The sequence below is a fragment of the Bactrocera oleae genome, chromosome 3, assembly GCF_042242935.1.
Source record: "Bactrocera oleae isolate idBacOlea1 chromosome 3, idBacOlea1, whole genome shotgun sequence".
NCBI lineage: Eukaryota > Metazoa > Arthropoda > Insecta > Diptera > Tephritidae > Bactrocera > Bactrocera oleae.
Window position 1 is genome coordinate 64,845,366 of NC_091537.1, and position 144,179 is coordinate 64,989,544.

Sequence of the window (144,179 nt, forward strand, 5' to 3'; positions counted from 1 at the left end):
CATCCCTGAGATAAAATTTAATGTCTCTGGCGTGTTTAGTGCTTGATTTATCGCGCTTTTAGTAGTTTTTAATAGTACCGTTATAAGGGGAGTTAATAGAAGTGCTAAAAACATTTGCTTTCAGTGAATTTTGTTGTTATAGCATTAGCGGTTTAGGAGATATGCACATTAAACCTATTAGAGGCGGGACCACGTCCACTTTAAAAAAATTTTTTAACTGCAGATGCCCCTCTCTAATGGGATCCTGTGTACCAAATAACAGTCTTGTATCTTATTGCTGAGCTTAGTTATGGCAATTTATTTGTTTTTAATTAATGGCGTTTTGTGGGCGTGGCAGTTGTCCGATTACGCCCATCTGCAATACCAACCGTCTCCCGGTACCAAGAAATATGTCTATTAAGTTTCATAAAGATATATCAATTTTTACTCAAGTTAAAGCTTGCACTGACGGACAGACGGACGGACAGACAGTCACCCGGATTTCAACTCGTCTCTTCATCCTGATCATTTATATATATATAACCCTATATCTAACTCGATTAGTTTTAGGTGATACAAACAACCGTTAGGTGAACAAAACTATTATACTCTGTAGCAACAGGTTGTGAGAGTCTAAAGATATGCACGCGAAACAATATCTGTTGCTTAGCGATATATAAGGTTGGAAGGTATCTCCCTTCCGCTTTTTTGCTCTTCATTCAATGCTTTATAAAAAGTGTTACAGTGATCGCATTTAGTTAAAATATGCGCCGTTTTGTTCGATGATCTGTTTCCATCTAGACGGCAACTTCATAATACCTTCCTCGTAGAAGCCCCCCTCCTTATTTGCGAAGAATTCGGACAGCCACTTTTCACAAGCCTCTTTTGAAATCAACTTCACACCACCAAGGGCATTCGCCATGGACAGGAACAGGTGGTAATCACTTGGCGCTACGTCCGGGCTATATGGTGGATGCGATAAAACCTCCCATCCGAGCTCCCGTAGCTTCTGACGAATCATCAACGAAGTGTGTGGTCTGGCGTTGTCCTGGTGGAACACTACACCCTTCCTGTTGGTCAATTCTGGACGCTTCTGGTCGATCGCCTGCTTCAAGCGGTCCAGTTGTTCGCAGTAGATGGTAGAATTAAGCGTCTATAACTGTTGAACGCAATATCCAAACTAATCATGCATAGGACGAAAACCTACCAAAATGTAACTTTTTCAAAGTTCACTATCACCAGTGTAAGTGGTTTAAGATATCAAAAGAGATGACGACTAAAGCTGTTTATAGCCTATTCGTAGAGGCACCTTATACATAATACGTAACAAGGGTCCACGTTTTTTTGTTTATTTTTGTCTGAAGTCCAATTTCAAAACATATAAATATTCAACTGTGCTGCATTGAAAATGCTTTATTAGCAACGGTCAATGCTTGAGGGAATTTACGTCAGCGCATAAGAGTGTGCTTCTTTCTAAATGCAGAAAATAACGACGTCGTAAATTAAAATACCGCAGTCGATATATTCATATATACAGACATTGATACTGAGTGACGAAAGCAGTAAGTCGAAACTCTAAACGCCTTTTAAAATTTCGTTCTCATGTACATATTATATATACTCTATGCCTATGCGTGGGTTAGTTGAGACTATCTGTTTCTCGAATTTACAATAATACTCAAATATTTCTTGTTAATATATTATTTTTAGTGAAATCTCGATTTTTTACTCAGTAACTCATTTCCACTCATGAAAGTATTGAGTTGAAGACAACATGTGACTCACTAGAGCTCTCCCCAACTTAGCACTCTAAGAAAAATACCTGCTTTGTGGTTAGTTCAAGTTACGAAATACACAGCTCATTTTATTTGCGGCGATTTTTTGCAATCACACTCTCATTGAGTGTAGTTCACTCACAACGGTAAACAAAACAATATTAAGCTAATTCACTTTTACATAAGTACTTTTATGAGTAGTTTATAAATAAATTGAGCAGAGCCTTTGTATATATATAACCGGCATACCGGTATGTGTATAAAAGTTGTCTTGCTTCATATATATTTTTAGAAACTTCTTTAGTGGAGAATATGAGGTCCACAAACTTAACAGTAGAGTGCCGAATTCAAAAGTTCAGTTAGAACAGAAATACTTATATCAGTGTTGAGGTATTACAATAACTAGATGTTAGTTTCATCTACTATATCAAGCTATCCATCAGCAGTGAAAACTTTTCGTTATCCAATAGAACTGGTAAGAGTAACTCAATTACAGGAAAATTTTTACAGGCTAAAATTTTATGTCCTTCATAGATATCGAAGGTACTGGAATTTTAAATGATACTCAGGTCGCTTTACGTAGCTGATAAGTGTGAATTATTGAATTCGAATTTTCTTAAAAAGTATAAATATTTTATGCTGAAATATTCAAAAGTTAAGTAAAGTAAAACCGCTTGCTTGTAAATACGGTATGCCGTAAGATTCGGTCTCCAAAGCACGGAATGATTTATTTACTTAAAGTGGTAGAACTTTCCATCTGTTAGACAGTATTAATATAGAGCAAGGAAGAGAAGTTTAGCGATGCATATTAGGGTGGAGCGAAAAAAATATTTATTTTTCCAAATTTTTTTTTTATAATCTACAAATTTAACCCTCAGGCTAAGCAAAAAAAAATTCGCTCCAACCTAATGTATATGTATATGTATATTTCTTACCCGAAACTGCTCTTCATATATATCTCAATTGCTTGCAACCTTTACTCCTATACAAACTCTCTCTATGTTCATTCTGTTAAAATTCAAAATTTTGGCATTTTTCGAAATTACTTGAAACTTGAACCGATAAAGAGTTTGACTCGCTAATGTTAAAAATCTGTAGAAACTCTCTGCACGCTCATGCTGTTTAAAATTCAAAATTTTAGCACGTTTTGAAATTACTTTTCTTGCATTTATATATTGCAAGTAACCTTTACTCTTATATAATATCGGCGCAACTTTAATTCTATATGTTCGCTTATGATGTTTACCTTAAAACATTTATCAAGTTTCAAAATTACTTTTCATATAGATATATATTGCTAGAAACCCTTACTCTTTTACAAAATCGGTTTAAGTTTAACTCATTGCTGTAAAAAATCCCTACAAACTTTCTGCACACTCATACTGTGAAAATTCATAACTTTAGTATCTTTCAAAATTACTCTCCATATATTACTAGTAAACTTTACTCTTATACAAATCCAGTTTAAGTTTAGCTCACTTATGTTAGAAATCTCAACAAATGCTCTGCAAAATCATGCTCTTAAAATTCAATACTTAAGCAGCTTTTGAAATGCCTTTCCATATATATTGCTGGAACTCTGTACTCCTATATAAAACCGGTTTAAGTTTAACTCATTTCTATAAAAAATATAAAACCTCTCTCCACGCACATGCTGTTAACCATCATAATTTTGGTGCTTTTCGAAATTACTCTCCATACATTTATATATTGTAAGTAATCTTCACTCTTATTCAAAATCGGTTTCATTGTAACTCACTTATATTAAATTATACTCTTCATATATTTAGTTCTTGCTAGTAACCTTTACTCTGATACAAAATTGCCTCTCAAACTCTTTGCACGCTTCTAATCTTCAATATTTAAGGACATTTCGGTATTACTCTTCAAATATTTATTTGTCGCTCTTAACCTTAAGTCTTACCAATATGAGTACAAAGTCGGCTTAAGTTTATACTCACTTATGTTATAAAGCTCTGCATGCTTCGAACACAAAACCAATATAATAACATTCACTGTTTCTGCTATTAATAACCCGACTAACTAAAATATCATTGTTCCAAGTAAACAAATTCGACGAGAAAGTGAGAACGCGTCGACAAAGCGCAGACTTCGCTATTCGGCACTTCGTGCGCTGAAAGCGATTCTTTATAACTTTCCAAGTTTCGTTCAGCAACGCTGTCACTAGAGGCTAACGCACTTCGTTGTTTGGCCGATAGGACGACTTCGCCAGTGAAATTTGGTCGTATTATCAGTGTGTGCCATTTACAATTTAGTTTAGTTTTACTTTGGACTTCATCGTTAATGGTTGAATAGTGGTTATGAACGCGCGCTTAACTTGGTGTTAGTGCACATATACGTATATATGGCTATTCTTGAGAATATAAGCACAAAACGGATAAAAATTTCTTGTTCAAAGTTGAGGGAGGAAATATCTTTGTGGTGTATTATAAAGTTGAACGCGACATTACTGCAAGAATATGCTTGAGCAGCTGTATTGCAATCGTGTTAACTTATGTAACGGAAGAAAGTAATATAAATACTCGTGGTATTATTTTTGAATAAAATGTAAAATGTTACAAAATAAAATTATAATCCGCAAAGGAATCTAAGCATTTCGAAAGGTAAGAAACGTTAATAAATTAATATATTGAAAAACCATAAAATGAAATAAGGTAAAAAATAAATAATAAAAAAAAATAAAAAAATCAAATAAAAAAAGCCTAAAACTCGACAAAAAAAGTCAAAATAAGAGGAATACGGAAAACTAAAGCAGATGCACCTTAACTGGATTCCCTATCGAGGTTAAAATCGGATGGATCAGTTGCAGGCTACGATTAAAGGAGACTCAAGAGATGCTTACGCTGCTGCGGACCAGGGCATTTAGCCTGGGACTGTTAGAAATCAAACAGACTATATAGAAGAGGGCAAAGAATATGTACAAACACACAGAGTTAAACAAGCCCGCATTCTGCTGCCTATGCATGGAAGCGAAACACGGCCAAAGTGATAATTTACTGGGCTCAAGAAAATGCATGGTATTTCAAGACTTCTTTAACAAATTAAAATAAAAAAGAAATTTAATTTAGAGTTTCAAATAAAAAGTTTAACATATTTAAATGCAATAGTACCACTGCAACGAAGCACAATGTCTTAGCATAGTGTGACTTTATAACTATGAAATAAATATTTGAATTGCCAATATAAAATTTTATTTAACTGTGTTAACACAAAGCGAATAGTTGAAAAATAATGTCATAACAGGCGTTAAAATTTTTCGAGCTAAATAATATATTAATTTAACAAAAGTTTCGTGTAGATATTATTCATTTTGTATCCTCAACTAATCTGTAGGATATTATTTAAATTTAATGAACCAACGTTAAAGAAACTTATGTTGTGAACTTGAATATAATAGAGCTGCACATACTGAGTGTTCCGTTATTTCGTTCTGATAATATCTAAATAACTTCACGATTGTTGGCAATTTTTCTCCACAATTAGAGAACCTATGGAAGTCGCAATAGCAAGCAGGAAGCAATAATAAAGCCCATAACCAAAGTAAAGGCGTATTAAAAGTTACCAACAACAATAGTTAGTTCATTGGCAAATATTGTTTAAGCAAAGTTTGTTTATTAGCACAGTTTTTTTCTGCGGCACATTAACCATTAGTAACCGCACGTACACAATGACGTATACGTAACGAACTGCATTCTTCTGTTTTTTTCACTATAACAATAATAATAGTATTTAAGTCACGCGTGTGCTCAAACAATAGAGTGCAAATCCGAACAAAATGTTCATAAACAAATCGCATTGGTGCATATCTTGCGCTATCTGGCGCTCTGCAAAAAAGAACCTTCCGCGACAAAAACGCAGTGTATCGCCGCTTTGATATTTTGCACGCTTCGCATTTGGCCAAAGTAGACATTGGTTCATTAAGCTTACTTCTGTTGAAAACTTACATACTTAGAAGTTTATGACTAAAATAAGGAGGGTGCTATGCCTTTCATATCTATTGTCGTGGAGACATGGGTTTTATATATAGCCGAAATAATAGTGATTTGTATCTAGCCGAAATAATAGTGAATCGAAAAGTGAATACAAATTTATTTCGTGGAACGGCATATATGACTAGCAAACCATATCGCGTCCGCCACTACTAATCAAACTTTGTAAGTGCAGTAAAATGTATTATCTTTCTGACGTTGCGGAGGTGAAGATAACTTACCTTATTTACTTGCAATACCGGAAAGTGTCAAACAAGTTACTCTAAGATTTTGCTGTTAGCTCCCTCGCGACAAACCACGAAGAGCGGAATTTTAGCCCAGAAAACTATTTTCAGAGCTAAATCGCGTTTACTCGAGTAAAATTCGCATTCAATTTTACATACAATTTTCGCCTTTGGATACATAAATATGTGCATTTTAACAAATTTTTCCCTGCGAATGCTTTTTCCAATACAAAAATAAAAAAAAGTTAACTTCGGTTTCATCGAAGCTATATTACTCCTCACAAATACAATACAAACGATTCCTTACAAGAACTTGAGTCCGGTCGTTAAGTTTCTATGGAAGCTGTATGCTTTAGTGTCACAAATGAACAGCTTCTTAGGAAGAAAAAGGTATGTGCAAAATTTTTGATCGACTCAGCTCATCATGTTGATCATTTGAATGTTTAATGGGTTTTTCTGCTTTTCAGGGTATAAAAAGACACTTATATGAGGTCAGAAATGAATTTGTAGCTGTCACGAAATAACCGAACATGCTTGAAACAAAATTGCTATAAACGGTTAATGAGAATATACCCATATAAACAAAAACCATCGAAAAGTTCGTACGACACCAGTGTTATTAATAATGTTGCCAATAAGCAACTTCATTACCTTAGGTTTTATTTACTTTTGCCGGGACTATCTCCGAGATTAATTATTATTCTTAATTATTCTACTTTCATTGGAGCTTTTTTGAAGATGTGTGACTTTTAAATATTTTCAAAAATTCATGCCCACTTAACGTTCAAAACTGGTCTTCTACAGCTTTAGATCACTAAATTCAACCACCAAGCATAGCATGATCAAGCAAATTGGGTCTGCCACCATCCAATCGTATATTAACTACCACAACGAAGATAATTTTTATCCATGTTTTTCCTTGTGTTTGTATTGGCTGCTTTTGCTTTGACTTTTTGTCTACGTCTAATTCGTGCGAACATCTTACACTGCTATCAGTACCGCTGCAGTACGACTGTGAAGAACTGCAATATTTGCCTGGCAGGATAGAAGCGGACACAACGTCCGATATTTACTTACACCAACTTTTTTGGAGTTTACCAATCAACTCTCGAGGGTTTGCATGTTGTGTGATAAGTTGGAGTCGGGAAAATAGCACATCGATAATGCATACGAATTTGCATGCATAGATAAACGTGTTAGAGCAGTGCAAAAACCTTTGAAATGTTAAAAAGTGAAAGAAATTCATGCATGTTGAAACCCGTTGGAAAGTAAAGAAAAATAACAAAAATGAGAGGAAAATATTTTTTTGAAGATCTTTGGTCGGGAAGAGGACGGGAAGGGCGTGGTTGAATTTCTAACGGTTAATGATGGGTTAACTCGATTTCCGGTAAAACTATGCTTCTTATCGAAAGTTAAATGTCAAATCTATATCTTTTGTATTTACTCAAATTTATGGTTGTTTTTATACTCTCGCAACCTGTTGCTACAGAGTATAATAGTTTTGTTCACCTAACGGTTGTTTGTATCACCTAAAACTAATCGAGTTAGATATAGGGTTATGTATATATAAATAATCAGGATGAAGAGACGAGTTGAAATCCGGGTGACTGTCTGTCCGTCTGTCCGTCCGTCCGTGCAAGCTGTAACTTGAGTAAAAATTGAGATATCTTCATAAAACTTGGTTCACATGTTTCTTGGTATTGCAGATGGGCGTAATCGGACCACTGCCACGCCCACAAAACGCCATTAATCAAAAATATATAAATTAATAACTAAGCTCCGCAATAAGATACAAGACTGTTATTTGGTACCGTTCTTTTCATATTTCTATGTTATAGTGCGAAAATGGGCGAAATCAGACTACAACCACGTCTATTTCTCATATAACACATTTTCAATTCCATCTGATTCTTTCACTTTCCACTATGCATATCAAGCAACAATGATTATATCGCGGTAAAACTTTGCGTGAATAATAGGTTTAAAGTATGCCACCTTGTGACCAAAAATTGTCTAAATCGAACCAAAACTGTTCAAGCCCCTAAGTACTAAATATGTGGACCCCAGTGCCTATAGTTGACTTTCTACCGAAAATATCAGTCAATCCACAATAAAATCTCAAACGAGTATACCATTTGACTTTGCGAGAGTATAAAATGTTCGGTTACATCCGAACTTAGCTCTTCCTTACTTGTTTTATTTAATCTTGTAACCCTTATATATGTTTATTTAAATCTTTACTTTCCGATGATAAATTTTCTCAAAAAATGCAAAAAAACACCACACTAAACGGTTTAAAGCTGTTTTTTATTTCAGCTGCCTATCATGAGTATTACGTAGTAGCAGCTGTTTTAACGTTTGTAATTATATATGTAATTCAGCAACTGTTTTAACTTGTATGCTATTTTAAGTAATAAAAAAATTGTACATTGAATATCATAAACATATTAAACTATGACTTCACTCAAATAACCGCTAAGGAACTTTGCAGCAATATACACGAAATAACGTCTGCAACTTTTTTCAACGCTTTTCAATTAACAAGGACTTCATTAGACCTCAGAAAATCCTCCCTCACTCAATGAGATAAATGCTCTCGCTTATCGTATAAAAAATATAGGAACAAGTGTATCCTTTACCTGCATATTTGCATGAGTAAAATTAGAACATACACCAATTCAAATATCCTGAGATGATTTTTAAATATTCAACTAAATGACTTCTGATATCTTCAACGTAATAATATGACAAATTACCTAACTACTTTTTAACACCATCATTTGTCATAAACGTCACATCCATATACGTAAAAGTCACACGAGAAAAATAATTAGCATACACTCAAAACCATGGCACAAACAGAAACAAAAATCATTACACAAATAAAATATCTTTTAACACGTTGCAATAAAAACGTAACTTCCAAGCATTAGCACACGCACAGAAATAAACACAGTTAATAATGTAACGGATAAGGCGGAGCCCTTCAAAAAAATACGTTGGCATGACACAACCGCAAGTCGTACGCCACTCGAATAATTTTGTTTTTGCAGAATTAATGATTGTTGAGTTAAATTGGACATTTCCCTTTCTATTGAATAGTATTTGCATTAGGAATGGTAATAGTAAAAGGTACGAATTTCCTTTATTTTAAATTTTGCTGTTCTATGTTCTTCACAGCCTGAATGATAAAACCTTTAAAGCAGTCGATAATGCGTTCTCTAAAATATATAACTGGACAAATATGTAAAATGCGCTCTTCAACAAATAATAAAAGATCTCGAAAGACAAAAAAGAAGGAACTTTTGAACTATAACTTAAGCGTCCTGTGAATTTATCTTCTTACAAACTAGTGATATTCTTGATTTTAATGAACAAACTCTTTAAATGCTGACTGGTTTTATTTCCTCTGTAATTGGTTATGAAACATGGGCTGAAGCTTACTTTCGCGATTAGAAATAATCCCTGTCCCTTCTTATAACTATATACTATTTGAAGTGAAAGTACTTATATTGACACGTTTCCTTCATATTCTACTATGATATATACTATACTCACTGCTACTAAAATAACTAACTTTCCCGCCTCCCTCTTCATCTGTTGACCGATTGACAGGCAAGCGAATGTGAAACAACAACAACAGCTGCTACAAAGGGCATGTAAGTGTTGACTGAAATAGCCTTGAGTATGTTGTCAATCTATTGAAATGAGACCAAAAGTGACTAAAGTGTGGAAGCATAACTCTGTATTGTTTTTATTGTTTGTTATAAATTTACTTTTCAATGAAAATGGAATCAATCAAGCTTTTATTGAACTCAAATTATCCGCTGTTTCTTGCATCTAGAAAAGCCACACAATCTTAAACTGTGGCATTCAAAAATAGAGACGTGGCTTATTTGGAAGGAGGAGAAGGAGGAATGAACGTTTATATATTTTCAATGCGCCATTGGGTGTTTAGTTATTTGAATTCTCTATGTTCAGGGAGTTTCTTCTAAAAATAAATTTCTTATAAATATTAATGGCAATGACTTTAGACTCATTTATCGGAACCGTCAACATCAGACCACTGTAGAAAATAGCTGCCAGCGGAATCAAGGGCTTTTATGGAAAACTTTTTTATTTTACAAATACAATAGTTCAAATCGGATTACTATATTAGTAGTTTTATAGTTTCGGTACAGCCGAAATTAACGCTTTTTCCTCGATCTTATAAGAATATATGTCAGGCAACAAACTACCTAATCGATATGCAAGGAAAGTTTATAAGATATATAAGCTAAGTTATATAAGTTGAATATTCCAGTAAATTGTGCATTATATATATTATATATATATAGTACAACTCAAAACAAACTAATAATATTTGTGTTTGGGAATATATTCTTAAATTATAGGAAATAAAAATTATTAATATGTTATGCTTTAGGAATTCAAGTGTTATAAAATTTATAAATTTTCGACAACTCATCTCAACTGGGAGATGTAAGTGTATGATTTTTTAAAGCTACTTGGTTAATTACATATTTAAAGTATAGCGCCTAAGATCTATAAGGTCAGTTTAAAAACCGAAATAGAGAGAGAAGAAAGGTAAGAGTAAGATACCAAGTCAGTGAGTGAAAAAATAGTCTCTCTTCTATATTCAGCAAATGGATCTTCAGTTTATTTACATTATATAATGAAAAAAATGTACTTTAAAATCCCAGTAAATTAAATTCTTTAAGATAAATCTTCTGCACTCGTAAAATATTCTGGAATAGTTTTATATGTACAATTGTGCTTTCAAGCAGAGCATGTCAATAATACTTTAAAAATTACAAAGCATATTCCACTTAACCCACACTACAGAGCGAAACATTTTGAAATTTTGAACTATATAAAATTTAAGCACGGTTTAAATTGAAAATATAGAAGCTCTACGTTGGTTTTTTTTTAAGGAAAAACATAAAAGTTTAGGGGACGTTTGCGAAAAGAACACAATCAACTTGGGAAATAAGGGACACATATTAAAAAATATGTTGGAGATTTCAATGCTTAAGCCTAATCTGCAACTAAGTTTGTTTTCAAATTAAATTTCTCAAGTCAGGACTTTTTTCTTAAAACGTTTCCTAGTCAGTCAGTATTTCTTCATTTAATATGTACCTACTGCTGCGCACTTCAATTGATAAGTGAGTGATAAGATATTTAATTATTTTAGCCAATTATATATATATTTCCTACTTTTAATTAAAATATATACGAAAATCTCATATATCCCTTTACCTTGCGAGAGTATTAAATGTTCGGTTACACCCAAACTTAGCTTTTCCTTACTTATTCATAATATTTTCAACTCGGAAAACAAGGTACTTTTTTAATTCGCTGTCATTTTTTCAGATTTTCAAATTTTTTATAAAGCTTGTGTCTAGTCATAACTGGATTAAAAACATTAAGTAAAAAACATTTTTTTTAGTTTCACGGTGGTTCATTTAAAGGTGCGTCAAATGCAGAGTTTTGAAAAGCATGATTGGCTTTTTTAATAATTTCGACTTAACCATTGAAATAAAAACAAGAAAAAACGTTAACTTCGGTTGCGCCGAAGCTATAATACCCTTCACAAAAACAAAGGCCCCTTACAAGAACTTGATTTCGAACGTTCAATTTGTATGGCAGCTATATGATAAAGTGATCTGATCTGACCAATTTCTGTGGGGAATAATTTGTTGCCTTAAGCAATAACTCGTGCCTAATTTCGTGAAGATACCTCGTCAAATAAAAAAATGTTCCATGCAAGCACTTTACTCCGATCGTTCAGTTAATATGACAGCTATATGCTATAGTCATCCGATCCATACAATTTCTTCGGAGATTAGATTAATGCTTTAAATAATAATACATGCCAAATTTCGTGAAGATACCTCGTCAAATGAAAGAGTTTCCCATACAAACACTTGATTCCGATTGTTCAGTTTGTATGGCAGCTATATGCTATAGTGGTCCGATATCGGCCGTTCCGACAAATGAGCAGCTTCTTGGGGAGAAAAGAAGTGTTCAAATTTTCAGATCGATATCTCAAAAACTGAGGGACTAGTTCGCGTATATACAGACGGACAGACGGACGGACGGACAGACAGACGGACATGGCTAAATCAACTCAGCTCGTCACGGTGATCATTTATATATATACTTTATATGGTCTCCGACGTTTCCTTCTGGGTGTTACAAACTTCGTGGCAAAATTAATACACCCTGTTCAGGGTATAAAAATGTTGACGAACCCCTTAAATTATGCTCAATTTTAATATGCAGAAATTTCTCCCAATGTATTCTGTGCATTCACTTACACATCACAACATCAACGAACCAGTAAATACACTTAGGGTATTTTTTAAATCTCACAAAGAGGAAAGGAGAGAGGATTATTAAATTAAGTGAGCATAATGCGTCAATTGGTCTTCTAACGCATCGACGTAAATGTCGAAAAAACATTTTAAAAGAAAAAACAATAAAAAAGCAAAGCTTCACAGAAATTGGTTAGAACATAAGTTACCGCAAAGTTAGTCGCTAAGCAGCTTCCCCAACTTATATACCGCCATTTACTAAGTTAAAAAGCGTATGAATACATTAATATTTGAACAGATACAAATGTACTTTTATGTCTTTTTGTATGTATAATGGAAGAAAATTATTATATATCCCCTCTCCGTCTAATAATTGCTGTTCTAATCAATTAAATATTTCGCTTTACTCTCTCTCTCTCTAATATTGTGTTGATTTTCTACCTTTAAGTAGTTTTAGAATATCGATATACAACCGAGAATATATGCTTCGGCAGGCACGAATACATAGAGAGAACTAATGTTATATTAATTTTCATTTAATTTTATATTTTACGAGTATAATGGGGGAAGGCATACTCGTTTTTTTTTTGTTACTGTATTATCCCTTCACGCTACTTACACAGTGTTCATTTTAAATGAAGCTTATGAAAGTAGAAGTAAACATTTTTATACTCTCGCAACATGTTGCTATAGAGCATCTATAAAATCGAAATAGATATGGAGATATATATATGAATGATCAGAATGACGAGACGAGTTGAAATCCACTTATCTTTACACTTTGCTACATATGTTCCTTGGCACCCAAAGGAGTGCGGTATTGTAGATGAGTGTAAGTGAACCACTGGCAAGGCCACAAAACGCAATCGCATTTGGCCTATAGCATTCGGGGAGAATATCTTTGTGATACAAGCCTGCCCTTGTGCCAAAATTAGGCAAAATCGGGTCATTTCCCAATACCTAATTTAAATATTTTCGAATTTCCGGTTGACTTTATACCACATCTATCGGTAGAAGCAGTGTATCTTCTTACATGCGATTGTAAATAATGAATGCAATGCTTCCTACTTTTAATTAAAATATATGCGAAAATCTCACATATAACTTTACGTGGCGAGAGTATAAAATTTTCGGTTACACCCGACACTTCTATTGTTGTCCATGCATACGTTCTATCTATGATTTCTTGTCCATTTTGTCACTCTTTGGCTTTTGTCGCTTTTGATATTCATTGTCTATTGTCTAGACAACAATGTTTATTTCATGCCCATTTCATTGTGGTTTGCCTCGCAGATAAAACGGAAAGTATTCCACCGAGACATTTTCCTAAAACTTTCACTAAAAATCTACTTTTATAATTTTTCATAATTTGCATTGTTCTTTTCCAGTTTTTCCTATCTCCACAATCATATGTAACCTAATTACAATTAAGCCGCTTGTAGCTGAGTGGAAGCAAAAAAGTAACAATGAAATAATTACAGTTACAAATTTTGATGTAGACATATCACAGACGCTGTAGTCAACACATATGTATGTATAGGTGTTACTTACGTACATATGTATGTGCATAAAATGGTTGCCAAATAATAAAAAAGGAGACCGCATTTTGAGGATAATGCATTTGGTTGCCATTGTGCAATTGTATGTGTTTAGCTTTTTGTCTGCGCGCGTGTGAAAATTCACTGTGCGGCGGTTGAATAAAATTAAAATGTATTAAGGTTTTTTTACAAATTTTTTACAAATTTTTTACTTCATATTCAATGGTATGTCAAAGTTGTTAGTTGGCTAGTCGCTGACCACAGTAACGTATTTATAAGCAGGTGCAGGGGCGCATTTATATGCGGGAACATGGCACTTTTGCTTCAGTATAACGAATTTAAAATTAAACTTAGTATCTCAAGCCTAAAAAAAATAAAAATACAAGATATAATTTGCTGAAAAGCTACGAAGTTTAAAAATATATAGAATACTTCATTATTATGTCGGTATGTAAACTACCAAATATTTACTAATAGATATTTATACCTTGTACAGAGTATAATAAGTTTACCAAGAAGTGTGTAACACCCAAAAGAAACGTCGGAGACTCTATAAAATATATACATAAATGCTCAGCATGACGAGCTGAGTTGATCTGTCTATATAGATCCGAATTCCTGACAAAACTTTGGATTAGCAATGCAATTTTTGAAACTCGATCCCTATGTAAATTCTCAAAACCTCACTATGCATTGCCTTGTTTCGGTGTGATGCCAGCCATAATTAAAATGAAACTGATTTGATTTCAAACAAGCTAACCAACTTAACGGATTACTTTATTAAATCTCAAAGTTATTCAATGTTTCCATATATGACAAAATTAACTCCGAATTTGATAATGTTAAATAATGCAAACGCTTGATAAACTTCATCCTCGCTTCCTTAAACAAATTCTGAAGCTAGTGAAATTGATAAAAACTTCTTCAATAGTTTAGTAGTACTGCTTTGATGTGTTTAATCACGAATTGTTTTCACCTACTTTTTTACATTTAGGTACAATATATCTCAAAAAATCAATTGCTTGAAGAGACTGCGTAGCTCTGACTTTCGACCAGTTGACAACACACAGATAAAAATAGAAAGGGGTTGACTGAAATGATTTTTTTACAGAGAAAAAGGTCAAGCAAATATATACGTATGGACAATAAAACAAAGTTAAAAAATATATATAAGTTTTTATTACTAGGAAATTTTGTCAGTGCCAAAAAAGTTCGAAAATGCTTTAGAGGGGTAAATAAGTGAATAAACAAGTGAATTTACAATGGTATGTGAATTCTAAGCGGGTTAGCTGTTTAAATTAAATATCAAATATTGCATGGATATCAAATATTGTACCATGGCGGTATCGAAAAAAGTGGTGATATTAAATACATCTTATAATTTTTATACAAACGTACAAGTGCATTTAACAAATATTGTATTAATAAGTGACAAAAACTTGTTTAGTTTAAACAAAATGATTATAATTGCATATTACGTATAGTCAATTTACGGGAGCGTTTTTAATTACTTTTTTATACTTTTCAAACCTAATCAATATAAAATTCTGAAAAGATTAAATGTGAATAAATCCCTTGGCGACACTTTGTTAAGCCTCTTCGTTTTTTTAATATACACATTGGTGCATTTTTGTACTACGGTAATACTTGTAAAATAATATATTGAACTCCGTAACATATTTCACTGTTTTTATTATGACCATATAACGCGTGTCCCAAAAATAACCGCACGTTATATTTAAATAACGCAATACTTGTATATACGTAATCTATTGTATTAAAAAATTTCAGCATTAAAAAGATACATTCTTCCTTTTTCAGGCGCATATAACTTCACGTAAACCAAATGACAGATGGTAAAGTTACGGCCATCTCACTCTAAGAAAAAAAGGTGCAATTATTCCATTCTCACTGATGGAAAAAATTTACAATGTTTGTATGTGTCAAGTTTGTACATGGTTAACAAGATTTTAAAAATGACAATGTTTGTAGAATTTTAACAGAAGATTTGGGCAAAAGAAATTTTCCCATAATTTAAATAAATGTAAAAAAGTGAGCGAGTTTTTGACGAAAAAACGGATTTCTCTTATCAACCACACACCCGCCATGTTCATCGGATCAATCACCATGTGACTATTTTCTATTTCCAAAACGGAAAATCAACATGAAGTAAGCATTTTCTGATGATACATCAATAATTATTATAATTCCATCAGCTGTAACCGAGGTGTTGAACAACAGTCCTATAAATGACATAAAAAATATATGTAAGCGCTAGTTGGTCGTTCCAAACGTTGTATGGAGTCAAAAGAAACCTTTTTTGAAAAAATAATAAAATATATTGTAATATAGTGTGCATTTTATTCTATATCTTTAATAAAATTTATGAAAAAACCGTAACAGTTTTTGGTAGAACACTAAATTTCCAAAAATAGATGAAACAAAATATGTTTTCAAATAGTTGGAAGCGAGATATGATTTTTTCTATCTATATAAATGAGTATCTAGATTTGCAGCTTTAAATTAACAATTTAAGCTACTTAACTGTATTTATTTGTTAAATTTGGGCAGCCCAAGATAAATTGTGGACATTTATCTACTTAGCTTACTATTTCATTGGCAGAGTAAATATTACTTTTTTATGCCTGAACTGCGTTTAGCCGATTATAAATTTACACGAGTAGAGAATAATATTTATTTTTAATGGACATATTTTTATATCTGTATGTATAAAAAAAGAGCGTGTATACGCAAAAACACACAAGTGCTAAATAACAATAAACATATAGTATATATTTATGAGAGTATGTATTACGAAGTATTCAAACCAAGGAAAGATAGTGAAGTGTTCGCATCTAGAAACACACTACTCCTCTCATATTATAAACATGTATTCTTGCGTATATGCACTTGTATTGTTATTCCTATATAAATAAATTTGTACAATAGATTCAATATATTTCAGGTAAATTTAAGTGCATAGTATATTTTGTATCGCATATGTCGAGAGGAGTGATGCAGATAGCATTTCAACTAAAAGTGAGTTTTATTAAAACTCGACATGCGAAACTACTAAATCAGAACATGTTAACAGAGACAAATATACTTCTATTTGTAAATTTCTATCTAGAAATATATGTACGAAAATAAATACACATTTATACATGTAGAAGTATACTTGGAGTCGCATACATATCCTTTGTTCGCTCATGCTATAGTAGAGTAAATGTTAAATTAAGCACTAGCCAAAACATATGCCACAAGTCTTAGAAATATTTCTAAATACATATGCCTTCTTTAAATGCTTATATATACTATATGCTATAGCCCTTTATAGGTTTTAGATTAAATGCATTTTGTGGCTGTAGTAGTCTGATTACCCCATACGAATTTTCCTATGATGCCAAGTAACATGTGTGTAAGTTTGATCAATACATACTTGTACATCTTAATTTTACTTAAGCTACAGCTTGCATGGACTGACGGCCAAACGGCAAACAGTTACTTGCAATTCCACTCGAGTGTCATCCTGACTTTGACCAATTACATATACGGGTTGGTTGAAATGTTTCTGCGCTCAAAATGAAAAAATACTGTTTTTGCTACGAAATATACTTTTTTATTCAATATAATCTCCCTTAACTTCTATGCACTTATTCCAATGATAAAATGGTTTTATGCCATTCCTATAATGACTTTACGGAAGCTCTGCAAAATACCCGTCTACGGCTGTAATAGCTTCTTCATTCGATGAACAACGCTTTCCACGAAGGAATTGTTTCCTTCTTCTGACGCAGAAGTAGTCGCTGGGAGCCAAATCTGATGTATATGGTGGATGCTTAAGCAACTCGTACTTTAATTCGTTATTCGTTAAATTTTGCCGTTGTTAAAATACCTTTATGAGCTGGTGCATTGAAAAATTGATGATGAAAAATTATTTTTTTGTGCTGTAAACCAGGTCTTTTCTCACGAATTTTTTCATCCTGCTAATCGAAAAGGCTGCAATAATATTCAGAGTTGATTGTTTTACCTTTCTGCAGATAATCAATCAACAAAATTCCTTTTTTATCCCAAAAAACTGATGCCATAACCTTCTTTGCTGATCGTTGTGACTTTACCTGGTTTGGAGCTGAACAACTAGCTTCAGTCCACTCTAAGCGTTCTTGTTTCAATTTAGGATAATGGTGGTAGATCCAAATTATTTTTATTCTGCTTAAATCGCTCCAAACTATGCTGAGAAATTTGTTTTCGCTCTAGTTTATGTTGAATTGTTAACGTGTGCGGCATTAACTTTTCAAACAGCTTATACATATGTAATTCTCCATGTAAAATATGAAATACTCATTTGTCGGAGATGCCTATGACATTAGCAATGTTGGAGCTAGAAATGCTTTTTCTTGGTGAGAGCAGAAACTTTGCAACCAATGCAGTATATATAATATATACCTATATCGAAATTTGATCTTGTTTTCTGAAGAAGTTTAAGTACATGTAGAGGCCCTTTGCTCATTAATCGTAACAAGAGAGAGCATCTGTGTTATAAAAATTTATGCTCACTAACATTAATGCTACTTAACAAACTGGTAGCTTCAATTATCGTTTATGAACCTTTTGAAACATATAGTTCTTATTGATCAGAGTTATCTGTAAAGGCATTAATGAAAAAATATTTTAGCAGTTGAAACCTTGTACTTATATAAGAAATATCTTAGCCAAAACCAAATGCACTACTGAATAGAGTGTAATTATCAAGATCCAATGTATTACATTAAGAAAGATAGCAATTCTTGACCTCATTTCATTTTATGGTACTGTGTTTAAATAAGTAGGTTTGGTTCCGATTAAAAAATCTGCCAACCCTACCCTAAGATCTTCAAGTATTATTAATATATATTTGGTTTATTAATTTTGAATATTGAAAAATCCATAAAATATATATTATTATATTAAAAGAGCAGCAAAGCAAAAGTTTTAAATTTTTTTGGCATAATCCTTTATCAGGTATCAGAATTATCACACAATTTTCTCTTAGTGGTGTAATTTCATTTCTCGGCACGCCTTAACGTATGCAAGCCATGTGCACTCCTTCCAGTTGCACAATTTTTGACTGCAGAAGAAGGTATTAGTATTATGGTAAATTCAGGAGTGTGTTTAGACACTTTAGGGTACACTACGCGTTGCTTGTATTCATCTATGTATATGCAAATCAAAGTTATTGTCTGCCTGAATTGCTAAAACAACAACTTCAATGAATGATACTAAAAGCATCAGTCTTTAGACAAACGGAAGTTTGGATCTGTGCATATGCTTCACTTGGTTGTGTATGGTAAATTTTGTTTTGTTTATTTTCCATAGCATGACAATGGTTGGTTGCAACATGGTGCAATGCAACAATCTCGATTTCAATCTTGCGTTGTTGCTGTATATATGTACGTGTACTTTTACGGCTGGTGAGTTAAAATGTTTACAGCATCTGCAATTGGCAGCAAGTTAAATGCGGCTACTAAAGCATGGAAAATTCGCTAAGTTGTATTCCTAACCGCATGTATTCCTAATCTCGAAATAAAAACTCTTACTCAATAGAAAGCGTTAAAATCACAATCACAATTATGTTCTCTTAGCATGAACTAGCCAGACTAAAATACACCAACTGAAAATTTTACATTTAAAGTCGCAAGATAATTTGTATTTTCTAATTTAAAAAAGAACACAACTTCCAGATTATTGAATCAGAGCATTAAAGTGGAATTTTAAGAAGTGTGAAATTTTGAAAAAATAATTTTTAATTTTTTGCACATTTTAGACTATTGAATATTAAAAATGCTAAACTAAAATCTAATTTAAATTATAAAGGCATCTATAATATATATAATATATATTACTATATATATTTAGCAAGTATCTCATAAATATTCTGAATAATATATTATAAGTAAAAAAAAAATGTGTTCATCCCCTCTTTACAATTGACAAACTTTTGGTTCCCACCCATATTAAATTATATATATCTATAAGTATTTTCCCACTAATATGCTCAACCGTTCATCACTCAATCCTGGCTATCTCATGTGAAAGTCAGGGTCACACTCAGTGCTTACATAACCGTTTTTTGCACGTTGACATTTCATGTTTAGTGATAGTAATAGTGTTTAAATGAGCTAAGCCTCAATACCACCACTCTCTCCGGTAACAACTGGCGCACCCTAATGCAACACAGCACACAAGAGAACAATCACAGGTTCTCACCACTCGATGAAAACACACCATAACACGGCACCTGTACATCTAACAAAAGGGACGGGATCATCGCCCTCACATCAACATTCGTTTTCGTCTACGGGCCTGAGCGCCACATCAACTCTCGCATATACACCTGATTCGGCAAGGTAGCGATCTTACGCGCAACTGTTTATTGACAACTGTTGGACACCGATACCTCCTGATTTTGATCGCCATCACCCGAAAGTCGTTTCGCGGAATTGGATTCTCAACGCTCCCCTCGTCATATTATATAACATTTTTATTATAATTTTAAATAAACTTGTGGTTCAACCGAGATGGTCAAAATAATAATTATATACTAAGTTTAACGGAAACGGAAGGTGTGTGCTTCCCAATAAATTTGTTATGCAATTAATCATGGTCCTTCGAGCCGGATCAGGTGTATATGCGAGAGTTGATGTGTATACTTTGAATAAGCAAGAAAAACAGGCATACAATCAGCTACAACTGGACAATCAGTTTATAAAGTATAGCACTTGAAACTGAATCTTCAAATAGAAAAACACAAATCAAATAAATTCTTTAATTGTGGTGCCAGTGCCTGCATCTAAAACGAGCGAGCAGAGTCAGCGTGTGTTGTTGTTATTGGTTTTTTTGAAACAGCGGAACTCTTTTTTGTATTGAATTTTCTATTAGCTTAAATTGAAATTGAAAGCCAACAGTTATTTGCAAATCTTCTTCGGTGTTCTTCTATCAACGAGTTGTGTTACAAAGAATAAACTGTTATTAAACTTCACTGTTCTCTAAATTTCTTAAACGTCAACAACGCATAAACCAAATGCAATAACAACATTAAATTACAATAGTCGGCAATAAAGCCCCGTGATTGCAACAAACAGCCTAATTATTGAGCGAGCGTTGCTAAGAAGTAGTGATAAATTCATAAAAAGGCGTAGGCAAAGTTAGCAAAGTCGTTGCTGAAGCGCGTACAACCAAAAAAAAAAAAAAAAAAACAAAGCAGTTAATAAATCCATACAACTACACTACTAACTAAGCAAATCAACTAAAGTACAGAAACAAACAACAACCACAAAACAGAGTGAGCGTATTGATTTCACCTTTTATTTATTATATGTAAATATGTATGCTTACTGACCAAAAGAACTCTTAACAAAAAGCTGTTTTAACAACATTTAGAACGGTTACCAAACTGTCATACTTTCGGGCTTAATTTATAAGAAAAACCGAAAACAGTTTGGTACAATATATATCCAAATATATATATAACTAAAAATATAAAATTATCGGATGCCCTTATGCTTATCTTTATGTATACAAACACATCCATTCCACAAACACAAAAAACCGAAAAAATATTATTCAAGTATTTACCTACAAATTTGTCCGGCAATACCCCTTATGCTAAATAAAGCAGTAAGCAGGATTGCCTAAAATAAGTAAGCAAAGGCACGAACATACTTATCTATAACAAAAATTAAATGACAAAGAAAGGAAAACAAAATAAATACACACATACATATTTACATATATATTAAGCCAATTACATATTTACATACATATTAGTGCGTATGGAGAATACCTGCACATTATCAATTCTTTTCTCACGCCCTCTCTTCGTACTGCGAACATACGAACGAGCGTTTACATAAAATCATACGGCACACAATCTGCCTATGCTTATACATATACCCTATATACATTGGGTCAATTCGATATGGAAATTTTATAAAATTATTGAAAAAATTACATATTATTTCAGAAATAAATAGAAAAGAAATAAATTATTAAAAACACAATACAAAAAAAAATATATTACCAACAACATATGTACTTACATACATACATATGTATACATATATTGGTATATACAATTTTATAATATTTTCAAAGTCCTCATAGGCAATTATCCGGCAATACCCCTTGTAACAAACAAGCAGGATTGCGTAGCAAAAAAAAAAAAAATACTAAAAGCATATTGATCTCTTCAACGAGCTCTCAATTGCATTAGAAAGTATACATACATACGCACAACCAATTGATCTCTTCAACGAGCTCTCAATTTTACGAGCACATAAATATATACTAACAAGTCCGTTTATTAGGGTGTACCTAAATACATCAATATAAGGACATAAAAAGTATTATTGAATTAAAAGTGCGATTTTTAATAATTAAATAAATTAAAGCAATACATTCAAAATAAAACCACAACAAAAACATATTGCCAGCAAATACATTTTACACTGAGAAAATTTTAATAAATTTTGACAAATATTTTAACATACAAAAAAAAAATGATGAATGTGGATAAAATTCAAATTACACCTGCAGAAGCTACACGCGCAAGACAGGTTACCACAAAGCAAACAAAAGGCAAAAATATTTGTGCCACCAAATTCATTTCTGAGAGTGACAGATTAACACGATACTGCACTCGATTTTCATCTTCACCGATTCAAGACATCTCTGAATCGTTATTGGAAATAAAAAAACAAAATATTGACTCGTCTCCAAACGGCTCATGACGCCATAGTAGATTATGACAATTCAGATCTACCACACGATTTTAAATCATCGGCTTACGCACTATACGAAAACTGCTTAGACCAGTACGAAGAAACAAAAGCTATGATTTCTGATCAATTAAAGCTAATAAAAGCGATTGCACCTACTCCACATCCGAGAGTAGAGCTGTCACAAATTCAAAGTCAAGAGGCAAGTTCGGGCATCCATCTCGAGGTGCCCGCATGTGACACAGAAATATTTTATGGAGGTTATGAAGAATGGCCGCCCTTCCGGGACATGTTCACTGCCGTATACATCAACCATCCAAAATTATCAAAAGCGCAAAAATTGTATCACCTCCGATACAAAACTAAAGGTCAAGCAGGCGCAATAGTAAAACAGTTCGCACTAAATGACGACAATTTTAATTTGGCTTGGGAAGCTCTAAAATCCAGATATGAAAATGAAAGAATATTGGTCGATAACCAAGTAACGACACTATTAAACTTGCCTAAGACTCAAAAAGAAACCAATGAAGAGTTTATAAGACTACAATCCACTGTTTCAAACTGTTTGTCGGTTTTATCGACACAAAATATTCCCACAGACAGCTGGGACCCTATACTGGTAAACATATACACTGCCGCATTACCAGAAAAATCGTTACTTTTATGGGAGCAATCGCTCTCATCACGAAAGAAATGCCCCACGTGGCAACAAATGAAAGACTTTCTAACTACCCAGTACGAAATCGCTGAAAGGGTAGATAAAAAACTAATTAAAACAAAAATTGTTCAAAACGACCTAAAAAGAAGCTTCAATAGACCCCAAGCTAGTAGCAAAAACAAATTAAACAGAAGCTTTTACAAAACGCAATCGTTCACATCCGAACAGAATATACTTGCGTCATGCGAACTATGCACGAGAGGGCATAAACTACAATCATACGAGAAGTTTAAAAACTTAAAAGTTGACGAACGAAATAATTTTGTCAGATCAAAAAGACTTTGTACAAATTGCTTGTCACATGCGCATAAGTATAAAAATTGCAAAAGCAAATTCGATTGCTTATATTGTCACAAAAGACACCACTCAATGCTTCATTACAGCAAATTTCCCATATCACCCCAAAGAAGCGCTTATACAAAAAGAACCACAGGTTAAGTGGTAACAACAACTCCCAAAAACCGAAATCCCAAAAATTGCCAAAAGACACCATGTTGCTCAAAGGCACATAAAACTCAAACGCTACACAGCGAAATACAAAATAGGGTATTACTACCCACAGCAGTCATCTCCATCGAACACCGAGGAGAACTGTTTAAGCTTAGGGCCTTAATAGACCAAGGATCACAACGATCTTTCATAGCGTCTAGGGCTCAAAATAGGTTACAACTGCCAACAAAACTAGCAAATTTTGAAATTACGGGAATGGGCGGAAGAGTTGACCAAAACTCAAATAAAATCTGCCCCATTACCCTAATTTCCCCCCAAGCGGATAAACACATACCAGCAGAAGCTATAGTCTTACCGCAACTTACAAATATGCTTCCAAGCTATCACATAAATAGCAAGCATTGGCAAAAGGTTTCACACCTAAAGCTAGCAGATTCCAACTGCAACACTCCCGCTCAAATAGACCTTCTATTAGGCAGCGATCTCATACCTCAGATAATACTCGAGGGTGTTGAGAAAATTTCAAACAAACTATTGGCACAAAATACTATTTTCGGTTGGATCCTAAGTGGACTAGTTACAGAACCAGTTTCCACAACAACAACTCAAGTTGACGAATACTCTAAAGAATACCTTCATCCACAATCAAGGAAATTTCGGGAGTTAGAAAAATGCCCCCTCATATCAATTACAACCCCTGAAGATCAGTATTGTGAAGACTTTTACAAAGCCACAACTACTTGATCAAATAATGGCCGGTACGTCGTATGACTACCACCAAAGTCGCAATCTCCACAACACTCTACAAATTGGCACAAAAAACCATTTCAGAGTTTCTTCTGACAACCCCAGTGTTAAAAACACAAATATCTATAATTCAACCAAATCATCGAGATATATTACTAAGTATTCGAAAAGAAAATTTGTTGTACACTAATTTCCTTATATTTGAAAAGGGCAGTACAACAAAAAAATACAGGGGATCCAATGGAATGCGATATCTGATCAGCTTTCATATCCTACTGAATCAATATCCGCATTATCCGCAATAACATTTTTGACCCCGCAGGATGGCTTTCGCCAATTATGATACAAGCGAAAATCTTAATTCTTCTTCACTTAGAAAAATGGTCACAATCCTCAAACAATCTTAACGATATCCGAATCTACCGATTCTTGGCCACAATCGCCCACTTCCATACATAGTATCGTCCGCAACATACGAGTAATTGCCATAGAAAGTCCAAAAATCGACTTTTCTCTTACTATAGTGCCTTATAGTTGCCTAAATTTTCATAATCAAATACAATTCAAAATTAAAGTTAAGTAATCACCATACTTGCAATGTGATACAGTGACGCACCCAGACTTACAAAAGCAAAGGTCGCACTTATCGCATCTATCTAAGCGCTCTTCATACGGGTAGTTTATGGGAAACACTCTCGCAAGATCCCTCTTAAAAAGTTTGAAAGGAGCACCCATTCTGGCCATATCGGAGCCAGGCGTGGCGTCGCTATCCTCATAAGCCGATAATAAAGAAATTGCAAATAATTGCTGATAATACAGAAAAGGCAAATCATAAACAATCCGCATAAAAAATCGATACAAGAAAAAAAAAAATCGTAAATACAATCACTCCTTATTGTATTGCCAACTATAAACCCAAAAAAAATTGTCAGAATATAGTTGCATATCTCAAGTCTATACCACAATACAAATCGCAGGCAAAACCACTTGTTCTTGATAAGTTGATTAAAACCAAAATTGCTTCTTACAGCTAATATTCGCACCTCGGCTACTCCATCAATAGTACGCCGAAATACATTTAACAGCACATATGTGTAATACTAGGCAAAATATTCGCCTAGAGGGCCAACACGGCACCTGTACATCTAACAAAAGGGACGGGATCATCGCCCTCACATCAACATTCGTTTTCGTCTACGGGCCTGAGCGCCACATCAACTCTCGCATATACACCTGATTCGGCAAGGTAGCGATCTTACGCGCAACTGTTCGTTGACAACTGTTGGACACCGATACCTCCTGATTTTGATCGCCATCACCCGAAAGTCGTTTCGCGGAATTGGATTCTCAACGCTCCCCTCGTCATATTATATAACATTTTTATTATAATTTTAAATAAACTTGTGGTTCAACCGAGATAGTCAAAATAATAATTATATACAAAGTTTAACGGAAACTTTAATTTTAAAATTTGAATAAAATAAGAAAGGTGTGTGCTTCCCAATAAATTTGTTATGCAATTAATCAAATAGTAAAAGAGTGGATATAACATACTATAGTAAATATATTTTCCAAGTTGCCTTTTTTTTAACAAACGCTTTTTTAAGTTTCAGTTTTTTGCCTTAAAACAAGGATCCAACGTAAACAGGCTTTTTATTTTCAATTTAAACCGTGCTAAATCACTTTACTTTTGCCATATATTTTGTATGGGATGGTCCTTTGCAATAGAGCTTTTATACCGAAACAAAATAAACCTACTACTACTTTAATAAAATAATATTCTAGTACAAAATTTTCGTTCTGAAAAAAAGCCCCAATAATTCTTTTTCATAAAAATATTTCCTCAGAAGTTATACGGAGTTAAATTTATGCATCAAATGTATTGTATTCATATAGTACACCATGATGTATGAGTAACACATATTGTATGGTATAAACCTCTTGTACGAATGCTCAGTACATTTGATATATTATATAATTTTAACCGCGTATAACTTTTAAATAAATTTTTTATGTAAAAAAAATATTGTCATTGTCAGAAACCACATTATAATAAACTATAGGGTGATCCATTTCGAGATTCCCTAATTTTTTTAAGAAAAATACACAGAAAATTAAAATTTAATCGATAATTTATATTATCATTCGAAAGAATGTTCTTTGGCATTTATTATTTGACGATTATCTTTTTCAAATGTTGGCCGTAACTACGTTTCAGATGGTCCACTAGTAACATGCGAATGACACTTGTGATGTTTTGCTCCAAGGCCTAAATCTATACGGGTTCGTCCGCATAGACTGAAGACTACATATCCTCACAGAAAAAAGTCTAACAGTGTGATATCACACACACGCCCGGCCCAAAACGTGAAATTATGTGCTTACCGAAGTGTTTTCTCATCCTCTTGTTGAAACCAAATGTCGCCGAAATCACGAGCTTCAATTTCAGGATTCAAATATTCGGTTATCGTGCCACAATAACGGTCGCCATTGACAAAATTTGGACCGATGATTCCACCGACCCACAAGCCACACCAAACCGTGGTTTTTCTGGATGATATGGGAGCTTTTGAATCTCTTGCATTGTATTTTGTAAGCTTTTAATTTAATTTAATTTTCAGTGATAACGCTAAAATTTTATTTTGAACAAATCTCATAGGTCACATAAAGGTTTCGAAATTCTAAATTGAAAGTTCTGAATCTTGGCGACATATTCATTTGGAAATTATGTACAGTAATTAATTATTAAATCACGTTGCCCAGATTCACAAAAGGCCTTTCTGTGCGGCTACATAGTTATATCAGCATTTGTATAGCGATGTAACATGATGTAACACACCCACATATTAAATTCCGAATATATCCATTGATTTTGCACGTATCAACGGTTGTTAGCGTGACGTCATAGCAATAACAACAAAATGTGATAAAGTATGGTATGTCAACTTTTGATGTGATAATTTCCTTATTAACGATGACAATAGCAACCCATTTAAAGGTAGGAAAGTCTCATGGGCTTTAAAGCCGTCGCATAAAAAAGTTTGAGCTTATGATAAACAACATAAAGTGACACCTCAAGCAAAAAATAGTAAGAAATGAGTAAACAGGCTTTGAAAGGTTATTTATATATGAGTACTTATCAGCGATTTAATATAATTTTACTTTATATATTAGTAAGTTATTTAAACTTAAATTAGTAGACATTGGTTGGATTTAAAAATATTTTACGTTACCTTATTATATGGTATAAACTATACAGTTAAATAATCTAAGATAGGTCGTAGTATCTTGACCATATTAAGATATTGTAAAGAAAAAGGTTTGTACCGAAATTGGTATAAAGTAGTCATTTAGTTTATAGGTTGGTTTTAAGCCAATTGCTTATTTTCTCGAATGACGATTAAGTGTATATTATGTTTCTAGGAATATTACTCAAAGACGCACCTTTGTGGTATAGTACGCTACTTGTTGTAGAAGACAGTCATTTAACCTAAAATACTTCTTGACGCTTAGGCCATATACCCTATATAAAGGGCTTAGGGGGAGTAAGAGTGAATGGTTTTTTGTTTTTTTCAAAAAACAAACACAGTAATTTTTAAAGAAGCTGAAATGTTTTTTATATAATGTAAAGTACAATTAATACAATTAAGTTCTGAATATAACGTCATTCAAATGGCCTCCACGACGTCTTTTGCAGGAACGAATTTGTTGAACCCAATTTTCGAATAGTTTTTCCACTAAATCAAGTCGTATGTTATGCATAGAACGTTCAATATTGACTTCTAAAGCTTGAAGAGAGTCTGGTTTATTCGTCTGGTATATTTATTGCTAAAGATCAGTTACTTCAAATAAACTCCGCAAAAAGGAGTCTAATGGTGTTAATCATAACGGTGTGCTGTGTGGCACGAGGCTGCATCTTGTTGAACCAGATGTTGTCTAGATCAACTTCTTCCAATTGCGGCTATAAAAAGCTATATTAACAGTAACGGTGTCACCAGCTTCATTTCGATAGAAATACAGACCGATGATTCCACCAGACCCAACACCACACCACACTGTCAATTTAGGTGAATTTATTGGTTGTTCATGAATAATTCTTCGCACCACGCTTGACAGTTTTGTTTATAGAGAACGATTATTTTGATAATAAAATTGAATAACTTGTAAACGTTGTTCCTGCGTATATCTTTTTATGATAAAATTGTAAACATTATTGAATACAATAAAATAAAATTACAGGTCATGTCATACTAAAAATGGCCGAAGCGATACTTAGAAATCATATCATCAAAATTGGAAAACTCGATACAATACATGTATTCCGTGCTACCAATTAAGCATTATCTTTTTTAGTAACTCTGCCTCTCAAATGCTAATGAAAACATTTTTTTAACTAAATCTCTATTATACCATTGTATGTATTATACTTATAAAAATCAAATTCTCTATGGCAATTTTAATGCTCGAATAAATTATTTATCGTAATTTTATTTTTGTTATCGTATTTTGCTCAAATTAAGGATACCTTTTGCAACGCTTATATTAGTTTCAGATGAAAAGTTTATTTGTAAGTTTCCGATGAAAAACATTTTGCTACCTTCAAGAAAAATTACTGTTACTTAATAAAGAAAAAGATCTGTTATGAAGATCTTAATTTATTCTTATTGATATGTTTGTATGGCAACTATATTATTAGGTAAAGTAAAAAGTTCGTTCGGTTTTTTATTGATTTTTCAAAAGATGATAACTTTGTGTACATTTGTCCGATTTAAGTCAAACATGCGCCGTTTTGTTCGTAAACTTGTTGCCAACGAGATGCCAATCTACCCCTTTCATAGAAGACTGCGTCCCTATTGGCAAAAAACTCGGAGAGCTAATTTTCACAGGTTTCTCTATAGCAGTCCGACATGAATAATATATTCGGAGATTATAGCGTTGCCTTGGGAAATACTCTATGCAAAATTTCGTGAAGATATATTGTAAAAACAAGAAAAAACGTTAACTTCACAGATACAAAGGTTCCTTACAATAACTTGATTCCGATCTGAAGATGCCTCGTCAAATAAAAACGATTTCCATGCAGGCACTTTAGTCCGCTCGTTCAGTTAATATGGCAGCTATATATTTTAGTCATTCGATGTACACAATTTCTTCGGAGATTACACTATTGCCTTAAATAATAATCTATGTCAAATTTCGTGAAGATACCCCGTCAACTGAAAGAGTTTTTCATACAAGCACTTGATTCCGATCGTTCAGTTTGTATGGCAGCTATATGCTATAGTGATCCGATCTAAACAATTTCTTCGGAAATTACATTTTTGCATTAGAAAATAACGCACGCCAAATTTCGTGAAGATATTACAGCAAATAAAAAGTTTCTCATACAAAGACTTGCTTCCGATGGTTTAGTTTATATGGCAGCTATATGCTATAGTGCTCCGATATCGGCCGTTCCAGCTGAGCAGCTTCTTTTAGATCGATAACTTAAAAACTGAGGGACTAGTTTGCATATATACAGATGGACAGACAGACGGACAGACAGACGGACATGGCTAAATCAACTCAGCTTATCATGCTGATCGTTTATGTATATACAAGTATTTTACAGGGTCTCTGACGTTTCCTTCTGGGTGTTACAAACTTCGTGGCAAACTTAATATACCCTGTTCAGGATATAAAAAGCTTTAAATTAGGCTAGTTCGGGTATATATAATCAGCTCGTCACTCTGATCATATATATACGACTATGTAGGGGCTCCGATGTTTTCTTGTTATAAATATCGTGGCAAATAAAATATACCCCTCTTCAGAATATACATTTTTATATGTAGTATATACTCGTATGTATATGCACCAGCTAATCGCATAGAAAAAACTGCATTTAATGTTATCGCAAGTCTTTACGCTTTGTAAATCACTTTTCACTCTTATTGTCAGCTCTTCCACTTCCAACATAGTTTTTACAGAATCTAGCAGTACTGAGTGCTTAAGCCTTTTAATTGCACGCTGTGTGCATAGATTGGTGAATATATATGTATATGTGCTGTTTATTATGCGTATACCAGTTTATCCTTGGCTTGTGTTGATAACTACGTAAACATGCTTCTGTGGTGTTTCCACCGCGTGTGTGCACAGAAAGTATAGCATTTAACGCAAAGACGACTACACGACACGACTGAACGACAACGAAATTTTCTTGTCGGCAAATGTCGTCTGCCAGCTTCTTGAACATTTTGAAGACGGCAGCGACATACTTGTATTAATCATCTGATGTACGCAATTTCGTTTTTGCCGTACTAACTCTTTTTTTCAATGAAATTTAAATATTTTGTTCAAAGCGAAATTTTTTTCCAAAAAATAAGCAAATAGGTTGATTAATTTGCTTTAAATTATCATTTGTAGTAACAAATGATATTTCAGAGCTATTTTATGCTTCAATTGGTAAAATAATGTAATACTTGTAAGTCCACATTGGACTTATAGTGTACCACATATTAGTGGTATCACTACAACTGCAATTGTTTCAAGTTGCCTGCTACCATGAAGTCGTGGTGTTCAGATAAGGGTCTAAGTACATCAAATAACAAAACTGTTTAAATGTTTAACTTCTGTCGAATCGTATTATACTTGGTTTCTCATGCAAAAGTGCGCCGTTTTAATCATGTGGAATTTAATCTAATATATAAAATTCTCGTGCACGGTGTTTGCTGCCAAACTCCTCCGAAACGGTTGGACCGATTGCGAAGAAATTTGGTATGTTTATCAGGTAGGTTTAAGAATCGGCCAACATTTATTTTTCATACCAGTAAATGTTAAGGGTGGTCCAGCTAAATACTTTTATTTTGTTATATTTTTGGAAATTTTTTTTTGCAATTCAAAATTTTCACCCATACGATTAACCTCTAATTTTTAATCGCAGTTTTTATATTATTCAGTTCGATTCACAGATCCATACGGTGATAACCCAATATAATAATTGTAGTAGACTATAATTTTCATGATCCACGGAATAGGGATGAAAACGAAGTCGGCTTTCATTATTATTCATTATTTGTGTCTCGATCGTAGCAGTGATTTTAACTTACCAACTCTCAAGTTAACTTTATTCCCATAGTGAATTTAAAATTATTTCTTTGTGCATTTCGAAAAGAGCCAACACGTATTTTTCACGACCGAAACAGCGCTTGATCGTGCTATAAATCTACCAAAAACTACGCTCACCGAATTTTTCGAATTGTTTAATCGTGCGAATGCTTTTGGTTCCTTTTCACAAACACTACTCAATTCACTGGTACTATGCTTTTTTATATGGGCTCAATCGAAAAAATGGATGCCCCGCAAGCAAGGAACACCAGTTGATGCATTTCTCGAGTTATTCAGTCAATCTAAGGCAGACTGAGTGCTATTATCTGTGGTTAATGTCCCGGACCATTGTCATTTCAAGATATACGTAAAGTAAATGAACAACAGTATCCAACCTATAGAGATACATGCTTTGCACTAGCTTTGCTAGAATATGACAATCATTGGGACAATATGTTTGCTGAAGTAGCATTAAACTGCACAGGAACACAAATGCGTAAACTACAAGTATTTATAGTACTGACGCCATGTTTCCCATCCCAATGATTCGATGAATGATGATATATTGTATCGACATCGTACAAGGTACATCGATCAAGCGATATCATTCACTAACGCAATGTACAATGAAGCACTGATTGCTATTGAGGATCATTGAATTGTCATTGCCAATCAGTCATTTCGATATGAGTTCACCAAATCTCAGTGCATGTGATTTAATCAACACAGATATAAATCTAAAATGAAGTATGATACTGTCAAATTAGCATCGACTGTTTCTCGCAATCTTATTCTACTAAATGACGAGCAAAAAATAAAGGATTCGGCAGGGCAAAAGGTTTTTTTCGGCATCGCATTTGCCGTTGCACCATCTGTCAATGCAGCAACTTTATTAGATGGAGGCAGAACAGGTCATTCAGCATGTAAGCTAACATTAAACATTTAGACTAGCCCAGATGCAATGTTGATTATCATTTGGGATGAACTATGGCATATGAGGCATTGGGGCATTGGCTAGAAGACAAACTATTTGAGGGCACTCTTTTCAAGTGATTTCAGACAGACACTTTCCGATATTCCATGTTAAACGTACGTACGAACAGTGAACATGTGCCTTTATATGATTCAAGATGCATCTGTCGAACCTTTCTCAAAACAAGTTTCATAGACAAACATTACTGACGTATTTCTGCAAAGTCACCAACTCACAAAAAACTCTAATCGAAAATATTATTTATATAATATTTAATATTATATATTTACCGATATACACACAAAATATAAAAATCTTGAGTGGTTGGCATAAAGAGCGATTTTGGCAACAAAAAATGTGAACGTCAATGGATTAAATTTAAAAATACAACAGCTGTTGCCAAGGGATTTGGTGTCATACAAAGCCATCGATGTTATTTGCAACGTCAACGAAGCTGTGAATTATCCAATTGAGTTTTTAAATAAATTTGATATGCCGGTTATGCCACCGCACCATTTACAACTGAAGGTTGGATCTCCGGTTATTTTGCTTCATACTTAAACCCAGCACAGCTTAGCAATAGCACAAGATTAGTAATTAAAAAATTAATGAAAAATATTATCGTAGCCACATTTGAAATGTGAAAATGTATTGTTGGCACGAATCCCTATGATTCTTACAGATGTGCCAATTGAATTCAAATACTCTCAATTTCCAATTAGATTAGTATTCGCAGTGAAGATCAATAACTCACAAAGCCAAAAGACCAAACATTGTCTGTTTGTGGCTTAGAATTAGGTAAACCAAGCTTTTCTCACGTACAACTTTATATGGCATGTTCTGGCATGGACGAACCATTCAATTTGTTTTTATTTGTTAAAGACGAGATGACCAAAAATATTGTACACTTTATTGCGTTGAGAGAATAATATTTGTTTATTTTAAATTTATATAATTAGTAGTAGAAATATGAACTATTAGCGATAGCTATCAATAGATGTAGTATAATATGCGTATATTGGTTACCTTGATAAAATATAACGTATATGGCAAAACAACGTTTGTCGGGTTAGATAGTAAGTTTATATATTTTGAAAAGTGAAAGTGAAACAATATGTGAAAATATGTTTTAAAATTTGTATCGAAAATGATTTTTTAAATTTTAAATATAGGAATATCAAATATTAATATGTTTATTGAATCTTTTAATATACAGTAAATATAAAATACAGTTTTTCACGTTTTTTTATTAAAATAAAACTTTCGATTCAATTCAATATTGTTCAATATTATAACTTTCAATTCAATTCGTTTGTGTTTGAGAAAGGTATTATAGCTTCGGTGCAACCAAAGTTAAAGTTTTTTCTTGTTTCCCAATTCCCAAAACTCACCTTTCTCTAGTCGGTCACACTACAGGAACCCCTTAAACAAATATTAAGTTTTTCTTAACCTAAAAATAGGGTACAAATAATACCAAATAAATATAGGTATGTAAATCGAAAACAATATGTCGATATGTAGATATGTCTGCCTATGAATTCGACCACTGAAATTAATTCATTGATCTTAATGTTGTTCAACCCCGTTATTGTCCCTAATAAACGCGTACTCAACCATAAATAATTCATTGAGAGATACGAAATGGTCACAAGCAATCAGGCGGATATTAAGATTTATAAATACAGTATTATATTCATCAACATATGTCCTTAATGATACACATATATCATATTTATATATATGATGGCAAGGCGTAAATGTATGTATATATATGCAAACTCAACAAAGTACTGGCTAACACAAAGTTCAGCTCGCCGAAGGTGTGTCTAGTAAGATATTTCAATGTCAGTCCGGCAAAAGCGGGGCATTAGAGGAGAAAATGCCTAGATGATTCAACCTCGCCTTCCTTCTTGCAGCTTTATTAAAAAGGGTTCGACAAAATATTTAGCCGAACCCGTGTGAGCTTATTAAACAATTTCCAGGAGATGAGTTTGACTGAGCTAGGTGCAAATAGTTGATTACACCACTTACGGTTAATTTTCCGCTAGTAGGATCTGGCACCCGCACTGATTGTTGACAAGCAACCAATAAACAGGCCTCTTGCGTTCCACTCTGGGACAGAAGGAGCTCACACGAAGTCCACAGATCTAGCGCTAGAATAAAAGGGTCAGCGGAGCACCAATTCGTTCCAAATCTGTTGAGATTAGGGTTAGGATGGCCTTTAATGCAAGTTTATCAGCTTTGCAGTTTCAAGCGATTCTGCAATACCCGAAGTAAGTTGATGCTAGTGTTTTCAGACATTTCCAATGGCCAATCCTTGAGCGGCCTGACAATATTGACACTATCCTAGCGACTCCTAAGTTATACAACGAGTGTTTTTTTGGACATATGGTTTTCAATGCGGCAATACTTTTTCGGAGTTGCTCTTTTTGGCAGCTGTTACATGATTTGTACTCAGCTTGGTTTGTCATTTCATAAATCGTTCAAATTTATTACCAAAATTTTCGCTCGACAATCCCATGGCAGAGTCAGTAATTCGAGTAACCATGTATCGGTTTCGCAATACGTTTCGCACCGTACAGTGCGCACTGAAGACGCTATTGCTGCTGTAGATCAGAGTATTGAAGAAGACCCAAATGTGTACGTACGCCATCGAAACGCAGCTGTGCCCATCCATTTAACATAAGAATTTGCGAAAGGATCTTTGTCCATCCATCTCTTGCAAGAAATGAAGTCGACCGTGCATAAAAAGTAACTGTTTGGTGTGCTTTATGGGCAGAGGGAATCATTCGTCCATATTTCTTCAAAAATGAAGGCGGCCAATATGTTACAGTCAGTGGGGAAGGCTATAGAGTCATACTTAATTAAATGTTTGTGCTTAATTTGGAGGATGTTGATTTGAACGATATTTGGTTCCAAAAAGATGGTCTGGTATCCAAGATTATGCGATTTTGTGAAATTTTATGAGACCGCTTATCTACGCAAGTAAGCCCTAAATTATTGACAACTTGGAGGAAAATATTCGGAGTATTATTTCAGACATTTGGCTACAACTGCAGCAAAAAGTGGTCGAAAGCTGGTTCTCTCGGCTGGAATTTATTCGAGCCAGTCGCGGTGGTCACTTTCCCGATATAATTTTTAAAACATCATTGCAAACCTTTTTCTTTGTAATAGCTTGGCCATAACAATAAAAAAATGCGTTTTATTTTATTATTTATCGTTGCAAACCAACCTTTTTATAAAAGGGCAATAAAGAAGTAGTATTATTCTAAAAGTTACCTCTATAGTGGCAGTATGTAAAGCATACACCTGCATCGCAGCTATCAACAAGGCAATGAAACATAATATATTATATTTATTGTATATCACACACATACACTTTTATAAAATTAATTATTTGCTTTAACCCACTGCTTTCTCGCACCACACCCCGCATTACTTGAAATGTGAAAAGAGATTACATGCAAATTTTTAATATCACGCTTTTTGTATACATATATCCCCCTCCCGCTTCCTCAAATTTGCGGTAAAAATTAGTTAATTCACTTGAATGGCGACTATTCAATTCGGTTTAAGCCAACGGCGAGGTCAATTTGCGACTTGGTATTCCCAAATTGAAATCTTAATTAATATTAGTTTAAATATATAGACTGAGAGTTCCAGGAAAACACTCAAAATATTAAGTTCATGAAAATATAATTTATATAATGAGTACTATTAGTTTGCTTGACGGAACGGATGTGATGAGATTTCTGACAACATGAAAAGAGACTTAAGATTATAATAGTCCATAAGGTAGTCTCAAAAAACTTTTTGAGCTTTTACAGAAAATAGTTTATATCTACTTTTGTAGTTATTTTAAGTGTAGTATTATTAAATAACTAAAAAGAAGTTTCACATTGTTTTCCGATATTTTTTGTTTTGACCAGTATAAGCATTCAATTAGCGTATATTTACCGTTATTCTTAGAAGTTTGCTTGTTGGCGTTTCTTTCAAACATACCCGTGATATTCATGCAAGTTTTCCTAAGCAATTTACACTATTTGTAAAAGTTACATTTACGACATGCATGCCAGGTGCATACCCTTTAATTTAGCGTTAGCTCTTTTAAGTTTTGCACGCAATCAGGGTTTGGAGTATGCGTGTATGCATGCTCAACTTATTTATGTTCAACCTCATATTAGTTTTACGTTGAACAACAGTTGAAACCAATAATTTTGTAAGTAGTGCCGATTAGAGCAAAGCTTTCTTTCGAAACTTTGATACTGTTTCATCGGCCGCTGCAAATATTGCTTTGTTATAATTTTAAATGTAATGAAAATGTGAACTTCAACTTAAACATATAGCTGGAGGACCTTTTAAGGAACGCACATTGTTCGAATATAGAAGATAGAAACTAGAGAGATAAATAATAAGTGTTGGGATCAAATATTAGTTCTAGAATATTTATTAAATTTTTATAATTGCAATAGAAAAACTAAATCGGCATTCATTAAAATATCTGAAAAAAATACTGTTTTCTTGATGGAATGTTTGTCTTCGTATTGAAAAACATATTAATCCTTTCACAACTCTTTCGAGTATCGACCCCTTGTACTTTGTCATTAACAATGGATTTTAAGCTAAGATATAATATATTTCAATGGCGTTAAACATTTTTCTTATGGTGAATCTGGAATTTTCAATAAAAATATTTTGGTCTTTAAAAGTTGCGTTTAACTGAATGAATATAAAAAGGGGTGAAATCGGATGATAACTCGCTCATCGTCAGAAACAATAAATCTCACAGCCAAGATGAGGCTTAGCTTAATGCATATATCTCAGGAAGTCCTTGGCCGATTCCAACTACATTTGGGTATACATGGGAATAAGGCTTTGAGCGCATCTGAGGGCAAAATTGTTAAAATCAGATCAAAACTCTTCAAAGCCCCAGATATCGAATATCCAGATCTGTGCATATAGCTGACTTTTTACCGAAAGTATAGGGCAATATGTGATTTATGTATATTATTGAAAGAAAGAATCTGTTTGGTTATGTGTCATCCTAAATGGACTTAATGTTATGGCCAAGAATTTTGCTTTTATTGGAGCCGCGGCCATAAATGGTTCTAGATGAGATATCGTTTTGAAATTTTCACCAAAAATGGTAAACATAATATAAAACAAGTAAGGAAGGCTAAGTTTGGATGTAACCGAATATTTTATACTCTCGAAAAGTCAAATAGTATACTCGTTTGAGATTTTTTTATATATTTCATTAATTAGAAGTAGGGACTGTTGCCTCATTCTTTACATTCACAGTGAAATTAATTAGAGCAATTTGTAAACTAAATTTACTCAAATTATGAAAAATTATATTAAGTATATTATTGATCCGATTCAACCCATTTTCGACACATTAACATACTATTATCGAAAATTTCTTTTACTTATTTTATTGTATGAATTTCAATTATACATACAAGTATATCTTACACGCTGAGCAATAGTTCGGTAAAAAAAGTCAACTATAGGCACGGGGGTCCACATATTCAGTACCTAGGGGCTTGAACAGTTTTGGTTAGACAACGCAAAGCTTTACCCCCGATACAAGCAGCCAATCAGCTGCTTTGTGGCTTCAAGAGCATAGTCTCCAAATTTCGCTGAATTAATTTTGTAACCCGAAGGTATGGCTTGCAACAAAGTTGAGACTTTGAGTATTAAATCTTTATCAATTCCCGTAATATGGGCAGAACTATCAGGATTATGAAAAACTGCTAAATTAAAGCAAACCAACAGGCCAAAGCAACGGTTTTGCAAGGCAATTTGACTTTAAATGAAATGGCTGACTTTAATACTCGTTTATTGCAATTATACGCATATAGGCAAATTTGGCCAGTTACACGAATTTTTACATATTAAAGCCGTACATAAAATGCAGCGTAAAGTAAAATATCGATTCAAGATTAACTACAACACGAGTTAGTTTTTGTTAATTTTGTAACATAAAATAAATACATTTAACTTCAAAATCCATTGAAAAGAATGTAAATTCGTTAACATCGTAAATCACGTGCTCACTCTGAACTTGGCTTTTGTTGTGAAATATTCACTTTGCGTGTATATGCTCTTAAAAAATTAACAAGTATTCACGACTTTAACGCTATTTTTAGAATGTCCCGTTAGAGTATAATAATTGTGTTCACCTAACGGTAGTTTGTATCAGCAAAAACTAATCGAGTTAGATATAGGGTTATATACTTGTATATATAAATGATTAGGATCCGGTGACTATCTGTCCGTCCGTCTGTGCAAGCTGTAACTTGAGTAAAACTTAAGATATCTTTATGAAACTTGGTACCGTAAGACGATTGGTATTTCAGTTGGGCGTATTCGGACCACTGCCACGCCAACAGAACGCCATTAATCAAAAACAAATAAATTGCCATAACTTAGCTCCACAATAAAATACAGAACAGTTATTTGGTATACAGGATCACATTATAAACCGCTAAAACTATAATAACAAAATTCACTGCGAACAAATATTTTTAGCACCTCTATCGATGTGTGAAAATGGATGAAATCGGATGACAACCCCGCCCACTCCCCATATGACGGTACTGGAACCGCGTTCAAAATTAGACAGTAGATGTGGCACTGCCCACTTTTAGGTAAAATTCATATCTTGGGATCTGCTTAACCAATTTCAACCAAATTCGCTACATAATATTCGTCTCACATTTCTATATTATAGTGCGAAAAGGGGCGAAATCGGATTACAGCCAAGCCTATTTCCCAAATAACACCATTTTAAATTCCATCTTATTTTTTCACTTTCCACTATGCAAATCAAGCAACAATGATTGTATTGGGAAAAACTTTGCGTGAATAATGCGTTTAAAGTATGCCGCCTTGTGACCAAAAATTGTCTAAATCGAACCAAAACTGTTCAAGCTCCTGATATGTACTGAATAGGTGTGCCTATAGTTGACTTTTTACCGAAAATATAGGTCAATGTCTAAAATATATAACTGAAATTCATACAATAAAATAAATAAATAAAACTCTCAATAATAGTATGTGAATAAGATCCGAAAAAAACAAAATCCGGTTTGAGGTTTGTTTTTTAGATAAAAAGTAATATGTAAAACTTTTCAATTTCATTGAAATATACCCAATAAAATTTAATATAGCAACTAGCTGCCACAAGACAAAAGCAGTAATAACTTTGATGATAATTCAAAATTTGATTTGATTGACTATTCAAATATTAATTATATTGCAATTTTTTCGAATTTCTAGGCTCAAATACCATCGGATATAATGATAAATTAAAGTTTCTCAAATATAAATTTATAAATTGCATATATATATTATGTATGGTATATATAATATTATATATATATATATTATGTAACGTTATACACAACACAGTCAGTCACAGTCACTAGTAGAGATATTCATATATTAACGATATATTTAGCTTAGCGATTCCGCCCTGCCCAAGGATTATTATCCTCACCCTTTACCGGCGACGAATTCGTCTCCCTCGTTGAAAGTGTCCCCCCAGGGAACCGTCCACTTTAACACAGGTCGGTTTCGACCTGCTTATTCCCTCGTCTTTAGTTTTTTTGTTTGTATTCATTGTTGCTGGGTTACAACAAACACCTTCCACACCAACTTAATGATGACATCTCACCTTTTTAATACAAGTATGTATGTATTAGGTCAAGTAAAAAGTTCATTCGGTTTTTTTTATTGATTTTTCAAGAGATGATAACTTTGTGTACATTTGTCCGATTTTAGTCAAATATGCGCCGTTTGATTCGTAAACTTGTTGTCAACGAGATGTCAACTTCATTATAACTCTCGTAGAAGGCTGTGTTCCTATTGGCAAAAAACTCGGAGAGCCAATTTTCACAGGCCTCTCTTGAGGCCAACTTCTCACCATTAAGCGCGTTCGCCATGGACAGTAAAAGATGGTAATCACGTGGTGCATTAGGACCTCCCATCCGAGCTCCCGGAGCTTCTGGCGCGTCACCAAAGACGTGTGTGGCCTGGCGTTGTCCTGATGGAACATTATTCGGCCTCTGTTGACCAAAGATGACCTCTTCTGGATGAGTGCTGCCTTCAAGCGGTCAAGTTGTTGGCAGTAGAGGGCCGAATTGAGCGTTTGGCTATAGGGGAGCAGCTCGTAGTAGATGATTCCATGCCAATCCCACCAAACACACAGAAAAACCTTCCTGGCCGTCACTCCGGTCTTGGCCACCGTCTGGGCCGCTTCTCCGAGCTTTAACCACGACCGTTTGCACTCGATGTTGCCGTATGTGACGCATTTTTCACCGCCAGTCGCAATCCGCTTCAGAAACGGGTCGATTTTGTTGCGACTCAGCAGCGATTTGCAGATGGAAATTCGGTCCATCATGTTTTTTTGCGTTAGTTCGTGTGGCACCCAAACATCGAGCCTTTTTTTTAATTCAAGATTATCCAAATCTTCAGCAATTAAATAAGTGCTCACGTGACGTCCTGTTTCCACTATTTCCATGATTTTATCGCAATTTTCGACGACAGGCCTTCCGAAGCGTGGTGCATCTTTGACATCGAAATTACCGGAACGGAACCTAGCAAACCACTTTTGTGCTACACGGTCGTTTACAGTATCGGGCCCATAAATTACAAGGTACAATTCAAAAGTTCCAGGACTTTTTAAACAACGCGGCTTCTAGTGGCGCCATCTGTCTAAAATCGTTATCCCTCAATTGTGTATTCTTCAGTGTTGCTGAGATATCGCGCTACATGTGACATTACATTTGTAGTGTCGGTCGGAAAATGAGCATCGAACAAAGAGCCAACATTAAGTTTTGTTTTAAACTTGGTAAAACTTTTACCAAAACTCATCAAATGATGAAACAAGTTTATCGCGATGATTGTCTATCCCGTAGCCGTATTCACGAAAAAAACACGAAAATTGTGCGTGAATTCAATAAAAAAGAGCCGAAATCATCTCTTTAATATATGGAACCGGAATTATCAATATCCACAGCGTCGATTTCTCGTATTTTGACAGAATTCAACATTCAGGAGACGTCATTAAAAAGGCCAAAAAGAACCCAAACTTTTTGTATTCGCCTGATATGGCACCCTGCCATTAGGCCATGAAAGGAAACCGTTGATGCCATCCAAAAGGCGACGACCGCCATCCTCAATAGGGAGGGGCATCTGCAGTTAAAATATTTTTTTAAAAGTGGGCGCGGTCCCGCCCCTTATAGGTTTAATGTGCATATCTCCTAAACCGCTAATGCTATAATAACAAAATTCACTGGAAGCAAATGTTTTTGGAACCTCTGCCTACAGTGTGAATATGTTGAAATCGGGTGGCAACTCCGCCCACTCCCCATATAACGGTACTGTTAAAGACTACTAAAAGCGCGATAACTCAAGCACTAACACGCCAGAGACATTAAATTTTATCTCTGGGATGGTATGAGATGACTTTATAGGAACCGCGTTCAAATTAGACAGTGGGCGTGGCACCGGTGCATAACGTTTTTTTCATATTTCTATTTCATAGTGCCAAAATGGGCGAAAGCGGACTACAACCACGCCTATTTCCATTTAACACCATTTTCAATTCCATTCGATTCTGTCACTTTCCACTACGCATATCGAGCAAAAATGATTGTATCGGGGTAAAACTTTGCGTGAATAATGCGTTTGAAGTATGCCACCTTGTGACCAAAAATTGTATAAATCGAGTCAAAACTGTTCAAGCCCCTAGGTACTGAATATGTGGACCCCAGTGCCTATAGCTGACTTTTTACCCAAAATATCGGTCAACATAGAACAAGGCGGCAAGATCCGCAAAGAAATCTAAACCGAGTATACCATTTGACTTTGCGAGAGTATAAAATGTTCGGTTACATCTGAACTTAGCAGTTCCTTACATGTTAAATTTATAATATTTTTCAAGATTAAACAAAAAAAAATTATTATGAACATAACACAAGTTATGTAACAGGATAACTAATATAATTCTTTTTACTCTAAGCTCTACTATGTTTGCTTTGACTTAAATGGGTATAACAAATTTTTCCATTCCGCACACTTTACTTCTTTTTCTTTACTTGCCTCTCTTCTATATTTTCCTATGTTTCATTGCAGACATTCAACTACAAACATCGACAGTAACCCGAATAGTACCGACGGTGGCTCTAAACATTGTGTCCGTGGTGGTGTGTATACCATAAATGCAATAGACCAAACAAACATAAATCTACATAAATAAATACTAAACAATAATTATTTCTCACATTTTAGTCGATTTTCTTTCACTAAAACACCTCGAATGCCCTCCTCACAACAAGTCAAACAGATACCATTATGTCCATAGCAGGTATGCACCATTTATGTACCCACTATATACCTTGTTTGTACCTATGAATGTACATATGCCCCTGCACCAATATATTATGCTTAAGAACTCTAATGAGAATTTGCGTCAAAAAAGATCAACGTTTCAGTAAAAATGTTCACTGAATGTCGCAGATATTTCATCGGCATCATCCTCGAATAATGTTTATATTGGTCCCACATTTTATGGAATTGAATATGAGTACATAAGACAGAGATTACATTATATTCGTATTTTGGATTTTGAGTAGATTTATACATAATAAAGTTTAGTTTTTAGTTAAATATATTTTTGATTAACGTAAAACTCCCATGAGGAGCATAAAGAATTTTCTTTAATTTTATTTAATTATTTCCGACTTAAAAAATATATTTAGTTGTGACCTTAACTCCTGTGGTAGATATAATGTAAGGTTTAGTAAAAATATCCATTAATTTTGCATTAAATTTAGGGTTATATTTAGTAAAAACAAAAGTCGCATATGCATTTGATAACTTTTTGCCATTATGAGGATTATTTCTCTATGACACTCTCATAGACATCGTCGTCCCTATTTGCTGGGACACTCGTTTGTCACAAACTTCTCTGTCGGCGAATTTTTAGCATCAAAATCATTCGCCAAAGATAGAAACAGGTAGTAATTACTTGGTGCTAGGTCCGAACTAAAAGGTGCTTCTATAAGACAAACAAGCTCTTCTGGCGAGTCACTCTTAATATTTTAGGTCTGGCGCTGTCCAGATGGACCACAATCCCTTCCCCATTGACCAAAACTGGCCGCTTCGGTGTATTTGCTTCGGTCAGATAGTTCAACTGTTGACAGTACAAGTCCGAATAATAAGAGCTTGACCGTAAAGGGTGAGATCATAGTAGATGAGACCCTCTCAATCCAACTGAAAAATCTTGCTAACAGTGAATTGGCTATTTGTTTGTCCAGGCTCATCGCGATTTAACCACGACCTTTTTCACTTGCCCAACTCAGAAAGAGAATCGACGATGTTTATTATGTACTTAATCCCTATTTTCGACAATTCTCATACACTTTATCACTCTGATATATCGCCAGATACAGATTGCTAGAGCCAGCTATTGGAAGAATGGTGAATTCCTTTTTACGAAACCAAGAGCCAATGTAGAGGCCAGTTAGACCCATCTGAGATAGCAGGCATAACGATTATAATGAGACATAACCACCCTTCTTCACAGTATCGATTGATATATATAGCCTAATATTCGAAACAAAAAAAAAATAATTTTATGCCTACCGAGGACCTACTCAGAACTATGAATATTTATTTAAAAAGTTATAAAATATTTTAAAAATTGAAAGCTTTTGGTCTTTGTTCGCACTCAAGCTGATCCTTAAACTAGAAAATGAGGAAATCTTGGTTGTTAGCTGGCTTAGGCCTACGGCCAATGCAAGCTGGCGTACAAACACAAAAATTGGCATTATTCCAACGTTCAAGAAATTTTTACATTGAATCAAGAAAAATTACATGCATTTTGTATTAGTTATTTTCAAATTCTTTGCTTGCTTCTTTACTCTCTTCTTTGCATCTCTTTTCCTTAAGCTAGCTGGCTTCATTTTGTCTTCATATTTTTTTCCATCGCATGCATTTTTGTATGCAACATACCTATATTATTAGCTTTTTACCCAATATGTGTGAACACATAGCTTTACTTCGATATATGTGACGCATCTCCCTAATGTTCTTATACTATTTTCCAAGATTTCAAGCTTGTCTTAGATATTTCTTGAAAATTTCTTAAATGCTTTGATCGTTTGCTTTAAACTAGCAAACAGTTCAAGGTAATTTTTAATGCAATAAATCACATCTTGCGAAATGCATTTACGAAAAAGAAATTGGCTCTTTAGGAAATGCCTACGATATTGAGAAGTTTCATTAAATATAAAAAATTTTTTTTGATGCTACAATATGTAAATGGAGATATATGTATACGATATATTCCTAAATCAGGTGAAACACAATATTAATAAATCAAAAATTGTATCTTTTGACTGAAAATATGAGATATAGTCATATTATTCGAAACATTGTAAAAATTGCTAATAAAATCCACTACATCGGTTTCCTAAAATTTGTTATTAAAATCATTATACAGCGTGATTTCATGTTTTAATTTTATTTTTTTTTTCAACTTACAGAGCAAAAGATTATCACATGATATTCTTAACATAAATGTTTATGGGAATTGAAGATAAAACTTACAGCCATTGACAAAGCTGCTTTAAAAAGGTTTTTATCAATTTTGTTTCATTCTTACTGTAGAAATAACCACCTTAAGGTCAGTTTGGCACCATATTTCTTTTCTTTTTTCATGGTTCAAGATTCAAAGAAATTTTGTGTCATTTCTCAATAAAAAGTAAATAATTAGAAAGTATCCACCTAATTTTTCTGAAAAAAATTTTACACAATTATTTATTCTCAGTCGTCGTCGGTTTGCGATATTCCTCGAATTGTCAAAGCGCCTATTTGTAGAGAAAATATACATAACATTTTCTTTGTTTGCATAACAATCATAAAAAGCATATAAGTACTAACTTAGGCTTGAATTAAACATCCCCAAGAAATTAGTTTGTCGTATTGGATATTACATATAGTTCAAGTTTTTTTTGCTTTTGATTATGCACACATATGTTTTATTAAAAAAGGCGATTTTTGAGAAATACAAAGATAAACTACTCTATCAATTGTTTTAAAATTTTAAGGATACGAGTAAATTTATTCATAAAATTAAATATTTTTCGAGTTACATGCAATCTTCGACTCCACCGCTGCAATAAATCTGCCTTATCCGTGAATGAAACATAAAAAAAAATTTTCAATTAGTAGATATTGTACGAATTTATGGTCGAAAAAAATTGTGTTTTACCCAAAAATTAATTCGCTTTCGTCTGGGAAAATTCGATTTTTGTCAGATAATTAATAGGTCTTTGTATGGAAAACTATACGCGAATACAACAGGCAGAAATATTTGATAGTGATCGGATCATTTGTCTTTGAGTAGACTATAACTCAAAGACTGTTTTAGATATCGATTTAATACAATATACAAGTATATTATATATAATACAAGTATTGTATCATGTATCTATAATGTGTTTATTGGTATATTGGAATGTGTGCTTGGAAATTCTTTCTATTTTTCTCTTCGCAGAAATTTACCTACATACATATTTACATGGGAGACTTGTTTCCACTTAAAAACGAGATGTCACATTTCTGTAACACATTTTTCACTTTTGCACCATTTTTTGCTTTTTCATTGTACATATCAGGTAATTAGATTTCTACCTGGCGGTTGAAATGTCGTCGTGCAGATGCATTAATGCTGGTATTTTGGATTTGTACTACACGCTCGCCAAAAGACAAAACAATGGCAATTCGGGGGTTTCACCTTCAGTGGATTCGTCAAACGCCTTCTCTTCCAATCATAACTCACGTGTTAATGCGGGTTACTTGACGTTTCTTCTTCAAGGGTTACTCATGTTACTTAGGAGACCCGAATGTCTGCGGAAATTGACGCATTACTTAATATAGCGTAGCAACCAAAGTACTCCGCATTGTAATGGCAGGATCTCAAATTTTGACAACTTCAGATAATGTATCTTTGGAAGTTTAAGAGAAGATAAACTAGTGGTGCCTCTGAAGATATAAAGCATAAGTTGCAGTAACAAAACAAAAGTGTTCTGCATTAATAATACTACATGGGGAAACATCTAGTTTCCATTTAATGGCCAACATACGATTTGAAGATACAACTGTCATATTGCGCGAATCCGTCCAAATATCATAAAGGAGTTAAAAACTTAAATATATATCAGTGAGGTATTATTCATTAAATTCTTAGAATTGATTTAAGAATGAAATATTCTGAACTCTTTAATTATTTTTGTACAGCACTAGATGACGGGGTTTCTGAACAAAAATGACAACGCAGATTCACATAAAACGAGTTGTACAGCCAAAGCTTTTAATATTGAATTGGACAAAAGGAATATGCAGAAAGTATTACTAAAATATGTTTAGTTAAGCGTGATTGTTTGGATTTGTATTATATCCAGATATATGAATGTATGTTTGCATGGAAATATGTACAATTTGTATATAAAATATGATTTATCCCTGTACTGGATTGTTATTAAAAAAGAGAATTACATAATAAAATTCTCTTATATATTTGAGGTCATTAAAGGTAAGTAAGTTTTTCATTGGTGAAACAACTAGTTTTGGGAAACAAGCAAAATCACCCCAAATGTAAAGTCTAAAATGTAGACCCTAGTGGATTACATCTTGGGTTTTCCAGAATTGGCCTGCAATGTTCAATACAAAGCAGGCACATATATCAAAAAAGCTCTCAATGTAAGCATTATCTCGGATGGGTTGTGCAGAGATATCAGGGACAATTTTTTGTGGACATAATATGACTTCTTATAATCTTAAACAACATAATTTTTAGCAGGACTTCACACACAGTACAATGTTTTTGGTCACATATGAATATTATGTGGTACGCATACGAATAAATAACAGTGTAAATTATTTACTCCTACTTTTTTATGCTCCATTCAGATTGTGTATCGAGCACACTTACATCTTTGCTATTAACGTGAAAAAGCTCGAAAGGTTGAGAAGCTTACGCTTTAACGGTCATAAGAGTTAAGTGTAAAAAAGCTTAAGTAGCTTTCCAAATCTGATTAGTAAGTTATACCAACAATACTTTTAAGATAGTGTCCAATGACATCAAAACAGTTTGAGTGGCAGTGGAATTTGCGACGTTAATAACATTTTGATTTATTTACCATGAACTTAGTTTACAGTATGAAAAATGAAATATAGGATATAATACTCCCTGAGTACTTGCGGAGTAGGAATGGTTTTATCCCTTGAAGTTCCACCTCTACTGAATCTATTATTAAAACATTGAAAGAAACACAAACGAAATATTCTTTTATTAAAAAATCGATGCTCAATTTTCAAGCATAGGTAATACTGACCCATACTTATTCACAAAAATTAAGTTTTTATTTGATCTCAGTCATACATAAGTATGTAAATAATAAATATCTTCGTCGCATGCTTAACAGAATCAGATGTCTGCGTTAGTCTTTGAATTATGTCTCAATTAAATATCATTTTATTTATTTCACTGAAGTGTACAATGAGTAAAGGATGTTATGACTAATTATTTCATTGAGATAAACTTTATTATCTTTTGTTGTCATCTAAAGACTTAATCCTTTACCCACCAATTTAAAATAAAAATATATACAAACTCAAACATATAATTGTGATTATTTGAGCGCTTCCTGTTCGATTCGTGCTATTAAAATCGTGCTCAGAAGTTTATTTCTAAGAAAGGTCATTTACTTCAGAAGAAGATGAGGATCTGAATGTCACCTAGCTACTAGTTTACCCGTAATATTCATAGATCTAACTCCGACTGTAAGCAGGGCGTTTAAATAAGTATATGTATATATATACAAGTATATATGTACGTATATACTAAAACATACTACTTAGCATATTAAAATAATTGTTTTCTGTCATGGTAAGACTTCGTTTAGCTCAAAAAATGCACCGCTACTTTTGTTCATATTTTACGATTATCGCAAACCACACTAAACTATGCCAACATTCTTTAAAATGCTCGCTTTAATATAGGTTTTTTCACTTCCTCATATGTAGCTGTCGACTTCGACTTGGCGTATGCCGTATGTAAGTATTTAAGTACATATACAGTAGAATCCATTTATTATAACTCCGCCTATATTGACCAACCGGTTATTATGACGTAATTACACTACGAAGTTTGGTTTTCATATAAAATTCTTTATAAAAAAGTCGGATATAATGACTTCCCTAACATTGACATGTCGCTTATTATGACCCATTTTTAATAAATTATGTCCGGTTATAATGACCGACATGATTCTTAACACCTCTGGTTGATTCTCGACGACGTTCGGCACGTGGCTCGTTTTTGTTTGGAATCTCAGTGAGTAATTGACGCTTGAAGGTCACGCATTCTTTTTCGTTTGTTACTGTGAAAAAATGTCATCTCAACGACGTAAAGCATTTACAATTCAGGATGTGTCGCAAAGGAATTTGGCGTGGTCATTCGACAACTTCAATGATTTTTAAAAGCAAGAACCGTATTAAGCAATCGTTCAATTCAAATGTTTTGAAACCGAAGAGGCTTTGAAAATCACGACAAGAAAATATTGATCAAGCATTATTTCAATGGTTTAAAAACATGAGAAACAAAGGAATACCTGTCAGTGGCCTTATGCTATAGGAAAAGGCAAATGGTTTTGCCGCGCGTTTTGGTATTTTCAACTTCAATTGTGTTTGGAAAAGTTGTCGGTGAATCTTCGTCTGTTGATCAAAATTCAACAACAAACTGGTTGATATCTGTGTGGCCGAATTTACGAAGACAATTTTCTGATAATGAGATATTTAATGCTGATGAAACTGGTCTTTTTACAAATTAATGCCGGATAAAACTTTAAAATTTAAAGGTGAAAATTGTAGTGGAGGTAAGTTGTCGAAAGATAGAATAACTGGCATGGTAGCAGCGAATATGAGTGGCACAGAGAAGAAGAAATTGCTCATTATTGAAAAGTCACAAAAACCAAGATGTTTTAGAAGTGTCAAATCATTACTTGTCGATTATGCTAACAATCATAAAGCTTGGATGACGTCAGAACTTTTTCAGAAATGGCTTCGTGATTGGGATTGTGATTTGGTGAAGAAGAAGAAAAATATTCTATTGCTGGTTGATAATTGCCCGGCGCATCCAAATGTTACTGATTTAAAGTCTATAACACTTGCTTTCCTTCCGCCGAATACAACATCAGTACTACAGCCAATGGATCAGGGAATAATACGATCACTCAAAACGAATTTTAGAAAGAACCTTGTGCTCAAAATGACTAATTGTCTTGATGCTAATGAAAACAACTCTTCTACAAAAATAAGGGTGCAAGATGCAATTCTGATGGTTAATGATGCCTGGAATAAAATGTAACAAAGTACCATTCATAACTGTTTCAAACATGCAGGATTCATTGAACGCCACGACGGTTTACCTATTCAAATATCAAAATATGAATTCGATGAAGAAGACGACATTCCTTTATCTTTATGGTCACGAAACCTAAATTCAGATTCTTCAGCAGCACCCGAAATGTGGGAAGACTATGTTGACATCGATAGTGCTCTCCTCACATCTGAAGAACCCACCGATGAAAATATCGTACAGAACATTAGTGCTAAGGAACAACTAGAAAGTGATGGGGAAGAGGAAGTCAAGGAAGCACCATTACCTACCGCAGAAGAGGCATTAAAAGCTGCACAATTATTCTCACGAGTTGTTTACAGCAATATTGAAAATGACAATTTGACCATAGCTATATCTTCTATACACAATAGTATTAGATACTGCTTTTACAATAAAATAAAAAAAAACAAAAGCAGTCAAAAATTACAGATTACTTACAGTAAAAAATACACTTGTATGTGTTATAATGTGCTGATAACGTGCAATTTTGATTTTGATTTAATATGTTTGTATATGTAATTACTATGTTTCTGTATTAAAATACTTAAGTACATACATATTTACATAGAAAAGGTTTTTCATTTTACAAAACGCATTGCATTACGTCCGCTTATTATGAGTAAGTATATTTATGAACTGTTATTGGCTAAGCCCTGGCTTAAACACTTGGACATAGTTTGGAAATGATATGGTGGATACGAGTGGTGCCTTTTATATTTCGGTATTTCAGAACAAAAAAAATTAATCATCTTAAATCGCTTTTTATTTTTCAAAATATTCTCCATTAAGATCCAAATACTCTTTCATGCGTTTAAACCAATTCTTTAACCTGAACGTATCAACCACCTCTTCAGGTGCCGAAAAACGTTAACATTTTGGTATTTTTTACGTACGGGAATACAAATAATTCATTCGGTGCTCAGTCAGGACTCAAATCATGAAATCGATTTTTTGAGTGCTCAAAAATGTAGTCTTAGGGTTTCTGTCGATGTGTGAGAGCTCTTATTGTCGTGATGAACTTATCCATTTTCGGTGGTTGGTTTGGCAAAAAAATAATTGTGTACCACTCAGAAGTTACTGTTTTGCGTTGTTCTAGGTTGCGACATGTCCAGTTTTTTCAAAAAACTAGGCAACCATTTGCTTGGATATACTTTGTGCGAGAACAAATTTTGTTTTATTCGGCTCATCTTGAAACAACCATACAGTCGACTGCTGTTTACTTTCGGCCTCATTTGCATAAAGCCAGGATTAATCATTAATCATTAGGATTCCGATGTCATAGACGTGTTTTGAAACACCGCCATCGTATTTTTTTAACACTACTCTCGCCCAAACGTCACGAGCGTTTTTTTTTTTGAGCGATTAACAAACTATGTGGTATCCAAATGAACAAATTGTTTTTACTGTCAAATGTTCATGCATTATTGAATCTGTATTGGTCCAACCAGTTGTCTATATGACAATATCAGTTTGTACACAGCATCAGTAGTTTCGGAACAACAACTGTATTAATAATTTAAGCCATCAAAATGTATTGCTTATTTAATTGATATTGGTATTAATAATAACTAAGAAGCAATCAGAGAAGCTTTGACAAAATACCCCCAAGATACCAGCTCGCCCAAACTCTTGTTTATACAGCTTATAAGAATGCTATTTACGTCGAGAAATTATACTTGAGAATATTTTTATAAACCATTGTAGAGATTGGTCTTTTATGCTCATATACTCTTACTAACTATTTAGCAAGTTGCGGTTCTAACTCTTTGACTTCATTTGCTTAATTATTTACAACCTGGAAAATTTTTACAACAGCGTAGTATTATTTGAAATTGGTATATGAATTGCATTACATATTAGCGCTGACACACAGTTTGCCACTCTGACGATAACACCAAAAACCATATGAACCACTGTAAGTGTATCAAAAAGCGGATATTCATATTAAACTATCAGCAATGTTTTATACAAGTTGCATCTATATTTTAAAGGAATATGTGTTTAAATACTTTTTTTGTGCCAAGTATTTCGGGATACCAAACTGTACATCTGTAATTTGCCCCTGAGTGTTGCTACTATTGTAAGCGTTACCTAAACTGATTTGCTAAACCTAAAAACTGGACAAAAAAACTGTCTCTCTGTGCTAAACATTGCGCACATTCTTAATTAACTTGACTCATATGTATATACATATATGCGTGTTTCGTGATTTGTTTACACCACTGTCTCGTATATTGTTAACAATTTCTTACCAAATTCATTTGGACCAGTGAAAAAGCGCTTACGTACGTAGCAACTAAACTTTGTTTTATAGGGTGATTCATTTCGACTATTCCTACTTAAAAAAGAAAACACACAGAAAATTCAAATTTAATAGAGAACGTTTATTATTATTCAAAAGAACATTCATTGGAATTTATTTGTTGAAGATTATCTCTTATAAATGTTGGCCGCGGCTACGTCTCAGATGGTCCATCCGTTGAGCTCAAATTTCGACGACTCATTCGAGCATTTCGATGTTTTCCTCCAAGGCCTGAATCGAGACGGGATTATCCGCATAAACTTTAGACTTGTTGAAACCAAATATCGCCGAGATCACGAGAGATTCAATTTCATAATTCTAATAGTCGGTTATCATGGCGCAGTAACGATCCCCATTGACGGTTAAGTTCTCACAGGCATCATTTTTGAAGAAATATGGACGGATGATTCCACCGGCCCACAAACCACACCACACCGTGGTTTTTTCTGGATGAAATGGCAGCTTTTGAAACTTTTCAGGTTGCTCTTCATCCCAAATGCGGCAATTTCGCTTGTTTATATACCCAGTGAGACACCCTTTATTCGATTTGATGCTTGTTTACAGCAAACGACGTGGCTAGTAAGAATATTTAATGTATTATTTTGAATACAAACACGGCCTACATTCATATTTAGTTATATATAAAATTGGTATATGAAATGCATCTATGAAGGGTATCATAGCTTCGGTGCAAGCATAGTTAATATAGTGGTTTTGAATTTTCGGCGGACAAAAATTAAGGTACTCCGAATAAGTTAGGAAGGTTATCGCAGTAGGAAGATCCGTACAGTTATCTTTTGTTTTAGCTTATTAGTGTACTTAGTGCAGACGAAAGAGCGATGTAGATTTCTTCATTTTTTCCTTTTTCACTAATTTAAGAAACCATTCAATTCTGCTAATCAATTGAATTTTTCCCAAAAATAGATTAGCCTTTCTGTAGCAATGAATCGTACGAACAACAACTGAGGCTTGAAATTTCTTCCTTTTTGGTTACGAAAATGTATTTTAAATTGTACAGTTGTGGTCTAGTAGTATAACAAACATGGTATTACTTTTCTCACCTTCAAGTAGCATATTGTTCAGATATACTTTTGAAATACCGTAGATTGATTTGAAAATGTTGATGACGTTGGTGATCCTTGAGTGATAAACCGACAGAAACCAAACGCCGATTGGCTGAGTATAAACTATAAGGCATAACGTTTCCAAAAGTAAAAGTGTTATTTTATAACATTTCTTTTGTTGCATTGTTCAACATTGAAGTAAATTAACTTATGCGTAAGAAGCTTTTACAACACTAACGTTAATTTGGGAGAACTTCACCACACAGTAAATAGCAGCTGAACAGTTCCGTTCGCTTGCAGTGATTTTGGTGCTAATTTTCGAAAGCTTTTGTGAGTATATAAGTATATAAAGTCTGACCACTTTATACAACTTAACTTAAAACTACTTAACTTCAGAAATTGTATGACTATTTTATTAATTCTAACTATAACTCACTCTTGAGTTCGATCACTGAATTGTTAAATAAAAGTCCAAATTTAATATCTATACACTTACATATATTTCTAATTCCAACAACTTAACACTTATTGCTCGTTATTCGAGTTTACAACTTATTGCTTTTAGCTTAAATGCTCTTTACACGGCAACACTCTAATTTGAACTGTCTTTGCTTCACAATCCGGCAGCCCTTATACAGTAGATCTTTCACAAAACTTCGTTGCTAGGTCATTCTAGCAACTATGAATTCTCTGTCTAGTTGCCTCTGGCAGTTTATCATCGATTCTAATCTGTTCTGGTATTCGTTAAATTTTAACCTAAGTGAATATAAGAAAAATTTACATTTCTTATTTCTACAATTTCCATATATTATAAAAATGCACCCACATTTGTAACAAAAAGTTTAGAAAAATAACAAAAATAATGCAAAGTAAATTTTCACTCAAAATGTTTAACGCAAATGAAAGAAATTTTAATTAAATCGGAGACAGATAGTTTCTAGTAGTTGTGTGGATATCTAAATTTTTAATCAAAAAGCAAAGCTTTTAATTAACTTGAAATGCTTGAAGCGTGGCAGCGTGCAGTCAAATCGGAAACCAATATACACCCATTTACATGGTTTGAATGTGAGCATACACATATTTATTTCTATTGTATATTGGGTTTTAAACTAACAATTGTGAGTGTATATGTAGGAGTGCGTGCTTTAAGCAATTTCTGCAATGCGATCTACAAGTATTTAGATTCTCCAGAAATAACACTGGTGACTACTCGTGGTTAAATAGTGAATAGTGCTTAATATTGAATATAACGGATGATCCAAGTAGGTATTCTTTTCAATAACCTGTTTTTGACAGATTACTCGTGAGTCATGTTATTTTTGTTCGGTATTGTTTGGTATTTCATCATGGAAGGACTTACGCCTAAACAATGTTTACAAATCGTTCAACTTTATTACGAAAATTCAAGTTCTATCAAGAATGTGTTTCGCGCACTTCACTCAACTAATGTTCAACATAATCGGCCTACCGCTCTTGAAAAGTTCCAAGAAGTTCCGACGTTTCCGAGTAAAATTTTGTTCAGCGATGAGGTCCATTTCTGGCTGAATGGGTATGTAAACAAGCAAAATTGCCACATTTGGGACTAAGAGCAACATGAAAAGATTCGAAAACTTCCATTTCATCCAGAAAAAAAACGGTTGGTGTGGTGTGGTGGTTTCTTAAAAAATGATGCCTGTGACAACGTAACCGTCAATGGCGATCGTTATTGCGCCATGATAACTGACTATTTGATGACTGAAATTGCAGCTCGTGATCTCGGCGCCATTTGGTTTCAACAAGACATCGCCACTTCACACACATCGCATCAATCAATAGATTTATTGAGAGAACACTTCGGTGAGCAAATAATTTCACGGTTGGTTACACCAAGGTCGTGTGATATCACACCGTAATACCTTTTCCTATAGGGATATGTAAATTGTAAAGTCCATGCATACAATCCCGCTTCGGTTCAGGTGTTAAAGCAAAACATCACGCGTGCTATTCGTCAGTTACCAGCCGAAATGCTCGGACAAGTCATCAACTGTGGACTTAATGGATGGACCATCTGAGGCGTAGCCGCGATCAACATTTATAAGAGATAATCTTCAGTAAATAAATTCCAAGGAATGTTCTTTCGAATGATAATAAACATTTCCCATTAAATTTGAACTTTCTGAGTATTTTTCTTAAAAAAAGAGAAAAGAAGATTATAGATCACCCTTTATATACGAGTATAAATATTCAAAGTAAATACGGAAGTCATTTAGTAAAAATTAAACTATTTTAAATATAAATATTGCGGAACATTGTTAATGTCTTGAGAAGCTTAATATAAGTTTTTCCCTTGCTGAAATTACTAACTTTAGCTTGTTGATTCTAACCAATGCTTTTAACCGACAGGCAGAAAAAATTTCTAATCTTAAAGCAGATAATGAATAAAAACTATATTTGAATACTCGTATTCATAGCAATCTAAGTGTAGAATTACCCCTTTGTATTTGCAAAGTTCTAGCTATCCTCCGAGTTCCACCACAAAATCCACAATAAATTTTATTATGAAAATACAGCAATAGCACCCCTAAACCCTTTAAACTTGTTTGCTTACCGATTGCTTCTTGCTCTCTCCTGAGTATGAGCGAAGAGGTAAGCTCTGCTGCTAATGCATTTGCCAATGTCTAAATGTCAATACCAACCGACCAAGTTTGCATATGGCTTACATTTTAGGCATTACATTTTAGGCAGTTTGCGAAGGTATTACTTGTTCTCGATACGGCAATTTAAGTTCAGCAACAACTGCAAATACTATTTCAAATATATGTAGTACAAGATATCATTCACTCTACTATTCATACTTTATCTAAACACTTCATTTAAATAAATATTGCAAACACACGAATACCGTTAGTGTCGTCTTTATGCGGCAATGGTTTAGTTTGTGGAGACGACGCAACAGATTTCGTTACTTTTTTCATAAATATAGCAGATAAAGGGCAATAACTTTTTAATGAAACGCGAATAATAATCCTAAATGTCGTAAGTCTCAGTGGGAATTACTCTAACTCGAACTGTCTAGGAGCTCTTATAAGCCTATATAAAAGGTACGACCATCTGTAGCACTCAATTTTGAAACATATCCAATAGACCAATATAACATAAGAATCCGGCCTGAAACTTATCAGACAGAATTTTGAGTCAGAAGGTGCGAATATATTTTTGTTCCTAGTCTATTAGCAAGTTTGCGAACTTTCTTACAGACAGTCCAACCTAAACGTAGCAGTCTATGCTAGAAGAGAGAATTCGATACAAAATGTTTGCCTTCGATCTTATAAACCCCCCGAAACATAATTTTTTTCAATTAAAACAGTAAGTCGGGGAGAATTCTAAAGGTTCTTACATCCAACTCTGCCTCAAAGCCTGATAAAAAGAAGGAGTAATTATTAAATATCTATTACCCATTTATTTGGGTCTATATCTAGATCTTTCCTGTCTTATTTAAAAAGATATCCGTAATTTAAATAAACTATGATATGAGAGAGCGTGAAGGCCGCAGATCCTTTAGCATTACCCAGGATGCACCGCGCGGAAGCGAATTAGCTCTACATCACTTAGATCTCCAATGCCGTCGTGCGTTTAAGCACGATATCATTTTTGCCTAGAGTAAAGTATATTTTGCCGCAATCGTAGGATTCCTTACTGGACACTGTTCAATAGCAATTCATGCGGTTAAGCGCATTGTCGGACGATAGTTGTCAAAGGTGCATGGAGGAGGGTGTTGTGGAAATATCAAGGCACATCCTCCTCCATTTTTGCCGTTGCAAGTCTGAGGCTGAAACATATCTGTAGTCTTATCTTCGGTGAACCAGAAAACATAGCCGAAACTGATATTAGCCATAGCAACAAATTTGAAATAGGTTAAAAGCACTTTGTCGATTTGTTTATGATATTATGAATGGATCTGCGTTTTAAGCTCTCCAAGTGAGATCCCTCTTAGAACCGACCTCTTAATCTATCGTAACCTATGATACCCAATGGCAACGAATTATACATGAGTAGCAATATTGAAATTGTGTTACTGCTAAATTTATCTTAACCTTCTTTTCTCAATCTACATTTATATTGCCTCTTTTTCGTTCCACAATCGGTTTGTTCGCTGAAGAACAAGTGAGGGGAAATATATAAAAAGAAAAATAAAATAAAATGTAAAATAATTTAAATGCATAGCCATTTTCAAAGTTATTTATTTGTGTTGTTGTTGTTATTTATTTGCGCAGGTCGCCTCACTTTTACATAGCAATATTCCATAATACCAACATGAAGATTTTATCTTCACACTGTAGGTATACATATATATTTGCATACATATATGGGCGTTTTAAGACATTTAAGAATTTATATATAGTCATTTCTAGTTCGCTTCGTTAGTGATACTTACACCTTCATTATAATACGGTAACTTACAGTGCTAATTACCTATATCAAAATAAGGAATATTACAGGCAAATGCATATTCCAAGCGGAATAGTAGGTATAGAAAGGTCCCATGGGGCTCAAAAGAGAGCTTTCTACTCACTTTGAACAAATAGCTCAGTACAGATGGAAACCAACAACCAACTGTAAGGCAAAGAAAATATATGGCCCAAGTATGATAGGACTAGAACTGAGGACTTATTACATAGGTCTAGTGATAGTATTTTCACACTTACAGCTACTATGACGGGGCACTGGCATTTTGAAGAACATACGAAAAAAATAGTTCTGCCCTATAACAATAGTTGCAGGAGCTGCAAGCTAGAATGGAATAAAGAAACCGTTGCCCACTTTCTCTGTGAATGTCCAGCTCTAACACAAACCAGACACAGAATACTTGGAGCACATCAGGCACGAAACCTTGAATGGCTGTCCGCAAAAAGTATGGCGGATATAAGTACTTTCATTGAGATTACAATATGGTTTGAGCGCAAAGATGAAACGAGATAACAATATTATAGAGGTTATACGATAGTCCATCAAAATTGCACATCCAGCGCTAATTGAGCCAGAAGGGGCAGCACTTCTACCTACCTATGATTTGATAATTTGTCAAAACAAGGATATTCATATACTCAAAATTCCCAGATCCGATAACATTGTCATGTGAAATTCTAAAACTTTACATGGCCAAATAATTTATGATAATGTGGAACAGTTATAAGTGAATACTTTTTAAGATATACTGATTGTAAATGTAGATACACTGGAGAAGGTTCAAGAGAAAGTAGGAAATTATACGTTTGAGGGGCTGTACACAATATTATCTGAATACTCTCGGTTAGAGCATGAAGGGTTTATCAAAAAGAAGATTTTTAAATTTTGTTCAAATGGGTTTTGCTATTTATGTTATGCAGATAAGTTATTGCCATGTTCTCGAGTTTCCCGAGCATGGCTGGATGATAGGCGTAAACTTTGGATTTAACAAACTCCAAGAGAACATAATCTAGAGGCGTGAATCGCATGATCTTGGCGGCCAATTGGATTGGACCATATCTCGAAATTAACGAGTAGCCAAACTTTGCGCGCGATGTGTCCATGTTTAGACGTGAAACATGAGGGGCGCATTGGCTTGTTGAAAATAGAGATCGTCAGCGTCGACTACATTAAATTCCGAGAAAAAAATTCGGTCAACTTTGTATTACAACGCTCGCTATTGATGGTAACGGCATTTCTTGCCTTATTTTGAAAGAAATTACACAATCTTGAACGGAAACAGAGCCAAATCCAACCGCAAAATTTGCCATGTTGTCATCAGATAGAGATCCAGCTTTGCATAACGTTGTTGAACCGACTGATTCGGATTGGCTTCAACACTGGCCTGAACGGCAGCGATATTTCCTTCATTACGGGTCTTTCTTTGACAGGAAGATGGCACACTATCGTGGCGATTATAATCATTTTCGAATTTTGTAATATGCGTTGAATAGCTCCCTCAGGAGGAGCATTACGACGACCGTATTTAGCGCGAAGAGCTATTGCAGTAGCCACCGGAGATCGTTGTACCAAAGTGGAACGAGCCCTTATGAAGTGGCAAACTATACTGAACACACTGACAAAATTTGACACAAATCCGTAAACAAATATTCAAGCTACGAGCTCTCAAAATCTCGTCATCCCAATCGCTAGACGCGTTAAGATTGTGTCAGCTGAGCAAAATTAGTAATGAGTCTAAGTATGTTTCTCCTAGAATGATTTCGAATATTTATAAATAAGCAGCTAAACTTTGGACGGATTCTGATAACATCTTGGAATAGTGAACTAAATATGATAAGAACAAAGTTCTGTTAAAAAGGAATTTTTAAAAATAATGTATGGATTTCTTGTGTCCATGATCAATTTTGACAGAGAAATCTCTCTTAAATACTTTGCAATGAAAATTGTATGAATCAGATTAAGGGCATAGATAAACCGCTAAATAATATATCCTGATATTAAAGGGTTGAGCATTAGGATGTTGAAAAAGTATATTTTTATAATATTTACATTCTACATCAACAGACGTAAAAACTTCCTTCAATTAACCGGAATCGCAATTTTTAACTTATTTAATTTAAACTAATGGAACAATCAAATCATCATACTTATATTTTACTTTACACAGAATTCAATAATTATTCAATTTATGCAATTAGAGAGAAACATTTATTTATAGGCTCGATTAACAGCAACATAAGCTGTCAGAAAATTTGTAATTTATTTGTGTGCGCTAAGTACCAGCGTTTGAAGGGAAACCTTAATGCATGTTGTTGGATATACATACTACCTCCCTTATACTACATGTATACACTTACTTGGGTGCAATGAAGCGTCTTGCATAATCGAATTTCAGACACAATTGCTTTATTGTATGCTTCAATTCAGAAAGCAAATGTCAAACGTGTGCTAATGTTATTTGCCTGCTATAATTGCTTCGTCCCAGCAAGTTCCGCGCTACTCAACGCCTGCATTTAATAGACAACAAAATCGTTTACTGCTTGTTTTACAGTCAACGATGAATTTAAAATCAAACTCAATTCAAATGGTATCAACATCTGAAACAGCAATATGTTGATTCGATACCCCTTTTTTCTACTGAGTTTCGTTTTGCATTTTCTTTCTCTTTTTACTACAATATTCATCCCAAAAAGCACCATTATTAAGTACTAAATACACGCATTCATGAATGTGTTAAGATCATAGTAACATTTTTCATACAATACACAGCCAACGCACATCTGCAGTTAATTCGCTTAACCCACAATCCCTTTAAAGGCTGATAATGGCGTGAACCTTTAAATATAAGGGACCCGAAATCACAAAACTCAACTGGAGCAGTGGGTGAGCAATTGATAATACCGCTGTTATTACTTCGACTGAGAGCGTGGTCGTATGCAGACTAAATAGTACCACACAATCATGTAATTTTTAAATAAATTTATTAATAGAACGAAATGTGATGTTGTGCGAGTATTTTTGAGATGCCTTATTGGTTGTTATTGGCATCTGTTCAAATAAAGTGGTACAATCAATTCCTTCTATTTATCGATAACCAGAGGATACAGAGTCACAACACCTATTTACTTTACAAATCCATCCAGCTTACGCAAACTTTCGGCCAAAGTGTTATTTGGCTATACGAGGGGCTATGCGGAATGCTTAGTAATTGCTGCCACTAAATACCGGTTACAATTCACGTCAATTTACTCTACCCATTCCACTTGATTTAATTAAAATTCAGTTGTTTATTAAAACGTTTGCCTCCTGGGTATGCATGCAAAACACTTCTTTATTTTAGCTTTGATATTTGCTTGTACATTTTGTTGTTGTCTTGGTATATATATTTTTTTTGTCTAAACAAAATTTGTATAGGCTTATTAGTACGTATAAGTATAATGATTATGGCTGCACATTTGCCCATAGGCAGAAGTTTAAAAGTGCAATATTTTCAAAACAACTAATGTGCTTTGTTGCTATAGCAAAAATAATATTTATTTTATTTTTTTTAGTTGTATTTTGTATGTTAATTCAGATACGTGTTTAATTTTGAAAAGCTTTGTGGCTTTTCGTCGGTACATAGCGATTTTTGATCGCTTTTGCGTTTAGTTAAAATATATATAATTTTAAAATGTTTACATGTGCTGATAGAACCAATTTCAGAAGCAACAAAATTACTAATGAAATTATTTCTTTATTTGCTTAGAAATATTTTCATATCCAATTACTGTATTTTTGGTAAGCCATCAAAAATTACATCAACATCTGTGCACATTTTCGACTTGACGAATTGATATTTTTTGCTTGTATTATATAATATAATTCACTTGGATTAGAGAACCAAATCTATTTGTTAACATATAATATGTACGTTTGGTGCTTTTATACTCACGCAACTTGTTGCTACAGAGTATAATAGTTTTGTTCACCTAACGGTTGTTTGTATCACCTAAAACAAATCGAGTTAGATATAGGGTTATATATATATAAATGATCAGGATGAAGTTGACGAGTTGAAATCCGGGTGACTGTCTGTCCGTCCGTCTGTCAGTCTGTCCGTCCGTCCGTGCAAGCTGTAACTTGAGAAAAAATTGAGATATCTTCATGAAACTTGGTACACATGTTTCTTGGTATTGCAGATGGGCGTAATCGGACCACTTCCACGCCCACAAAACGCCATTAATCAAAAACAAATAAATTGCCATAACTAACCTCTGCAATAAGATTCAAGACTGTTATTTGGTACACAGGATCACATTAAGAAGGGGCATCTCCATTTAAATTTTTCTTTTTTAAGTGGGCGTGCTCCCGCCCCTAATGAGTTTAATGTACATATCTCCTAAGCCGCTAAAGCTATAATAACCAAATTCACTGGGAGCTTACATCGGGTGACAAGCCCGCCCACTCCCCATATAACGGTACTGTTAAAAAATACTTAAAGCGCGATAAATCAAACACTAAATACGTCAGAGCCATTAAATTTTATCTCTAGGATGGTATAAAATGACTTAATAGGAACCGTGTTCAAAATTTGTCAGTGGGCGTGGCACCGCCCACTTTTAGGTGAAAACCCATATCTTGGGATCTGCATAACCGATTTCAACCAAATTCGGTGCATAATGTTCTTTTCATATTTCTATGTTATAATGCGAAAATGGGCGAAATCGGACTACAACCACGCCTATTTCCCATATAACACATTTTCAATTCCATCTGATTCTTTCACTTTCCACTATGCATATCAAGCAACAATGATTATATCGGGGTAAAACTTTGCGTGAATAATACGTTTAATATATGCCACCTTGTGACCAAAAATTGTCTAAATCGAACCAAAACTGTTCAAGCCCCTAAGTACTAAATATGTGGACCCCAGTGCCGATAGTTGACCTTCTACCGAAAATATCGGTCAATCCACAAATAAATCTCAAACGAGTATACCATTTGACTTTGCGGGAGTATGAAATGTTCGGTTACATCCTAACTTAGCCCTTCCTAACTTGTTATATATGAGAAGGCAATATTTCAACTTTTCTAACATGTCTATGTGATCTTTCCAAGAAAACAGGAATAATTAATTTTTCAAGATAATAGTAATTTTATGTGGATTTGAAACTCCATTATACTTACGTATAATAATAAAATTAAATTTTAAGATTACTGGATTAGTAGCATAAACTTATTTGTGAATATTGAATTTAAGTTTCTATTTTAAATTTAAAAAAAATTGTCTTCAATGTGTACCACTCCTTATTCGTTCGAAAACTAAGTTGCCATTTTTATTAATCACTGTTAAAGTCTCCTTTAAAGTGCTTACCACTTGATATATTTTAAGATAATTATAATATTATATATTGTATTTTTGATACAAATGATGACTGCATTTATAAACCGAAAATTTTGGAGATTCGTTTCTGTGTTAATACAGTGCAAAATTTAAGGGATTAATAGAAGTTACTAAAGAATTCTTAACGATAATTATTTTTTATGTATATATTTCTTATTTCATATTGTACGTTCTACCAATTGCAATTTTTTGAGTTAAAAACGAAGTGTGTTGAAAGGAAAAGGTGAATTTTAAATTTTTTTGAAAAGTAATAAGTACTTTTTTCACTATTATTCTTCAATATTTATTCTGCTCCCTTTAAAGTAATCCTCTTCGGATATAATACACATTTTTTCCAAATCCTCCAAGCATTTCTGAAATGAGCTTTTACGGCCATCAGCTCTTTCCGCTGACTGACTTGATCTCATCAGTTGTGGCAAAACGCTTTTCTTTCATTGGTTTCTTCAGTTTTGGTATTAGGAAATGACCCGTTTGAGCAAATCCGGATCATTGTTGACGTCATTCAACAACTTCTGAGTGATACTATTGCGACATTGCTTTTGCTCCAATTTTGCAATTTCGGAACAAACTTCGCTGCCACACGTTTCATGCCCAAAACATTCGACAAAACTGAATGGCATAATTCAATTGATACGCCAACATCCTCTGCAGCTCCCTAATAGTGACTCGACGATTTTCAAGAACAATTTTGTTCCCTATTTCGATGTTTTCTTCGCTTGTTGACGTGGTCGCACCTCAAGTATGTTCATCGTTACCAACATCTTCACGGCTTTCTATAAAGCTCTTGAACCACTTATAAATACTTTTTTGAGACAAAGTGGAAGCACCGAGTACCACAGTAAACATTTCAACGCAAAATCTAATACATATACTTTGATCCATTTCATTCAAAAATCAAAAATCGAGAGCACACAAAAACAAACAACCTAACCTTAACTAATAATTAATAGAATTTGGCTCCTAATACAAGTACATGATAAACATATGTGTCCGATTATACGAAAAACCAAATATCGATAATCGAATGTACACAGCCTGCGAAAAATCTATTTAATCGACAAATATGTTACAAAAAATAGGGTCACAATAGAGTAGAGAGAGTTAATCCCTGACTTACTCAACAAGCAGACAAACGTGGCATGAATGGAATATGAACCTGCTATTAAATTACAAATGGAGCGATTCTAGCGGGAGCGCTAACAGATCATTGTCTAATTGGCAGTCATGCCAACAGACCAGAAGCACCATATAATGTCAATAGTCACCTAGTAATAGACCGTTTACTATTACATTTTGAAGGGAAAAACCTAAGCTGTAGTAAATTTCCACAGAATTTTGACCACTACGTCGCTCGTTTCTTGTCGGGTGAAATTATTTTATTTACCTTATTGTATTTCATTTCGAGTTTCCTTGCTAAAAGCAGCTAACATACGAATATAAGAAGCTTAAGTTTCCATAACGATGAAATTTGTGTATTCTCGTAATAGTTTCAGTTTTCAACATTTCAAAAGTTCAAAGGTCCTTGCAACACTTTGGCACTTTATATTTCGCCGATGGCTGCCCCTTAAATAGCTCTTAAGTGCTTCACTGATGTAGCATTACCAAGTACACAGTATTACCACTTAGGAGCATAGAGCGGAATAACCTAACAACCGATAAAATCGCTACATATATGATATTATGGCAACCAAATACATATAAAATATCAACGATTCAGCGAATCATTTAACCAGTGCAATATCTGTCACCGGTTTGTTTCTAGTACTATTTTAATTGCATTTTTTATCACAAATGTATTTGTAAGGAATGTGTATGATATTTGGCCAAAGGACTGCTGGACGTCGTTCGAGGTGACGGTTGTTGTGCCTGACATCTTGCTCTAAGAGTTTCTACTTTGTATTTACGCGTTCGTCAAGTACCAGAATTGATATTTCTAGTGTCAACAGAGTGAAATTGTGCTAATTTTATTCTCCTTATAGCGGCAGTGCAACGTAGTTATTTATACTCGACCATAAGTTGGTTATGGAGGAGTATGAATGTATATCATAGCGTATGAGAAACACTTAAATACCATATACTTATAAGCGTTATTTAAAAGGTGACAACGTTCTGTGCAAAGCGTATATACAAGCTCTAAATTTCATAACTGTTAGTTTTTCAATTATACCAAGGTTTTCCAAGCAATTTTGAACTTTCTGTTGAAATAGTCCAATTGTGTTTACTAAACCTCTAATTTTATAATTGGTTTATAATAAAATATTAATAGACACTATACTCCGAACATTGTGGAGAAAATGTCTGCAAATCGTAAATATGTTTTTACTAAAAGTGTTTTTATTTTATTTAAAGTTTTGTGGCCTAAATAAGTTCATATGTATAAATTAGTTCGCATCAAAGCAAGGTTTCTTTGAAGCAGAAAAGAGTAAGATTTGATTTTTCTGTTGACATAATGAATGCCATTAGCGTATGTTGGTATTTTTATGCTTAGGAATTTGGTACTTTGGTGTCAAACTAAATTCAAGCCAGATTATACAATATTTAGTTATCCAAAGTAAAAAAAAGATGCTCTCGAAATTTTTTAGTATAATTTATAATATTTTGGCGAATAATGGCAGAAGATACAGTGACCATTACGCATCTTAGTACATTATCGCCGAGAATTTACTGGTGAAGAGTAAGAATATACGCAGAATTGCGGAATTAGCCAATTATATGAGAATCTAATATTGAAATGATACCTTTTCGTAGTTCATGGTTAAAAACAGAAGCCGCAATGTTTTGTACAAAAGTAATATCTGGAATTACTTAGAACGGAATTTACCCTTAGCATGCATACTTCACATTATTTGTGTTTGAACCAAATGTAGGTTTTACATTAGAATTTATACATATGTTATATAGGTAAACATATATATATAAACGTATATATATGTATACAATATATATATGTATGCACATGTGCATGTTTGCTTAATTTATTTTGTCTAAGGTTATCGTCGGCTTTAACGATATTTTTTACACGTGACTGACTGTTGCACCCGGTGTCATTAGCATTCTTATTGATTAATATTGCATCTTACTTTATATAAAACATTTGCATTGTTGCAATAAGCATACAAAATCAAAAGGAGAAAATAGCTGTAAATTATTACCTTCAATTGTTAACGGCAGTGGCTCATTAATTATAATTTTTTTCTACCATTGTTTTTAACAGCCTTATTTTATAATTATAGTTATAGTGCCGAAAGAGTTACGCGTTAGTATAGTAGTATATATATTTATGCCCTGAAGAGGGCAGATTAAGTTTGCTATAAGCTTGTAACATCCAACAGGAAATCTTAGCGACCCTACAAATTATATACATAAAGACTTAGCATTGTCCGTCGGTTTGCCCGTCCGTCTGTATATATCCACAAAAATCTGCTCAGTTGATAGAACCGCAGATATCGGATCACTATAGGATATAGCTGCTATACAAACTCATTGATCAAAAACAAATCCTTGTATGAAAAACTTTTTTATTAGATAAAATATCTTCACAAAAATTTAGAACAGATTATTCTCCAAGTCAAGGCTACATCCTTTGAAAAAATCGTTTAGATTAGACCACTGCAGCAGTTTAAAGCAGATCACTAAAGCATATAGCTGCAATACAAGCTGAACGATCGGAATTAAGTGCTTGTATGTCAAACTTATTCATTTGACGAAATATCCTCTAAATTTGGCACGGGTTATAACTTGAGGCTATTATGCAATCTATAAAGTGCTTAGATGGAAAGATGTTTTATTTGAGGATTTAGTACCAAATGTGTTTTTTTTTATCACTCCTTTTTATTAGACAAGTTGAATCCAAAATGAAGTTCAGGTGAAATGCATACGCGATCTTTCAATTCTTTCTTGGTATTTTACTTCCGACTCAATAAAATTTTAAAATTTTAAGAAATAAATGTAAAAACTCAGCTTCCCCTCTATCCCTAACTGTGTATTTATCTTTATGTCTATCTATATATCAATTTTATACATTGATAATATAATTTTATTCCTTTAATAAAAAATGGACTTTTTACTTTTTGAAGAACTAATGTCATGACGAATCTTTTACAAATATGCTATGTGTAGTATTGTGTATGTGTGACACTAGCGGCAAATGTTACTCACACACCGGTGAACAATAAATTCAACGAGTAAAATTCTCGTATATGGAGTGAATTAAATGCAGAAATAATCCCCGAGGCGGAACTTCACCCAGAACGAGTCACTGTGTGATGCGCAGTTTCTTTAAGTAGTATTGTCAGGCCATACTTCTTTGAAGAAAACGGTGTAACAATAACTGCACCAAAGACGTATCGCTTTCAATAACGTTTGGTTTTAGCAAGATGTCGCAACTGCACACATAGCCAGGCCGATTGTTGCGGAGCTCCAACGAAAATTTCAAAACAAATTAATATCAAGAAACTCCACTTATGTTTATGACAAACAAGAGGTGTAAAAATAAAACCTAGAAATCTGACTGAATTGAAGCGGTCCGTTAAAACGATATATGAGGCAATCCCGACTTCAATCCTTCAGGCCGCAATGAATTATTTTCTATTTAAGTTTCGCATATGCGTGGGCGAGTATGGAGGTCATTTACGGTCCATAATTTTTGAAAATAATTAATTATATAAAATAACATAAAATTTGCTATGCAATAAAATATTAGTTTTTGTAGCACGATTCATGTGTCAGCCTGTATATCGTCCATACTAATTCCAAATTAAGCACAAGTGCTTTATAACAAAGCCCTTTAAGTCAACCACATCACTCGGCTAAAAACTATTTATACCCACTTCCGTGTACTTACACATTTAGCATAAATGTTCTTACGTATGCCAGGCGCCAATTTGGGGCAACAGCGGCGGATTAGGAAGTGAAAAAAATCCTGTATTAAAAGCGATGAAAGCGTATCAACAAGAAAATTTGCTAACTTCGATTGCACCTAAGCTATAATACCCTTCATATATACAAAAATTCCTTACAAGTATTTTGATCGGTCAGTTTGTATAGCAGCTATATGCGATAGTTACTCGATCTGAATATTTTTTCGAAGATTGCACCATTGCCTTATGCAATTCCTCATGCCAAATTTCTTGAAGATATCTCGTCAAATGAAAAATGTTTCCATGTAAGCACTTTATTCCCATCGTTTTAGACAAATAAACAATTTCTTGGGGAAAAAAGACGTGTGCATATTTTCAGATGCACCTATATCTCAAAAACTGAGAAACTAGTTTGCGTATATACATACAGACAGATGGATTGACAGACGGGCATAGCTAAATCGACTTAGCTAGTTACACTGAACATTTATATATTAGGTGTCCATTATTTTTCCAATAAGATGACATTTCGTACTATAAAAACTTTTCTGACAGTTTTGTGATTGGTTGATTCAGTTTTGTGATTGGTTGATTCAGTTTTGTTTGAGCGCGCATCAAAGATGGACACTAGCATCGCTATATTTTACAGTTTTTCTTCGATATGGGCGAAAACGCAAGCCAGGCGGCTGAAAATGTAAATAGTGTTTATGGTCCTGATACTGTAACTGAAAATCATGCGCAATTTTGGTTTCGTCGATTCCGTGCCGGTAATTTCGATGTAAAAGATGCACCACGCTCTGGAAGACCAATTATCGAAAACATCTATAAAAAAAATGCAAATCGCTGAGTCCAAACATCGATTACGATTGTCCAGGACCTAAACAAATATTTATATTATAATGGTAAAAACGTTTATTATTATATATTCGCATTTACTTGCAATATTATTATTGTTATTATTATATACATACATTTTTTTATATTTTTTTGAACCGCACTTTTAATTAATTTGTATTTCTTGTGTCCGAGTGTTTTGTATAAAGGTACACCGTAATACATGGACTTGTATGTATATATTTATGTGCTCGCGCAATTGAGAGCTCGTTGAAGAGATCAATGCGCTGTGTACATATGTAAGTATGCACGAATTATGTGAGCAAGTAATATGCTTTTATGTTTTGTATGCAATCCTGCTTGCTTGCGTTTTAACAAGATCAAGGGGTATTGCTTGAACTCTACCAATGTGGACGTTATGCGTATGTAATTATGCTCTTGTAAAAAATAATTTTTTTTATTTATTATAAATGTATTTTTTTTTAATAATTAGTGTTACTTTCCGGTTAATAATTGACCAAATAATTTGATCACCTGTTTTGCAAGATTTTAAATTTAATATTGTAGTTCAATAATACAAAATGTAGGGTATAGGAAGATAGGCAGATTCTTTGCCGTAATTTCATAAAAATTTGCATATATTTATTATATACTAAAGGAAGAGAGAGCGAAAATAAATATATTAATTGCTGCAAAAAAAAAAATAGGTAAAAATGTAAAAAGTAAATAATTAAAAATGTAGTGTATGAATTTAGATATTCCAAAGATAGCAGGAAATCTTCATGGTATAGGGAAAGGGGAATTGTTTAACTCCAAATTTGACTCGTGCGGGCCACGGGCAGTAATGAATAAATCAATCACTGGATCAAAACCAGAGCGGGCCGCTGTGTATTTATGTACAACGTTCACAGTTTTTCTGTAGTGTATTTAGTATCAGCATTGCACCCGTGCAAAGACGGGGCGGGTCGCGTCGCTAGTATTGTATATATTGTATAATTTCTTTAAATCCGCGCCCGGTTAATTGTTATACTCTCGCAACATGTTGCTACAGAGTATAATAGTTTTGTTCACCTAACGGTTGTTTGTATCACCTAAAACTAATAGAGTTAGATATATTGTTATGTATATATAAATGATCAGGATGAAGAGACGAGATGAAATCCGGCAAAAAGCGCGATAAATCAAGCACTAAACACGCCAGAGACATTAAATTTTATCTCAGAAATGGTATGAGATGACTTTATAGGAACCGCGTTCAAGATTAGACAGTAGGCGTGACACCGCCCACTTTTAGGTGAAAACCCATATCTTGGGATCTTTTAAACCGATTTCCAAATTTGGTACATAACATTCTTTTTATATTTCTATGTTATGGTGCGAAAATGGGCGAAATCTGATTACAACCACGCCTATTTTCCATATGACACCATTTTAAATTCCACTTGATTCTTTCACTTTCCACTATGCAAATCAAGCAACAATGATTATATCGGCGTAAAACTTTGCGTGAATAATACGTTTAAAGTATGTCACCTTGTGACCAAAAATTTTCAAAATCGAACCAAAACTGTTCAAGCCCCTAGGGACCGAATATGTGGACCCCAGTACCTATAGTTGACTTTTTACAGTAAATATCGCCCATTGTGTAAGATATATAATTGAAATTCTTATAATAGAATAAATAGATGAAGCTATCGATAATAGTATGTCTTTGTTTCAAAAATGGGTTGAATCGGATCAATAGTTCTTGTAGCCCTCATATATCTAATATAAATATTTTTGAACTTCCGCGCGACTTTATACCGCATATGTGAGTTATCTCAATGAAAATGAGAGGGCGTGTTTTACTCATAACAAGATCAAATCGGGTGAAAATTTTCCGTAGCCCCCATGTAACTAATATCAGGATTTTCGAACATTCGTCTGACTTTACTCCATTTGATTGGTGATGGTATGTGAGGTACCTTAATGAAACAGTGGGAGCATTTTATTAGTCTGTGGCATGTTAGTAGTATGTGGTATTGGAAAAAATTAATAAAATCGGGTTAATACTGCCCTCAAATTCCATATACTACTTATAATGCTTTTCGTTGTTCTAACCAGTTGTATGTCGGTCAGTGAGTATTAATATTTTTTTATATATAAAAGTGCTTCAAAATATGTTCTCGAGTATAGCTGAGCAATGTCAAAATTAATATATTTCTCTATCCCCAATATACTATATATAATAAATTCCGGCTTTCCACCTGACTTTACACCGTTCCGGTTGATCAACGTGATATTTTAACGAAATTTAGTGAAAAAGATTTCTTAAAAATTATGTGGTTTGACGCTGAATTAGAATGAAATTAGTGGTATACTAAGTCTAAACCTCACACCTTCATATAATGAATTCCGATTCTCTGGTTGACGTTTGCCACCTAAGCTTATAATATAAAATTTACCCCTTGCAAAAGTATAATAAATATCAGTACACTGTGTTTGTAGTTTCAGTTTCACTAGATATCTTTACAAGCAAAATGTTTTATTCAAACTAACTTTGGTGTATTACACAGTACAGTGTAGGATCCAACTTTATACACCCGGACGGACTGAATTATATAAGTATTATCTATAACTATTTTATATATTAATCCATTTATTATTACTTAGTTATGCCTAGATTAAGTAGAACATCTATATTACTAAGTCGTCTTCAGAATAGAAGACGTATGAGAGTTCTTCGTGCAAACTCTTTATATAGAGATAGTGAGCACTCACAAAATACTGTAAGTCACGCTAATCGTAGATTAGATTCCGGTGTACGTCTGTCCGAACAAATTATCAATACAAATCAACATAGAACCAGGCGGGAAAATCCGCAAATTCGCTCTGAAGAGCAAATAAGAGATACTCGAGGTCATAGGTCTCGGCGTGAAGACCCCGAGGTTCGATCTGTTGAGCAAGTTGCAAATACTGTTCAACATAGAACAAGGCGGCAAGATCCTCAAATTCGCTCTGAAGAGCAAATAAGAAATACTCGAGATCATTGATCTCGTCGAGAAAATCCCAAGGTACGTTATGATGAACAAAGTAGGAACACTAGGGATCATAGAAATCTTCGCGCAAGAAATCCTGAGTATAGGACTTTAGCGTGCATTCGTGATCAAATGCAAAGGGAACATGCAAGAAGAAATCCTAAAATAAGGAAAGAGGAGCTTGATAGAGAAACACAACGTCGACAGCTTAGTAGGAGGGGTATGAGGGAAGAAATTTTGAATCACAGACGTCTAAGACAAGGTCAAGTTCGCCTTCGTAGAGATAACCCACTTAATAGGCAAATTGAAAACCAAAGGCAGTCCCAATGAATCCGATTAACGAGAGAAAATAATGTTATAGAAACTGATAATAGTGACAATTTAACATATTTCAAAAACATTTATTTCCAAAATATAAATAAGGGCCCTACTGAAATATGTATTTGCTGCGGTGGCTTATGGTTTTCACACCAAGTTCGCAAATTAAATTTCGAAACTATTGCGCAAGGTCACCCGAATGCTGCATCCGCCTTCTTTATAATGCAAACATTTCCTTCTGAAGATGGAAATTACAATTTTTGTGCTACTTGCAAAAATGCGATTGTTAAAAAAAGAACGTTCCAAAAATATGTTTACTTAACGGTCTAGACTTTCCTGAAATACCGGATTGTTTGAAAGGTTTAACCCCAATTGAAGAACGTCTCATAATGCCTAGATTGAGTTTGCTCAAAAGGGCTGTTGTTAATATACCAATTTCTGATAACAATATTGAGACATTTCTACCAAGGTCCTTTGATGAGGCTCATGTTATACAACTTCACTTAAGAAGGCGTTTGTAATACAACCATGATTACATGACCGATACCATACGCAAAGATTATGGAGTTCTTAGTGAATACCCCTCTGTATAGTGAGCACAATATACATATTAATGAAAACTGGATTTCAGAATTTAATAACCGTTTGTTGCATCTGCAGAGGATTCCCGATTGGTTCAATCTTTTCAAGCGACACAAACTTCTCATGATAATCCCTCAGGCAATAATATTCCCACGGGTCGTTTACCTTCCGAGCTAAATCCAGGCGGTCAAGAAACACTTTTGGACAATATTCCTGTAGAAAACTTAGACTATAACCGTTTAGTTATACCGCCAAGTGAAGGACAAAGACCAATTGACATAATTCAAGATAATAATTCAGAAGAGTTGTCATTTGGAACAATATACGTTGGGCAGAAGCGTACATGCTCTGAAGATATTACGTTCTGAAATTCGCCATTTTGACAGTAGAGCGTGTGCCATTCCAAAGTTGTTCTATGATTACAAAAAATTAGAACTGCTACAAATTAAGAATAGTACATCCATTTGCCTTAGAAAGTTTTCAGGTCGTAACTGAGTTACGGCCTAAAATTTATTAAACAAAAACTTTCATCAAAACTTGATTCAACACGGTGATGGTTACAAAGTTTTGAAAGGCGTTAGATCCTTACCTGCGCACTGGGAAGCTGAGAAGAAACAGGCAATCGCTATGATTCGGCAATTTGGGCTTCCAACCTTCTTTATCACTTTATCGGCTGCAGAATCTCAGTGGGTTGAGATGTTGGTCATTCTCTCTAAAACTGTTGATTCTAAAGATATTTCGGAAGAGGAAGCCAACAGTTTAACAATACAAGATAGATATCGCTTAATTCGGTCAGATGCGGTTACTTGTGCTAGATATTTTGGCTTCCGCTATCGACAAATTCTTAAGCATTTTAAAGATAATGCCGACATATTTGGAGAGAATTTTGTCACAAATTTCTACTGGAGAGTGGATTTTCAACAGAGAGCTTCCCCGCATGTACGTGGCATGTATTGGCTTAATAATGCTCCCATGATCAACCTTCAAGATCCTCAGACATTCCCTGATGTCAATAGTTTTATTGACAATTATATTTTTACCGATGGTTCGATCAGCCACTTAGAAAATTATTTGGATTATCAAAAGCATAACCATAGTCGGTCTTGTACTAGGGAAATAAGAGGACCACAGTTTTGTCGTTTTGGTATACCATATCCACCAATGCCTTCAACGCAAATAATGTTATCTCTTACAGAAACAAGTCAAAATTCAGAAAGACACAAGGAAAACTTTTTCAAAATTAAAAACGTTTTAAATTCAATTATGACTACAGAAGATATTTCTAATTTAAACGATTTTGAACACTTCCTGTCTGATAGTAGAATAAATATGTCTTTTGATGACTATTTGTTAGCCCTTAGGTCAAGTTTAATAAAACCCAAAATTGTTCTAAAAAGAAAATTACCGGATCGTTTTATAAACGCTTATAATCCTCTGATTTTGGAACTCCATAGAGCAAATATGGATATCCAATATATACTGGATGCATATGCTTGCTGTTCATATATAATTAATTATATTAACAAGTCTAACAGGGGAATTTCTAGGCTCCTAAATGAAGCTATATCAGAGGTAAATGCTGGAAATTATACTATTAAGCAAAAACTTAAACATATAGGTCACAAATTTATATCAGGCACAGAAATATCTGCACAAGAAGCAGTATATTGCTGCATTGGGCTCCATCTTTCGGAAGCAAGTAATGCAGAAATATTTATAAATACCTCTCGACCTGAGGAACGTGTTCGAATGGTAAAACCTAGAGCGGAACTTCAGAACCTTCCTTCAGGTTCGACTGAAATATTCGTAGCCCTTCATTTTAGACCGTTATGTTCAAAGATCCGATCAGTTAGAAACTCTTTGTTTAGCTGATTTTGCATCTAGGTATAAATATTTTAAATCTAGTAGAAGAGCACAAGACAGTAATCATGAAGAAGAAGAGAGGAAAAACGATAATTTACCAGAAAGCGGGGTTGTCATGCCAATTAAAGACGGTAGCGGTTTGGTTAAGAAACTTACCAAAACTTGTATTATTCGGTATAGAAGGTTTAACCCACATTTGGCCAGAGTTGAGTATTTCCGCGAAATGCTAATGATTGCAATATTAGACTTATTAAACTACCCCCCATAAATTCCAGTTGAGGTATTATTTTCTTTAGTTCAAAGTCTAATTACTAAGCAAAGAAGCTATTTGACACATTTGACGCACCACCTAAAAACAAATCGCCCATTTTATGAGTTCATACGCGGCTGTGCAGGTGTAGGAAAGAGTCGTTTGATATCTGCAATGTATCGAGCTCTTAACCATCGTTACAATTCTACACCTGGATCCAATCCAAGTTCCTTAAAAGTTCTTCTTTGCGCACCTAGGGGTAAAGCAGCATTCGGAATAGGTGGAATGACCCTTCATTCAATATTCTCTTTACATGTTAATCAGTTGAATAGAGAGTTGAGGCCACTTAGCAATGACACAGTTAATTCATTGTATTCCAGACTAGAATTGTTCATAATTGATGAAATATCGATGGTAGGTGCTCCTATGTTTAGCTCTGTTGATGCGAGATTAAAACAAATTTTCAAAACAGACAGCCCCTTCGGTGGTATACCGATCTTCGTGTTTGGTGATTTGAAGCAACTCTCACCTGTTGGAGATAGGTGGATATTCTCTCCTAATCCCAATGATGCATACAGCACTTTAGTTGTTTCCCCTTTGTGGGAGTTATTTAAATACTTTGAATTAACAGAGATAATGAGACAACGGGAGGATCAGGCCTTTGCAATTGCATTAAACCATATCGCATCTGGTACTATAACAAATGAGGATATATCACCCATTGCAACTCGATTAGTTAATTTCGAAGAAGTTCCCGATGATGCCATACATTTATTTTAGTCCAATGAAGAGAAAAATAATTTCAATGCCCTTAAGCTCAGTCGAATCCCAACTGAAGCCTTTTAACTGCAAAATACTCAGTTAAAGGAATTGGTATAAATGAAAATGATAATATTTTGGAAAGAGTTAAACTTTTCAAAACTTCTGAAACGCAGGGACTGCCCTATGAATTGACACTAAAAACCTCCGCCAAATATATGATTACAGTGAACATAAACACGTGTGATGGCTTGGTTAATGGGGCAGCTGGACAACTTATGCAAATTGATTTCCATTGTTCTTTTCCAACAATTCTGTGGATTAAATTTTTGGAACCTTCTGTTGGTTTGATAGCACGATCAAAAAAGCCTCATCCTCTAGAAAGTTCTTGGACACCAATTGAAAAAGTTCTAAAATCTTTTCAATATAAAAGAAATGAACAAATTTCAATTGACAGAAATCAGTTTCAGTGTTCCGGCTGAGGGAATAACTATTCATAAAAGTCAGGGTGCCACATATTATATAATAAAGTTGTAGTTCATACTCGACCCAGAATGCCTAGAGCTTCAAAATATGTCGCTTGTAGTCGAGCTACTTCTGCAGAAGGTCTATTCATCATAGGAAATTTTATTTCTCCTAACAAATTTTCTGAATCGGATCCCGTATTTAGGGAACTGAGGAAATTGAACACAAATAAAGCTTTGACAGCAAGTTTCAATTTTATGATTTCCCGAACATCAGGACATCAAATTTTATTCCATAATGTTCAGAGTCTTCACGCTCACATTAATGATATAAATAGCGACTGTTTGATGCTATCTTCAGATATTTTATGTTTTGTAGAAACTTGGAGTTATATTTGCGAAAGTTTTGATATACCAGGATTTACTCCAATTAACGAGCTAAGGATAGATAGCACGGAAACAAGCAACAGAAATAAACAGGGCATTATAATATATGCAAAGCATAGTATTGCTTGCTCTAAAGAATCAAAGGCTGTAAAGAAAATGTATTCAGGCCGCAAAGTTTTAGAAGCGGTTTTGTTTAAATGTTTCAATATTAATATTCTGGTTCTATATAGAAGTTCAGCTTTCTCTGTCAGACATTTAATTGTAGAACTTCAAAATGTGCTAATTGTTGGAGATTTTAACATTTGTTTAATGTCTACAGGGACTGCAATAAGAAATCTGCTCCAAAAAAAAACTTTAGTTCCCAGCTTGGTGCAGAATATTCAACCACACCTACACATGGATCATTTCCATGTTAATGCAATTACTTTTGAGACAGTACATAGCTATCATGATTTCGAACTAAAGTTTTCAGACTTAGTGCAATAGTTCTTCATTTTTTTTTCCAAATATAATCGAATTGGAATGGTATAGGAATTTTGACAGTAGTTTTTAAGACAATTTTAAGAAAAATATGTAAATAATGTAATTAAGAAATTTAAATTATATGTATAATTTGTTATTATATATGGCATTATTGTATAAATATGTGATCGAAATTAAATAGTATAAGGAGAAAAGAAATATAATTTGGATATTTGTACAAGAATCTAAATAAAAATTTATGTTTAATATTGTAAATATTATATACAAATTAATATAATAATATAATTTTTAGAGTTGTTAATATATATTATTTTTAAGCTAAATATATATAATAATATCGATATAATAAATAAAAAATGTTATTCATTGTTCAAAAACGATTTCTTTTCATACTTCTCACCACTGTTGTAATGCATTCTATATAAAATCAATTATAAGCGTATACAAAAAACACAAGAACGATTTCTCACAGTTTGAGTTAATTTAGTTTACAAATGCTCTAATTATTTTCACTGTGAATGTAAATAACTAAGGCAACAGTTCCTACTTCTAATTATTAAAATATATAAAGAAATCTCAAACGTCTCAACATTTAACTTTGCGAGAGTATAAAATGTTTGGTTATATCCGAACTTAGCCCTTCCTTACTTGTTTTCTTTTAATTTTTGTTTTCAATCTTCTTCACTTGCACACAGGTAAATAGTGGGAAAATACGGTCATGTTTAAGGTTTCTAATGTGATTTCGTAAATAATAAAATGTTTTCCGCTTACATTGCAAACGCAGGCTGAACCCTACGAGGATTTAACAAAATAATGTACTAAGTATTGTACACATTGAAAAGGTCTACAGAAAACTTCGCGATGGTATATACATATCTATCTCTTCAGGATATCCCACAATAACATTTTTTGGTCATTTACTGTTTACGACAAATAATGGCTAATTTTCGAAGCAATTTTAACCAATACAGCATTAATCCTTATCCAATTAAATATCTTAAATACATTGTTGATTTAATTTAGATCTGTATGGCCCTTTACAAAATATGATTTAAATGAATATTTTCGAAGATAGTACAGATTTAAAAATAGCGGGACGTAGCGTTTGCCGTTGAGCCGTCCGGCCGGGCTGGCGGGAGTGTGCCTATAAATAGCGAGCACTCTAGCGAGGAAAATAACAGTACTTAATGAAAACGTGCTTTTCAGTGCGACAACATATCAGTAATATAAGTAAGTTACGATAAATAATTGTATGATAGTAGTTTTAAAATATAAATGATATTCTATTCTAAGGTTAATTTTTAAATCACACTTATAATAATTATAAGTACATAAGGTTAGATAAGATTTGATTAAAAAAAACCATAATTAATAAAATGGAATTTTCTATTAAGATCTTGGTTCAAAATTAGAGTTAGATCAATTTAATATTAGGGAAATTATTTTCAAAAATCGTAATTTAAGGTGAGGTACAAGTATGTAAGCCCAGAAAAACAACTTTATATGATAGGTATTTTTTTTTTTTTTTTTTTTTTTTTTATTATAGCGAAGGAAAATACTTTTATGTATCTCGGGCGGCTTAGATGTTTTGCCTGGTATGTCGGACTCGAACATTAGCTTAATATGACTTGCCAATGTTAATACCGACTAAAAACCTCCGCTATACTCCAGCCTCGTATCCCCATGGAAACCGCCGCTAGGCATTACTTCGTGGGGGGAGGACATAGCTACTGCTCTGTCTTCTGGTAGCTAAGATGTTATTTTATCTGCCTTCTAGTTGATGTCATTTGCTCTTTTTCTTTCTATGGAACGCAAATCTACAAGGATTTCTGTTGCAAATGTGCTAACGGCGTTCCAGGCGGCGTTTGATGACACCATTGTTTCGACTACTGTCTCTGGTTGGATCTTCTGGTTCAGACTCGACGCCAATTCCTCTCGTTGATGATAAAACCGTGGGCACTCAAAAAACACGTGCTCTGCGCTTTCATTAACTCCTGGGCAGGACGGACACTCCGGTGAATTATCGTGCTTGAAGCGGTGAAGATAGGCCCGGAAGCAACCATGTCCTGACAGCATCTGTGTAAGATAGTAATTGACCTCACCGTGGTTCCGGTTCAGCCAGAAATCGATCCTCGGGATCAGACGATGCGTCCATCTACCCTTTTCTGCGGCATCCCATTCGTGCTGCCAACGTGTGATGCTCTTCTGTCGTTCTTCTGTCTTGAGTTCTTCAGCTCTCAGTGTGGTTGACTTCTTTCGGTAGTAAAGGTTCCGTCTTTCCTCAGCTAGAACTCGAAGAGGTAGAGTTCCGGAAATGACGCACACAGCTTCTTCGGATATTGTGCGAAAGGCGCTAGCTACTCGTAGGGCACTCAGTCGATATACAGGCCCTGCTTTTCTCCATGACTCTTGATTCTCCAGTGCATTACTCCAGATAGATATTCCGTATGTGAGCACCGATGTCACTACTGAAGACAGTAATAACCTTCTGTTTTGCTTTGGTCCTCCGACATTCGGCATCAGTCGTGCTAGACTTGCTCTCGCTACTGATGCTTTCGCACTGACGTGTTCAACTTGCTGCTTGAAATTCAATCGGGCATCAAGCATCACTCCCAAATATCGGATATAAGGTTGTGATGTAATTTTTTGTTCACCGACTTTCAGCTTGATAGTCTCTACCACTTTTCTGCTAGTAATAAGCACTGCCTCGGTCTTATGTTTCGCCAATTGAAGGTTCATTGTGTCCATCCACTGGTTGACTTGCTCGAAGACGATACCGAATATATGATTTATCTCGTCTAGGTGTTTTGCGACGATCACTACGGCTACATCGTCCGCATATGCGACAAGTTTGACGCTTCGCGGCAGTTTCAGTCTTAATAGGCCATCGTACATGATATTCCACAGAAGTGGACCAAGTACTGAACCCTGGGGTACACCTCCGGTAATATCGTACTCTTTGGGACCATTCGTCGTGTCGTATTTGAGAACTCTATCCGTGAAGTAGTTAGCCACTATCCTACACAGATATTCTGGGACGTTTTTCTCTTGTAGGGCTTGCATGATGCAGTCCCATTTGGCGGAATTGAAGGCGTTTCTGATGTCCAAAGCGGCCACCAGACAGTACTTCTTTGTACCACCTTTCCACCTAGTTCCAGCGATTGCCTCCTTGGCCGTGTTAACAACCAGATTGATCGCGTCCAGGGTTGATCGTCCTTTTCGGAATCCGTACTGATTGTCTGCCAGGAGCGGATCGACAACTGCTTCTATCCGTTGGTGGATTATACGTTCGAATATCTTGCCCACCGTGTCTAGCATGCACAGAGGGCGGTAGGATGACGGCTCTTCTGGTGGTTTTTTACCTTTAGGTAGTAGTACCAGTCGTTGCTGTTTCCACTTACGAGGAAAAGTCCCCTCCTTGAGGCAGGTGTTGTAGACGTCAAGGAATAACGCTGGTGCCGCTTTTACAGATGTTTTTAAAGCGATATTAGGGATTCCGTCCAATCCCGGCGTTTTATTATTCCCGACGCGGTTGCTGGCCTCCATCAGTTCTTCCTTCGTGACAGGTGGAATGTCTTCGGAATTCAGCTGCAGTGATGAGTACATAAAATCACGTTGCCGTGGAAACAGCGCAGCTACGATCTTCAGTAGGAGTTGTGGGCACGTTGGCGATGGCATTGGCTGGCTCTTCAGGTGGGTCATGACCACCTTATACGGTCTACCCCATGGGTCCCTCTCCACTTCTTCGACGAGTTCCGTCCAGCAGCGTCTTTTGCTTTCCTTGATGGCTTTGTTTAGATTCCGACGCGCCTGTTTGTACTCTGCAACCAGCTCTGCAGAGTTAGGTCGTCGGTAACCACGCTGAGATATTCTTCTTTTCTTAAGACACTTTGCCCGGAGCGTACTGATTCGGTCGTTCCACCAGTGCACCGATGGTCGTTGATTATTATCTCGTTTACGAGGCATGCTGACGTTACAAGCTCGGGTCAGTCTCGTCAACAGATCTTTGGTCTTATCTTCTGCAGGTCCAGTGATAATCGGGTCAGAGTCTAGAGATACTAGCAATGCACTTGGATCAAAGGATTTCACTTTCCAACCGATGGTGTTCAGTTGGTTATTAGACCTTCTAGGGCTCTGGTGGTTTGCTGTTTCCCACAGAATTGCATTGTGATCGCTAGCAGTCTAGATGTTTAACACTCTCCAGTCGCAATTTTTTCTGGCAATACTGCTGCTGACAAAGGTGAGATCTACAATCGAGCTTGCGTCGCCTTTGGTGTAGGTCGGCATGTCACCACTGTTGAGCAGTACCACATCTAGTGTAGTAAAGGCCTCTAGTAGTGCTTTTCCTCGTGCGTTAGTGTATTTGCTGCCCCAGTCCACTGCCCAGGCGTTGAAGTCCCCAGCTATTGCAACTGGGTAATACTGCTTCGCGTCCTTGGTCAGTCGATCCAGGAAGTCTATGAATTCAACAATGGTGAGGCTAGGTGGTGCGTAGCAGCTGTAGAAGCGGATGCCGTCTACTGGTGCTGCTACAAAGCCGGCGCTGACATTGTTAACGACACTCTGAAAGGGGAGCTTGTCACAAGACCATATGACAGCTTTGGTGGTGATGTCTGTCTCCCATGGTAGACCAGTTAGTTGTTTATAAGGCTCCGATATAAGCACAAGGTCAATCTTCAGTTCACGTACTATCTGCATAAGCAAGTCATGCGCAGCTTCACAATGGTTCATGTTTAGCTGCAGTATCTTCATGCTCGGTTATTTGTAATCTTCTGAAGCGCTTCTTGGAAAACCGCGCATTTACTAGAGCCAGCCTGATGGTAAATGTCCTTTAAGTCGGACTTTTCGGCACATAACAGGCACTTTGCCTTATTTGGGCACTTAGCAGCTTTGTGATCTGATTGTCCGCAGAGCTTCGATCGGTCGGTTCCACTTTTGCACTGTGCAACGACGTGTTCATAGTGCCAGCATTTATAGCAAGGTCGCGGTCTTCTTACTATTCGAATCCGGCAATTTACCATGCCAATCCTGATCTTGCCATTCTCTCCAACTATTTTTCGCGCTGTTGCTACCGGTAGTGTTACCCGCGCAGTCTGAGTGCGACTGAAGGCCGCGCGGACCCTGATAGCATTTGTTAATATCTCGATGCCATCTCCAGCTGCTTCTTTTAGGGCCTTCTGGACGTCGTCTTGAGTCGTGACTTCATCAAAATCACGGATTTCTAGCTCCTCTTGAGGACCTTTACTGATGACAGCTGCATCATCTAGAAGGGCGCCTGCGATAGTCTTCTGAAGCGCGAGGCCTTTATCAGTACTCTTCTTTGAGAGCGTGATAAGCATGTTTCCAGCTGCTGTCATGCGGATCTTGTCCACATCACAGATCTGGTCTTTGGGGACCGCTGCCTTGATCCGAGTCAGTACGTCGGAATACTTCACGTTCTCCTTCGGGCGTACAATCAAAGCATCCGGTTTCGTCCATTTGCGTGGTTTTTTACGCTTAGGCTCCGGCCGGGGTTTGTTCGTCGGCTGATTTGAGGGCTGCTCCTTCGTTTGCCTTCTCTTCTCCTGTTTCGATTGGACTTTCTGCCATTTAACTTCCTCTTCTTTGCCGCTGCTCTGCACAGGCTTGGTTTTTGGAGGGCTTGGTTTCTGGTCCTTTTTCTTCTTAGCTTGGGTGTCTGTTAGGTCTGGAGAATGCCTCTGCTTTCTCTTTGCAGTCCTAGATCGATCCTTCCCATTGTCGTCAGTAATTGACTTACCATCTTCTACAGGTCCGGTGTCCATCGCATCACTTTGTTGCCAACATCGTTGCCATTGTTGCCAACATCGGTGGTGCTTTACTGGCCAACTTATAGGCCGTACCGATAGACTTCACCAGCTCTCTGATTTTATGATGTATGTTTTTCTTGTCCTCAATAAAATCAGCTAACTCAGCGATTTTACTACCAAGCCGTTCCATAGGCGTTTGGTTACCGGTGACGGTCGGTAGTGAATTCATCCTCTCTCGGTGAAGATGTGTGAAGAGCCGTGCGACAGTTTCTCTACTCGCTGGTAGTGAGTCAATACGCTGTCCGTCAACATCCATTTCTTCTGATCTCCCTGTAGCATTTCTTGACGGCGGAGCCATGGGGTCCACTCCGCTGTTCAAACGTTCTTCTTCTTGATTCGTTAGTTCCTTATTAATACTCATACTTTTTGATTTACCAGCGCATCGTACGCAGAGGAGAGGGTTGCAGACTAAGAACGGGTGTACCCTCGGAGATATTACTCCTACCCTAGTTCCCTGAGGCCTAGTCAACACTTGGCCAGTCCCGGAATTCACGGACGGACTAGACTCGCTCGGGGCACAACACGGTCTCTGCACCGTGGTCAATGCGTACTTCCTGATCAAGGCCCGAAGTGGCTGGCTCCTGATCTACTGCTGCAACTTACACCTCGGCAGAGCAAGCTCACATCAGCCCTTTGCCTGCATCGACGGAATAACGATACAGGTTCCAGACACTCCCAGTGGATTACAACAGAGACCAATCTTCTTCTGGTCAGGTCCGGTAGTGTGACCAACCCTTCGTAGGGGAGTTTTGTACACGGGAGCTATTTTGTTTCACTCCAACCCTATGCACCCTAAGGGGAGGGAGGGCTTCTCCAATCCACACGTGGAGACGCGCCTGTTAGCAGTATCTCCTCAGCTACAGGATATGATAGGTATTTTGTTGTTGATGATTGTTGATTATCTATTGTTTGTAGTCGGACGAATAGCAAATTATTTTTTAAGTATACTTAATTAAATTAAAATTGTAATTTAACTTGAGGTATTTCAGTTATAAAAAAAAAACTGAATAAAATATGTATCTTTTGTTTTTATGATTGTTATTTTTTACTGCGGCACATACTAATAATATGGCAATTTGTGCATCGGGATAGATATAGAGCTGAGAGCGAGAGAGAGAATCGTCAGTAGAGCGTAGAAAAATTGCGTTAGCTGTTGCGTCTTCCGGTATTGCCGCTACGCTTTTGGAAGGGGGCCGAACCGCACACTCTACATTCAAGCTCCCGCTGAAAATCGCAACCAATGATGATAACAGCATCTGTAGTGTTTCTAAACAAAGACTACTCATTAATAGTCTGAAACGAAGCTACCATGTCAAACAAGACGTCTGTGAAGCACTGGATAGGACAATGCGCGATTTGCGCAACAAAAAAATCATCTATGGGTGGATGTGCAATTCTGTTCTCAGGAGATTTCCGTCAAATCCTACCAGTTGTGACACGTGCTGGCGAAATAAAAAGCTTCAACCTTTGGCCACATGTCAATAAATTAGAGCTTAAAACTAATATGTGGGTTTCGTCATCTTCACGTGAGAACAGGCTATTTCCAGAGATGCTGCTAAAAGTTGGCAAAGGAGAGTTAACACAAAGTGAGGGAAGGATTAACAGAGAAAACCTTTGTTTTTTGATAGACAACATCCAACCCGTCTGGACTCCCTACTCACAAAATGGTTGAAAGTACGTTATCCTGTCATTTGATTAAGAAACCTGAATCCACCTAAACTTTTCAATGGCCCGCGTTTGTTGGTAAAATCACTGAAAACATTCATAATAGAGGGACAGTATTCACAGGATGTGTTACCGGAAAGGATGTATTGATTCCCCGAAACCCTCAGATATCATCGGATTTACCCTTCCAATTTAAACGTTTACAGTTTCCGGTAAAGTCTTCTTTTGCAATGACCATTAATAGATCGGAGGGTCAAACTCTCAACATTGCAGGCTTAGATTTTAGCGTTTTTCACATCCCCAACTGTATGTCGCTCATTCAAGAGTAACCTAGAGCTATGAACGTTGTATATAACGACATTCTGTAATATATTAATTGCTGTAAAAATAAAATAAATGGGTAAAAATGTAAAAAGTAAATAAGTAAAAATGTAGTGTATGAATTGAGATATTCCAAAGATAGCAGGATCTTCTTGGTATAGGGAAAGGGGAATTGTTTTATTTCAAATTTGACTCTTGCGCAAAACTACTGGATCGATTTTAATAGTTTTTTCAGTGAGTAACATAGGCTATTTATTTTATACCCCTGCGAAGCCGGAGCGGGCCGCTATTTTTTTATATACAATACTCACAGTTTTTTTGTAGTTGGATGTCAATGGACACCATACTGGCTAATACTTCAGCAGCGTCGCTTGATATGGTTCGGAAAGAAATTATCACGCGTATTGCATAAATCCTATGCACTGTGATTATTGGTCTAGTATATGAACTTGTGTCTACCGCCTGGATCCATATTGGAGTCGCATACAGTATAACTGATCTCATTGCCTTAGCTAATAAAAATCGTCGGCTGGAACACACACAGCCTCTTTTTGCCATCATTCTAGATAAAGAATTAGGGATTATATTTGCTTTACCCGTCGTGCTTTCCAGGTGCTCTTTAAATTTTAGCCTTGAGTCCAATATTACACCAAGATACTTCAGCTGTGGCTGTGAAGTTATCTGACATTCTCCTTTGGGGAGCGATATTTTTTCTTCAATTTTCCTGGAGCAAGACTTCTGTTATCTGCTCAGCCAACTCTAGACTCATGGTTACGAACCATTTTCGTATACCATTTATGCAATCATTGCATTTGACCCGGAGGTCATCTAGATGTTTCGCTTCTGCTACCATTATGAGGTCATCCGTATATACGATTAGTTTCACGGATTGTTGTTGATGTATTCTTAGCACCTCGTCGTACATCAGGTTCCAAAGAAGGGGGCCTAAAACCGAACCTTGCGGTACTCCACTCGAAATAGAGTAGCTCTTGGTACCCTCATCTGTGTCGAATAGCAGCCTTCTGTTCCCAAAATAACTCAGAATAATTTTTATGAGGTATTGGGGAGCGCGTATTTCGTACAGAGACTTGATGATAATTGCCCATTTCGCAGAATTGAAGGCATTCTTCACATCGAGGGTAATTAGCACGCAATATTCTTTGGTGCCACCTTTCCATCTTTTGCCACTTATTGCACATTTAGCAATATCAACGACTTCACTTAGTGCGTCTGAGTGACAGAGCTTCCTCAGCGTGGCGATTTCTTCGTTCCACCAGTATACTGGCTTTCGCTTGTTATTGTATCTTTTCCTGCGCATAGTTGCGTCGCATGCTGCAACTAGTTCCTTCTGCACAGCGAATACCAAGTGGACGGTGTCGACGATCTCGAAAACGTCGGTATCGAACTCCTTTTGTCTCCAACTTCGTTTTCGAGGGGTATTTCTGATGAGGGCTTCCGTTTGTCGGAAGAACAAAACTTGTTGCTATGTTCGGCTGTACCGCACATTCCAGCAGGCTCAAAATATGCTAAGTCTGCTGTTTAGATGACGTATTGGCAGATCATGCCATGTGGTGCAGTGCATGCCGTCGTTATACATAACTGCCCTAGAGCTGAGAAGTCTCCTGACTTCCTTTATTTATAATTTTAAAACTTACATTCTTTTTTCTAAAGTTCTAAAACCTTCTTGATTAATTTTTATTCTACAATTTGCGAAATTTATTATATAATTATTTTGCAATATAAAGTTCCTTTCATCACAAGTCTGAATAAGACTTTCATTATGATCTTTATTATTAAGGTGTCATCACTTATTTCTTGAATTAGTGTTATATTACTATATAGAAATTCACAATCATCAGAAAAGGTATAATTCTTGCTCAGTTTTAATTTTTTATATTGTATTGTCCTTATACACATAGTGTTCTTTATTTATTATTATATAAATAATTAATCTTCTTAATTTATTTGCAAGTCTTGTTTGTTTGGTAGTGGCGTAATTAGTTTTACATTTTAGCATTTTCTTCTTATGTTATCATGATGGTGTACTATTATATTCAACCTCTCATCCTCCTCTTCGGTACCTAACTTCTCTGCTTTAGCTAATTTATGTGGCCTCTTAATGTTTGCTACATGAATGTTTTGCAGGGCGGTAATTCGGAAATACGGTTCGTTCTTGTATCGTACTTGTTTGTAGTTTTTTATTGGTTCTGACGATCTCAGTTCTTCGTAATCCTCCCTGTACCTATTTCTTTCTTGTATTATGTGTTGTTTCACCTGGTCTATTGTTTTTTTAAATAGATGGATCTATACTACTTTTTGCGTTATTGGGTGTACATTGAATGATTGAATGATATCAGTCATTATAGTTACCAACAACGGTCTGTATCCTAATTTCTGTTGAGAGGCTTGGATCATCAATTCTTGTTGGTTTTCGAACAGGTTTGAGTGCAACCTCTCAATGTCTGCATGCCTGTATGGAAATTGGTTTTGTTAGGTGTACCTCTACTCCTTCTGCATTTAAGAACTGTAGCAACTGTTCGGCGCTGAATTCGTTATCCATTATGATGGGTTTTGGTTTTCCAAATTTCGCGAAATGTTCAATTATAGGCAAATAAGCCTTCCAATTTCTATAAGATATGCTGTATGCTGCCGCGAATTTTGTCAATAACTGTGACAAAAGACTGCTTTTTGAAGTGAAAATATGTTTATCTGTTGGTGTTTCTGTTAGTTTTCACTTTGGTCTTATCGGTTTCCTATTATACTCAGCTCTTTGGCACTTTTCACAGTTATTTATTATTAACTGTATGTGCTCTTTGAATTTGGGATAGTATATTTTGTCTTTAAGTGTATTCTTAGTTTCGTTTATTCCGCTATGCATTGACTCATTACTATGGTAAAGTGAGATTTGCTCATTTAAATCTTCTTCTTTTTTTATTTCTGTTGCTTTTTATATACATTTGACAAATTTAAAATTATTATCATGTGAAAACATCGAAATCCTTAATATCTGAATTTTAAGATATATTATATGATTAAGATAATATGCGGCCACATGCTTTTCTTTTAATGTGACGATTTAACACCTCTTTATTATGTACTCTTCCTCCATTGGGTTGATCTCTATCAACTCTCTCCCATGGAGTCTACATATACAATTTTCAATTCGACAAAGGAAATCCGCTATTACGTTATCTTTACCCTTTATATACTCCATTTCGTAATTGTACTCCTGGAGTAGAAAAAAGCCACCTTTGATGGCGTGGTGCTAATTCTTTCCCATTACACTTGTTATTTAGATACTTAATCGGTAAGTGATCAATTACTATCTTAAATTTTGCTCCGTATATGTGTTTTCTAAAATACGTCACTGCATACATGATTGCAAGGAATTCTTTGTCTGTCGTCGCATATTTCTGCTCATGATTGTTTAGTGTTCTTGAGATAAAGCATATTGGTTGGCATCGCTGTTAAAGAACAGCTCCAATAGCGTAATTGCTTGCATCCATAGTAATTGTAAATTTTTTGTCATATTCAGGAAATTTTAAAATTGGATGTGATGAGATAAGGGTTTTTAAATTTTCAAAACTGGCTATATATTGAAGATCTCTCGGATTTATTTTAATAATAATAATAATATCCCAACGATTACCCTCCTCCCGCCCAACCGACGCGAGGAGCGCAATCCGTATACGTGCGGAATTAGCCGAGTCAGAAAAGGCAAGAGAGTTTTTTAAGTGTTGAGATCTAAAACTGCTCAGCTACAGAAACAAAAATTTCAACAGCTAAGATCTAAAGTTGCAATATAATAAATTGTTACATTTTCATTTATTAAGAGAAAACAATTAAGTCTTTTTAATTTTGAAAAGTGAGTCAGATAAGTCAAATGTGCTGGAATGAGAATTAAAATCATGACATATACGGCGGAATGGCTCGTTTAGTTCAAAATTTGATCTACAGGATTTTAGCAGTAAAGGTCTAAACTGCCTCAAAAGGCGAACCGGGATATTAAATTTAATTTCAGACAGGAGAAAAGAACTGCAAACAGTTCCATTCAAAAGTTTCACTAAGAATGTTATGCCAAGCATTTCCCTACGACTAGAAAGTGTAGGTAGATTAATAAGTTTTAAACGACTAGTGTATGGAGGTAGACTTACCCTAGCATCCCATCGGAAATGCGCTAAGGCGAAAAGTAAAAATTGTTTTTGAACCGACTCTAACTTGTCAGAATGGATTTGGTAGCTAGGGTTCCATACCACAGAGCCATATTCCAATATAGGTCTAACCAAAGTTGTATAAAGTGTTTTAGTAATATACGGATCTCTAAATTCTTTAGACCAACGTTTAACAAAACTGAGGACAGCTTTTGCTTTCAGGACCATGGTATCAATATGAAGACTGAAATTAAGCTTAGGGTCCATATTAACTCCCAAATCAACATAGTTTTAAACTTGTTCTAGAATATGGTGTTTTATTACATAAGAAAAGGGGTGCACAGATCTACAGGAAAAGCACATCGTCTTACATTTATTGAGATTCAATGGCAAATCATTTCTATCACACCATGCAACCAAATTGTTTAAGTCTGTTTGCAACAGACACCTTTCCTCAGTTGAAGTGTATGATTTAAAAAGCGTCGTCAGCGTATAATAAAATTTTTGAGAATTCTATTACTGAAGAGATATCGTTAATAAACAACAAGAACAGAATCGGGCCAAGATGACTACCTTGCGGAACACCAGAAGAAACATTAATTGTATCTGAAGGTGTATCCTCAAATATCACTCGTTGTGTTCTATTATAAAGATAGGAAAATACCCATTGAAGGAATCTTGGCTGAAAGCCCAGCAGATCAAGTTTATGTATGAGAATCGAGATATTTACTTTATCGAAAGCTTTGCTAAAACCCAATGATACATGGTTTACAAATTCAAGTAAGTTTGTTATAGTCGAGTTCCCTTTACGAAATCCATGCTGAGATGAGGAAATTAACGGAGAAATCGAAAAGGTTATATGGTCAGTGATGATAGCTTCAAAAAGTTTAGGTATAACTGATAGTTTTGCGATACCTCTATAGTTTTCAATGTTGGATCTAAATCCACTTTTATGCAAAGGGATTATAAATGACTGTTTCCATATTGAAGGAAATATACCGTGTTTAAGAGAGGAATTAAATATCCTTGTCAAAGGCAAGTAAATATATTTGGCACTATTTTTTAGGAAGCATGAGGGTATCATGTCTGGACCATAACTAAAAGATGGTTTTAACTTATTTAAATTAAAAAGGACGTCTTCTTCAGAAATAACTGGAGCGTTAATTAAAGTATTCGAACACAGCACTTGCTGATAAGAAAAAGTTTTGGAAGAATTTTTACAGAGGTTTGACTTGAAAAATCCTGCAAACATATTGGATATACTATCATTGTCACTTGAAATGATAGATTTGTATTTCATTGCGGACGGAAAGTTGGAAATCCTGCGTTTGGAGTTGACGAAATCATAAAACGATTTTGGATTACTTACCGGTTTTTTAAAATATTTAAAGGCTCGAGTTTTTCTGTTTTTCAATTTATATAACTCTTTCGAAAACCACGGACTTATACTTTTGCTTTTATTAACAATTACTATTGGAACATACTTTTCAAATAATTTCATAATAATGTTATTAAAATGAGAGACACTCAATTCAATGTCACCATTATAATTAGGCCATGTTATTGTAGAAAGTTCTTTATTTAATTTTTTTAAATTAGCTTTTGCAAAGTTAAACCGAGTACAGAAGCACGAAGTTTGATGATTATTATCCCGTACAATGCCTGAGATTTCGACAGATATTATGAGTCCTCTGGTAGAACAAGAGGATTACTCTGAATAACGGAACACTTTGCAGAGGTATCAACGTATACTAAATCTAAGCATTTACCAAATTTATTCGGAATCAAATTAATTTGGTTCAGACCCAACTCGGACATTTTTTCGAAAAACTCATTAAAACATGACCGATTGCAACTCGGCACGATATAGTCATCGAAAGGTTTCCACGAAGCACACGGTAAATTGAAATCACTTAATACAATTATTGAATCTGCATTATTTGACATCGAGGTAGCACTATTTATTAAAGAAGCATGCTGCATGTATACAGATAAGTCGGAATGGGGTGGTATATAAGATAGGGTTAAATAAATAAAGCAACTATTAACGTATACTCTAATACATTTAAATTCAAATGAGTCGGTCCCTGGAACAAGAATATTTTCAATGGGATAGAGGAATGCACGGCAAATAGAACACCTCTACCGATTCTGTTCAGTCGATCACATCTAAAAATTTGAAATTCGCTGTTTAAAATCTCATTATCAAAAATGTGAGGTTTTAACCAAGTTTCTGTAAATCCAATTATATGGAAATTAAAATTGGAACTGTTCAAATACAAGTCAGTTAATTTTGTATTAAGACCTCTAACATTTTGATAATAAATGCTTAGCGAATTTCTACCAATCAGTTTTTTATATCGGTGGTTGCTTTTGGTAATTTAACACTGTTTTCCTCAGTTTGACTTCTAAGTTTAGGTTTAAATTCGCGTACAAAAGTCCCAGGTGGCCAGAATGAACTATCTAAGATCTTTTTGAATGTTTTGTTTTCTTTCTTTAAATATTTTATCATTGGGTAATCGATTTTAGAGTAATCTTTAATAAACTTTCCATAATAGCTTGTGGTCCCTAAAAACCCTTTTAATTGCCGTTTTGTTGTTGGAATTGGTAATTTTTGTATGGCTTAAATTTTTTCCGGGTTGGGCTTAATGCCGTCTTTTGTTCCTGGATTTTTGGATTATTTTCCTGAAGCTTTGAAAAAATGTTTTCTAGTGAATCTATGTGTTCTTCTAGCGACGTAGAAAATAGTAATATGTCATCATGACTGCACGTATTTTATTCATATGTTCCCTTAGGATGTCGTTCATTAATCTCTGAAAAGTGGCTGGAGCATTTTTAAACCATATTTGGCAGGGTCAAGAGTAATTTGGTTTAACCTCCTGTAATCAACCCCTAATCGAAATTTTTTATACCAGAACTATCTGATTTCTTTGGCAGTATTTGCTGTATTTGCTTCGACTTTTTCGTACTTTTTCGCAACAACGGCATTTGTGTTTGTCAGATTATCTCCTTCTTTATACCTATATTAGCTTTCGTATGTTTTTAATAGTTTACTTATTTTTGTCCTTTCTTCTGGGTTTAAATGGTCGAGTTAAATGTTATTAACTTCACTTTCTTCCAACGAATAAACTTGCCCCTGCATAATTTTCGAATGGAATAGAAGCTTGACACCATTTCTCAATGCCATTTCTTTGTTTTCAATGGTTATCGTTTTCACATTTTTATACTCTCGCAACTTGTTGCTACAGAGTAAAATAGTTTTGTGCACCTAACGGTTGTTTGTATCACCTAAAATAGATATAGAATTATATATATATAAATGATCAGGATGAAGAGCCGAGTTGAAATCCGGGTTACTGTCTGTCCGTCCGTCCGTCTGTGCAAGCTGTAACTTGAGTAAAAATGGAGATATCTTTATGAAACTTGGTACACATATTTCTTGGTACCGTTTACGGTTGGTATTGCAGATGGGCGTAATCGAACTACTGCCACGCCCACAAAACGCCATTAATCAAAAATGTATAAATTAATAACTAAGCTCCGCAATAAGATACAAGACTGTTATTTGGTACCCTTCTTTTCATATTTCTATGTTATAGTGCGAAAATTGGCGAAATCAGACTACAACCACGTCTATTTCTCATATAACACATTTTCAATTCCATCTGATTCTTTCACTTTCCACTATGCATATCAAGCAACAATGATTATATCGGGGTAAAACTTTGCGTGAATAATACTTTTGAAGTATGCCACCTTGCGATCAAAAATTGTCTAAATCGAACAAAAACTGTTCAAACCCCTAAGTACTGAATATGTGGACCCTAGTGCTCATAGTTGACCTTTTACCGAAAATATCGGTCAATCCACAAAGAAATCTAAAACGAGTATACCATTTGATTTGGCAAGAGTATAAAAGATTCGGTTACATCCGAACTTAGCCCTTCCTTACTTGTTTGTATTGCCCTTACTGCTACTGTTGCTTTCTGCTACTGCTGCTGTTATTGTTGTTGTAGATTTATTATAAAACTCTTCTCTGGCAGTTATTTCGACTGGCGTATGGTTTTTAGCAGGAAAATCTCAGGAATTACACTGTGTTTCTTTGTTTTATATATATATATTAGGGTGGAGCAAAAAAAAATTTATATTATTTCTTTGCTTATCCTGGGGGTAAAATCTGGAGATTATAAAAAAAGAAAATTTTGGATAAAAAAACTTTTTTTTAACATCTAGAGGTGGACCACTCAGTTTTAAAAGAAATTTTCGACTTAAAAATTTTTCGCTCCATCCTAATATTTATTTAAATATATAACACTTTTTAAACGATTGTGTTCGGTTCTTCGATTTTTCCGAAAAAAATTGGCATTTGAAAAAGTTCTATTAAGCTTGTACTTTTCTTGCACCTTCGCGTTTACTGTTAAGTTGTTGAATTGCATGCTGCTGCATTGGAGAATTTGTGTTTAGCTTGAAATGCCGATATTTAAAATAATTATTAAACTAAATTTTTATACTCTCGCAACCTGTTGCTACAGAGTATAATAGTTTTGTTCACCTAACGGTTGTTTGTATCACCTAAAACTAATCGAGTTAGATATAGGGTTATGTATATATAAATGATCAGGATGAAGAGACGAGTTGAAATCCGGGTGACTGTCTGTCCGTCCGTCCGTGCAAGCTCTGACTTGAGTAAAAATTGAGATATCTTTATGAAACTTGGTAGACATGTTTCTTGGTACAGTGAGACGGTTGGTATTGCAGATGGGCGTAATCGGACCACTGCCACGCCCACAAAACGCCATTAATCAAAAACAAATAACTTGCCATAACTAAACTCCGCAATAAGATACAAGACTGTTATTTGGTACACAGGATCACATTAGAGAGGGGCATCTGCAGTTAAAACTTTTTTTTAAAAAGTGGGCGTGGTCCCGCCTCTAATAGGTTTAATGTGCATATCTCCTAAACCGCTAATGCTATAATAACAAAATTCACTAGAAGCAAATGTTTTTAGCACTTCTATTGACGGTGTGAAAATAGTTGAAATCGGGTGGCAACTCCGCCCACTCACCATATAACGGTACTGTTAAAAACTACTAAAAGCGCGATAAATCAAGCACTAAACACGCCAGAGACATTAAATTTTATCTCTGAGATGGTATAAATTGGTTATATAGGAACCGCGTTCAAAATTAGTCAGTAGGCGTGGCACAGCCCAGTGGGCGAAATCGGACTACAACTACGCTTACTTCGCATGTAACACCATTTTCAATTCCATCTGATTCTTTCACTTTCCACTATGCAAATCAGGTAACAATGATTATATCGGGGTAAAACTTTGCGTGAATAATGCAATTAAAGTATGCCACCTTGCGGCCAAAAATTGTCTAAATCGAATTAAAACTGTTCAAACCCCTAAGTACTAAATAAATGGACCCCAGTGCCTATAGTTGACCTTCTACCGAAAATATCAGCCAATCCACAAAGAAATCTCAAACGAGTATACCATTTGACTTTGCGAGAGTATAAAATGTTCGGTTACATCCGAACTTAGCCCTTCCTTACTTGTTCTTTTTTGTATTTTCACATCACAGCACCTGGAACGATTAACGTTGACTGCGCCAATTATATATTTAATTTTGTGACAACCAGTTATATATCAAGAAAACAGGTTTTTTCTTAGCTTTCTTAAATCGGACTGCATCCGCATCTATTCCTTTGACATTACGGAAATCATTTAAGGTTCAGCTACGTATGGAATGATGTACGCAGCGAGTTGGTGAATGAAAAAAAAGTGGAAAAACCACAGCTACGAAAATGATGGTAGAAGCGCGAAATATAACCAATGCCAACGCAGTAACATTAGCGCCATCAGAACGACGGGGAAATAACAGTTACAGTCTGCAACAGGTTACAACAAATCGCAGTAAGCGTAAGCTGAAAATGCCAACAAGCAGAAGAAGCGGTTGCATTTTAAAATATAAAGGTACAGTCGAGATTTTTCAACACTTTCAATAAAAATTGAGCAACGAACATGATCTTAATGAATATAATATATAGTCTATATAAATTATAGTCATATCATATATATACAAAGTAATCGCTGCACACATATTTTTTAATTAAGTTTCAAGTTTTCGCCATAATCATTTATGTGTAATGTAATAAGTCAGCTACAATCTGAATTAAAATTAAACTGTGTTACAGTATGCATTACACAATTACAAATGAAATTCAACTTGAGTATAAAATGCAAAAAATTGTTTTTGAAAATATATATTTCTAATTCTAATTGCATATGAATACAAACTGTATTTATGCATTAACAAGTATTTGTAATAGTTATATTGATATTTCTTGATTTTCTTTAATATATGAAATCATCCACAACAACTGCATTCAGTATTCATATTTCTATTCTCACTCGAATCGCCGTATATTTAAATTCTATATTTTAATAACATTGTAAGGCCATGGTTGACATTCGATATTAAGAGGGATGAAACTTTTTCCATATCGGTTACCCAATTAGAAGAAAAGTTGAGGGAATTACAATTGCAAACAACGGGACGCAAGGCTACGTAAATGATAGGTTGTGTGAACATTTTGGACTAATGGTAGATAGCGAAGATGAGGGGGTCACGACGGACGTCAGAAAAGCGGCTTCCACGGTGTGTCGTATGGTGCGCCATAACCTTGTTGGGTGCGCGACACTCGAGATTCGTTATGCCTGTTTAGTGGTAATTTAAAATTTTAAATGCAATTTTTCCACTTCAAAAAAAGAAAATCAAAATGCCATACTATGTTGCGTCGATAATAAATACAAATTCTGAAATAATTACTAAAAATAATTACAGTATAATTATTAATAACTGAGAACTATATAAAAATTTCACATAATCGTGGATAATTACAAACAAAATAAGAAACAACAACAATAAATATGTTATTATGAGTTATGAATGAACAATTCCTCAATAAAATTATAAAATCTACGTAATTAAGGGTTAAGTTACCGTGTAATCGAACATTTCATACTCATGCAACTTGCAAGGATCAAAGCCAGGGAAATACCTTCAGGTGTTGACAATATTAAAAAATGTACCAAAGGTGTTCAACTTCATTGTTCAAAGAAATCGTGAGGGGATTGCAATCAAATTTGGTATCATATTAACTTATTTTGAAGGTCATAGGCTCACTTAGTTTTATTACTATATTTTAGGTAGGTGGAGAAATGGAAGGGTTGATTGTATTAATTTTTGACATTGTTCAGGTATACTTGAGAAATTATTTTCAAGGAATTTTATTAATATATAAATATGAGCATATATGTATATGAAGTAAAGTTCGTCGGTCGTTCCAAAATCATTAATATCAGTTATATGAGACTAAGGCAAGTTTTCGCCAGACTTTATTCATTTCAGGCACAACAGAAAAACACGCTCTCTCAATTTTATTAAATTAACTAGCACATTGACCGATATACTCGTATGTGCTACAAAGTCAACTTGAAGTTCAAAAATCTTTAAATTAGGTATATGGGGTCTAAGGAAAGTAATAATCTGATTCAACCCATTTTTGACACAAGGGTTTATAATTATCAAGGAAATATTTTCCCCGAATTTCAATAATAGTCACATTGGCCGATATTCGTCATAGTCAGTCATACGTACTGGGATTCACATATTTGTCGTCTGGAGTTTTTTTAAGTTCCGATTTTTGGGCATAAGATGAAATACCTTGAGGGCACTATTTGTGTAAAGTTTTATCCAGATACATTGACTAGTTATTATTTTGTATACTGGAAAGTGAAAAAATCAGATGGAATTTAAAATTGTGTTATATGGGAAGTTGGCTTGGTTTTCGTCTGATTTCGCCTATTTTGACACTATAATGTAGGGATCAAAATAATGTAATGTATCGAATATGGTTGAAATCCTTCGAATAAGTCTCGAGATATGGATTTTCCCCTAAAAATAGGCGGAGCCACGCCCATCGTCCAAATTTGACACCGGCTGCTATAAAGCCCTCTCATACGATGTCGGATGTAAAATTGTATGTCTCTGAAGCATTTAGTTATTTATATACCGCGCTTTTAGTAGTTTTTAACAAAACCGTTATATGGGAGAGTTTTTGTAAAAATATGTAAAGTTATGTAATATATATAGTATAATAACATTATTTTAAAATAAATTAAATTTTTATGAAATTTACATTAAAAATAGTATGTATCATATAAATTAAGTTATTAAAACTGCTGAATATGAAACATTGTTTAAAAGGAAAAGTGGAACAGAAATTTGTAAGGATGACGAGATGAGTTATAATCCGGATGTCTGTCTGTCCATCCGTCTATCCATCTGTCTGTAATTTGGGGAAAAAATAAGACATCGTAATGAAAATTGGTACTTGGTAGATGGGTGTACTCCGGCCACTGCCACGCCTTCAGAACGCCACTAAATTAATAAAGTGCCATAACTAACCAGTAAACTAAAATAGAAAGCTGTAATTTGAGATAAGCGATCGTAGTACCAAGGTTCATCTGTGGGCTAAAAATTAAAAAAAAAATTGGAAGTGGTCCGCACTCAAAAAGGTTTAATGTTTATTATTGTTCGACATTTCAGCTTGGAAATACATACGTCTGAACAACGGTTACAATTTGTTCAAGTGCATTACCAAAATTCACGTTCTGTAAAGAATGTGTATCGCGCGCTTCGCTCAACTTATGGTAAACATAATCGGCCTACTGAGCGTACTATCCGCTACACAATACTCGACCGAATAGACCACGCCCAGCACGCAGTGGAGAAAATATAGCGGTCGTAGCTTAGAGTGTACACGAAGACTATAGAGAGTCGATTCGTCGTCGTTCGCAGCAACTTGGACTGATGAATGGAACGACTTGGAGCATTTTACGTCGAGATCTTAAATTGAAAGCGCACAAAATACAGCTTGTGCAAGAAGTGAAGCCGCGCGATCTTCCCAAGCGACATCGTTTTGCTCTATGGGTTCCAAGAAGATCCCTCGTTTTCGAGCCAAATTTTGTTTAGCGAAGAGGCCCACTTCTAGCTCAAAAGGTATGTAAACAAGCGAAATTGACGAATTTGTGACAAAGAGCAGCCTGAAAAGATTCAAAAGCTGCCATTGTATCCAGGAAAAACAAAGGTTTGGTGTGGTTTGTGGGCCGGAGGAATCATCGGTCCATATTTCTTAAAAAATCGGGCCATGACAATGCCTGAAATTGAAGTTCATGGTTACAACAAACGGCGCCGCTCTCCACACATCACATCAATCATTGGATTTATTAAGACAACACTTCGGTGAGCAGATAATTTTTGGGTCGGTCGATTGGCCACCAAGATCGTGTGATATCACACTGTTAGACTTTTTTCTGTAGGGATATGTAAAGTCTAAAGTATATGCGGATAATCCCGCTTCGATTCAGGCCTTGGAGCAAAACATCACGCATGCCATTCACCACTTACCAGTCGAAATGATAAAACGAGTCATCGAAAATTAGACTCAACAGATGGATCATCTGAAACGTAGACGCGGCCATTATTTGATAATCTTCAAAAAGCAAATGCCAACGAATGATCTTTGGAATGATTATAAAGATTCCCTATTGAATTTGAACTTTCTATGTTTTTTTTTTTCTTTAAAAAAGTGGGGAACCTTGAAATAGATCACCCTATATAATTTAACCTGACCCGAAATAAAATAAAGCAATAAAACTAAGTCTAAGTTTATGGCCTACAATTAAAATCAAGAATATACCAAATTTGATTGTAATTTATTCAAGATTTTATCGAATAATGGATGTTTAATTTTTTCGCAACAGTTTTTGTTATAAAGTTTTGCCAGCACCTGGAGGAACAGCCCGGTCTTTGATTCTTTAAAGTTGCAAAAGTATAAAATGTTCATTTACATCCGAACTTAGCCCTTGCTCCCTTGTTCTCATTTTTTAACTGCAATCGACCAAAGGCTAGTTTATATTATTAAATGTATGACAACACAATTAAACCAGTAAGGAAGTGCTAAATGAATGACAATAAAGATTCGTCTATTAATAAGTTATATTACAGGTCAGAGACTCCCTTAGTTTTATTACTATATTTTACTTCGCATCAGCTAAAATTGTATGAAAATTATCTTCAAATGACATATGTATGTGCGGGATATAAACTGAACTGAAGAAGCTAAATTTAATATAATGAGTTGATGTGAAAACGTTAACCAGAGGATCGCAATTCATTATTTTAGGTATATAATTTTTAAGAAAACTTGTTCACTAAATTATATTAAAGCATCAGACATTTTGTCAGATGGAAAGTCGGAAATTGTTATACAGGCTACATTGGGGTCAGAGAAAGGAATGGGCAGATTGAATTAACTTTGCTGAGGTATACTTGATATCATATTTTCAGACAATTTTTTAAATATAGGTATAACTCTTGCGTTTAACGACATGTTCGGTATCAATATATGTAGTATTTGTTACTTGGGAATAAGGAAGTTTGAAAATATTATATTTAGTATATGAGAGATAGGGCTATTAACATAATAAATACTCCATTAAGGCACCACACATACAATCACCATCATATATTGAGTAAAATCGACTGGATATTTGAAAATTCTGTGAATAGTTATATGGGGACTAGGGCAAATTTTCACCTGATTTAACTTATTTTAGGTATACAAATGCACAAGTATAAGAAAAATATATCCACTTAATTTTATTAAGATATCTCACATATTGGGCGATACTTACGGTATGAAGTAAACCGGAAGTTCGAAAATATTTCCATAAGGTATATGGGTCTAAGGGGCCGTCCATAAATTACGTCATCGATTTTTTCAGATTTTAGACCCCCCCCCCCTATAATCATCCTATCGTCATTACCGACTTTGACTTTACCGTCATCCGCAGACCAACCCCCCCCCCCCCCCCCCCTAATTTAGAATGACGTAATATATGGACGGCCCCTAAGGGAAATATTTACCCGATACAATCCATTTTTTACATACAAGCATAATATTATCATAAAGAGATTCTCTCAGAAATGCAAAAATAGATCTCACAGATTGATCGTTATTTCCGATAAAAAGTAAGCATCAGACAGTGGGGTTCCCACATTCGGTAACTGGGATATTGAACCGTTATGGTCCGATTTTAACATTTTTTCGACTTAATATGCTAGATATCAAAGGCACTAGTTGTGGAAATTTTTGTCATATCGAATTTAAAATTGTGCTATATGGGAAGAAGACGTGGTTGTAGTCCGATTCGACTCATTTTCGCACTGTCACATGAGAACGTTAAAATAATCCCATGCACTATTTAGTTTAAATAGGTTAAGTAGTTCCCAAGATATGTGATTTCACCTAATTGAGAGCGGAGCCACGCCCTGCGGTCAATTAAAGATCGGTTCCTATAGAACGCCTTTTCCTATGCCCGATGTAAAATTTAGTTATTGATTTATCGCACTTTTAGTAGTTTTTAACAAAACCGTTATACGGGGAGTGGACGGCGTTATATTCGCACAGATGGCGGAGAAATGCTATGAAGAGTATGTGTTCGGGAGTATGTGGATTGCTATTTTGCAATGCATTTACTTGGCACAATCAACGAGGGTTAATTCTGTCATATCTTCGCAGCTGCAGTGACTGGGTCATGTCAAAGGGTCTATTATAACAGGAAACGTAAATATTGCTCAGCTCGAGAAATATGAAATAAGTCAGTACAAGCGAAAAATTAAGAAAGTATCATAAGGAAAATTAAATTCCAGATAAAGCGTTACCACTTCCAATCATAATTTACGGAGATATTTTTTAGCAATTATTGCAAAGAACAACAACCTTCGAAATTTGGGGAAAATTTTTTATATGATTAAATTTAAATACTCTTAAAAATTGTATGTATGAATAAAATGACGAAATATTTAATAAATTTTTCTGTAATTTCATCCTCAAAAATCTATTTGACATATAAATCTCTTACAAACGTAATATACAGGAGTTCAGTATACTCCTGTAGTGAAGTTATTCAGAAATAAAAACCCTTATGTCTATTTTTATTTACCTGTTAATAGTGGGGTATTCTTTATAGCGAAGATTTACTACTTTTCCACATCTTGTTAATGTGATATTTAATTTTTCGCCTATTTATTACTTAAGTAGGATAGACACATGCATTAAAATAAAATAACTGACATCACAAACTCTATGCACGTACCCATCCAATTTTTAAGCTTAAACGAGTTTACTGTGAACATCATAAATCAAATTCCGAGTTTGTAGTATTATATTATTTACATACCACTAACCAATTTATGCTATGAAAAGCCACTTCCACATAATTTCTATCGAATTCCTACTTATAGCACCTAAAAGTACGCATAAGAATATAAATGATAATGTCTGAGTAAATATGTACAATATATACATCTTATGACGATTTTCCAGCACAGCGCATTTTGCACTATTTGTTATTATTGATGCGCTTGAACTCATTTTGCTACTTGACATGCTTTTAATTATGGCAATAACAAACGTCACCATATATTCCATAGTATGTATGATTTATAGGAATATATAAATTACGCTAGTAAGGAGGAAAGGTAAGGAGGTAGCAAATACAACATTTTAACATATTAAGTGGCTTATAGCAGAGAATAAAAGATTTGAAAAAAGTAGACTAACACGAAATGTATGAAAGCATGCCTAGGTAATAAGCGCAAAGATGCTAATTTATGACAACTGATAGCAAGAAGGAGCGGCTAGCTTGTAAAAGTGTATGTGTAATTTTTGGAAAATGCGAAAAATGCAAACAAATTCAAATATTAAATCTACGTAAATTATCGCGTACTTTTATATATATATACCTACTGCTGTAGCCACGTACACATGGGTACATATAATACTACACATTCCAAAAACGAAGTGGCAGAAGCTTATTAAAACACCAAATAGTAATTGGTTTACGGCCTTTAATTTAATTTACAATTTTCTAAATGTTTTTTTCACCATTGTTAAAAAATTTGCAATGTTGTTTTTCTAGAAACTCTCGATATCGACTTTTCATGCCCTTGAGCTAAGCGATCTATATACTTGTATGTATGTGGAGAGATTGTAGTTAGATATGTTAATAGGTATAAAACCACTCTATGGTCATGACTATTTTACTGCAGGAATAAAATTTATCCCAGATACATATTTCGATTACAAGTTCTCTATAGTACCATAGATTACTCTTACTCTAACTACACTAAGCTTAATTTTGATCGAAAATAATTCCCTCCATTTATAAATCGAAAATTATCTTTAGAGATCGAGCATACCCAGTCCACATATGACTTCCTCAGTATTGCAGTATCACTAACAATAAAAAAGGTTTTTCAATAAAGCTAACAATCATCAGTACTATGAATACTCGTATGTATTAATAGTAACGTTTAAAAAATGTTTAACTAGTATGGTTTCCTTAACACTTTGTAAGCCTCCGTAACTCTCAAAGGATTATTTTTACTTAACGAATCTGTCGACTTCTGAAAAATCTCCAAATTAACCACTCTCTGGATAAAGATCGCTAGAGACTTAGGAGTTCCTACTCTTTACTAAAAGTCAAGGATTAATAATAGCAAATCGAACCAAAATCATTAAAATTCACCAACTCTTTGTTATGTATTTGGTAGGCAACTAACTGGAAAATCCTCACGCAACACCTAAATAACAACGAAGTTTTATCATCAAAAGAGAGTAAAAACTTCAAATATGGTCGCGCATTTTTTATGCCGTTTTGTCCACAGCATTTAATATTTTCATACGAAATGTGAAAATGTACAAATTTCTATTATATCTATTGTTGCAGTTGTTATCGTCAACGTAAACTTCTCTAGCCACACTCACTGCAGTAATAGTGGCGATGGTACCAAATATGTTTGGGACAGAAGGGTTACAAAATTTTCCCAAGTAGTTTTTTGTTGTTTATAGTTGTTACTCCTGTGCTTATTGTTATAGTTGCTGTTATCGCTATTGTCAATATTTTGATGTCATTGATGTCCATTCTGTAAAATACATGACCCACAGTGCAGCGGTAGCAACAGCAAAAACAACAACTTTAACAATAATGTCGATAAGAGTAGAAATAACGGCATATGCGCTCAAAAATTCGATAAAATTTGCATTGCAAGGTTTTCAAATTTATTTGTATATCCTGAACAGGGTATATGTGTGGTATATTGGGTTATTAATATACGTCTGGGCGACGTGATAGCCAAAATCCAACTGACGTGCTTAGCTTAACATTTATTGGGTTGGCAACTAAGTAATTGAGTTGAATTTTTAGGAATTTTTCACTGTTCTTTTTTTTATGGGAGACTGACGCATTATTTTTCTTATTTTTGCCTTGTGTAACACATGATTTTATCACTTCTCTGACCGCAATCCTCCCTTTATACAGCTCATCTTGTATAACCAGAGCATACCACAGCCGTAATGGCAAGAGAATAATTTTATATTCTAGCACTGAAAAATAGGACTTTATAAAAGGTTTTTTGCGGGTGTTATAAAAATTCTTGGCATATAGTTGGAAAATTTGATATTTCAGTTTTTTATTGAAAAGACAAAGAAACGAGATGGGGATATAGAGATGTTGAGGTATATAAACGCAGATTTAAGGAGAGATGGTGCGTTTTTACTATAAAAGTGTTAATAAACAACAGTTACCCAAAAACTTTAATTAAAGATTGCAGCTGACAATAGCAGAGCAGGGCGATATATTATATTCCATTCAACTATTTTCAACAAGCTCAAAGTAAAACAAAAATTTCAAAATAAATAAAACAACCTCTCAGCAAACAAAATGTAACAAATCCAAACAAAAGTTTCCGCAAAAACGTTTATGTTTGAAATTCGTGATTGACAAGTGAAACTTAAAAAAGCTAAAATCGGATTTGCTCCCAAACGAAAAAGTATAACTGAAGCAAACTTTTAAAAGCAACCATTCCTCGCATGAAAACAGACCAATCTGCAATCAATAGTTAGCAAACTTCAAAATCACTCACTTATAGAATCGACGTTTACAACAATAACAGTGAATCGCGCTTAAGGTCCGACGGAAATTTTCCTGTTTTTTATACACTGAACAGGGTATACTAAGTTTGCCACGAAATTTGTAACACCAAAAAGGAAACGTCGGAAAACCTACTAAGTATATAGAGCTGAGTCGATTTAGCCATGGCCGTCTGTATATATGCGAACTAATCCCAAAGTTTTGAGATATCGACCTGAAAACTTGTACGTCCTTTTCTCATATGTTTATTTTAATATCGTGTTTTCATTGCATGAGCACCGAAGAAATTATTACTTATACATATGTATATAATCAAATGATCGTACTATTAATAATATTCCAATTATATGTTGTTTGCTGGAAGCTTTTTCGAAAGGCATATTCAATCCGTTACTTTTAATTGCTGGTAGCCGCACAAAACATTACGTGTTTTCGGTCGGAAACGGGTATCGACTAGTGACAGATTTTATAGAGTAAATAAGCGATACTAAACATAATAGTCGAACAACAGTCGAATGTAACTCATATGCCGCAACCTTTATCTGGGGCTCTGCGCTATCTATAGAATTGAGGTTTAGGTGACTTTTAAAGGGTTCCATATTAAAAGCTTTGTGGGAGAGAAGATGACGGATTTCTTTATAGATATAGGGATAAACATTTTTTTATCTTCACCTTTCGTTGTTTTATACAATAGCAATTCGTTTCCAAAACGTTTATTCATTCTTCAAAAATGTACACCTGGGTATTCATTTTTATACCCACTCGCAAATATCCATATTCATCCACGAAAATCGAACACTTCACCGGCGCGTTGCTTTTGTTTTCATAACCATTCAGTGGCATTGCATTCACTCATTTGTAAAGGCATGCAAACGTGCCGATAAATACCATATGTGAATTAATAAAGAACACACACATCTGCAGAGCCAGTGTTACTATATGAATATTCCCTACGAATCGCTTACACTCACTGAATCATACATTGAGTCATACATGAACGCTTACAATTAGAACGGCTCAGATTGCTTGCCACATGAAGGGCTACGTGTGAATGTACATATGTAGCAAAAACTACGTAAAATGTTGCAGATTTTTATCAAATGGTGCAAGGATAACAAGTGCCGCTGATTGCCACGAAAGGTGCGCATCCCAAGAAAATAGTTGAAGTTTTGATTTGCGCATGTAAAGTTTTTTTTGTTTGACAAGCGGCATATAGTAATACTGTAATTGTTTTCCCCACTTGTGCAGTTGTTGTAACTGTTTTTATACATCAACTGTACTTTGCAATAATAGAGGACAACATGACGTATTAGCAACACAGAATTTATAAGTATTTTGTATGCAAAGAAATTCAACTTTGCAACCTTGAAAATAACGAACACTCTACTGCACATATACAAAGAATGGTATCTCGCTAACTTTTAACAATCATTATATACTAATAATGTGCTATCATACATATACACATATATATTTATGTATATTAATAGCAAATTAAAGAGAAAGCTTGGTAGAACTAAATCAACTATTTTATTGGAAGCTATAAATATTGCATTTAACTAAAGCTAATGTTGGGTGTTAAATAATAAGTTACGGGTTTTGAGACACAACAGAAGCTATTGTAATTTATATTTCTAATATGCCACTGCTTATTTCTAATTTTTTTAAATATATGATCTATATCAAGGCTTCCAAATTTGTTATAGAAAAAAACACAAAAATTTCAAATTTAATTTGGAATGCTTATTATCATTCGAAAAAGAATTCCTTGGCATTTATTCTTGGAGATTATCTCTTTCTCTTTGGTTTGAAAACGTCTTCTTGGAACTCTTCAAGAGCCCATAGAGTGAAGTGATGACGCTTGGGAAGATCGAGCGGCTTCAGTTCTTGCACAATCTCTATTTTGTGCGCTTTCATTTCAAGATCTCGACGAATAATGCGCCAAGTCGTTCCATTCGTCAGACAAAGTTGCGGCGATCGGCGCCGAATCGACTCTCCACGGTTTTCGTGTACAATCTGTCAGCGACGGCCGCTATCTTTTCTTCACTGTGTGCTGGGTGCGGTGTATTCGGTCGAATATTATTCAATAATGAACACAGGGTCTCAAGATGGGTGATGGTGTTGCGAATAGTACGCTCAGTAGCCGATTGTGTTTACCATAAGTTGAGCGAAGCGCATAAGACTTTCATGATGAAATTCCAAATAATACTAAATAAAATTATCATGACATATTGAAAAAAATACTTCGATCACCCGTTATTAGGTAGCTGTGGTATAAACAGTTTTATTTCCATATCTACTTCACAAAATCTTTAACAAATATTGGCACTACGTGGCGTATGTGGAACATCTCTGTATACATAATTATAGCTTGAGCGGGGTACATTTACTTTGCCACGAAGTTGTAACACCCTAAAGGAAACGTCAGGGACCTTATAAAATATACAAATTAATAATCAGCATGAAAGGCTGAGTCGATTTAGCCATGTTTGTCTCTCTGTATACATATACGAAAACTAGCCTCAGTTTTTGAGATATCGCTCTGAAATTTTGTACACGTTCTTTTCTTAACAAAAAGCTTCTCATTTGTTGCAACCGCCGATATGGGACTACTACATACAAACTGAACGATCATAATCAAATGCTTGTATGGAAACTTTAACATTTGACGAGATACCGACAAGAAATTTGACTTAGAAATTTGTGTAAAGCAATATTGTGATCGCCGAAAAAATTATACAGATCGGATCGCTACAGCATATGACTAGCATACAAACTGAACGATCGGAATGAAGTGCGTGTGGAGAAAACTATTTCGTTTGACGAGATATTTTCAAAAAAATTGGCCTGGCCTATCATCTAATGCAATGGTGAATCTGTTAAGAAATTGTACAGATCACAACAGCCATTTACGAATCAAAACGAAGGTTTTATATGGAATATTTTTTAATTGTGAAGGGTATTAATGTTTTTCTTATTTTTCCTGGCCCTTGCTCTTAAAACTGCTGTTATTTTCATTGCAAAACCACAAATAATATAGAAAAGCGTATTTATACAGAATAATGGCAGCAACATTTAGGCTTCAAGTAATGGTCATAGTATTATTAACACCTACATAAGGATAACTGCATTAAAAGAAGAATATTCAAGTGAACGCAGGGGACATTAGCAAAGTTGATCGTAAACTTATACTTATAAATGAAGGGTTGTGGAAAATATATTCAAGCAAAACTAATAGGAAGCTGAAAAAAAGACCGTGAAACGGAAACAAATAAATTAAGTAATTTAAAAACCTTTAATTAACTGGTAAGTTGAACACCTCAAGAAGTTGGGTGTATTCGCTTATATCTACTGTATACTGTATAAAACTGAATATAATATGGGTAAACAAAATAAAACCGACGAACGACGTGTGTGTAAAAGCACGCTTCTATGTATACATTGATATAAACAATCAAAACCACAAAATTCTGCTCTTGAAGCGCAACTCTTTACATCCAATATTTATGGCGCAAGTGGCAGCAACACATGCCACGCTAGCGGAATGCTAAGTAGGAACCGCAATAAATTGCCACAACCTGCACAAATGATAGTTAAAATGTTCGCCGTGTGAAAATAAAAATTGATTAAACTATGACTATGGAGACATGCTCTTCAAGGATTGTTTAAAATACTAAAAGCTTTGGCGGTGTACCTATGACTGCAGAAAACCGCTGACGTGAAAGCATTCGGGAGTCTACTTATTGCAAATCACTTACCGCGAGATTTTCTCAAGCGTGTTCGCGAAAAGTGAATTCATATTGTATATAAGAGGTATTTCTGCACTACGATACCTCAATAATTTTATTTACATTAATATTATTGTAAAAAAGTTTGGTTACACTAAGAAAGCAGATGCTAAGAATAAATAAGATAAACTACTTCATAGTTATTGTAGAGGAAATTTCTCTCTTCAATTTTCACTTGAGTTGCAGACAAGAAGATAATTTAAAATTCTGAGATGTAACTTAAAACAAGATTTACTGCAAAACTCCAACATCTTGTAAAATATGAACTAACTGTTCGCAAACTCTAGTAATTTAAGTACAATATGTTATGTAAAAAAGTGTTTGCGCTTGCAGCACCTTTGTTATTGGGCTTTGCACTTACGCCGATTTTCCTGCGGCTGACATACCGCATACATAACAGTTATCATTTATAATTGCACTTTTATTTGCCTCTTTTTACATTTCTTCTTCATACCTGCCGCTCCTATAAACACTTTATGAACTATATAATGTGCCATGAGACGAAACCTACTGCGCATGCTCTCAGGAGTATAGTAATGCTTAATAGTGCAATTGGCAATTTTTACTACCATGAACTTTAGAAAATATGTAACTACATCTTTTAGAACAAAGAAAATATGAGAACAAAGACAATACTGGAGGACACAAAATACAACAACATTAATATAATATTACTACTATTACTACTATATATTAATTAAATATATCAAGTCACATTATATATTCGACAATGTTTCTAAATAATTCACTCCTACTGATGTACAAAGAGAACCTTGATCCTGGACATCTATCCGTTCAAGTAACCAATTAGTAGAACCTTATAGCACCTAAGCGACTGTTCCATTAAATACAGACAGTTCTAGTCAAGAAATAACTTATGGTGGTATCGAGCACTCTTTTTGTGTGTAATTCCAATCACTAAAGCTTAAAATTTGTGCCGAGAAACAAGGTGGAGAAATCACGTGATATCTAAACGTGAGGGCAAATGTATTATTTTCCGTTTTGAGAAGAAACCGCTGTTCAGCTAAAGAAATGCTACCATTTGTTTGTTTAAGACAGATTAGTTATTGCTCTAAATATAGTACGGAACAGACTTAAGAGATACTTTGAAAAAAGGTTGTATTGAGAAACAGCAACCGTAACTATAGCAACTCCTCATTTAAATATGAGCCAACTTTTGTATTTTCAACCCCTTTAGACATGTTTGGCTAAGAAACGGACAAACATTTATTCAAAAGAGATATGAGCCCCCCAAATGGTGCTCGTAGATTTGGGGGTTTGAGGTGCTTCACGAATAACCTGAACGCCGTCAGAACGATAGAATTGCATAAAAAGGGTTTACAGAAGCCAGCTGAAATGCTTTACAATAAAAATAACCATGATTGAGTACTGCAAGAAGGCAATTATTTGAAGAAGTGACAAAACGTAATGTTGTGCCTCAAATAAAGCTAAAATATCAAGAAGACAATTAACGTTAACAAAAGATTACTTCCTGAAGAATATGTGGGAAATTTTGTTGCAAGTTGCCATCAAAGATGTCAGGCTATAATAGACAACGCGGGAGATTAGAGCAAGTATTGAATAAATATCAGCTATAATATCCGAATTTATTTTCTTTAATTACAACATTTTTTCACAAAAACCGCTACCTACACTTTGGAAAACGAAAACGTTATTTTTTATCGGACTGTAAATACATAGAAAATAATAAATACATATTCAAATATTCATACAAAGCTTCATTCGTTTGTAAACCGAATACTTAATTTAAGTGGTGTGAGTATCACATCACCTATGCATTTTCCAGCGTGCGACATTTTTAATTACCTGCAAAATAGCAGTTGTTAAAATATGCTTCCGCAACACGGGGTTGAGCAGTTTCTTGCTTTTCTGCGCTTCCTGAATTAGCCCGAGTTTGTTCTTTCGTAGATGATGGTACGGGGATTTAGATTGCGTTCGAAAACAGTAATTAAGGTGAAAGCACTGTATTACGTATGTGAATGCTCACTGCTGCTTACACTTATATAATATTATCTCATATAGGTTAAGTCTAAGTAAAGCACAACTCAGCACTTCGTAAGGGCACAACCTTCTCATGGATAATTTCATTTCAGTTATTAACCGTTTAAATTTACTACAGCAAAACCACTTTCGCTTGCAGAGAAGGTATCCTAAAAATTTGTTTATTTTTATTGAAAAAAAATGTCCGAGTTTTGTGTGAGTTGTGGTATTTTCTAAGTTGTTTTTTCATATTGTTTCGCATGTGTTTCAAATTTATTTTTTTACGACAGAAATTGAAATTTTCTTGCAATGCTGTGCAAAAGAGTTTTTATTTATTCACGCATTTGCGTTATTTGTTTATTTGGGACCCTAAAGTGAATACATGCACCAAAAGCTGTTTATTCGTCACACCGTTGCTGGAGTTTACTGTTATTTTGAAACATTATACAAACAATCATATATATGTACAATATATTCTTTGTGAATGCTACTATCATATTATTCACCCTTAAAGTGTTTCCAAGGGACTTTTTATTGCGGTCGAAAAGTTGTTTTGTCGGGCCTGTATAGAATTACATACACTGTTAAAGTGTTGCGTTAATTTATACATAAGATTCTTTACTTTAAAGCACATAGCGATATTTTTAATCTCACATTCAACTAAAAAAATGTCTCACCAAAACATCCCCGTTATTCAATATTAGAGATTTTTATCCTATAAAATCAATCAGTTAATGTAATCGTATTCTGCAAGACGAAAAAAATTTTTGCGCTATCAAAAGCAATTACAGACAATCCAATCAGCGACCACATATTATCAAGCACACAATTATACACCGCTATGCGGTGAGTGTCTTGCAACATCGCATATATGCACTTCCTAGCAACGCAACCAAATTGACGGTATACTTTCACCATTTATTTCCGCCCCTCATTTCTAACTCTCTTCTCCCGCCTAGTTTGTACTTCACTTAGCATTTTCTGCGATATAAGGCTTGCCTTTCTTACCATCGTTATTGACCTTGTTATTGTTGGACTCAATTGCTCTTTTTATACCCTGGGTATATTAATTTTGCCACGAAGTTTGTAACACCCAGAAGGAAACGTCGGAGACCATATAAAGTATATATATAAATGATCACCGTGACGAGCTGAGTTGATTTAGCCATGTCCGTCTGTTTGTCCGTCCGTCTGTCCGTCCGTCTGTATATACGCGAACTAGTCCCTCAGTTTTTGAGATATCGATCTGAAATTTTGCACCTGTACTTTTCTTACAAAGAAGCTGCTCATTTGTCGGAACCGCCGATATCGGATCACTATAGCATATAGCTGCCATACAAACTGAACAATCGGAATCAAGTGCTTGTGTGGAAAACTCTTTCATTTGACGAGGTATCTTCACGAAATTTGGCACGGATTATTAGTTAAGGCAGGCAACAATGTAATCTCCGAAGAAATTATTCAGATCGGATGACTATAGCATATAGCTGCCATACAAACTGAACAATCGGAATGGAGTGCTTGTATGGAAAACTCTTTAATTTGACGAGGTATCTTCACGAAATTTGGCATGTATTATTATTTAAAGCATTCATCTAATCTCCGAAGAAATTGTATGGATCGGATGACTATAGCATATAGCTGCCATATGAACTGAACGATCGGAGTAAAGTGCTTGCGTGGAACATTTTTTTATTTGACGAGATATCTTCACGAAATTAGGCACGAGTTATTGCTTAAGGCAACAAATTATTCTCCACAGAAATTGGTCAGATCAGATCACTATATCATATAGCTGTCATACAAATTGAACGTTCGGAATCAAGTTCTTGTAAGGGGCCTTTGTTTTTGTGAAGGGTATTATAGCTTCGGCGCAACCGAAGTTAACGTTTTTTCTTGTTATTGCCTCAAATATTTCCAACCATTTGTGTATGCTTTTATTTTACATATATGTGTTGCACTGTTAAAAGCTTTAAATCGAGTTAGCTCATTTTGTATGATGTGATTTAACATTAAAAATAACAATATTGGTTTCTTTCAAACCATTACTGGCGTTAAGTCCTAATATTTGACAATGCACGCCTATAACCTTATGCTTTAAGGATATGTTATTGCATATTCGCTTGGTACTCTGAAAAACAAGTTCTTAGACACCCCTGAGAAAGTCTCTCCAAGTATAATCTCATAATTGTAACGAGAAGGTCCTCCGCCTTCCAGCTTCCTATTTTTTTCGCCTTACAGCTTCTTTTTTCATAAAACTAACCGTTTAAAAAATATTAACGGTTGATATTTAGTTATTTTGGGGCAAATTTTTTTTCTTATGAATTAATTTATAATTTAATGAAAAAAAAAAAAAAAAATTAAACAGGAAATTTACTGCTCTACAAAACCACATCTTATTCTTGTTCAATTAAGGTAAGCGTTTACGAGATATTCATTCTTAATGGCTTAACTTTAGCAGCAGACTTGGCGACAAACAGTATTTCTGCTGTATATGTGTGTCCGTTTTTGATTTTGATTACCTGCATAAAATACATATTTTGTTTGAAATTTAGTTTTAAGAGTCTTCTTCTTGAAGTTTGTGCTTCAAATGCCTGTGATACCGAAAAGAGGGTTTGGATAGTGCAGCAGTAACATGCTCTGCAGTCTGTCATTTCAGCTCAAAGGGAATTCAGACGGAATTTTTAGCGGTTGGTTGGTAAACATGTTTCTGGAAGTATCGCAAGAAGACCGTATCATTGAGATTCGTATGTTCGTGTTCATAAGATTTTCTTTAATTGTAATAAACTGTAACAGATTAAAACAAAACATATAAATTATTTAAAAATATACAGCTTTTCCATTAAAAATAAGACTTAAGTTTAATAATTTATCTAGAGGCGAAGTAATTTACTAACAATCGCAACTTTGATATTGGTTTTCATCATTGAGATAATCGTATCATTTATTCAACTTCTTTTTCGCAATAATGCTCGTCATAGCTTCAAAAATTATGACGGTTCCTTTTTCTTCATAAAAAAAACGAACTGCGAAACGCCCAGGTTATATTCCCATTGACCCTTTATTTACATTTCGCTGTCGATTTACGTAATTTCTATTTACATAGCTGATTATTAGCATTATTTCCATTTGACCACTTCTTCGACTGTATTTGCTTTCGTCTTTTTTTATTATCTGATTCTTAATTCAGAAATTGTTTTATTTTTTCTATTGGTTCAAATTCTGTTTTGTCTCCAACATTATTTTATATAAGTATAACAATGTTGTTGGTGTATACTGAAGTCAATATCCTCTGCACATTTATATTGTTCTCCCCTTTGTTCAATCAGTCTTGATTGTTGATTCCTTCAGCTTTGAAAGCTTATAAGCACTTGTGTTTGTTAATATTTGTGCTACGCCGTCATGTCATTATTTTACTACAACTGATTATCTCGGTAATGTGTTTATTGTCGGCAATAACAGCCTAACGATGCTGATGGTGTGGTGTGGTGTGGGAGAGGATCTGCGATGAAAACGTAGGATCCGGTAATTCTTTTTTCGTTATACTTTTTCTCTTTTATGGGGTTTACAAGTTAATTCTTATGAAAACGATTGAAAATTTTAACATCAAATATGACAAAAAGGATCTGAAAAAATCAATTTTTCACACAAAGACTAGTGAAGTCTTCAGCGGTACACCCCGAGCATTGAGATTGGTAAACATGTTTGCCTGTATTATAGGTATGTATTAATTATAACTACTCTCTACTGCAGCACACTAAATATCTATATCTTTATACATGTATGTTTATATAATAAAAGAACAACTACCACAACTAGGCATATGCAGTATTTCGGCATTTGAATCGCTGTCCCATTACACGGTGACGAAGCATCATTGAATGAGCCCTAAAGTAGACGGATAACTCTCATTCTTTGAAAAACACTAACAGTTAAGCAGAAACTATTGTCTGCATGCATAAAATTTGCATATACAATTCTCCATTTATCGACAAAAGGCGACTAACCACACTTTTAGATGCAAAGCTTAAATACTTATCTTTGGTCACTTCTTTTATTACTGCTTTAAACGTACGTACTAATTTTAAACCTTAATAAAACGTTCAACACAAAACAAACCCTCATCTACAAAGATCTCCATGAAAAGAGCCTTTCAGTCATATAGTAAGTATAGCATAGTAGTTATTCAGCATGTACGTAAGGACAGAAACATTAGGGAGAATATATCAAACGGCATTTGTGCGGTCATGACACAGGGCAATTGTTGCGCTTTGTTTGCTATCACAAAAGCTGTTTGCAAGTCGCTCACGAGTTAGTTTTAGCGTGGAATTTTTGATGCAGGGACTCTTGAATTAAGTATAGAGCTCTGCAAAAGCTTCGCTACAAGCAATGCAATTGTCATCTAGCGTATATATATTGTTTGTGCATTCTTAATGCATAAATTATGTTTTCACTGTGTTCCGCTGCCTTTGTCGTTGACCCTTAGCAGCACTTCACTTAAAAGTTTTTTATTTCGAATCAACTATGTGTGTGGATGGGTGACTATATATGTATATATATATAATAGGATGAAACAAATTTTACTCGAAATTGACTTTAAAAGGGCCTCTAGATGTTAAAAAAAAATGTTTTTTGAAACTAAATAATTGTAAATTAAATATGTTAATTAAGTAATTACCTTAGAAGTAAATATGTAGGAATTTACAAATAAAGCCGTTTAAAATTCTATACTTTTTTACAAGGAGAGGAAATATAGAAAACTTTTTTGAAAGTCAACAATATATTTGTTGCGGCAACTCAGTTCAATTATTAGAATACGCTATGTCTTTTTCTTTTTTATTTTGGATTTTTGATACTCCCTTCCATTTATTCGATTGTTCACCCGCTTTATTTCCAAGTTAATAGGTAAATTAGATGTTTTTATTCTTTCTTCTTCAAGAGAGATATTATGAAGAAAGCCATAATGAAATATCTTTGATGACAGCTTGCAAGCATTAGGTACGTGAAGCATCAGAGTGAAATCTTTTGTTATCGTGAAACGTTTTTTTGTTTGATATTATAGCTTTCATTTAAGCCCGAACATTATTTATTGGATTCTAGTCCGGTGACTGTGATGGCCAATCTAATGTAACAATGTGGATTTCTTGTTTCTATTGAGTACAGAGCCTGCTCCTATGTTTCGGACAGTATTCATTCATGGTTATTTTTACAACAAAGCATTTCAGAAGACTTCAGTTAACCCTATTTTATAACGGCATTCAAGTTATCGGTGAAGCATCTCAAACCACAAATCCAGAGCATAGACGCATCCATAAAAATGAAACTTGTAGGGGTGCTTAACACTCCTTTGAATAAATGTTTGTCCTTTACTTAGTTAAAAACAGCTCAAGGGATTGAAAACACAAAAGTTAACTCATCTGCAAATATTACATTGCCCTAATCAGGGTGGATGTTTTCCTGCGCCCAATGCAACCTTTCAATGTGTGTTTTTGAGTAGTAGAGGTTTGATTGCACTACCGCTGCATTTGATATCACATCTCTGAAATCTGTCCCGTATTATATTTCCTCCTACTTCCTGGCTTGTCATCTACGTTTCCGGTTTCTTCATAACGAACCTTCATGAATTTGCGACTCGTATTTTAAATTCTTTACAATTTTTTTTATTAGAGACTAATCGCAAGTGAAAAACGATATTTTTTGAACGCATTGTTTATATTTATATATCTATGAGATCGGTCTTCACCGTTTCTTTCTGGGTGTTACCAACTTCGTGGCAAACTTAGTATTCCCTGTTCAGGGTATAACAATATATAATATTTTACACCCTAATATTATACAATATAATCGGTAAAAAATAACGTAAAGAATTATTGAGGATTCTGAAGAGCACTGCATATAGGTATGCCTATATCAAACTGTTTAAATATGTTGTATATCTAAGATATTCTTTTATGAATCATGATATAACATTTATGCATCAAATGTTGAGCTATTGGTTTAACAAAGTATGGTTGAGCTTTAATTTAAATTAGTTCTTATTTAGGGCTAAATATGATAACCCCCCAATTAAGAAAATACAAAGTATTGATGTCCAGCATGGTACTCGATTTATCTTTATTCTCTCACTTATTGATTTTTAGGCAATTAACAGATATTATACCTATACTTATTATTTTATTTTTTTTAACATTAATACATAACTATAGCATGCAGCACAAACAAATTAACTTGTTTTTATTACACTAAGATAATACTTTTGTCTATCGCAGCCTAGTTTTAGGGCATACAAACTTCACTTTACAATGTTTTTATGTAATTGAAAAACGTCAAGTCCACAACCCATTGTGGCCTGGAAATAAAAAATAAAATAAAGTGATTTCTATACGAACGGTATCTTTGCTTTCCTACTATATACTATTGATACAAATATCATAACATTGCATACTTCCAGGCGCATTAAACGAGTTTTGTAAGGCCTGTTCCACCCACCCAGCTACGAATTGGCTATAAAATAGTTTGATGAGAAATATGATATAAGTATATTTATTGGATTGGCGACACTTGACGCCTTTCCAGTTCCTGTCGAAGGCTACCTATGTGGCAATACAAATTGGAAACATATGCGACAAAACAATACTTTAGGTCTTCCACCTGTTATTATGGTGGCCAAAATAGTGGTCGCAAAAGCATTGTTGCACTTTTTTTGGTCGGCATACTTTTTTGCGTAACTTTTTTCTATTCCTAGTAACCTCATACTCTCACGCCTGTTGATATATTCTTTGTTAACTTGAACTTGAACTCAAAATCATATGAGATTGTTGAAATATTTCTGCGCCAATCTGCCTGCGCACATATTTATGCAATACAAAAAATATATAGAACGACTTGTATTTTGTAATCGTATTTGCATTTAAATTATCGTCAGAAGGAGGCGCGACGGGAACAATTAAAATTTGTGAATATTTTTTTTATAAGAAAGTTATAAGAATATAAATCTTAATTATCATCACATACATATCATCCTGCTTTAGAAATATCTGTCGAAATCTCAGGCATTGTACGGGATAATAATCATCAAACTTCGTGCTTCTGTACTCGGTTTAACTTCGCAAAAGCTAATTTAAAAAAATTAAATACAGAACTTTCTACAACAACATGGCCTAATTATAATGGTGACATTGAATTGAGTGTATCTCATTTTAATAACATTATTATGAAATTATTTGAAAAGTATGTTCCAATAGTAGTTGTTAATAAACGCAAAAGTATAAGTCCGTGGTTTTCGAAAGAGTTATATAAATTGAAAAACAGAAAAACTCGAGCCTTTAAACATTTTAAAAAAACCGGTTCACTTGTCGACTATTCTAAATATTCTCTATTGCGTCGACAATATTTTGACCTAAACAAAAAATGTTATAATAATTACTTAAATAAAGTAAAAAAAAATATTGTAAGTAATCCAAAATCGTTTTATGATTTCGTCAACTCCAAACGCAGGATTTCCAAATTTCCGTCCGCAATGAAATACAAATCTATCATTTCAAGTGACAATGTTATTATATCCAATATGTTTGCAGAATTTTTCAAGTCAAACTACTGTAATAATTCGTCCAGAACTTATTATCAGCACGTGCTGTCTTCGAATACTTTAATTAACGCTCCAATTATTTCTGAAGAAGACGTCCTACTTTTTTACTAACCATCTTTTAGTTACGGCCCAGACATGATACCCTCATGCTTCCTAAAAAATAGTGCCAAATATATTTACTTGCCTTTGACAAGGATATTTAATTCCTCTCTTAAACACGGTATATTTCCTTCAATATAGAAACAGTCATTTATAATCCCTTTGCATAAAAGTGGATTCAGATCCAACATTGAAAACTATAGAGGTATCGCAAAACTATCAGTTATACCTAAACTTTTTGAAGCTATCATCACTGACCATATAACCTTTTCGATTTCTCCGTTAATTTCCTCATCTCAGCATGGATTTCGTAAAGGGAACTCGACTATAACAAACTTACTTGAATTTGTAAACCATGTAACATTGGGTTTTAGGGAACATAAGCATACGGAAATATCTCGATTCTCATACATAAACTTGATCTGCTGGGCTTTCAGCCAAGATTCCTTCAATGGGTATCTTCCTATCTTTATAATAGAACACAACGAGTGATATTTGAGGATACACCTTCAGATACAATTATTGTTTCTTCTGGTGTTCCGCAAGGTAGTCATCTTGGCCCGATTCTGTTCTTGTTGTTTATTAACGATATCTCTTCAGTAATAGAATTCTCAAAAATTTTATTATACGCTGACAATGTAAAGCTTTTTAAATCATACACTTCAACTGAGGAAAGGTGTCTGTTGCAAACAGACTTAAACAATTTGGTTGCATGGTGTGATAGAAATGATTTGCCATTGAAGCTCAATAAATGTAAGACGATGTGCTTTTCCCGTAGATCTGTGCACCCCTTTTCTTATGTAATAAAACACCATATTCTAGAACAAGTTTTAAACTATGTTGATTTGGGAGTTAATATGGACCCTAAGCTTAATTTCAGTCTTCATATTGATACCATGGTCTTGAAAGCAAAAGCTGTTCTCAGTTTTGTTAAACGTTTGTCTAAAGAATTTAGAGATCCGTATATTACTAAAACACTTTATACAACTTTGGTTAGACCTATATTGGAATATGGCTCTGTGGTATGGAACCCTAGCTACCAAATCCATTCTGACAAGTTAGAGTCGGTTCAAAAACAATTTTTACTTTTCGCCTTAGCGCATTTCCGATGGGCTGCTAGGGTAAGTCTACCTCCATACACTAGTCGTTTAAAACTTATTAATCTACCTACACTTTCTAGTCGTAGGGAAATGCTTGGCATAACATTCTTAGTGAAACTTTTGAATGGAACTGTTTGCAGTTCTTTTCTCCTGTCTGAAATTAAATTTAATATCCCGGTTCGCCTTTTGAGGCAGTTTAGACCTTTACTGCTAAAATCCTGTAGATCAAATTTTGAACTAAACGAGCCATTCCGCCGTATATGTCATGATTTTAAATCTCATTCCAGCACATTTGACTTATCTGACTCACTTTTCAAAATTAAAAAGACTTAATTGTTTTCTCTTAATAAATGAAAATGTAACAATTTATTATATTGCAACTTTAGATCTTAGCTGTTGAAATGTTTGTTTCTGTAGCTGAGCAGTTTTAGATCTCAACACTTAAAAAACTCTCTTGCCTTTTCTGACTCGGCTAATTCCGCACGTATGCGGATTGCGCCCCTCGCGTCGGTTGGGCGGGAGGAGGGTAATCGTTGGGTTATTATTATTAAGCGTTAATTTGCTTAATGTTTTAATGTTTGATACACAAAATTTCAAGGAACTTTTACATTAGCCCAAAGTTGTCATGGGTATGTTTATGACACTGCCTCCTTGAAAGGTCGCAACGGATTTGTAAGAAATGTCTGCAAGGCATTCAAATCGATGCAAGGCATTCAAATCGATCAGAAATAGGCAAGAAATGTCTCTGGAAGCACATATTTGCAACCATGAACAAATTTCGTGATTATGAAACTATAATGCCAAAACGATCTAAAAATATCTTGAGCGCGTTGAAAGAAAAACTTAAGTTTATATACTAAATAAAAGTGTCTGTACATGTTAATTTATATAAAAATATAATTGCACGTGAAGTTTTACTTTCACGCCACATACTTGTATATGCAGTTCTTCAGCCGTATTAGCCCAATTTGTTATCTTTGATGCCCATGAACACACTTTGCTGCTTGGCATGCTTTTAATAATAATAAACGTCACTATAAATTCCATAGGCAACTCATCTACTGAAGTATCTAAGCGTGTTATAGTATAGAATATGCACTTGTATATGTAGGTAATAAACATTTTGAAAGAAGCAGTAACGAGAAACAGCAAGAAGGCAGCAAACACGTCATTTGAATTTAAGTGGCTTTTTGCAGAGCAGACAAAAATATGAAATCGTGAACAGGTAGTCGCAAATAAGATTTGCGACATGCAAGTATAATTGCCCAAAAGGTACGAGAACCGTGTGAAAGTCTTGAAATTCCAGGCCAGCTCCGTCAAAACTTCTCCTCATTTCTGACAGAAGGTAATGGTGAAAAAAGTGACATTCCCAAAAGTGCAACCTGCAACTACTTTAGGTAATTGTAATCAATAGTATACTTCCAGGGCAAAATAGACCTTAAGTCGCAGTGAGTTCCTCTACTTTTTGTCTAATCTAAAGCAGGTAGCCAGCATGTTAAAAACAATTCTTCTCTACGTGTTTTTTTTTTGAAGAACAAATTGTCTAGGTGTTTGTCACAATTCGTATTACAAAATTTCAATTACAAAAACCTAAGTTTTCACCATAGACACTTATACATCCAACACATACCAACTTTCACTTTCCAAAACCCAAGTAGCAGTAATAAAATAGGGTGGACGTCAAAATTTCTCAGCAATAATTTATTATTATTAAGTTATTATGAAATACTAATTTCTAGGGGTAATCCCGCTATAATTTCTTATTGCAAAAAGTTACCAGAGGAGAGTGAAACCCCTGGTGGGGGTTGAGGGGGAAAACCACCTAAAGAAAGTCCATGTAATGTTTATAACAGGTATTGATGACGTGTCGTGATTATAGCTGTTATCTCGTTTAATATGCTATCGTTATTATGGTTTATTTATGTCCATTTATTTTCTATATTTTCACCTGTTAATTTGTATTTAATAAGCAATTTGATATTTCGAGGCATTGCTGATGTGTTGTAATTGTAAGTATTCCCACGTTGTTTAATAATAAAATGCCTCTCCATTTTATAAATAATCAAAAAGGAAAGAAAACCCTTTTGCGAAAAGGGTTTTATTTATAGTTATTATCGCGATGGGGATAGTAATTTTGTTTTTTTTTGGCAGTGGATTTATTATACAAAGAGAACGTGAATTGATCGGTGTTATGCAACGTCTAAGTCTCAAAACGGTAAGTATTTGTTTCATTATAGATAATGATACATTATATTATTTGTCTAATATGCTGATACATTTTGTATGATATTTTGGTATCGACTATACAAGAATTTTACCACAAACATGCCCCTGAGCATGCCAAAATTGAAGCTGCAAAAGTTCGTGCGAAAATTCGTCGAAAGGCCAAAGTAACGAGGGAGCCATCAAGCAGCATCGTTCCTGCTGCAGTTAGCACCGCCTCAGCGTCTGCTGTCAATGTACTTGGTAATCGAACATGTGCCGTACAGTGTCTCGTATAAGGGCTGATAATCAGATAATCCTGTCTCAATTAATGAATTAGTAATTCCCGATGAGTATCGTAGAGCTTGGAGCGGAGTTGAATTCTTGATATGTGATTCACGTGAGCTGTCTAATAATCGCCGTGGAAGATATATATAATTTTTTTCAACTGAGAGTAATTTGATCTTCAAGCATCAGATACTTAGTTTGCAGACAAAACATTTCATGTCGTTTCTTCGATTTTCTACCAGCTGTATAGCATACATGAAATTATAGTTGGAGAGGTTATGCCTCTCGAAATTATATTGTTGTCTGGAAAATCGAAGCAACTATACCGTAGTATACTGTCGCAATTGAAGGCTATCAAACCTGGATTGAGCCCCAAAATTATTACGACGGATTAGAGTTGAATTTCATTGGTAGGTTTCATCTCCATCTTCCATCCTATTAGTAATTGTTCCTATCTACGACGAATGATTTCACTGGTAAAAAATTCGTCCAAATAGAATCTTAAAGTTAACTAAACTAAATAGCACCTTTGACTTAATGTAAACCTTATTTTTACCAGATTTTATTTATGTGGCAAAAAATGTATAATAAATATAAATAATTATTTCTTTAACCATGGAACGAATGCTCAATTTTAATCGGATCTAATTCGTTACATATATGAATTGGTATCCTCTTTTAGAGGTCAACCATACCCAGAATTAATGAAGTAGTAGAGGATACATTTGGTTTATTTTTGTTGACAAATTACCTACTCAGCAGTAATGGAATATCGTAAGCAATATATAACAGTGTGATAATGTCAAATGTTTTTAAGTAATAGCTGACAACCATTCGTACTATGTTTTATAAAATCATCCGATTTAAACAGTTTAGATGTCATGGTGCTTTGTAAGCTTCCTTTACTCTTAAAACACTATTTTTTTTAACAAAACTATTTTAAGCTCTCGATCTCTCCGCCATCTCTCAAAGTTTACCAATATATAAATAAATACCGCTTATGCTCCTTATTACTTCAATGTGAACTGCTCAAAAAATTTTAGAAAAAAATCGTAAGAGTTCGACTAGAGAGTAACACCCCTCAATTATTTCACTGTACTTAAAATATAACACAAAATAATTTAATCTCAATTCAATCGACACCATTGAACCAAATAAAATGTTCAATTGGTCGTAATGTAAGCCCAAATTGACAGCCGGACAACCAACTGGATAATCCTCATGATCCACATCAAAAACAAAAAAATGTAGCAACAAAACATGAACAACAGCAAAGATATGCGAAAAATAGAACTCAAAATCCGACCGCATATAATTCCTGACGATTTGTGATTTGACTTTTTTATTATTCACACAAAAATGTAAAACATAAGAATTCGTTTTATCTCCTGCTTTTATTGTTTAATAGTATTTGTTGTCGACACCAGAAACTTCCTGAGCTGCACAAACTTCTATATTAGTGGTGGTAGTCATAGTTGTAGTGGCTTCGGTTGTAATTGCGGGTGTTATTACTGCTTCGTAATATTAGTATTTCATCTAATGTTATCGCTGATATTTTTCCGTTCAGAAAAATTTTCATATACATATTACATTTTTCTAAAATATTTGTATATTGTTGTTCCTGCTATTGGCACTATTGGTGTACTATTGCTGTCGATACTGTAAAAAGCGACATCAGCAAAAATACCACGTTGCTGTTAGCTGTAGTAGCAATAGTGGTATTTGCACCCAAAAATATGTTATGAGGAAGCTACTAAGCCGATTGCAATAAGCTCGTATTGGCATTTATAAAATTTGCAGAAAAAGTGTCTGCTTTGAAAAATGTTGAATTGAATTTAAGACGCATTGGGATTATTATTGGCATTGCATTCGGCCGTTGATATTCGAGTGACTGTATAAGTTAGCATTTCGTAAAGGACGCAATGTGCGTCATATAAAAGAAATAATCGAGTTTTACCAAGAAGAAGGAAGAAACTTTAGCTGTGATTTACGTGAGTTCCTACTCAGAAGGAAACATCTGAAACCCAGTGAAATATTATATATATACTAATGTACAGCATGATGAGCTGTGTCTATCCGTCTGTATATACGCGAACTAGTCACCCAGCTTTTGCGATATCGATCTGAAATGTACTATAGCATAAAGCTGGCATATAACTTGAGCGATTGGAATCAAGTTGCTCATACGACATAGAGAACCATATGAATATCTTCGATGCCTAAATTTAACTGTGTCTAGTATTTAAAGAAATATCTTTATGAAAATAATTATAAGGACTTTATTTAGTTACAAAAAATATATTCGTTTTTCGACCCACTCTAATATATAAATATTAAAATTATATTCTCCCTGTTTTGTGTTCGGTTTTTATTTAAGAGATGGCGTTATTGTCCATAGTACCAGTGTTACGTGTCGGATGCCATGACATACTATACGGCGCTGAAAACGTGTTTATTCGCGCTAAAAGTTTGTCCTTGACAGTTTTTCGATTTATTGACTCAGTACGTTGTGAGCGCTCGTCAAAGATGGACACCAGCAAAGAGAAAATTCGCTATATTTTACAATTTTTCTTCGATCAAGGTGAAAAAGCAGCCCAAGCGGCTAAAAAAATTAATTTAGTTTATGGGTCCGATACTGTAAACAAACATGTAGCACAAAAGTGATTTGCTAGGTTCCGTTCCGGTAATTTCGATGTCAAAGATGCACCACGCGTCGGGAGGCCAAAATCGACCCGTTTCTGAAGCGGATTGTGACTGGCGATGAAAAATGGGTCACTTACGACAACATCGAGCGCAAACGGTCGTGGCCAAAGCTCGGGGATGCGGTCCAGACCGAATTGACGGCCAGGAAGGTTTTGCTGTGTGTTTGGTGAGATTGGCAAGGAATCATCTACTACGAGCTGCTCCCCTATAGCCAAACGCTCAATTGAGCCCTCTACTGCCAACAACTAGACCGCTTGAAGGCAGCACTCATGAAGAGGTCATCTATAATCAACAGCGGCCGAATTGTGTTCCATCAGAACAATGCCAGGCCACACACGTCTTTGGTGACGCGCCAGAAGCTCCGGGAGCTCGGATGGGAGGTCCTAATGCACCCACCTTATTTTCCTGTCCATGGCGAACGCGCTTAATGGTGAGAAGTTGGCCTCAAGAGAGGCCTGTGAAAATTAGCTCTCCGAGTTTTTTGCCAATAGGGACGCAGCCTTCTACCAGAGGGGTATAACGAGGTTGGCATCTCGTTGGCAACAAGTTTACGAACAAAACGGCGCATATTTGACTTAAATCGGACAAATGTATACAAAGTTATCATCTTTTGAAAAATCAAGAAAAAACCGAACCAACTTTTTACTTTACCTAATATATTAGTTGCCTGATATTTATTTATTTATCCCAGGATATAAAGTACATATGACATACAAAGTATGCATCTATAGAGGTGTTACAAAACACCTGTACATAGGCCTGGTAATATTAGTTTATTATAATTAAATACTAATCTATTAATAACAAATGTCATTTATAATTGAAAAACAAAAGAAAACATAGTATTTTTAAATATCAGTGTCTACAATCCACTCAGTTATTTTCTTTTTGCTTGCTTTATTTTCAATATTTAACAACTTTAGACTCAGCGGTAACATATTGTAGTATTTAATTGCTATATATTTCGAGTCTTTGTAAGATATATTTTTATTAATCTTTGGTAACTGTAACGGTTTAGCTCTAGCCTTACCTTTATATGCATTAAATACCTCTCTACAATCGGAATAATAAAACCATAGTGACTCAGAAATAAATTTCTTTTTAATACCCAGTACGGGTGTTCTCTCGTTTTTATCACATAATTGATTAATTAATTTATCTTGTATTTTTATTAACAACTTTGTAACATTCTTATAACTACCTCCCCAGGCAATAATTCCATAGTTGACTATACTATCGAATAATGCGTAATAAATTGTTTTTAGTGCTTTCTTCTTCATTATATATATTTTTAAACTTTGTGAATATAAATAGAAAATATCTAGTTTTTTTATGACTTCTTTGATATGAATATCCCATCTCATGTGACTATCAAAATATATACCTAAGTATTTACTATTATCAGTTCTTTTAATGGTTTTTTTTTAACTCAAAACTTTCTGGAATACTGTCTTTATATGAACCGAAAGTTATATAGTTAGTTTTTCCAACATTTAGAGTTAAGTAATTATTACACATCCAATTCGCTATTAAAATTAACTGCACATTCATTTGTGATTCAGCTTCCGCCCAAGATTTACCTATACATTTAACTATTGTATCATCTGCATAAGCTGCTAAACAGTTTTCAGGTAGTTCCTTAAAAATATTATTTACATATAGAAGAAAAAGCAGTGCTCCCAAGATTGTACCTTGCGGCACCACTATTTAAACTTTACATGATTTGCTTTTTACCACGATAACTTTAACAACTTGATATCTGTTTTAAGGTAGTCACGAATTAAATCAACAGCGATTCCTCTGATTCCATATCTACATAATTTATCCAGCAATAAAGCATGATCTACTGTATCAAAAGCTTTTGCTAAATTCAGGAAAGCTATCACTGTTGAATTATTTTTATCAATATTAGTGCATAAAAAAGCTGGTATCCTTAGTGAAACTGTGATAGTGTTACTTTCATTTTAGTCAAACGTGGCGTATGAGTAACATTCTTGCTTTTCTACAATAATTCGACCTTAGTTTGTGAATTACATATAATTCTTCTGTTAATAGAAATTCACATACAATGTTCAACAAATATGTTTATTGAGGAGAGGATTGTGATTGTATGACAGCTACATAGTGACTCGATCTGAATAATTTCTTTGATGATTGCATTGTTTTCTTAGGCAATAATCCAGGCCAAATTTTGTGAAAATATCTAGTCAAATGAAAAGCTTTTCGTACAAGTACTTAATTCAGATCATTCAGGCCAAAATCGGACGTTCCGAAAAATGAGTAGCTTTTTGGTGAGAAAAGGACGGGTGCAGACCCACGGACAGACAGACAGATATATATATACTTTATAGGGTCTCGGACATTTCCTTTTGGGTGTCACAAACATAGTGGCAACCCTAATATAACCTGTCCAGGATATGAATATATATACTACTATGCTAACTCTTAACTCTTTCGGCACTATAACTAATTTTTATCAAAACCGACAAAACAATATATATTTGTTAAAAACAACAGTAAAAAAATGTAACTAACAATTTATTATACTTATTCCTATCAGCATTTTAAGCTGCTCAAGATAAAACAACACCTCCAAATATTCACCACGAAATATATTTCACAAAAAAATACTCTGAACAACCAACTTTCGTTTATCATATTTAAAAAAGAAATGCGAAAATCGAAAAAATTCTTTGGCTCGTACACAAGAACAAACTTAAAGCTGGGAACAATAGTTAACAAATTGGCTTACGCCAATAGCAATGAATCACACTTGGTTTGGATAAAATTGTGATGCATTTTTTGGTAAAGTTAATTTAAAAAAAAAATTCTCAGCCTCATTCCTACAGATCATAAATAGTTGTGAATTTTAAATGTGTGAATATGTAAATATGTGAGATTTGATACTACCTTCGGTATGCGAATTTTTTTTACCCCATTTATAAATCTCTAAAAACGTGTAAAAGCACAGACCATTCGAAGAGATCTTAGGAGCAATGAAACGGTGTTTGTGTATTTGTTAGATGAAACTCCTTATTCTCCTCCCCATCGTATTGTGACAAGATAACTGATATAACATTTGACATAAGTGTTAAAATTTCATCGAACTATACATGAACACTTTCCGCAGATTTGGCAGACAAATGATGTTTTGTGTTAAAAATAATTCAGAAAGTTCAATTACATTTGAAAATAAGTTGTTTTATCTTTTCACATTTTACTTACACATCTTTCAATACATACCTAGATTTCACTAGTTCGAAACACCTTTTGTTTGTTTCTAAAAAATGTACGCTTAAATAATCATTAGCATCCTCAAAGAAATACTCATATACAATCCTGATTGTCAGACACTTCAAAGTTTGCCGCTAACTTTTGTTTTCATAACTATTCAGTGTCATTCATATGTAAACTCATCCACGTACTCAGATATGTATATACCACCCTTAAACCTACATCAACCAGACCAGTGTAAATATATAAATATTCAATACTACTCGCTAACACTCAAGTCATTCAGTTGACGACAGCTCAAATCGCTCGCCACACCTGGGACATCTACTTGCAGCTGTATAATTGTAGCGAAATGTTGCACATTAAAAGAGCACTGACTCATTGAAATTTAATATGCACCAATTTGTAATACGTTTACATTAACAGCAGTTTGAAGTGAAACTTATTAGACTGTGTTAGAGCTGAACTATTGATATTTGCACTTAATAAAATGTCATACACTTGTGACTAAGTGTCCATAAATTTTGCTATTTCATCAGTACATGCATATGTCATATACGATCTAATATTTAGCGTTTTACTTGTCTACTAATTTTAAATACTTTTGGGAAACTATTTCTATTACAGGCTCAAAAATGTGGGGCACTCAATTATGAAAGTCCTTTTCGTTATTAAACATAGTTACATATATTGGTTATTAAATTACATCGCATTTATCTGATATTCTATACAACACCAATACCATAAATGTCCGCTCCAATTAACATGAATGCCTGTCACTCCTAAGCAATTGAACTATTACAAATTTTCATATTTATGTGAATTCTATTCAAAATATATTTATGCCAAGTTAAAACGTGAAAAATGAGTCATTATTCAGTTAAATTCCGATATAACCAGAGAACGTAAATGAATATTACGCGAGAGTATAAAATGTTCGGTTACATCCGCACTTTCTTACGTGTTTTTCTTTTCATAAAAATATTCCATTGAAAGTTATACATCAAATGATCTGAGCATTCCTTCAAGTGTTGCTCTCGCGACATGGTGCACTGTATGAATACAGTACATTTGGTGCATAACTTTAACTTTTAAACGAAAAAAATCATTAAAGCATCTTTTGTGGAAGGGAGTGAATATCTTTTTTTTAATTGTAGTATTAGTATTTGCTTTTGAGATAAACAATTTATTGCAACAGATCAAAAAATTCCATTTACATTATATTAAAAAGGGTAATTAATTTGGTACGATCATTATTTTTTAAGGAAAAACTGAAACTGCAGAAAGCATTTGAAAAAAGAAACAGCTTGGAAATAACAGACACCCTAATGCACTTGAGCAGACTAAATGCATACTTACTCCAAGTGTTGGGTACGCGCAAAATTTAGTATATGAAAAGAGACTGTTACGAATGAAAACGTATATAAATTCCACAGACAGAATTTTAGTTAAAAATTTCATGAATTGGGCTTTGAATTGCTTACGCAGCCACAACACCTTCTAGTTCCAATCTTCACTGACTTTGTGTTATCATCAGAAGTGAAGAAAATAGCCGCCGGAACTAGTTTACCTAAACTGAGGTATATTTTGAAACTAAAGGTAAACCGTTTGTTGGAAGAAGTTGGAAGATCACCATATTAGATGTATCCTGTATGGTGTACCGAAGTTTCTGAATAAAATGCGTTTGTTTTTAAATAATAAGAAATCAATATTATCTCGTTTCTCAATTTATGTCATGTATCTGTCATTTTGCGTACAAAAGAAGTTAACTCAATCCTCAAAAGTCGTTTTCACTCAACCATTGCTTTGTTTGTTATATGTTGCATTTATCATCTCTTTCGCATATATATTTAGTAGCTATGTATACGTATTTTCTGACTTTACTTTTTTGTTTTGAAAACAACTCAGTGGAAATTCAATATGCCGTCGTTCAGAGCTGCTTTAACGATTTGTGTGGATTACTTTAAACAATCGCATCACTCAGTGATATACTATCTCCATACCACTTTCTCCTTATGTTTTGTTCACGCTCCTTACAATTTGTGTGTGTCACTTTGTGGTGACTATTCTTCCGAGTCCGAGTATTTACTCGCTTTGATAGTAACGCCTGTTTGTTTGAACGTAATTCGTCTGTTTGTAAGTGTTGTTATTCATATGTCTGAATGCGGTTAGAAATAAGCTGACAAAAAGTTAATTAAACGTCCATTGCAATTTCAGTTTCTATAGTTAACTACTATATATTTGATCTTCTTAGTATACTTTCTTTTTATACACTTAACTTAGTAAAAATACCATTTTGTTCACTTAGTTTAACTAAGTTGAAAAGAAACAAAGAGTGTAGAATGGTAGTGGTGTTGTCCATCATGTTTTTTGCGTTAGCTCGTGTGGCACCCAAACATCGAGGTTCTTTTTGAATCCAAGGTTATGCATATGGTTCTAAACGGTTTTGTGGCTTATCTTTATTTCCTCAGCAATTAAATAAGTGCTCACGTAACGGTCTGTTTCCACTATTTCCATGATTTTATCGCAATTTTCGACTACAGGCAACCCGACGCGTGGTGCATCTTTGACATCGAAATTACCGGAACAGAACCTAGCAAACCACTTTTGTGCTACACGTTCGTTTTCAGTATCGGGCCCATAAACTAAATTAATTTTTTCAGCCGCTTTGGCTGCTTTTTCGCTTTGATCGAAAATTGTAAAATATAGCGAATTTTCTCTTGTGGTTGGTGTCCATCTTTGACGAGCGCTCACAACGTACTGAGTTAATCAATCGAAAAACTGTCAAAGAAAAACTTAATAAAATATGCAAATAAACACGTTTTCTGTGCCGTATAGTATGAGAAGATGCGACACGTAACACTAGTACTATGGACAATAACGCCATCTCTCTTAATATATGCAGACAGTGGGACATGGCTAAATCGACTCAGGTTGGCACACTGAACATTTATGTAAGTACGTAAGTACTGCTGGCGTTTTTTTCTTGGTGATTTAAACTTGACATTAAATTTAACCAAATTTAACCATTTAACCATTTAGCATTTAACAATAGTCCTCAGGCAATAAGTTGCCGCTGCATTATTATTGCGCTTACTTTGGTAGCTAGCCTGAGGCTACAGGAAAAGTTCAACAAATTAAACAAATTTAAATGCCTAAATAAAATTTGCAAAAACGTGCTGTTATTGTGCAACAGCTTCTTGAATAAAGAAGTGTAGCCTGTGAATTTTTGTTTCTTGGTGGCGAGAAATAAATTTTAAAATGAAAAGATGAAAAAGCGTTGACTTCGGCAAAACCGCTACCTTTTATTTGCATTTTTTGTAGCAACTAACTGTATAGCTAAATCTAAAGCCAAACTGTCCAATGATGTCCATTTAATGGAAGACGTGCTGCTACATTTTTCCATACAAGAATTTTTACTTAAAGAAATGTTTCTTAATAAGCAACAAGATGTTTTTTGAAGATTCTTATAATAGGTTTGATCATTCAGTTTGTTTGCTATATTCAGCTATAGCCCGATATCGACGGTTCCGGTAAATGAGCAGCTTCTTGGTAAGAAAAGTAACGTGTGCAAAATGTCAGATTAATATCTCAAAAACTAAGGGACTAGTTCTCGTATATACAGACAGACCAAAAGAGAGACATAACTAAAACGACTCAGCTCATTACGCTGGTAATTTATACAGTGTGTTCAAAAAGTAACGTTTTCGCTCTCCAAAGTGTAGGTAGCGTTTACTGTAATGTAGAAAATTTTGTTTTGTCATAGCTGACGTTTATTCAATATTTTCTCCAATCTTCCGCATTGTGTATTATAACCAGATATCCTTGATAGCAAATTGGAATTAAATTTTCCGCATATTCCGCAGCAACCAACTCAGGTATGTTGGATTAGCCAAAAAAAAACTTTTCTTTACGTCAAATCTTTTCTAGATATTTTTGCTTTCATTAAAGCCCAAACAATCTTAATTAGATTGGCGTCTAGTGCATGTGATGGCCAATCTAAAGTAACAATGTGATTTCCATGTTTCCAAAGAGTACAGAGTCTGGTAATATGTTTCAAGCTGAGAATAGAGCTATTATTTAGCTATTATAGTTCCCACTTTTAGATGTCACGTAATTCCGACCTCTTCCTGGCTTGTCATTTACGTTTCCTTCTCTTACCATACACCCATCATTACGTTTCTCTCTTCACAAATGTATTCGTATTGTTCGTATTCGCATACGGCACGGCACGACACACTAAAATATCGAAGAAACTGACCGAATTGAACGCGTCAGTGATCGCAATTGAACATGTATTAATTCCCAAAATAAAAATAAAAACAGTATTCCTCGAATTGATCGCGCAAAGCGAAAACGTTATTTTTTGAACGCATTTTATATATCCTCTCTAGGATGCCCGATGTTTTATTCTCTGTTCTGTTATTCTGTTATACTATACAATACATTTATGGCAAACTTATTATACCCCGTTCAGTTTAACAACGTAGACAACAAAACAAAACTAGAATAAAAAAAATAAACTAAAACAACTGAGTCATCAAATATTTGAGACTTTTTTAAGTGTCGAGAACTAAAACTCCCCTGTGTGAGAATTTAATTCTTAGTAATAACTTCAGCTCCACTCAATCGATACATGTCCGTCCAAGCAAAACATAAAAATCGTACCTAAAGAGCTTGACTTCTCGCCTATTTTTGTTGAAAATTCGAATTATATACATACTTCATATTAATTTAATTTCTAATGCTTTCTTAACAACAAAAATAAACTGTTTCATCTGACCAAGAAAGCATGAATTTTGATTCAAACTATATTGTTTTAGTAGAATTACTTACAGTGCACAACTAACATAGAGCCATTGTGGGCGATGACTGGAATGATAGAAGGTGTATTAAAAACATTATATTAATGATTACTGGGTCAGAAGTTAGAATTTTGAAAAGCATATGTATGGTACTTTTTTAATTAGTGTGGTTTTGTCATGTTATAGTATATAAAGTAATTTAATGTCCAAGCATGTTTGGCTTAATTAATTCCTTTAATCAGCTGAATGGCTTATGCTATTTCTTAATTTATTTGAAGAACCTTCTCAGTGTACATGGAGTATGAGTAACTTCGAAATATTTGAGAGGCACACTTTTGAAAAAAAAACCAAAAAATTCATAGTAGATTAAAACCCATCGGAAACGAAAGATAAAATCACGAACATTAAGGGAAAAATAATTTACGCGAGGTCTGAGTTCCGAAAAACGAAGGGGAGAGGCGTGGCTGAATTTTTAAGGGTCAAGGGCAAAACTACCGAAAAACACATTATAGCAATGTTGTAGGTAATAAAAATATCTATAACTTTCGTATTGTGAGTTTTTTCACATGAACTCCAAATGTATGTGAAAAATTCAAATAACCAAATTTTGGGTTTTTTTATTTTAATCTTGTGCAAGATTTTTTTTCTTTAACGAAATTTAGTGAAAACTTACCTTCTTATGTCCTAAACGCACTGTATTTATTCTACAATATTTAAAAAATTTATTTTTTCTCCTTATATTGACATAAGATTGAAAAACCCTAATTATCATTAAATAAATCCCAAGTCAAAATATGAATTTTTTTAAGTCAGTAGGATATCAACCAAAAATTTTGCACTTGCCTTTTCTCCCCAAAAAGCTGCTCATTTGTCTATACATTTAGCGTTCATGTAAACTGACCTATCAAAATTAAGATAAAGAGCTTTTTATACCCCTTCATGTTGTAAAAAATGCTCCCGTATTGTGTGGGTATTATAGCTTTGGTGTAGCCGAACTTAACGTTTTTTCTTGTTTTATTTTTTTGTTTTGAGTCACGGTGAAGGTAGCAATCATTGTAGTAATGAAGGACTTTTTTACTAACTTGGAAATCGGAAATCGAACAACTCGCTAAAAATAATTTTCGGGAACGTTTTCTTGTGCATTGATTAATTATGCATACGAGTGGTTTTAACGTTTTCAAAGTGGTCGTCAGGACATAAATGAGAAATGAGCCGAAACCCAAAAAATTGCTCCTGGAGAAGTCAAAAGTGAAGACAATGCTGATTTGTTTTTATGATTCCAAGGGTATTGTCCACAAATAATTTGTTCCACCCGGCCAAAACGTTAATGCGGTATTCTACCTTGGAGTTTTAAAGCGTTTGGTGCGCCGTATTCGACGTGTTCGGCCCGAATATCGCGAAGATGGAAGTTGGCATTTGTTGCACGATAATGCGCCGTCTCATCGATCGACACTTGTGGCTGATTATTTGACCAAAAATCACATTTTAACAATCAACCACTCCCCGTATTTACCTGATATGGCACCGTGCGACTTCTACCTTTTCGGAAAAATGCATTTGCCGATGAAAGGAAAGCGTTATGCAGACATGGAGGCCATTCAAAAGGCTTGCACCGGCATACTGGCGGCCGTACCGGGCAACGAGCTAAAACACTCGTTCGACATGCTTTTGGACCGTGCAAAACGCTGTATTAAAGCAGAAGGAGACTATAATAAAATTAATTGATTTTGCCGATAAAACCATTTGTTCTATCTTTTTTTTAAAAGTCCTGGTTACTTTGGAACGCACCCTGTATATACATAAATGATCACTATGATGAGCTGAGTTTATTTTGCCATGTTCGTCTGTCCGTCCGTCTGCATATACGCGTACTAGTCCCTGAGTTCTTAAGCTTTCGATCTCAAATTTTACACCTCTCCTTTCCTCACTAAGCAGCTGCTCATTTCTCAGAAAGGTCGATATCATACCACTATAGCATATAGCTACCATACAAACTGAACAATCGGAATCAAGTACTTGTATGGGAAACTTTTTTATTTGACGTAATATCTTCACGAAATTTGGCATGAATTATTCCCTAAGACAACAATGAAATCTGCGAAGAAATTGTTTAGATTGATTCACTACAGCATATAGCTAACATTTAAATTGAACGATCGGAATCAAATTCTTGTATGGAAGACTCTTTCATTTGACGAAGTATATTTATGAAATTTGACGACCGGATGACTATATCATATAGCTGCCATACAAACTGAACAATCGGAATAAAGAGCTTGCATGGAAAACTTTTTTATTTTACGTGGTATCTTCACGAAATTAGATCAGAATCAAGAACCTTTGTATTAGTGTAGAGTGTTATAGCTTCGGTGCAACCTCTCCAGCTTTTGTCACTTCGGCTCGCGGTTGTCGCATTTTTATACCAAATAAATAAGCAATTTGTGCAAGCTTTTACAACTACTTTTGGTGAGCAGGGCTAAAGTAGCCAATAAAAATATGATTTTATCAAAATATCGTGGAAATGTTAATGAAGTTTTTATTTTTATATCGTCGTTCATTTTCGATTATTTTTTAAAGATTGTGAATTTTACTCATTTCTTGAAAAATATTAGATACTAAGATATCCTGCTATTACAATATTATTATCGAGCATTTGTTTACTCTTAAGTCTATTTTATACATAATTTGACTATATAGAGTTTGTCTTATTCACTCACAACATCCAGGTGGGCAACTTGACTTGACACGAATTGTCAATATCCAAGCATTATTTTTATATTTGCATATACTTGTAATATAATATTTACCTGCCTTTGACAAGGATATTTAATTCCTCTCTTAAACACGGTATATTTCCTGCAATATGGAAACAGTCATTTATAATCCCTTTGCATAAAAGTGGATTTAGATCCAACATTGAAAACTATAGAAGTATCGCAAAACTATCAGTTATACCTAAACTTTTTGAAGCTATCATCAATGACCATATAACCTTTTCAATTTCTCCGTTAACTTCCTCATCTCAGCATGGATTTCGTAAAGGGAATTCGACTATAACAAACTTACTTGAATTTGTAAACCATGTATCATTGGGTTTTAGGGAACATAAGCATACGGATGTTATATACACAGACTTTAGCAAAGCTTTCGATAAAGTAAATATCTCGATTCTCATACATAAACTTAATCTGCTGGGCTTTCAGCCAAGATTCCTTCAATGGGTATCTTCCTATCTTTATAATAGAACACAACGAGTGATATTTGAGGATACACCTTCAGATTCAATTAATGTTTCTTCTGGTGTTCCGCAAGGTAGTCATCTTGGCCCGATTCTGTTCTTGTTGTTTATTAACGATATCTCTTTAGTAATAGAATTCTCAAAAATTTTATTATACGCTGACGACGCTTTTTAAATCATACACTTCAACTGAGGAAAGGTGTCTGTTGCAAACAGACTTAAACAATTTGGTTGCATGGTGTGATAGAAATGATTTGCCATTGAATCTCAATAAATGTAAGATGATGTGCTTTTCCCGTAGATCTGTGCACCCCTCTTCTTATGTAATAAAACACCATATTCTAGAGCAAGTTTTTAACTATATTGATTTTTGAGTTAATATTGACCCTAAGCTTAATTTCAGTCTTCATATTGATACCATGGTCTTGAAAGCAAAAGCTGTCCTCAGTTTTGTTAAACGTTGGTCTAAAGAATTTAGAGATCCGTACATTACTAAAACACTTTATACAACTTTGATTAGACCTGTATTGGAATATAGCTCTGTGGTATGGAACCCTAGCTACCAAATCCATTCTGACAAGTTAGAGTTCAAAAACAATTTTTACTTTTCGCCTTAGCGCATTTCCGATGGGATGCTAGGGTAAGTCTACCTCCATACACTAGTCGTTTAAAACTTATTAATCTACCTACACTTTCTAGTCGTAGGGAAATGCTTGGCATAACATTCTTAGTGAAACTTTTGAATGGAACTGTTTGCAGTTCTTTTCTCCTGTCTGAAATTAAATTTAATATCCCGGTTCGCCTTTCGAGGCAGTTTAGACCTTTACTGCTAAAATCCTGTAGATCAAATTTTGAACTAAACGAGCCATTCCGCCGTATATGTCATAATTTTAATTCTCATTCCAGCCAGGGAGGAGGGTAATCGTTGGGTTATTATATTATATAATTAAGGGAATCGCCATTCCACTGCTTATGTGTATCTAGTGGTTAAACAGGTAAAGGCAAGCCTCCTACACTTTAAGAACCATGTTTAACCACTAGGTATTAACTGTATTAATATTTTCTGGCGTTGCTATGTAAGACGCATGATAGTTCGACGTACGTTTTGAACATATTATATTAGGAAATTTAAACTCCTAAAAGTTTATAAATTGTTTTGAAAAAAGTTATTTAGTTAAGTACCGCACAGACGATGACTTGGACGATTTAGATTATTAGCATAATATGCCTTTAGGTGCATACCATGAACAGGGCATATTGAGTTCTTCAGTTTTTGAGGTATCGATCTGAAATTTTGCACACGTCCTTTTCTCCCCAACAAGCTGCTCATTTATCGTACAAACTGAACAAGTGCTTTTATGGAAAACTTTTTCAATTGACAAGATGTTTTCACAAAATTTGACATGGGTTATTACCTAACACCTATTTCTTCGGAGATTGTATAGTTGAATATCCGAAGAAATTGCTCAGACCGGATTACTATAACATATAGCTGCCATACCTATTGAACGATCGGAATCAAGCATGCATAAAAACTTTCTCATTTGAAGAGATATCTGCCATACAAACTGAACGTTCGGTTACCAGTATATTTACTTGGAAATAACTTATATAAATTTCTGGCTTTTTATATCTAGGCATACTTTTGTACTTTGAATTTGTTTTTAAACTAATTTCATTGCATCACATCACATATATAAGACAATGATACTATATTGTAAAAATTTCAAAGCAATTTCAATAATGCAAAAAAAAATAAATAATAATTACAAATGTTTTAATTTGTGCACTTTAAAAGAAATAATAAAACGAAATTTGTCTCATTTGTGAAAAAAATTTAATTTGAGACATTTGGTTGTTCTTATATATCCAAAATTAGAAAAGATTTCCGAAGGCTATCAAGATTTTGAAGTTAGAATTAAGGAAAAAGTTTAAAAATAGTAGGAGGCGCAACGGCTTAGGACGTGTTTCTCTATATTGTCGGTTGTCGTCCCAGAATGATTTTTTTTTTTAAACGGCAGGCAATCGATAATTAGCAGCAATTCCTCCCAAATAAATTAGAGATACGAGGCAACAAATATATAATATAGTGAATAATCTATAATGATAAACCCATTCAAAGAAAATTTACTTACTCAAGCAAACAAAGTAATTTCCTGCTTTTGGATTTGAATAGCACCATGACAAGCAACCACAAAACAAACAAAGATAACTATAAAAGAACAAGTCACTGGATGGCTTATTTATGAAAAGTGTCTATTAGCAACAATTATACAGCACATGCAAAACAATGTTGCTCCTGTATTCTCGGACGAAACACATATAGAAAGTTCAGCTGTACGAATGCAATTATGCTACTAATAGAACTAAATGTTGATATCTCAATCTTTTAATTAAATAAACTCGACTTTACTGTGGCCTTGAATTTTGTCAGAATTATTATTTTCTTTCCTCTTTTATATATTTTTTTTCCGTTATTAATCTAAAGTTCAGATTTGCAAATCACTAACGTGAGACTTTACTCACACATTCAGAAATAGTGTGGCCCGTAGAGCATAAAAGGCTGAATTCAACTAGTTAGCTTCCCAATGGCATTTTTTACTCCAACAAATGTTGAAAGGACCAGGAATTAACTGAAAAGTTTTTTTTTGTCAAAATTTGTGTATACAGTATATGACTTAGTATATAAAAGTTCATATTAGATACGGGTTAAGGACAGTGCCACGGTCTACGGTAATGTCGATGGTATTGGTGGGAGCTCTACACTAACAACGCGATAAGACTTCTAAGAAAAAAACGCAAATAATCAATTCTATTATATTGGTCTACAGTGGCCCAAATATATTTCTACCCCCAGATCAGGAGACTATCAATGATTTTGTAAGATTTGCCCTCATTTATTTTTAAATCGTTATTTTCATTTTGCATTACAAAAATCAGAAAATATAAAACAAAATAACATATATATTCATAATATCAGTCTTATTTTTAAAAAGAAGGGAACATCGAGGGAAACAGGGAGACAAATGTCGAAAACATATGTTATAACTCAACTAAACGTCTTTTACGTCTTACTGATGCGACACTCAGGGCTCAAATATCGGACATCACAGCAATTTACATATGATTACACAGCAATCGAAAGCAAAATAGAATAAAGAACAAAGTATATACTCTATGTTTCCATATCTGGTATTCGGTAATGAGAACTGTTACATTAAGCTAAGTGTTTGGGTATTCCGTTAAAGCTGTATATTGGGAACTCAGCCGGGCTGCTGAACAGGAGCCCATTTTATACTCAAAGTTCTTTCAGCCTTTTTCAAATTTATTTAGTAATTAAATATAATATCACTAAACGTCTTGTGAAAGTAACAAAACTACTTTCTTTCTTAGTAACAATTGCTGCACTCAAAGCCGCATATGGTAGAATGTGCCAACTTGACAACTCACTTACTAAGGAACAAAACATACAAATATTCTGTGTAAGCCTGAGTAAGTTATGCAGCTACATTTAAATGCAAATACGCACATACGTTGCGCACATGCATCAACAGGCTAGTACATCTTTCATTTTTTATTGGGATATAAGGAATGAGAAGTATTGTGCAAATTACTGGGTACATTTGTTGCAAACATTTATATACCATAGTTATTATAACGTGTCATTAGAAATGAATTTTACTTCTAAGCCAGAAGCAAAAAAAACACGTTTGTGAAAATAGGAAACAGAGTCGACATGTGGTAAAATGGCTGAGCTGACATGGAAATGTGAGTTTGTATCGTTGTGCATAAGTAGATATGCATGTGGAAATTAACTGAAAAGCGCATACATTTTTAATAAACTTGCATTTGAATTTCTATAATATAGCACACACATAACCACAAGTCCCCTTATTAAATTGTTTCAGAAACTATATCAACAACAAGCAATGCGCCTGCGCATGTGCTAAGCACCAAGCGCACATTTGACACTTGAATTTGCATGGCAAAGGATCAAATTTAAACAGAAGTTTTAATTGAATTTCAACGCATTACATACATATGTATTAGTGTGAATATAAACTTTTCGGTTATTAGCAGGGGAACTACATTATTTGTTCATTTCGATTGTAATGAATTTGAGGCAGGCAAAAGCAGGGTACATACGTACTTAATCATATCAAATATGGTCAAAATGGGTTCTGTTTTTTTTTTTTATTATGCAGAGAATTTTATGCCATGTATGATTTGATTAAAAGGCCAGCCAAATAACACCACGTCTCCGTTTGCATATCTTCACCCTTTTACGCCAATTTTAGATGAGGCGGTGCAGCATTTCGGTTTGAATTTCGGTTGTAGTCCGCTGAATGTTATCATCGAGCTCCTAAAGTGTTACTGGTTGATTGGTGTAAACCTTCAATTTAACATACCCCCAGCGAAAATAATCAATAGGCGTTTTACCGCATGATCGTGGCGGTCACTGGGCCATTTCTCGAAATTAACGAGTTGTGAAATTATGTGCGCAATGTGTCCATGTTTAGACTTGAAACATAAGGTGATCTTGTTAGAAATAAAGCGTCGATTTCGTCAAACGTGGGAAAAAGAGTCGGCCAACATTGGACCGGTACCAAAGTGAAATGTAGCATGATGAAATGGCAAATCTTACTGAACACACTAACACAAATGAGTAAAAAACATGGTCGAGCTCTCAAAAACATGGCATCCCCATTGTTAAACGCTGTATATGCTAGCGAGTCAAAAGACACGGAATATACCTATAGCAATTTATAGAACTTTTCTTGTTTCGATAGTAAAAGTATTGTCGATTATTTTCGTTTTCTATTACCACTACCATCAATCAATAACCAAGTTAAAACAACAAAACCGTTTGTCAGTCACTCAGTCAATGCAACCAGGCAAGCAGTGCACAGTCATCAAGCCTTATATTTGGCTAAAATGCTTTGAAAAACTTAAGAAATAGAGCAAACTAAAATAATGAGGGGAAATGAAAAATAGTACTAAAAGCAAAAGTAGTAGTGCAAAGCGTGTAAAAAACTCAGCAAACGGCAAACTCGCTTATAAAAAGCTCCCAAATACACAAATATACAAATATATACCTACATATAAAGCTAAATCACCACATAACAAAGGCATTATTATTTAGAACAATAGGATGGATTTCCATGATCACAACAACAACAACCAACAAACGGTAAGCATTGACTGAAAATGTTCACTCCATAGTTGGCAGCAGCTGTTGATGTGAAGAACCTGTCATAAATGCCGTAAGACTCACCAGACAAATGACAACTCAACTCCCTTCTATTAAAGCCGTTCAGTGTTTGGCTCCTTTGCATCAGTATTCTAGTATGAGAATTTATATTTTATTTCTATTTTATATTTCTACTTTCTTTCCGCTTTTAGTATGTTTTATTGCGTTGTAGCACCTGCCTGTATCTTTCCTGAGTTGCACCCACATTTCCTTTCAATAACTTTTAATATACGCTTTGCTTGAAGTAATAATCAAATACTGACGTAAATTATGCACCTAAAAACACTTACACAGAGAGGAAAATATTAAGGCTAGTAGGTGAATAGTTTGTGTAAGGAAATTTTAACGCCTTTCACATATATATTTTTATGTACATTAGTAAAATGTAGTCTCATATATTGGGCTAATAGGACTCTCAGACTTCGAAAACGAAAAAATGAATCATTTAAAGGACAATAGACAATTAAAAACAATTACACAACAAAAAATAAGATGACCTAACTCAAATAAAAACTATATCCCATGTGCTCAGCGGCTACCAGGCAGAAATATGTTAATATGGTGGTCAAGCGAAAGCAGAATCATTGAATATGACTTTTGATTACCGTCTGAGCTTCTCAAATACTGTAGTGAGCTGTTAATATTTATAAAGCATGTATCATATTGATCTGCAAATCTCATACGACGACCTAAAATTAGAATCAATACACTTACCATATTCAAAATTGTATGCTATGCCATTTAAAACAAACTTCGTCTCGCAGACCCCTGGAATTTTTATACAAAACTCGTCGATTCACCAAGATCTTATAACTCTGCGAAATAATTAAAAGTGTTTAGATGATTCTATTATTCTCTTACATATTACTGCAAAAATCTGCAGAAAAATATATTTATAGGTGTCGTAAAGTTCTTATTTAACCATAACCTTATTTATTAATTTCGGGATAAGTTAGCCCTTTTTTAATTTTTGACCCTAAAATTGACTGTTGCAAATGGTATTTGCTTTCGAACTCGATCGATTGCGGTACTATTAATGTTTGCTATTTCTATTATATTTCCGCCCTCAGTCGAAATGATTTAATATTCGGAGGTCATCAAAAATTGGCATAACGGATGATGATATTTTATTCAAAAAATGAATGGCATACAATTATCTGCATAACAAAAAAAATGCAGAACCCATTTTGACCAAACTTTTCAATTACTTTACTACAATAGGTCCGGCGTTTTTACAGAAATACGAACACACTATCGATTTAATACTCACATACCATACATATCTAGTCATATATTCTTTCAAAACAGCCGTGCTTTTCAATAAAACTATCGAATGTGACTTCAATCGATTAGCCAAATTCAAGGAATTCTTACATTTAATTTCGTGCAGAAAACAACTATTTAAATAGATAGTGGTATTTTAGCCATAAAAACTCGTTGAACAATTGTATTATGTTATGGGAAGAAATGTGCGTTCATTTGGATGAAATAAACCTTTTAAATAGGTAGGTGATTATATCAAGCAAACTTCCTAATAAACGATATGGCTTATTTTAAGGTCAATGTTCAAAAACTTGCGAGGGCAATCACAGAAATAAAATGGGTATAAATTTATTTGTTATAATTTTATGATATTAAGATCACAAAATTCCCTTGCTGTTGCTTATTGTATTCAAAGTCATGGGTCACGCTTTTTAGCTTACATTCAAAAATCTGATAATTATACCTCACAAATCCAAAACCTAATTTTATTTGCTTTCATTAAAGAATTCTACTTTTATGTATATTTGAAGCAAAAATTAAAATTTTAGATTTCATTTGCTATTTATCCATTTCAAAAAGCAAAAGTGAACAATCCAAAATTCAATGTTATGCTTTAAAGTAATTACCGGAAACCAGTTGTAGAACTGTAACGATGGTTAAGAGCTTGATATATTGCAGATATCAAACGGCTCTTTCCTCTCATAAAATGGGCGATTTGTTTTTAGCTGTGTGCAGCAGCAAATTTATATTTGGGTTTATTTCTGGAAGTGCGAACACTCTGAACTCATTTTCCACGATAGGTAGTTCATTTTGAGCACCTTCGTCCAAGTCTATTTCATTATAAAGACTTTTTAGAACATTTTCAAGTTCTCTTTGCTCAAACACATTATATTTTCTTTGATTTTCCTCAATTATAATACGATGTGTCATGCAAGTCTGCTCCTTACCGTTTACAAGGAGATCTTGCTGTTCATTCCGCCATGGACAGTAAAGCATTACCATTTTGCGGAAATACTCAACTCTGGCTAAATATGGGTTAAACCTTCTATACCGAATAATACAAGTTTTGATACGTTTCTTAACAAAACCGCTACCGTCTTTAAGAGGCTTGACAACCCCGCTTTCTGGTAAATTATCGTTTTCCCTCTCTTCTTTTTCATGATTACTGTCTTGTGCTCTTCTACTAGATTTAAAATATTTATACCTGGAAGCAAACTCAGCTAAACAAAGAGTTTCTAACTGATCGAATATTTCAGTCGAAGCTGAAGGAAAGTTCTGAAGTTCCGCTCTAGGTTTCACCATTCGAACACGTTTCTCATGGTCGTATGTGGCGTTAACTTATACAGACGGACGGACAGACGGACATGTCTAAATCAACTCAGCTCATCTTGCTCATCATTTATGTATATATTTTATATTGTCTCCAACGTTTCCTTCTGGGTGTTACAAACTTCGAGGCAAACTTAATATACCCTGTTCAGGGTATAATTAATTAAAACAGTGACAACAACAGACATAAAATTAAAATTAGAACCACAAAATATAAAAACACATCCACATAGAGTATACAGTGAGGTGACAAAAAATTGAAAGGAATGTAAACAACAAAAAACAATATATACATAAATAAATAAAAACATATATATGTACATACACATACATTCATATATATGTACATACACATACATACATATATATGTACAAACACATACATACATATAGTATTATAACAAGTACGGAAGGGCTAAGTTCGGATGTAGCCGAACATTTTATACTCTCGCAAAGTCAAATGGTATACTCGTTTTAGATTTCTTTGTGGATCTTGCCGCCTTGTTCTATGTTGACCGATATTTTCGGTAAAAAGTCAGCTATAGGCACTGGGGTCCACATATTCAGTACCTATGGGCTTGAACAGTTTTGACTCGATTTATACAATTTTTGGTCACAAGGTGGCATACTTCAAACGCATTATTCACGCAAAGTTTTACGCCGATATAATTATTGTTGCTTTATTTGTATACTGGAAATGGAAAAAATCAGATGGAATTTAAAATAATATTTTATGGGAAATAGGCGTGGGTTCTAGGTGATACAAAAACCGTTAGGTGAACAAAACTATTATACTCTGTAGCAACAGGTTGCGAGAGTATAAAAAGTAAGGTAATTTTGTCTGCAACCGAACATTTTATACTCTCGCATAGTCAAATGGTATACTGTCTTATATAATAACAAATTATATATATAATTTAAATTTTCTTAATTAGATTATTTATATATTTTTATTAAAATTATCTTAAAAACTACTGTCGAAATTGCTATATTTCTTAATATATATTTCAAAAAAAAAAAATTAAGAACTATTGCAATAAGTCTGAAAACTTTAGTTGGAAATAGAGACACAAATACTGTCATGATAGCTGTGTACTGTCTCAAAAGTAATTGCATTAACATGGAAAGGATCCATGTTTGAAAATGCCCAATCAATTTGTGTACCGGCAGGCGTAGTTGAATATTTTTC

General features: G+C 34.4%; 2 long non-coding RNA genes and 1 pseudogene across 6 annotated transcripts; all 3 read left to right on the forward strand.

The window, feature by feature from the left end:
- The first annotated feature begins 3,978 nt into the window (after positions 1-3,978).
- LOC118682254 (uncharacterized) lies at positions 3,979-47,116 on the forward strand. 5 transcript variants are annotated; one of them, XR_011395429.1, is made up of 5 exons: positions 39,968-42,787; positions 42,873-42,948; positions 45,131-45,221; positions 46,265-46,814; positions 46,887-47,116. It is a non-coding gene; the product is annotated as an uncharacterized lncRNA (long non-coding RNA). The 5 variants fall into 5 exon arrangements; XR_011395428.1 differs by having other exon boundaries at positions 39,971-42,948; XR_004978023.2 differs by lacking the exon at positions 45,131-45,221 and having other exon boundaries at positions 39,971-42,787.
- Positions 47,117-49,131: 2,015 nt separating this feature from the next.
- LOC138855964 (tigger transposable element-derived protein 6-like) lies at positions 49,132-50,492 on the forward strand (annotated as a pseudogene).
- Positions 50,493-54,555: 4,063 nt separating this feature from the next.
- LOC118682231 (uncharacterized) lies at positions 54,556-54,964 on the forward strand. Its single transcript, XR_004977985.2, has 2 exons — positions 54,556-54,677; positions 54,769-54,964. It is a non-coding gene; the product is annotated as an uncharacterized lncRNA (long non-coding RNA).
- The last annotated feature ends 89,215 nt before the right edge of the window (positions 54,965-144,179 follow it).